The 142,749-nt window shown below is 47.3% G+C and overlaps 2 protein-coding genes and 1 pseudogene across 2 annotated transcripts; 1 reads left to right on the top strand and 2 right to left on the bottom strand.

The window, feature by feature from the left end:
* Window positions 1–4,348: 4,348 nt before the first annotated feature.
* LOC136578004 (phosphatidylinositol polyphosphate 5-phosphatase type IV-like) lies at window positions 4,349–10,885 on the top strand. The gene is made up of 13 exons (XM_066577911.1): window positions 4,349–4,548; window positions 5,341–5,443; window positions 6,022–6,119; window positions 6,960–7,084; window positions 7,497–7,616; window positions 7,778–7,882; window positions 7,974–8,135; window positions 8,811–8,926; window positions 9,708–9,844; window positions 10,008–10,060; window positions 10,443–10,491; window positions 10,642–10,770; window positions 10,870–10,885. The coding sequence occupies exons 1-13, from the start codon at window positions 4,349–4,351 to the stop codon at window positions 10,883–10,885; spliced, it is 1,413 nt and encodes a 470-aa protein (XP_066434008.1).
* Window positions 10,886–21,069: 10,184 nt separating this feature from the next.
* Window positions 21,070–63,472, bottom strand: LOC136578003 (sulfotransferase 1C2-like). Its single transcript, XM_066577910.1, has 11 exons — window positions 63,095–63,472; window positions 62,823–62,932; window positions 57,457–57,638; window positions 38,505–38,654; window positions 36,566–36,637; window positions 31,356–31,481; window positions 31,172–31,269; window positions 25,768–25,894; window positions 21,641–21,735; window positions 21,374–21,554; window positions 21,070–21,283 (listed from the first exon to the last, which is right to left on the bottom strand). The coding sequence occupies exons 1-11, from the start codon at window positions 63,470–63,472 to the stop codon at window positions 21,177–21,179; spliced, it is 1,626 nt and encodes a 541-aa protein (XP_066434007.1). The 3' UTR covers window positions 21,070–21,176.
* Window positions 63,473–77,812: 14,340 nt separating this feature from the next.
* On the bottom strand, window positions 77,813–101,494 carry LOC136578002 (sulfotransferase 1C2-like; annotated as a pseudogene).
* Window positions 101,495–142,749: the final 41,255 nt, after the last annotated feature.

Genomic DNA, 142,749 nt, shown 5'->3' with positions numbered 1-142,749 from the left:
TTCGAGGCAAACATGCCAAGTGTATATTAACCCAATGAGAATAATTGGATCTCTTCATGTGCGAGTTGTGTCCATCTGACAAACGGACAGAACGTGTCATGAATACCGCCAGGTAAATACAGCCGCAGCTTTTATTCACACCGTGATGGGAAAAATAAAATGGGTAACTGAGGCGGCGCTCCTTGGGGTAGAGCCGGCAGATAAACTCTCCGAGAAGGGTAAAAGGCATGGACTTACCTGGCGTGAGCGGGCCGGGCTGGGGGGGCAGTCCGCTACGCCTGGGGTCCCTGGGAGCGCTGGTAATATTATGGAGAGGGTCTTCCCAGTTCAGACCCCCCCTGGTCACACGGACATCCTGATGTTGGAGAGCGTCAGCGGGGATTCCAGAATCCAGATTTGGTAGAAGAAACTAGTAGTAGAATAGATAAAAGGACCCCAGCGCTCCGGGAGATAGATCATAAAGGAGTAGTAATAAACACCAACTTACTTCACAGGGGGGTTTGTGGACAGAACCCCCCCTAATCCTGGCAGGCAGTACAGAATAATGGTGCTAGACTTTCTGGCTGGCTGTTTTTATGCAACGGTAAATTGGAACTTAGAAAGTGGTTCGGAACCTCAGAATGCGCAGCACCTGTATGTATTTGTAGAATGCTCCTCTTTTGTTATTATTGTAATTGGCGTACTTGCCTGTTTTTTTACCCGTACCTTGTTCCCAATAAAGTTCTTTGGATATATATATACCATCGCTAGGAGCACCATTATTCTGTACTGCCTGCCAGGATTAGGGGGGGTTCTGTCCACTAACCCCCCTGTGAAGTAAGTTGGTATTTATTACTACTCCTTTATGATCTATCTTCCGGAGCGCTGGGGTCCTTTTATCTATTTAGCTACTATTTTGGCACGATAAAACGCTGGCCGAAAATTGCGACTATCTGATGCATTTGATTCCATTAGATTCCAATGCTTCAGTTCAGATGGCCAATTTACCGTTGCATAAAAATGGCAAGCCAGAAAAGATAGCGCATGTTGGACCTATCTTCTGGCTGGAATATAACGGCCGGTTCCATAGACTCCTATGAGAGCCTATGGGAGCTGCCGCTAAAAGTAGGTGGGAGGGAGTTTAGCAGCAGCTCTACTAAACTCCCTCCCCTTCCCTCCTTCTCTTTGCCCCCTACCGGCTGTCGGCAAAGGGAGAAGGCAGGATAGAGTGGGAGATTAGCACACTAGCTGACACCCCACCCGTCCTGCCCCCTCCCATTGCTGGCAGCTGGTAAAGGCTAGAGAGGTGGCGGAAGTTTAGCACACTAGCTCCCGCATCCTCCCATTGCTGGCAGCGAGCAAGAGGTGCGACATGGTCACGCCTGCCTCTCACTCAAGTGATTTTCGACCGCGCTACAGCCATACAAGAATCGCAGCGCCCGTGTGAAGAAGCCGTTAAGCCCCATTTACATGGGATAAACTGTTGGGTAAACGATGGCCGCAGCCCGTCCAGTGAAGCTCGCTCCTGTGCTGTTACATAGAAGCGAATATCGCTGGATCGCTCACAGCATGGCCGGCATGCAGGCGCTACGGCCAGGGAGCTTTTTTCCCCCACCAGTCTCCATTCACTGTAAGCAAGCAGTTGTTTAGAACTGACCGTCTGCTGTTTACACTGAATGGCGAGTCGGCCCGGTTTCTGCATTTACACAGGACAATTATCATTCAGATTCCCACGGAAGCGCAGGAGTTTGAGCGACTCTGATCGATAATCGTCCCGTGTAAATGGCGCCATTACTCTGCGCTCACAAAACGCCATTTCATGCAATAAAGCTTTATAATTAGATGTTTAATTAATATGCAAAATATTTCAAGCCATTAAAAATGTCCTATTCCAATCAGTAAACTGTTAGACCTGAATAGTCGAAGGTCAGTTTATAGCATTTACAGCTGTAATTCCCATAGAAAAAGTTATTAAGATGTAAACTTAAATGTGCGGGTGTTTTACCCCCTTAGTGACGGCCGATACACCTTATGGCGGCCTGTATCGGCGGTCTATGTATGAAGGGAGATCGCGGTGATCCGCAGGACCCCTTTAACCAATGACATTCTAGAATATCTAACTTTAATATGAAACTTTCTTAAAGCAACAGTGTGTTCTGGCTTCAGCCAGTGAAGATTCATTGTATGACAAGTTGGACCATTCTCCAATATACTTCCTGGGTCAATTTCTCCTGATTTTAGGACCTCTCCTTGCAGGGGTTCAGTGAAACCTTTAGCCTGGGTTCACACGGGGCGGAATCCCGACGGAAATCTCGCAGTTTTGCCACAGCGAAAAACCGCGAGATTTCCGTCGTGTGAAGCACTGCTTCAAAACCCGCGGCACTTAGCCGCGGGTTTTGAAGCGGCCCGGCCGCTCGCTCTTCCGCTGCGGCCGGCGCTCCCATAGAGGAGAGCGCGGCCGCAGCGGAGCAAGAAAAAGAATGAGCATGCTGCAGCCGGCTAATCCACGCCACAGTGGCGGCTTCTGCTGGCTTTGCCGCGGAGGATTTGCCGTCCCGTGTGGACGAGATTTCTGAGAAATCTTGTCCACATGGCTGGCTAGTTCCAGGATTAGCAGCCGCAGGCGGATTTGCTGCTATGAAATTCCAGACAGAATTTCAGCGGGAAATCCGCCCTGTGTGAACCCAGCCTTATTGTTTACCCCCAGTACATAACAATCTGTTCTGGTCACGTGACGGACATGTAAGTGGTCGACTGGTTAGAAGAATCGGCCCTGTAATCCGCTCATGGACATGAGGCCTCAGACAGATTTACTTCTAGTTTTTATCTGATATTGTTCTGGATTTTATAAACTAAACTTTTATTTATAATTCTATGTAAACTGTGAAAGTCCTGGAACCAACCGTGTAACCACTATGATGTCACCAAGACCTACTGTGATGTCACCAGTATACAACAGCGGTGCTGGGCTCAGATCGGTCACTCACCAGTTGGATGTGACCGGTAAGTACTCCATCATTACTCCTGCTGCCCCCGGGGCCTTCTCACTCCAGCGCTCTGCTCTCTGTTTAGCTCTTCCATCGTGGGAACAGCAAAATGGGAAGAAAAAGGCTGCCGTTTTTTAGCCCATAGAAATGTATCCAAACTCAAGTTCTTTAGCTTCAATCCGCTTCTGTATTTTGCGATTCTTTTTTTTTCTTCTGTCATAGGAAACAGTTGGCGATTCAGACAAGAATCACCCAAAAATAGGAAATGCTGCAGTTTTTCTATCAGGGACTCTCGGTACGAGAGGAAAAACATTACTAGTGTATAAAATACTGTTTTTTCTCGTGCGATTCTGTCTATATCGCAATCAGATAGAGAATCCCCCGTGTAAATACCGCCTTAGTGCTCACAGCCCCATACATTATAGAAGGACGTTTAGAATTGTCATATGTAATTAACATGCAGAATATTATAGACCATTAAAAGTGTCCTATTAAAGTCTGTAAACTGTGACGCTGCGGTTGTGGAACCAACCTGTGAAGGTTCTAGAACCAACCCTGTAACCACAGTGATGTCACTAAGATGTAATCAGTTCTGGTATAAACGTCAGCGCTGGGCCCAGATCGGTCACTCACCAGTTGGATGTGACCGGTAAGTACTCCATCGTTACTCCTGCTGTTCCCGGGGGTCTTTTCACTCCGTACCTCTGCTCTCTGTTTAGCTGGGAATAGCAACACGGAAACAAAAAGCGTCATTTTTGCACCACAGAAATGTATTGGAAGTGAAGATCTTCAGTTTCAATCAGTTTCTCTATTTACCGTCTTCAATCCGTTTTTTTACACTGCGACAAAAGTGCTGAAAAACGGAAGTGAACGGAAAGCATACTTTCATTTACCTTTCACTTCCCTGTTGGACGGCTCCGTTCTGTAAGAATGAGCCGTGAGCTCAGCCGGCATGTGACCAATCAGCTGTTAGGGGCGCAGAGTTATTCTATAGAGTCATTGGACAGTTTAGTATTCGGATCTTATTACTATTATACAATGACATTGCTTAAGGCCTCTTTCACACGAATATCGCGGCGATATCGCGCCTGCGCTCCCACGATTTTTGTGCAATATCATGGCGTTTTCTGGTGAAAACACTGAATTTGATTAATCTCCCAGCCCTCCTCTCACCAATATGTATTCCAGCCATTCTAATGTCTCGTCTCATGTCTTCATTCTAGGTCTTTCTGTTGGGATCAGCATCGTATTATTGTACTCTGCTGCGCTTACGGTTAGCGAATTGTCCTGCGTACAACTAGAGGCAGTCCCATTTCACCCAGACTGCCCTCTGGTTTGCCCTCCAGGACATTGTACTATCTTGTACCCGGCATTTAACAACCATGCCGTTTTGGAGAAAATCCAAAAAATTCAATCTGCCCCAGATTTCAGGTGACGGAAATCTGCCGGGCGTCTTACCATCTCTGGACGAGCCGAGCATCAAGCTCAAGAAACATCAAGTCATCAAGGATGAGGCAGCCGTCCAATCCACCAACAACTTCAGCCTGCTGTCCCCCCTGCGCTCCAATGAGATCCGTGAGAGGTAAGTCAAGATTAACCCCTTCCACAATGCCATTTGGGGTTCATACGACCGTTTGATAGCTTGCTATTCATTGCGTATATTTCCTCTGACGGTGTTCACCATGTGGGATTAATAACGTTCAGAATATTAAATATCACTTTTGGGGACGCAGCGGTAATTCTTTCACTTTTTGATTAGACAAATTGGAAAAGGTTTTTTTTTTTAACTTAACCCTTTCCAATCCACTGTCTGACATCTGAAGACATTCTGATTGAAGGCTGTACAGCTCCAATATCGGAAGACGTCCGGCAGGGTAATCTTACTGTATATTACTGGCCGCTCTGTTGTCGGGGGCCTGTCCAGCATGTCACATACCGCAGTACTGGCTTTAGCCAGCAGGTGGCACTATCGTTAAATGGCAGAAAGAGAATGCCCCCTAGGAAATCCTGAATCCAAAATTGGATTGCAAAGGGTTAATATGTATTTTTTGTAAAAAGCACAACACTTTTATTGTATCCCTCTATACATTTGTCTTTACACCCCCCCCCCCCCAGCCCCCCACAGGGGACTGAAAAGTTGATCATTCATATAGTTTTATGCAATACCATGGTATTGCATAATACTGTATTCTGATAGACCGTCTTCCAAGGCGTCCCACAGGCATTTCTTGATAGACAATCATTTCTGTGTGCCGTCCATGTATGCTGCACATTGGGAAGGAGATAAAACAGAGTACTTGTCATATACCATGTTGGTAGATCCAGAACTGTGGTACAAGTTACTACATCCTTAATGCCCAATCTGTCTCCACAGGAGCCACGGCAGCAGCGCTGTGCTCAGCGCTGAGGAGCTGGACAAGCACTTTCCAGACAGGCGGCTGAAGCTTTATATTGCTACATGGAACATGGAAGGCAAGGTAAGAATAACTACAGAATACTTTCCGTGTCACATACGTGTAGCCTCGCTGCAGTCTGGTAACTAGACCAGTAACCATGTCTCTCTAGTTTGTAATTCAGTATCACATAGTCAGATCTTATCTTACCCTGGGCCAAAATCTTAAGACTCAAAACAGTTCTTACACTCATTGCAAACTATCACTCTGTATCATTACTCCCTATTCAAACTCTGCAGCGCTGGCCATAGTCTACATGAGTATCCCCTATCCCAAGTCTGCAGCGCTGGCCATAGTCTACATGAGTATCTCCTATCCCAAGTCTGCAGCGCTGGCCATAGTCTACATGAGTATCCCCTATCCCAAGTCTGCAGCGCTGGCCATAGTTTACATGAGTATCCCCTATCTCAAATCTGCAGCGCTGGCCATAGTCTACATGAGTATTCCCTATCCCAAGTCTGCAGCGCTGGCCATAGTCTACATGAGTATCCCCTATCTCAAATCTGCAGCGCTGGCCATAGTCTACATGAGTATCCCCTATCCCAAGTAGAAGAGGACAGTTTGCTTGGTGCATGTTACTAATATCTGTCTCTTCTGAACAGAAATTCCCACAAAATCTGGAAGATCTGCTTTTTCCATCAGACGACGATTATGGAAAAGACGTATATGTTATCGGCATTCAGGAAGGATACCCGAATCGGTAAGTCTTCTCAGACCTTAGATAGAACCTGTCATCATCTCTGAACACCATAAACCGCGTTATAGGTATCAGAAGTAGAGATGAGCGAGCGTACTCGGAAAAGCACTACTCGTCCGAGTAATGTGCTTTATCCGAGTATCGCTGTGCTCGTCCCTGAAGATTCGGGTGCCGGCACGGAGCAGGGAGCTGCAGGGGAGAGCGGGGAGGAACGGAGGTAAGATCTTTCTCTCCTTCTCTCCCGCCCGCTCTCCCCTGCTCCCCGCTGCGACTCACCTGTCAGCCGCAGCGGCACCCGAATCTTCAGACCCGAGCACAGCGATACTCGGATAAAGCACATTACTCGGACGAGTAGTGCTTTTCCGAGTACGCTCGCTCATCTCTACTCAGAAGGTATGGGACCAGGGGGATCACGGAGCAGTGCTTCATACTCACTGGGCACCCCGTTCCAGGGCTGTACCCCAGTTGGTGCCCACACTTCCCACAGCTATGACTGGCAGACAGAGACAATCTTCTCAGGGACCTAGCGTGGGAACCAGCCACCCAGTGAGTATGAAATGCAGCTCTCTGCACCCCCAGTCCCTCACCCCTGAGACCTATAATGTAACTATGGAACTCAAATGTCATGGCAGGTTCCCTTTAAAGTCTATATCTGCTGGTGGACTGCAGGATGACCAGCTCAATGTTATTTCTCAACGCCTTACAATCCCTACTGTAGGATCCTTCCTACCTTTTCCAATGTAACCTCTGAGGTTATAGTGTAGAGCGCCTAACAGAGGAGCTCAGGCTCTTAACCTAATGTAATCTGTATTAATATCTATAATTTAATGTGTTTTCTTGCAGGCAAGAATGGGAACTAAAGTTACAGCAGACCCTCGGACCCCACTACGTCATGCATCACTCATCCGGGCACGGCGTTCTCTATCTAACCATCTTCATTCGTAGAGAACTCATCTGGTTTTGTTCCGGTATGATCATCTTTCTTTCATTTATAGAATTGGGGGTCCAATTATGACGCTAACTTTAGTTGAGTCATTAGTGGGAATGCCTCATATGTGCCTTGTATGGTCTAGTTGGTAGAACTGCTTTCCTGAACGCCTCTTGATGATATGAAGTAATGGAAATTGGAGAGATGACTCCATAGTTGCATAGCCTATGTTCTTCCACACGTCCCTGGGTTATGCCCGATATTTCATCTAATTACCATTAATATTAATGAGGCTTAACTGCATTACCACACACAATCTGTGGGCTAGTGTGGCGCTGTTTTTGAAAGAAGACATGATTTTCTAAGGCTGTATAAGCCCTTTAAGAAGAAACTGTTCTATGTAGTTCTCCTAACCACTGACCCTTCTTCCTATATTTAATTCTTCTATATAGAAGTGGAAAGCGCCCATGTGACGACCAGACGGTTCCACTATGTAAAAACCAAGGGAGCCCTGGGTGTGGCCTTCACGATATTTGGCACATCCTTTCTATTCATCACCACCCATCTCAGATGTAAGTATCTGCTCCCCATATATTACATGTAAAGTGCTGCTATGTGATGAGAACTGATATGAGATGATAGAAGAATTTGTGCTGGGAATGTTTTGGTGCCAAATTCTTGTAAATTCCAGGAGTCACATTTACTAATATGTAGATTTTGTTGACAGTTGGAGCAGCTGAGAAAAGGATTGTGGACTATAAGGTCATCACAGAGGGTCTTCGCTTGCCTAGAAAACTTCCGGCCAGAACTGATTCCAGTGAGTACAAGTTATCAACCTGCAGCCTATAATTGTCTTCACCGCCTTCCCTATCATTGGGGGTCCGATCCCTCATGGAGTCTAATTATGGGGCTTGTTTATCTGATTACAGTTGACGTCACCACCCGCTTTGATCGGGTCTTTTGGTTCGGGGACCTCAATTACCAACTGAAAGAGGACCGGAAAACCGTGGAGTCTCTCCTCCGAACCATCGAGGGAAGAGACATGAGCAGCCTTGTCGAGCTCGACTCACTCAACGAAGCCAAGAGCAATGGTAAATCTTCATTCAGAAAAGTTATATTAAACAAACAAAATACACATAAAATGTGAAACCCGTCATATATCCAGTATCCATCACACAGTATTATAGAAATACTGTATGAAAACCGTCATATATCCAGTATCCATCACACAGTATTATAGAAATACTGTATGAAACCCGTCATATATCCAGTATCCATCACACAGTATTCTAGAAATACTGTATGAAACCCGTCATATATCCAGTATCCATCACACAGTATTATAGAAATACTGTATGGACATAAGCACACAAGAAGCCAAGATACACCAAAGGTTGAGCTATGTATTGTGCATGATATACGGGATGTAGCTGAATGTGTCTGAAGAACATATTGGCCGGTCATATCCCTAAAAGGATTTAGGACCCCTATGATTAATTCATTGGCCAAGATATTGTATTAAAAAAATGCAGGAGTGTCCCTTTAAGGACTTCTGGCAGTCCGGTATTGTACCCCAGAGAACAGTGGTATATTTACTAGTACACAGAGCGCTATCCATTCTTCACATCACACATACAGAATCAGATCCAATCACTGAACTGATGGGTAATATGTCCCCACATTCTTATGACCTCCTGAACATCAGATGCAATGTTTTTTTGTTATTTTTGCTGCTTCTTATACCGATCTCTTTCTTTTACCTCAAGGGTCCATATTTAAAGGATTTAACGAAGACACCATAAGATTCCATCCAACTTATAAATTTGATGTTGGCACCGATAATTATGACACCTCTGCAAAACAAAGAATCCCATCGTATACGGTAAGATCTCATCCAATGGTCTGCGGGGCTGGAGAGACAACAGAGTCCACGGAGAAGAGCCCAATTGTGTCAGTTATAGCTGTATTGAGTTAACCCTTTCCAATCCATTTATTTTTTCTCACCCATTCTCCCCAGCTGCAAATAAACTGGAGCTGGGAGAATGGGTGAGAAAAAATACATTTTCCCTGCACCCTCCTGATCTGACAGAGTTCAGGAGGGTGCAGGGAGGGACCTGCTTACCTGACCGGCGTCTTGTGCATTCTCCTTCTGCCTCCCGGCTCGGCGATCATGTGACCGCTGGGGTCAGGTGACACCTGGCGGTCACATGATCGCCGGGTCGGGAGACAGAAGGAGAATGCACAAGACGCCGGTCAGGTAAGCAGGTCCTTGCACGGTGCAGGCTCCCGGCTCGGCGTTCATGTGACCGCCGGGGGTCAGGTAACACCGGCGGTCACATGATCGCCGGCCGGAATCTATGCATTGCATAGCGCTAATTGAGCGCTATGTAATGTATAAAGAAGTGGGCAGAAAGGGTTAAAAACCCTTTCTGCCTTCTCCTCGGGGGTCCTCGATGACGACCAGTAAAGGAGTGCATCTGCACCCGATGTGCCTGACGATCGGGTGCAGATCCACTCCTGCACTGCAGTGTCGGGCCTGCCCCGACATCGGAGCTGTGGAGGAAAATGATGATGTCGGGGCAGGCCCGACATTGGACTGGAAAGGGTTAATATGCTTCCAGTAATAATATCTCATGGTGTATATTACTATGTGATCTCTACAGGACAGAGTGTTATACAAATGCCAACATGCTGGAGATGTGCAAGCCATAAGATACGACGCTTGCCCTATAATAAAAACATCAGACCACAAGCCAGTGTATGGTGTCTTCGCAGTCAAGCTCAGGCCCGGCACAGATGAGTAAGTATGGTTTTCCTGTACATTATTGGCAGGATACTTTCAATGCCGGCCATTAGTACTGGGCATTATAACCAGAGCTCACACCTCTGGGCAGCTGGTTATACTCCTGGGTGTTACCTTTAACATTATCATATGTCCTTCATCCATATATTACTCATTACAGCATCCCCTTGGCCGGAGGACAGTTTGACCGCAAGGTATTTTCTGCGGCTATTAGTAAGAACGTCTGAATGCAGGGCCGTGCGGGAGAAGACAGCGAGGTAGGGTATTCCCATATATCATCCATATCATCTCATCAGTGTTCTCACTTAGGTATTCCCATATTGTGTATGTTCTTAGACCTTCTCCTTAATATATATATGATTCTCTATTATGTCTTATGAGCAGGGAACAGGAATGTCCCACCAATCACAGTTTCCTGTAAGATCTGTCTTCTCCCCAAACCAACTTCCATGAGAACCAGCGCCTGGAAGTTGATGAGGATAGAGCTCTTCTTCATCAAGGTATCTAAGGATAATAAAATGCTGCTAGTAAAATAAGAGACAAAGACTTGGTTGGATCACATAGAAGTAAATGAGCACATTTGTTGTATTTTCAGAGCTATATTCTCCTGAATCCATCACTGTTCAGCAGCAGATAACAGCGAGGTAGTATTCCTCTATAACCCATGTTACCTAGTTAGGTGGTAGTAATAGCTATTTGTATATTATTAGATGAGCTGTTGGGTATTTGCATGTTGTGTATGTTCTTAGAATATCCCAATTAATGTATAATCCCCTTTTATGTCTTGTGAACAGGAAACAGGAATGTCCCATCAATCACAGTTTCCAGGAAGATCCATTGTCTTCCACAACCCAATACGAGACCAACTTCCATCAGAGTGGGAGCCTGGAAGTTGATGATATTAAAGGTTCAATTCCAACCAGGTAACTAATGATCATCAACTCCTACCAGTAAAATAGGAAATTCAACTATTAAAACTGAATTACATGGAAGTAAATGATGATATTTGTTCTATTTTCCAGGACCAAGTTCTGCTGAGTCCATCAATATGCAGGTCTTATGTCTTGTGACCAGGAAATTGAAGCGTTCCATCAAACATGGTTTCCCAAATCATCTGTCTTCTCCCACAACTACATATGAAGTTCCATGTGACCTCACAGTATTGACAACTCACCTACCTGTTGCCAGTTTGCTCCACCAATCAGTGACTACTCTGGTGACGCATCCTAGGGATTCGTAGCAGTGAAGGCCAGATCCCTCAAAAGGGGTAAAAGGGTATAAACCTGCAGTCCCTAGGAGCAGCTAACCAGAAAAGCCAGCTCCAAGTCTTTTGCTCTACCAATCAATGTCTACTCTGGTGACGCACCTAAGGACTCATAGCAGTGAAGGCCATATCCCTCAAAAAGGGGATAAATGGTGAAAACCTGCAGTCCCTAGGAGCACCTAACCAGAAAAGCCAGCTCCAATTTGTTTGCTCCACCAATCAGTGACCATTCTGTTGACACACCCTAGGGACTCGTAAAAGTGAAGGCCAGATCACTCAAAAAGGGGTTAAAGGGTGAAAATCTGCAGTCCCTAGGAGCAGCTAACCAGAAAAGCCAGCTCCAAGTTGTTTGCTCCACCAATCAATGACTACTCTGGTGACGCACCCTAGGGACTCGTAGCAGTGAAGGCCAGATCCCTCAAAATGGGGTTAAAGGGTGAAAACCTGCAGTCTCTAAGAGCACCTAACCAGAAAAGCCAGCTCCACGTTGTTTGCTCCTCCAATCAGTGGCTACTCTGGTGATGCACCCTAGGGACTCGCAGCAAATTCTGCCAAATTCTCTCATAGAAGAAGTATTGACCCGTCTACAGTGGTGCAAGGAGCGTCATCGTTGAACAGTTGAGCAATGAACGTCCTATAGAGTGACCAATCATGTTACTCTATTTTCAAATCAAAGAGAATGTATTACATATGTTTTTTTACTAAATTAAAACCAGATTAAGAAACATTTCCCATTCTTGTAATTGATTTTCATTTTCTAATTGTGGATTTTTTATTGCCTGCACAGGACTATGGGGGCGGCCATCTTGTCTGATTGGCTTTAAACATCGTTTAGAGATATGCTTTAAAGCAGCTTCATGAGCCATAGACACAATGAATAGGAGAGGACCCACTCATTTTTATGGGAGTGTGTTATGGGCATGCTCTGTGACCTGTACAGAGGTCATTTTGCAGGGATGGGGAGGAGGTGAGCTGTAACATCACCTTTTGTGAATAGTGAACCCTGCGTTATCTATATATAGAGATGTTACCACTGTAATCCTGCCGCTGATGATAATGAGACGATTGCTGAATAGTTTCTGCTACAAAACAGGAAATATCAGAATATTAATAAGTTTAGGGGTCAGTGTGAAAACGAAAGGATTTTAGGATCTTTTTAAATCGTGACATAAAAATTAAAGAAAATTGATTGGAAAATATGTCAGACATAAAAGCTTGATTGATATAGGCCAAATGTACATGGGCAGAAATTCCGCAGCGGGATTTCCAGCAGAATTTCCGCCCGTGCCCGCTGCCATAGGATTGCATTAGATAATACAATCCAATGCAGGCAGCTGTGATTTGACCGCATGAAAACCCATGCGGTAAACAAATCACGACACGTCCTATCTGTGTCTGAGCCTCGCAGAGCCTTGCACAGAAATGTCACTGGTGACACGCGGTCTCTGGTCTGCGCACACACGGCCGTGCGACAGCCAGCACAGAGCGAGTCGCCGGGTCACTGCAAGGGCACATCCTGCTGCAAGAATTTTCGCAGCAGGTTCCGTCCTGGCCGTCTGCAGGAGGCCTTAACCCCTTCAGTGGTGGGTTTCTTACACCCTGTCAGACCTACAAGGGAAGTTTTTTTAAATGGTCTAATCACTTCATTTCAACTAATTTCCCAGTGGCATTCCAAGAGCCATAACTTTATAATTTCCCCATTGACGGCCATATGAGGGCTTGTTTTTTGTGGGACAAGTTGTATTTTTTGATGGCATCATTTTTGGGTATATATAATGTATTGCATAACTTTAGTAAAAAATTGTAGGGAGATTGGGGGAAAAAAGAAGTTCTGCCATTTGTTTTTTGGATTTCACTTTTACGGCGTTTAGCGTGCATAATAATGAATGTGATAATGCGCTGTCACAGTGTTCAGTGACAAGGGGACTCCCCACTGGGGAATTCTGACGGGCACCACGGACCTACGGAGAACACATGTCCTATGTTTTGCAGATACATACGTTAGCATGCCTGTAAAGCACGGACATGTGAGCACCCCATAGGGATCCAATGGTTCTAATAGGCGCGCATTTTTGTGCGCACAATTGTACGCACATAAACACGCTTGTCTGCATCGACCCTAAAGGGAGAAAGGTGGGGTTTGGGCATTTTTATACTATTTTTTTTTATTTTTGTCCCTTTAGGGGACTTACATAATACTTTATTCTTCTAATACTCTGCTATGCTTAGACAGGCTATGACGCTCAGACATATTCAAGCCTCCAGGTGCTACAGAGACCCATCAGGACCCCCTGATCACATTGCCGGGAGTCCAATGGTGACAGAGGGAGCCCCCTTTCTCTAATAGCCCTTTACATGCTGCGGTTGCATAGACCGTGGCATGTAAAGGGTTAAACAGGGGAGGTTTTCTCCGTTCTCCACTCTAAGAGCTGCTGCCCGGCTATCATCTGACAGCTGATCACCAGCTCTCCCTGCCACGGGGACCATCGGCTGGCTTCATGTAAACTGTGTAGGAGTTCAAAAAAAGATGCTTGAAGTTACCGGTAGATTGGTAATATCTTCTTTTTTTAAAGTCCTGCACTGGTTCTCTGTGGGAATGTGCAGGCGGTGTGTGTGCAGAACACAATGCCACAGCTTATGGCATTGTGTTCTGCACGGTCCCATAGTGAAACATAGCCAGGAAATCTTCCAGCTATATCACTATGGGCAGTGGAGCTAGTCCCGGAAAATGTCTGGGCGTGCCACTGAAGGGGTTAAGAGTCACACCGGGAGCAGTCGGGGAACTCATTTACTAACAGCCCAATTAGTACATTACAAGTTTGGCAGCTGAGTACAACTTGTGCCGCTCCGCATGATAAGGCAGGGAGGCATATACAGAATTCACAGCAGAATATTCTGCAGTCGCAGTTATCTGTCGGGTCCCGGATTCCCGCTTTCCTTTCTCTCTCTCCCTGTTCACACTCACGATTGCAGCAAAGACGGCGGAAACTCAACTCTGTCTCCTCTCTCTCACAGGGGCTTGCAGCTACCGAGGGGTCTCCTGGGATAAGGTATATCCAGGGGAGATGGGTCAGGTATTAGTGTATCTTGACACCACCAGAAGGTAGGGGTGTGACAGGGCTTACATAGAGGGATGGCCCTGTCATACCCCTACCTCCGCATTGGCTGTTAGTGACCGTGTTGTGCTGTGCCCCCACAGCAGTGCTACTCATCAGGCAGCTGTCTCGTTGGTCTCTGGTACCGCACGGCTCTGTTAGGTGCTGCCTGTGGTGTGGCTGAGGCCTTCTCTGAGGCCTCCCATTGCAGGGCCGGAGAAGCTGGAAGGCGTTGGGGAGCAGCACCGCGGACATAGGAATGGCGGAGGCTGCAGCGGAGCAGAGGGTAGACTGCACCGGCCCCAGCTCAGAGTCCGGAGCCCAGCGGCGGAGTGGCAAGTGTGGAGCGCAGCAGGTGACAGTGCGGCACACTGCGCAGGACTGGGGAGTGGAAGCGCCTCACCACCGCAACAGCTTGGCGCAGCGCGGACAAGTGGAGGTAGAGGGGAGCTGAGGGGCTGCATGAAGTGCACCGCCGGAGGCTGCAGAGCAGGCGGTGGTGAGGTGAGCAGATCGATCCCACGGAGCTGGGACAGGGGGACATGAGCCTTTTAGTGCAGCGCTGTAGGACGTAAGCGCAGCCGGGGGAGGTGAACATGGCGAGCGGAGAGCAGAGCAGGGGAACTGTACGTAGCCTATTGCGCTGAGTGCCGATGCCTTCTGCCACAAATCCAGGGTAGTAGGACCTCCAGCTCTTGAGCCAATCAAGAGCTAGGGGTGTGAGAGGGGCGTTCCTCCTGTCAAACCCCTAGCTTCCAAATAATAGTGAGGGGCGGAGAGAGGGCAGAGAGGGGGTGAGAGCTCAGTGCACTGCTCCGGTCCCATCCTGCCTCGTCCCCCATTAAAACACGGCCAATATATGGACATCTGAATAAGCCGTCAGACTGCATCAGGCTAGATGAGGCCAAAAACTGACTTTCTCTCCAACTGACTTAGACCAGATCAGACCAGACTCTCCTCTCACTCACACTCTGCAAACATTAATATAAAGCATGGTCAGGTGACCTCAAACTCACAACACAAAACGGCACATTTCCAGACAGAGACAGTTCATTTGCAGACATTAACCCTTTGAGCGCTGCAAAGGTGCAACACATGAACTTCATGCACACAGGAATTACTGACAACATCAATGTACATGACTAACATGAAAGACATTGTAAAGTGGCCAAAAACTCTGGGCCACAACAGAGGCTGCTGATAATACGCAGGGGACAATGGAGGCTGCTGATAATACGCGGGGGACAATGAAGGCTGCTGATAATACACGGGGGGAAATGGAGGCTGCTGATAATACACTGGGGACAATGGAGGCTCCAGATAATACACAGGTAACTATGGAGACTGCTGATAATACACGGGGGAAAATGGAGGCTGCTGATAATACACAGGTAACTATGGAGACTGCTGATAATACACAGGGACAATGGAGGCTGCTGATAATACATGGGGGACAATGGAGGCTGCTGATAATACACGGGGGACAAGGGAGGCTGCTGATAATACACGGGGGACAAGGGAGGCTGCTGATAATACACGGGGGACAAGGGAGGCTGCTGATAATACACGGGGGACAAAGGAGGCTGCTGATAATACACGGGGGACAATGGAGGCTGCTGATAATACACGGGGGACAAGGGAGGCTGCTGATAATACACGGGGGACAATGGAGGCTGCTAATAATACACAGGGGACAATGGAGGCTGCTGATAATACACAGGGGACAATGGAGGCTGCTGATAATACACGGGGGACAATTGAGGCTGCTGATAATACACAGGGGACAATGGAGGCTGCTGCTAATACACAGGGGACAATGGAGGCTGCTGATAATACACAGGGGACAATGGAGGCTGCTGATAATACACGGCGACAATGTAAAAAATGTAAAAAAAAAATGTACAAAAAACCCTTTTTTATGCTTTTTCTAATATTAGCATAAAAAAAAGGGGAAAAAAATTAAAACCCCACATATTGGGTATTGACGCGTCCGTAGCGACGTGTACAGAAAGCTGAACATGCTTTTTATTTTGTACGACAAAAAGCGTTAAAAAAACACTAAAAAACAGAGGCAAAATGCTAATTTTTAGCATTTTGCCTCCCAAAAAATGCAATAAAAGTGATCAAAAAAGCCGTACATTCCCCAAAATGGTACCAATAAAAACTACAGCTCGTCTTGCAAAAAATAAGCCCTTATAGAGCTCCGTACATAGACAAAATAAAAAAAAGTTACAGGACTTTGAATGCAGCTATAGAGAAAAAAAAAAGATTTCCAAAAAAAATGGGGGTTTTATTGCAAAAAAGTGTAAAAAAAAACCTAAAAAAATATATAACAATTTTGGTATCGTTGTAACTGTACCGACCCGCAGAAAAAATTTTGTGTGTCATTTATGCTGCATGATTAACGCTGTAAAAAAAAAGAAAAAAGAAATCTATGGCAGAATTGATGCGTTTTCTCTCCGTTATCATAAAAAAAAAAATTAAAAATTTTACGATACTGTCTATGTACCCAAAAGTGGCACCGATAAAAACTACAGCTCACCACGCAAAAAACAAGCCCTTATACGGCAGCGTCCACGGAAAAATAAAAGAGTTATGGCTTTTGAAAAATGATGGAAAAATACCAAAAAAAAAAATCGCTTGGTCCTCAACGCCAAAATAGGCCGTGTCATTAAGGGGTTAAACTCAAAGCCTGAAAGCTTGCTGGAGCCCTGAGCGTCGGCCTGTATACGTGTCTTCTATAAAAGTGGAAAAAAAGTGCAACAAAACGTGTCTGAAAGTACAAAAAATAAAAGCTAGCAAGAAAAAACAAAAGCGGGTATCATTTGGCTCGGCTGTCGTTTGGCTCAGGATGTCACATGGCGCGGGATGTCTCTTGGCTCGGTATGCCGTGTGGCTCGGTTGTCACATGGCTCGGCTGCCATTTGGCTCGGAATGTCGCATGGCATGGAATGTCACGCGGTTTGGGCTGTCACATGCCACGTGAAATCGTGCAAAAAAAAAGCTGAAAAAGCAAATCAAATAGAAAAAGAACAAACAAATTTTAAAAAAGTTAAGCAGAAGCCCCAAGGGTCGATCGCGTTGAAGGACCTCCTCAAAATCAAAGCCTGAAAGCTTGCTGGAGCCCTGAGGGTCGGCCTGTAGATGGGTCTTCTCAAAAAGCGCAAACAAGTTTAACAAAACGTGCCTGAAAGTACAAAAAATAAAAGCAAGCAAAAAAAAAAAAGGTGTCACTTGGCTCGGCTGTCATGCGGCTCAGGATGTCACGTGGCTTGGGCAGTCACGCGGTTCGGGAAGTCACACAGTTCAGGAAGTCACACGGTTTGGCTGTCACGTGGCTCGTTTGTCACAAGGCTCGGGATGTCACATGGTTCGGCTGTCACGTGGTGCGAGATGTCACTTAGCTTGGCTGTCATGTTGCTCGGGATATCGCGTGGTTTGGGCTGTCACATGCCATGTGAAATTGCGCAAAAAAAGCTGAAAAAGCAAAACAAATGGAAAAAAACAAACAAATTTAAAAAATAAAAAACAGGAACCCCGAGGGTCGATCCCTTTGATGGGCCTCCTCAAAATCAAAGCCTGAAAGCTTGCTGAAGCCCTGAGGGTCGGCCTGTAGATGGGCCTGCTCAAAAAAGTTCAAAAAAAGGGAAGCACAAAAAAATGGTGCTTAAAAAAAAAAAAAAAAAAAAAAAGACACAAAAGCACAATAGAGAAAAGTGCAAAAAAAGCTGAAAAAGCAAAACAAATGGATTTTAAAATAGTCAAGCAGAAGCCCTGAGAGTCGATCCCATTGATGGGCCTCCTCAAAATCAAAGCCTGAAAGCTTGCTGGAGCCCTGAGGGTCAGCCTGTAGATGGGTCTTCTCAAAAAGTGCAAACAAGTGCAACAACACGTACCTGAAAGTAGAAAAAATAAAAGCAAGCAAAAAAACCAAAAATGGGTGTCACTTGGCTCAGCTGTTATGTGGCTCGGGATGTCACGTGGCTTGGCTGTTGTGTGGCTCAGGATTCCGATGCCACGTGAAATTGTGCAAAAAAGCTGAAAAAGCAAAACAAATGGAAAAGACCCATACAAATAAAAAAAAAAAACAAGCAGAAGCCCCGAGAGTTGATCCCATTGATGAGCCTCCTGAAAATTAAAGCCTGAATGCTTGCTGGAGCCCTGAGGGTCGGCCTATAGACGAGTCTTCTCACAGTACAAAAAATAAAATCAAGCAAAAAAAACGTGTGTCACTTGGCTTGGCTGTCGTGTGGCTCGGCTGTCATGCGGCTTGTGATGTCACGTGGCGCTGCAGCAAATCCAGCCCATAGTATGCAATTTTCTGCTCACGAGTGTTAGCAGCAGTTAGCACTGCAGAAGTATCGTGGGATGAACACCTACTGAGCATGCGCGACGAAGTGCAAGCCGGCACATCCGCAGCTTATAAGATGCTGCCGGACAGGTACGCGGGGGTCACCGGCTGGGCCCGGGTCGAACTCCACTGTAGGAATCTCGCATGCAGGGTCCGACCTGCCGTGTGCAGAAGGCCTAAACGAACGGACACAGACTGAGCAGATACAAATCTGAGAATACCTTCCCTAAATGAACCAGGACATTGGTAGGCACCTGCCTGAAAGCAGGACGATCGCTCCCATAAGGACGGCCCCCTGTCTCATACTTACTGGGCCTAGTCTGTCCCTGGATGACAATTGGGGGGTAACACTGCATATTTACAAATCAGACAGGGAACACTGCCACACCAAACAAAATGAGACACAGATTCAGGCGTCCACATGCCTATAGACGGAACGGACGAACAAGACGAGGCCCAAGCGTCTGCCTACCAACGGACGAAGGGGAACCGACAGGGTGAAACTTGGGCGTCCACCCCCCAACAGACAGGTGTTACAAACTAACATGAACTCATCATTCATATAGGCTCAGGGGTGTAATGTCAGTCACTACTTCCTTTAGGCTGTTAGGTGAGGGTGCTTTTACACTAGCCCAAATCAAAAAAAAAAAAAATCACCCAGTTGTAACAAGCGCTGATCGGAAAATCATGTCAAAACTAAACCAAGCTTAATTCTGGGGTCTGACAGTCTATCATTCTCATGAAGAATCCCTCTGTCCTGCTACACCATACTCTGGCACACTCTTAAAGCCAGTCTAGGAGTCCGGTAGGAACTTTTCAAATGTTGATCCAGGGATTATTCTGACTGCAATAATGGAGTCGGTAAGGAATTCTTCCCACAAAAAATGAAGCGTAAATTGGCTTCTGCCTCATTGAGGTTTTTTGCCTTTGTCTGGCTCAACAAGGGGGGAGTGAAAACAGGCTGAACCGGATGGATATTTGTCTTTCAACATACTATGTTGTGGGTTCAATCTCCACATGGTTCAGGTAGCCAGCTCAAGGTTGACTCGGCCTTTCATCCTTCCGAGGTGGGTTAAATGAGTACTCAGATTCCTGGGGGGGGGGGGGCTGGGTAAAAGATGATTGGGGAAGGCAATGAAAATAAGTCTGCCAAAAAACGTGATGTCATCTGTAATTAAAGAAAAAAAAGTCATAAAATACGTTTGGTATTGCCACGTCTGTAAAAGTCCGATCTATCAAAGTAGCACATTTACCCAGCACGGTGAACGTCTGAAAAAAATAAAAATAAAACGCTAGAAATCCACTTGTCACCCTGTCTCCCAGAAAAAACGCAATACAGCGATCGAAAAGTATTATGTTTTCGGATTTAGTAATATCGGAAACTACAGGACATCTCGCAAAAAAAATGAGCCCTCACTGGACTAAGTCAACGGAAAAATAAAAAAAGTTATTGCGCGCACAAGATGACGGCAGAAAATAATTGAAAAAAATTAAGCGTCTTTGAAAAAAAAAAAAAAAAAACATACAAGTTTGGTATTGTAGCAATTGTACTGCCCCATAGAATAAAGTTATGTTTTTGTTTGTTTGTGCGGCGCTGAAACAAGACACTGAAAGATGGCGGAATGTCGTTTTCTTCATTTTACTCCACTTAGAATTTAAAACTTTCAGTACATTATATGGTACAGTAAATGGCACCATAGAAAAATACAACTCATCCTGCAAAAAAACAACCCTTCATACAGCGACGTCGATGGATCAAGGAGCTATGATTTTTTTTTTTTTTTTTAAAGGGGTGGGAGAGGAAAAATCTAAAATGGAAAAAAAAAAAGCTGCATCATTAAAAAAAAAATCCAGAACATTTTTTAAATCAGAAAAAGATGGTGGGTTGACGTGTTCTAATAGGGTTAAGCGTAGTCCAGACGGATGACACTAGGTTTCTTCAAACAATTTTTTATACATACTACGTAATAGATTTGTTAGAATACCCTTGTGGAAAGTGATCTGTAGGCAGAACAAAAAATCCTTTAAAGAAAAAGTATATCAAAACAGAAATCATCGAACAGTAATCCCATTAAACATGTTTGGGATCTGCTGGAAACGGCTGTGAGGTCTGCTGTTACTTATTTGCAAAATGAGCACCAACTGATGCAGCAGGCATGGGGTGAGATAAGTATGGAGGATGTTCAATACCTTGTGGAGTCTGTTCCCTGATGTCTGGAAGCTGTGATTGCCCAAAAGAGTGGACCAAACCATTATTGAGGAGGTGTTCCTAAAGCAGTGATCAGTGTTTAAGATATGATTTATAATAAGAGGATAGTGATGTCACAAGTGTAAGATATAGTGGTGAAAAATAAAAAATATGCCCCTTGGCCTGAACACTGGCCTCTGCACCACTTTTTCATACATACCAACATTCCTGACTTGTAATGGATTGTGTATTAAGTGACAGTGTAATTTAGACTTTTTATTTGTATGATCATCAAGTCACAAACACAATTAGGATATTGTCAAACATAATTAACATTTAACAGGTACAAAAGACAATTAGGGTTGTAAATGTATGAGGATCCTAAAAAGTTCTAAAAATGTATATGGGGGTATAAAGGTGATTTCATGCTCCTAGAAGCGGAAGGTCAGGTCGGTGTCAGACATCTCCTCCTTGTAATATTCATCAAATAACTCATTTTGAGCCACTGTGAAATGAGTCTTCCAGTCTCCACAGGTTCCTGGAACGAAGGAAGTACAAGATTTAGTGACTAGGACTGCAGACATAGATGTTACTGTAATACACATCAGTGGGAGGTAAGCATTCATACCTTTCCTCATGAAGGGTGAGATGGTTTGGTCCATGACGGAGCTTGGGATGGTGCTGTAGTTGGCCATGGGGTTGTCTTTCATGGCTTTGAAGGTTGTACGCTGGTGGATCTTCTCCACAACATCCTCGGGTAGATCCTTCCCTACATACTTCATCACTTTTCTGATTTCTCGCTTTGGGTCCTAAGAAGAAGTTTAGAAGTCCTGATCAGCTCACAAGACAGCGACATTGGTATAAAAAGAAGCCTATTCTGACGTAATCTCCTCACCTCTAACATGTCCTCATAGAAGAGGTAGAGGATGTCTCTCTGATGTCTTATTTTCCAAAAGTCCTTAACGTGATCGGCCCATGGTCCATAAGAAACTACGGGAGGCAAAGAGGACACATTACTACAGGGCATCCCACAGCCACACGTTAGGCTCAGATCATGTTTTGTGAACACATACAACGTATGCACCTGGAATTCTCTTGGTATATACACCAAACATAGCATCAGGCCCCCATTCACCCAATGGATACCAAAACAGTGTATAGATAGCTGTTGGCTGAACCCTCATTTGGGTGATCGGCATTGTAAGGTCTGCTACTCATGTCTTTCGCCCTCTTGCTGTTCCAGGAAGCGGCAAGCATAATTCTGCAATTTCTGTGCATATAGACTGTTACGTCCTCCGGACGTGCAACTACAATGACACAAACCGAAGGCACAACTGTGCAAAGGAAACATAACACTATGAGGAATACTCTCCCTATAGTCCCCTAACCTGGGAGGGGGTCCTGCCTACTCAGCGGACTGATCGCTCTGACAAGTGCGAGCCCGCACGCGTGCCTTGGCCACTAACAAGTCCCTATCAGGGAGCCCTAGCACAAAATAAAGGCGAAAAAGAAAGCCAAACAAAACAGAAAAGAACTTAGCTAGCCTGGAGAGCTTCCGCCAAGATGTGTTGCTCCGTTGCTGTCCAAATGCAACGAAAGTGATTGACCAGCGCAGGAGATATTGCTGGCACTGTTTAAGTAGTAGCCAGGCTATTCAGCACCAGGGGCTGACTGACATTACTCCTGCCGCTACTACACCCCTCAGCTCCTGGAGAAGCAAGGGCACGCCCAAAACCTGGTCTGGCCTGCAAGCAAGGTGCAGGCCTCAGCACGGCTGCAACATAGACCGTCTGTTTTCATCTAGCACTGAGGGTTAACCAGTCCTCTGCTCAGCCCAGCTGTGGTATTAATGGGCAATCACTTCCTTATTTAAGCTGAGCTGGTCCACTTCCTGGTTTCCTCAGTATTGGTATTTCCTCTGGCCACTCCACTGCTAGATCTTCTGTCTTTTTTGACCTTTACCTGCATATCCCATTTGTACCTTTGCCTTGTGCTCTGTATCTGTATGTGTGTCCATTTCCTGTCTCTGTTCATTCTCATCTCTGTAGTAAGTTAGTTCTGTGCAGTGTCTGCTGTGTTCAATGCTTAATCCCCATTTTTGTCAGGACTAGTCAAACCATAGTTTCCAGTGCTGGCCCACCCTTATCGGAGCAATTACCCCGCTTGTAGGCAGGGCCCCTTCCATCTCCCTGCTTACCTTAGGGCCAGTTTCCCTTAGGTATTCCTGTCTGCTGGGGTCAGCTGCCAGTCACCTTGTTTGGTATATAAACCAGGCTGGTTGGATAGCCCAGTGAATCCACATTCTAGAATCTGTAAGAGTATACTGAGGCTATGGACCCCGCTGACTCCTCCAGAGAGGGAGCTTTTGAGCTGCAGAAAGAATTGGTTCAACAGCACGGTTACCAGGAACAGATCCTGGCTTATTTATACAACCCGAGCACTCATCTGAATTCCATGCCTAGTGATGCAGCGGTGCCACAGTTCCCAGCAGACACTACTTCGACTCCTTTTCCACAGTCAGGTTTTTCGAGTGGAACCGGGCTTTGTTTGGCTGCGGCACCACACCGCGAGTGTGACTCCAAACAATGTCGTGGTTTCAGCAACCAATGTTCGCTGCACTTTGAGCTGCTGTCTCATTTGTTTCCCATGGATTACGTCAAAGTGGTGTTCGTGAGGTCTCACCTGTCTGGTTAGGCTTTGGCCTGGATTAATCCCCTCTGGGAGAGAGACGATCTGGTGGTTAATGATCTCCCCTTGTTTGTAGAGACATTTTGGAGGGTCTTTGATGAACCAGGTCGCACTACTTCAGCCACTTCCTCCCTGTCGTGTCTACAGCAGGGTAGGCTCTCTGTAGGGCAATATGACATTTAGTTTAGAACCCTGGCCTTGAGTTGAGTTCGAACAATAAGGCCTTGGTAGCAAGATTCTGGGAGGGCTTGTCAGGTTGTAATAAAAGATGAGTTGGCAGGTCGCGATGTTCCAGCTTCCCTGGATGCCTGGCTACGAGAATTGATCTCCGGTTCCAGGAGAGAACCAAGGAGGGTACCCGGGAGAGGAGGTCGACATGCCTGGCACCCGAGTACCAGGGGCCACTTTTTGTTCTGCCCACTACCTTTTTGGCTGATGACTCTGAACCCATGCAGGTTGATCAGGTCAAACTATCTGAGAAGGAATGCATGCACAGACGCTCTAAAAAAAAATAAAAATGTGCGTGTACTGTGGAGCTCTGGGTCACCAGGTTGGTTCCTGCCCTCATAAAGCGGGAGAACTCTCGAGCCTAGGGTCTGTAGGAGTAGCTACCCTAGGTATTATTACCAAGTCCCCTCCAGGTTTTTGTTTACCTGTGACACTGTCTGTTTCTGGTACACCATTCCCCGTGTCAGTCTGTCTGGATTCTGGTTCAGCAGGGAATTTCGTACATCAGGCTATGGTGGACCACTACCAGATTCCTACTCAACGTATGGAGAGACCTCTGATGGTGACAACTGTGGGTGGTGGTATCCTTTCCAAGACTGTCCAGTTTGTCACATAGCCGCTGGTTTTGAAAGTAGGTTTTCACCACTCAAATTTTGCTGCTTCTTCCAAGTTGCACTAGTGCCCTGTTGCTAGGTCTGCCATGGCTCAATTCCACCTTGGATTGGAGTTATGGGAGGGGGTTACAATGAGTTATGGGGGTTAGCCTGCCATTGTAAGTGCTTGCTCCCACTACCAGCTGTTCATCCCTCTCCACTGCCTCAACCTGCAGAGTCGTCCAGAGGTCTTTATCACTACCCTAACTTCCAGAGGTAATGCGGAAACCCTCGGTCAGTCATGACAATGTTCTTTCTCCTCCTTGCTCTCCTAATACTTGCTGCAAGCTCCCGCACAGAAGATACACTTGCAGTGTGCTGTTAAAGAAAACGCTTGTGTGAGAAAATCCATCCACAGGAGCTTTGTAGAGGTGGACATCCTATTTATCATCACTTTATGCTGAAGCAAATTACCAGGTGCTCCTGGAATGTCAAATAGTGACCAGAAGGAGCAATCACCACCTCCTGACTCCTTAGAAAAGGGAGTCTTCCTGTTTTTGAGTAGAACGGTGGTGTTGGATGGCACAGGGTGCAAGATACGATGCGTACATCGGTCTATAAAAACAGCTTTCATGGTTAGTGATAAGGCCAGACTATGATTACCTAATGATCACAACCTGTGGTAGATATGGCACACAAAGTACAGTTAATGCACACCACATATTACACGTACCACAGTAAAGTAATGTACTGTTTCTCTACACAGTCAATATTTACTGAAGAGGTGTCTGAGAAGCCAATGCACAACAAGGGAAAAGAAATTCCTTTCAATGCAAAGCTCCAATGATTAATAAAACGATCAATATCAAAAGTCTCTATCTAGCCGGCCTGCTTATAGTCTAAGCTCGGATTGTTTGTGTGCACACACTAGGTTTTACTGAGGTACTTCCACACCTACAAACTCTAGTGTCCTTCTCACAGGGATGGGCATACAGCGTTGTTCAACGTCTGTTGCCTGTCTCCAAAGCATTTAATTGTAGAAGAAAGGGTCTGTCTCTGGAATAACTCCCACAGGCTCCCTATGGCCGTGGCCTTAGTGGATTTGCACTCCGAACTCCTTCAGCAAAACAGACTTAGCACTCCTTCACAGCCCAGTGCTGTTTTACGGCCACATCTAGCAACCCACAGAGTCTCTCAGCTGCCCCTAGTCACAGACAGCTACACAGTCCTCTGTGACTCCCTGATCACTTCTCAATGCTCAGGAAGTTTGCACCAGTTCCGGAGGTAGAGTTTAGTTTTGGTGCGAAAACATTCCCCCCTGCAAATAAATGTTCGAATAAGCGTGACAAATATTTGCAAATGTGAACACATTTGTGGGGTCTTGGAAGCATTTAAAGAGGGCATTTAGAGGGTCCAATTGTGCCCGTTACTAGTCTATCTGTAAGAGGTCAGTGTTTTCATGATGATCTGTGCCCATAAATCAGCAGATAAAGTATATAGATCCTATATATACCTGTCCCTTTTATGAACTGGTGAAGAAATTCATCAAATGTCCCCGGATCTGGGTGGATAATGGCCATGCGGTAGAAATGATAAAATGACACCAATACGTCCTTAGGATTTCGGGCCACATAAATAATCTGTGGAGGAGAGGATCGTAAAAATTGGATAAATCGAGAGTGACCGGGATCTACAGAGAGACAGACCTCAAATGGCACAACATGAAGAAAGTGCAAGAGGGAGAGAAAGTCAGACATAGCTGTACTACAAGAGACAGATGGAGAAAGATCATACATGTTGGGCCGAGCTCTACAGAAGGAGAACTAGACCCGGCCTTACAGAAACCATGAGAGGCCTGAGAACAGAGCAATAATGGATCTAGCCAGGTAGAACGAGACATACACCTGTTTATAAAGTAACGGCGAAGGACATGCAGTGAATGACCCCTTAAGTAAAGCCCTCAGCCCTTTCATGATTGGCGCTTCCCTATATGGGATTGTCATCGTGACCACGGAGTGCAGCATAAAATCACTTGACAAGTTTAACATGGATCAGTTTCAGTGCGAATCCATATTAGATCGGAGTGACTTCAACAAGGCCCGGTCTCCGATGCTAAACTAGCCGGGGCCAGGACTTCACTGCCGACCGCATGTGGTTCTCTTGTATAACGGTGTGTAGAGTATACAGAGAATGGTGTGAGCGAGGAAAGTATCTAGCGAAAGGGAATCTTGTGGACGGAAACAACTCCTCACCAAAGGGGTCAGAGGAGCATGTGAGGAATCGTTCCGAGGGCTACTTCAGATAATTACTGATGCATAATGGGACCAAACAAAACCCTTGATTTCAATGGTTTCACTTTCTGTAGCGAGATTCCCACCCATTAATACTACATGTGAGAAAGATGGGTCCAGACCTATCTTCCCACTGGTTTTTTCAAACTCCTACACTAAAACATGTTCATGCGCAACTGCACTCCCTAGCGGCGAAGATAGTTGCGCATAAGCATGTGTGTTTTTGCCATGACCAACAGGCCCTACATTGTTGGAGAAGCTGAATACAATGCTGGAGCTCCAACTAATGTGTGCAAACACACAACTCGCCATTCCTTAGCACAGATAGGCTATAACAGCAGATGAGCAGGTACAGCGCCATTGTGTAGTTCAGGGGTCCCTGCGTTAGGAGATTCTCTTGAGCCGGAAGGGTGACTGGCTCCTGGATGCTCAGGTTCCTTAGGAGGCTGAACCAGCTCCTTCTTGGCCAAAAGGGAGCCACCAGGATCAGGGTGCATGGTTGTGACCTGAAGTGCTGCAGTACCCTTGGGATTAGTGGGATCGGGGGAAATGCGTACGCCAGTTCTCCTCCCCAGTCCTGGCTTAGGGCGTCCACCGCTGTCGGTCGTTCTTCCCGTCTGAGGGAGAAGAAGTTCTTCACCTTGGTGTTTTGTTTTGACGCGAATAGGTCCAGTTGTGGGAGACCCCATTTGTCCGTCACCATCTGGAATGCCTCCTGGGATAAAGACCATTCCCCTGGATCTAAACGCCCCCGGCTGAGGAAGTCTGCTCTTTGATTCAGAGATCCCTTCAAGTGTACTGCCGACAGTGAGATGATGCGGCCCTCCGCCCAGCGAAATATCCTTTGTGTGATACTTTGTAAAGCTGGCGACCTCGTGCCCCCCTGGTGTCGGATATGGGCCACTGCCGTGGTGTTGTCCGATAGTACTCGTATGTGTTGGTTTTTTACCGTGTCCCCCAGGTGCTGTAGGGCCTTCCAGATTGCTTGTAGCTCCCTGTAGTTCGAGGATTGGTGCTTCGTCTCCAGTGGCCATGGGCCCTGTAGGAGCTGGTCTCCGACGTGCGCCCCCCACCCCCAGGAGCTTGCGTCTGTCGTGACCTGCACTGCCGGGTTCAATATCCAGTGGACTCCTTTTCCTAGGTTTCTTGGGGACGTCCACCAGCGTAAGGATATTTTTACCGAGTTCTTGATTTGCATTCTGCTTTCTAGCGAGGATTGCCTGCCGTCCCATGCTGAGAGGACTGCTGCTTGCAGGGGTCTGGTATGTGCCTGCGCCCATGCTACCCCCAGGATGCATGACGTTAGACTTCCCAGGAGGGACATAGCCTCCCGGATTGTGCATGACCGTCTCCGCATGAAGGATTCTACCATGTGTCGAATTTTCTGCACCCTTGAGTCGGGGAGGAAGGAGCATTGGGCCTCTGAGTCGAGTGTTATGCCTAAAAACACCTTCTCCGTGCTGGGGTTTAGGCTGGACGTCTCCCAATTTATTATCCAACCTAGGAACTGTAATAGTTGAGCACTGTTGCCAAGTTTTCTGCTAGGCGTTCCCTGGACTCGGCTATAATTAGTATGTCATCCAGGTAGGGGGATTATCAGAATCGACCTCTGCCTTAGGTAGGCTGCAACCTCCGCCATGATTTTCGTGAAGATGCGGGGTGCTGAGGAGATTCCAAAGGGCAGGCATCTGAATAGGAGATGTCTTGTCTTCTTGCCCATCTCCAGCGCGAACCTTAGGTACTTCCTTGAGTCCCTGTGGATAGGTACATGAAAATAGGCGTCTTTCAGGTCGATCGATGCCATGTAGGCCCCCCTGGGGATCAACCTTACTGCTGATGTGATGGATTCCATCCTGAACTTTCGATATTTGATGAAGAAGTTCAGGGGTTTTAGATTTATTATCAAGCGTGAACCTCCACCGGGTTTTTTTATTAGGAAGAGTCTGGAGTAATGCCCCCAGGTCTCCTCTTCCTGTGGCACGAGGGACACTGCTCTTAGACGTTGTAGGTCCTGTACCGCCTGCTGGAGCGGGTGCAGTTGTTGTACTGGACCTCGCGTGGTAATGTATCTTCTCCTGGGGAGGGATACCAGATACATACTCCTGCAAATCGAGGCCCACCGATCCACGAAGCCCTGCAGCCTTGCCCCCACTGGGATGGCGTCAGGGCTCCTGCTTGGCTGGCTCCCCCTGGTGCGGGTTGAAGAGGAAGTTCCTCCCTCTGCCTCCCTTGGGGTAACTCCATCGGCCAGTCTTGCCTTTATATGGTTCCGGCTGTTGTGCTGGGGCCCGGAAGGTGGTCCTCCCTTTACTGTTTTCCTCCCGGGAATCCCTTCTTATCTGAAGCTTTTTCTAGGATTTTATCCAGATCCGGACCAAAGAGGAACTGGCCGTGAAAGGGTAGTGAGCACAGTTTATTCTTTGATGTTAGGTCACCCGACCATGACTTCAGCCAGAGGACTCTTCTGGCCGAATTGGTTAGGGCCGTTGCTTTTGCCGAAAGTTTCACTGACTCCGCTGCTGCGTCTGCCAGGAAGTTAGTGGCCATTTTTAGCATAGGGAGGGAATCTATAATTTGTTCCCTCGGTGTTTTGCTCGAGACATGCAGCTGAGGTTGTTCTAGCCATACTCCCAGGGTTCTGGCGACGCACGTGGCTGCCACCCCTGGCCTGAGTGTGCTGGCAGCTGCCTCCCAAGATCTTCTTAATAGGCCCTCCGCCTTCCGATCCATTGGGTCTCTAAGCTGTGTGGCGTCTTCAAAGGGCAATGTTGTCCTCCTAGCCACCTTAGCCACTGGGACGTTCACCTTGGGTACTTCCTCCCAATTCGCACATACCCCCTCCTCAAACAGGAAGCACCTCTTAACCCCCTTAGACGAGAAGGATCCCGTGTCGGGTTTCTCCCACTCCTTGTGTATTAATTTGCATACGTTGCTGTGGACCGGGAAGGTATGCTTCCTCCTCTCTCCTAATCCCCCAAAGACCTCGTCCTGCATTGAACGGGGTTCCATGGGTTCTTCCATTTTTAGTGTGGCTCTAACGGATTTAATCAGTTCCGTTAGATCTTCTCTATGGAAGAGGTATTTTTGGTATTCCTCTTCCTCTGAGGACTCCTCAAGCACCAGCTCTTCAGGTTCAGATCCCGAACTCTCCTCAGAGTCTGAGTGCTCCTGTGGGCTATGCGCCTTCCTTCGGCGTTTTGCCCCCGATGCCCCCTTGGGTGGCGTTTTAGGGGTCGTCAGTGCTGACCGCACTTCCTCTCGGACGAGCTTTCTGACGTCCTCGAGGAATCCCCCCAATTCCTCCTTGACCAGCTTGGCTATGCATGTTTTGCATAATGGCCTCACATGCAAAGCCGGTAGTCTTGCGCCGCATTCTGCTCACTTTTTAGTTTTGGCTCTGGGAGGGGCATCTCTTTTATCCCCCTGGCAGATAAACAAAATTTGCGTGTAAGGATGCAACATTCATTAGTAACATACGAATATGCATGCCTTGTTTTGCCCCACTGGCTACTTACGGTTGCCGCCGCGGTTGAACATTCTGTGACCTCTGGTGCTGGAGCACTCATTGCTTTGTCACTGGTGCTGCAGACACTCCTGGGGCGTTAAGCCAATACTCACTGAGTGGCTTCTCTGCTCAGCGCCATCTTCTCTCAGGTTCCTTTTTAAATCCTTTTTTTTTTTAAATTTTTGAGCCTTTAATTTTAAGCCCCGCCCCCTCCGAGCGCCGGCCGTGCCCTGTGCGATGACGTCATCGCCCTCGTCACATGACGCGGCGCCCCCCCCCCCCCCCCCCGCTCGTTAAGGGGAAGCCAGAAGCGCCGCACACGTTCCTAAGCCGGCGCAGAGGAGAGCTGGAGCCCCGCATTGAACCTCCCATGGGCCGCCGTGGGAGGAACCTGGCCCGGGGGAACCACCTCATGTGGCGTCCCGGGAGCCGCTCTGCAAGAAGGGAGGACAGGCTGGACCACTGCCCTCCGATCTGCCGGTACGCTCTTTGGGCTGGCGATTCCACCAGCCCCTCTCTGTGATCCTGCCTCCTGGCAGGACAGGAAAACACTGAGGGGGGGGGGGGGGGGGGATTTTAACCTCTCGGTGTGTTCCTGTCCCATCAGGAGGAGGTGGTGCTGTCGTAGGGACGTCCTGGGAAAAACATCTCCTGGTCAGAGGGATTCAGTTCTGTGTTGCACCATGGTGATAAGAGGTCAGAATTTGGCACAAGCAGCATGAACCCATGATCCTGTAACGCTGGTGCAGTAATGGGATGGTTTCTTGTCACACCCAGGTCCTCTGGTACTTGTGGATGCACGTCATAATGGATTTCTGTGGTTCTGAAGATCAAAGTAGATCTAACGTGCTACTAGATGGGGGGGTCTCTGATAAGTGGCTGTTTAGTAGATGGACCCGATTCTACAGCAAGAGATGGACGAGGACCTTTAGAGTAATGGGAGGACCAAACCCTACAGCAAGGGAGGTAGACCTGGTTAGAGATAAGCCTGGGATAGGAAGCAGACAAGTGATAAGACATAGTTGGAGCAAGCTTTATAGTAGCAGAGAAGTAGACAGGGCAGGAGATGGAAGATCAGCCGCTTGTCATCAGCCGTGGTCCACGAAGAGCCACGTTAGTACCTTACAGTTCTTCTCCCAAAAGCTCTCTGGCAGGAGGTGGACGGGTAAATGAGACTTGATCAAGCGTGGAGGCTTCATTTTATTAAGCTTCTCAGTGTCTAACGAAGAGGCAGGTCATTATAGCATATGGACCATATATCATACAGGAAAGGTGTAGCAAAAATAACCCATCTGCAGTGCTTACCTGTTGGCATATCAGGTATGGCAAACTCCAGGAAGGGCACCCGCTCAAATATGGCTCCACGTTGGCTTGTCTTAGTCTCTCCATCGTGTAGAACTAAGTCCACAATCTCACTCATCCAAGTGGTACCTACCAAGGGTCAACATGGCATAGAATACTTAGACATGGGGAAAGGTAGGATTATACCTACCCGATAATCAGGTTTCCAGGAGTCTCCACGACAGCACCACCTGAGATCGCCTCCTCCTGATAGGACAGGAACACACCGAGAGGTTAAAGTTCCCCCCCGTCCTCCCCTCCTCAGTGTATTATAACGAAACTGCCGGGGTAGGAGCTAACTTAAATTTTTTCCTATCTGGTATATTTTTTATTCTATTATCCTTTATTTATTTAATTATTTTTATATACATATATACATTATTCTTTCTTTGGGAGGGAATGTACGGGTGCTGTCGTGGAGACTCCTGGAAACCTGATTATCGGGTAGGTATAATCCTACCTTTCCCAGGACGTCTCCATGACAGCACCACCTGAGACGTATCAACTAAAGTAATTCTAGGGTGGGATTGCCGCTGAGAGGACCTTACGACCGAAGGACATGTCCTCGTCTAGCTGCACCTTTACCCTGTAGTGTTTGACGAAAGTATGGGGCTTTTTCCATACTGCTGCCTTACATATTTGCTCTACTGATGCCGAGCCATGCTCGGCCCATGAGGTCGCTACTGCCCTTGTGGAATGGGCTTTAAGAGCCGAGGGGGCCTCCTTCCCCAAAGCCTTATATGACTCGCTAATGGCCAGGCGAATCCACCTAGCTATAGAGCTTTTGGCTGCTTTCTTTCCCTTATTAGGGCCTGAATATTGGATGAACAGGTTGTCGTCCTGCCTCCATGGGCCTGTGGCCTCGATGTACGTCAAGACTGCTCTTCTGACGTCCAAACAGCTTAGGGTTCGCTCGCTCTCGTCTTTTGGGTGATTATAGAACGAGGGTATTATTATGTCATGGGCCCTATGGAATGGGGATACCACCTTAGGCAAAAAGGTCAGGTCTGTTTTAAAGACTAACTTGGTATCTGTAATCTTGAGGAGCGGGTGGCGTATGGATAGGGCCTGTAGCTCGCTGACCCGCCTGGCTGAGGAAATTGCCACTAGGAAGATAGTTTTTACTGTGAGCATTTTTAATGAGAGCCCCTCCATTGGTTCGAAGGGTTCCCCTGTCATGGCCCTCAAGACTAAATTAAGGTTCCAGTCTGGGCATATATTGGTGGACCTGGGTCATAGCCTATCTGCCGCTGCCAGGAATCTATTGATCCACCTGTCCCCGGATAACTTAGTGTCAAATAGGGCGCTAAGGGCTGCCGTTTGGACTCTTAGGGTGTTTGGGGCGAGGCCCATATCCAGGCCGTCCTGTAGAAAGTCCAGGATCAGAGGGACGTCCGCACTGCTGCCTGAGGAGCCTCTCTCTTGTCTCCAAGAGGTAAACCTCCTCCAGATTCTCTGGTATATGCGGTTGGTAGTCTCTTTCCTGCTTGCCATTAGCGTTCTGACTACCTTGCTTGAGAATCCCCTGCCCCTCAGTATGGATTCTTCAGTAACCAAGCTGTTAGATGAAGTCTGCTTACGTCGGGGTAGTTCAGGGGTCCCTGCGTTAGGAGATTCTCTTGGGCCGGAAGGGTAACTGGCTCCTGGATGCTCAAGTCTCTCAGGAGGCTGAACCAGCTCCTTCTTGGCCAAAAGGGAGCCACCAGGATCAGGGTGCACGGTTGTGACCTGAAGTGCTGTAGTACCCTTGGGATTAGTGGGATCGGGGGAAATGCGTACGCCAGTTCTCCTCCCCAGTCCTGGCTCAGGGCGTCCACCGCTGTCGGTTGGTCTTCCCGTCTGAGGGAGAAGAAGTTCGTCACCTTGGCGTTTTGTTTTGACGCGAATAGGTCTAGTTGCGGGAGACCCCATTTGTCCGTCACTATCCGGAATGCCTCCTGGGATAAGGACCATTCCCCTGGGTCTAACCGCCCCCGGCTGAGGAAGTCTGCTCTTTGATTCAGAGATCCCTTTAAGTGTACCGCCGACAGTGAGATGATGCGGCCCTCCGCCCAGCGAAATATCCTTTGCGCGATACTTTGCAGAGCTGGTGACCTCGTGCCCCCCTGGTGTCGGATATGGGCCACTGCCGTGGTGTTGCAGGGGTCTGGTATGTGCCTGTGCCCATGCTACCCCCGGGATGCATGATGTTAGACTTCCTAGGAGGGACATAGCCTCCCGGATTGTGCATGACCGTCTCTGCATAAAGGATTCTACCATGTGCCGAATTTTCTGCCCCTTTGCCTCGGGGAGGAAGGAGCATTGGGCCTCTGAGTCGAGTGTTATGCCCAAAAACACCTTCTCCGTGCTGGGGTTTAGGCTGGACTTCTCCCAATTTATGATCCAACCTAGGAACTGTAACAGGCTGAGCACTGTTGCCAAGTTCTCTACTAGGCGTTCCCTGGACTCGGCTATGATTAGTATGTCGTCCAGGTATGGGATTATTAGGATCGACCTCTGCCTTAGGTAGGCTGCGACCTCCGCCATGATCTTCGTGAAGATGCGGGGTGCTGAGGAGATTCCAAAGGGAAGGCATCTGAATAGGAGATGTCTTGTCTTCTTGCCCATTTCCAACGCGAACCTTAGGTACTTCCTTGAGTCCCTGTGGATCGGTACATGCAGATAGGCGTCTTTCAGGTCGATCGAGGCCATGTAGGCCCCCCTGGGGATCAACTTTACCGCTGATGTGATGGACTCCATCCTGAATTTTCGGTATTTTATGAAAACGTTCAGGGGTTTTAGATTTATTATCAGGCGTGAACCTCCCCCGGGTTTTTTTTACTAGAGAGTCTGGAGTAATGCCCCCAGGTCTCCTCTTCCTGTGGCACGAGGGACACTGCCTTTAGACGTCTTAGGTCCTGTACCGCCTGCTGAAGCGGGTACAGTTGTTGTACTGGACCTCGCGTGATAATATATTTTCTCCTGGGGGGGGATACTAACTCGATTCTGTATCCCTGCTGCAGGATCTCCGGGATCCACGGGCTCCTGCAAATCGAGGCCCACCGGTCCGCAAAGCCCTGCAGCCTCGCCCCCACTGGGATGGCGTCAGGGCTTCTGCTTGGCTGGGTCCCCCTGGTGCGGGTTGAAGAGGAAGCTTCTCCCTCTGCCTCCCTTGGGGTAACTCCATCGGCCCATCTTGCCTTTGCCTTTATAGGGTTCCGATTGTTGTGCTGGGGTTCGGAAGAAGGTCCTCCCCTTACGTTGTTTTTCCTCCGGGAATCCCTTCTTATCCAACGCTTTCTCTAGTATTTTATCTAGATCCGGACCAAAGAGGAATTGGCCGTGAAAGGGTAGCGAGCACAGTTTATTCTTGGATGTTAGGTCGCCCGACCATGACTTCAGCCAGAGGACCCTCCTGGCCGAGTTGGTTAGGGCCGTTGCTTTTGCCGAAAGCTTCACTGACTCCGCTGCTGCGTCTGCCAGGAAGTTAGTGGCCATCTTTAACATAGGGAGGGAATCTATGATCTGCTCCCTTGGTGTTTTGCTCGAGATGTGCAGCTCCAGTTGTTCGAGCCACACACCCAGGGTTCTGGCGACGCACGTGGCTGCCACCCCTGGCCTGAGCGTACTGGCCGCTGCCTCCCAGGATCTTCTCAGTAGGCCCTCCGCCTTGCGATCCATTGGGTCTCTAAGCTGTGTGGCGTCTTCGAAGGGCAATGTTGTCCTCCTAGCCACCTTAGCCACTGGGACATCTACCTTGGGTATTTCCTCCCAATTTGCACATACCCCCTCCTCAAACGGGTAGCGCCTCTTCACCCCCTTAGACGAGAAGGATCCCGTGTCGGGCTTCTCCCACTCCTTACGTATTAATTTTGTTACGTTGCTATGGACCGGGAAGGTATGTTTCTTCCTCTCTCCTAAACCCCCAAAGACCTCGTCCTGCATTGAACGGGGTTCCTTGGGTTCCTCCATTTTCAGTGTAGCTCTAACGGATTTAATCAGCTCCGTTAAATCTTCTCTATGGAAGAGGTACTTTTGGTATTCCTCTTCCTCTGAGGACTCCTCAAGCATCAGCTCTTCCGGTTCAGATCCCGAACTCTCTGAGTCTGAGAGCTCCTGCGGGGTATGCGCCTTTCTTCGGCGCTTTGCTCCTCTGGGTGGAGTTTTTGGGGTCGACAGCGCTGACCGCACTTCCTCTTGGACGAGTTTTCTGACGTCCTCGAGGAATCCCCCCGATTCCTCCTTGACCAACTTGGCTATGCATGCTTTGCATAATGGCCTGGCATGCGAAGCCGATAGTCTTGCGCCGCATTCTGCGCACTTTTTAGCTTTGGCTCTGGGAGGAGCAACTCTTCTATCCCCCTGGCAGACAACAAAATTTACGTGTAAGGATGCAAAATTCATTAACAACATATACGAATATGCATGCCTTGTTTGCCCCACTGGCTACTTACGGTTGCCGCCGCGGTGGAGCATTCCGCGGCCTCTGGTGCTGGAGCACTCATTGCTTTATTACTGGTGCTGCAGAGACTCTTGGGGCGTTTAAGCCAATACTCACTGAGTGGCTTCCTTGCTCGGCGCCATCTTTTCTCTGGTTCCTTTTGAATCCTTTCTCTTTCTTTCTTTTTTTTTTTTTTTTCCTTTTTGAATTTTGGCGCCTTTAAATTTTAGCCCCGCCCCCTCCGAGCGCCGGCCGTGCTGCGCGATGACGTCATCACGCTCGCCGCTTGCCGCGGCGCCCCGCCCCCTCTCCTGCTCGTTAAGGGGAAGCCGGAGGCGCCGCGCACGTTCCTAAGCCGGCGCGTGGGAGAGCTGGAGCCCCGCATTGCACCCCCCATGGGCCGCCGCGGGAGGAACCTGGCCCGGGGGGGACCACCCCATGTGGCATCCCGGGAGTCGCTCTGCAAGAAGGGAGGACAGGCTGGACCACTGCCCTCCGATCTGCCGGTATGCTTCTTCCTTCCGGGCTGGCGTCTCCACCAGCCCCTCTCGGTGACCCTGCCTCCTGGCAGGACAGGAAAACACTGAGGAGTGGAGGACGGGGGGGGGAACTTTAACCTCTCGGTGTGTTCCTGTCCTATCAGGAGGAGGCGATCTCAGGTGGTGCTGTCGTGGAGACTCCCTGGGTAAGAAAGGTTTCTGGGCACCTCCAGGGCGCAGGTGGGCTGCAGCCGCCGCACCTTCCTTGCTCTCACCAGATTTGGGGTAGGTGTCTATCAGCAGGTCCCCTTCTTCAGCCTGGAAATTCTTCACATTCTCCCAGTTGTCTGCAAAGTATGCGACGAGGGGCAAATCACCCACCATTTTCAGAGGACGACGACTAGCCATGTCTGCAGATGTATCAGCCGGAGATTGGGGGTATAGGTTTCAGGTATCAGTCTGTATGGTGCAGCAAAGAAAGAGTTACTCCTTACTCCAAAGAAAAATGATATATTAGCAACGAGTCAAAACCTTCTAAAAGTTTTGCAGTGATCTTCGCAAAGAACACACACCTTTTAGGCCACCAATACGCTGGAACCTGGACTATGCATTATGAACACAGTTTTTGCAGTTATGGTCCGTTTTAAAACAGACAGGGCTTGACTAATAAATTGCAGATTTATTCTAAAATAGACTAGCAGTGCTAAATGTTTACATGTATACAGCAATATACAGAGAACAATGTTACAATGGAGACAAGGTTTACAGGCATACACAGACAGTAATCTATATATGTAAAATATGATGCGTGTATGTATCGCCATAACTCATGTACGCCTGGAGCAATTTCAACCAAACTTGGTACATATACAACTCATCCCATGGGGACAAATTTTGGGGGGTAAGACAGCTCCACTATCCCTGGGGAGGGGGGAATGCCAGAGATGCACTTGAGCAGATGTTTTTTTATTTCACAGTCTTATCTAACACAGACGACCTCCTCCTCATTATGCAGTAAGATATTACACAGACGACCTCCTCCTCATTATATATTAAATCAGTACACACACAAATTCTTTGTGTTTAAAAATAAAATACACAGGCAACGCTGGGTAATCAGCTAGTTTAGAATAAAACAAGGAGAACATAAAGTTACCAGATTTGGGAAATCACTGAAGCAAACAGGAAAGCGTTATGCAGTAGCTTATCTCCGAAGTCTGACAACTGGGTCTCTGTGAGCCCCTGGTTCTGAAAGGTTTCCCCAGAACACACCGGCCTCCGCCCTCTCAGAGGTCATTCAGGGAGGGGTTAGAGGTGTAGTTACCTGGAAGCACCACAATTCCCCATTTTGGCTATATCTTCACAGGAGATGCTCCGATCGGCAATATATGCCTGGCATATTTCTGGTCATGATTTTACCTCTTCAGCGATATCAAGCAGGACACCAATTATAACCAGGTGGGCGGATATGCAGTTTGGGGGTGATACGGGGTCCGAACCTCAATGTGTGTAGATGCATTTCCTTCAGCTGCCTGCCTGATTCCAAAGATATAATTCATATCGCGCTAGGACCTTCACACACCTCCCTGGCAGGGGGGTAATTTACATCCCCGTCACTGCCTTAACTTTATGGCCATCCGAACAAAGCACTTCCTATCGCCACATGGTCATCAAAGGCCTAGTAGTTGGGATGGAGGGGGGGGGGGGGGGGGAGAAGAGTGTTAGTACAACTTTCCTAGTGTACTGAACGGCAGCTGATTGATACTGCATCAATCCTTATATCACACCTCCCCCTTTTAGAGTGGGTCTCCTTGGTTGATCCCCCAGGTCACCTACTAAGCCCATCTCAACTGCCCCACCTTGACGGGGCAACCCAGGGGCATTATTGTGCTGCTTTGATTGGCTATTTCTTATACTGCTGAGAAAAAATGAAAGCTGTGCTGTGATTGGTTGTTATATTATACTGTTGAGGTAAGCTGAAAGCTCCACTGTGATTGGTTGCTATTTCTTATACTGCTGAGGTAACATGAAAGCTGCGCTGTGATTGGTTGCCATTTTCTATTCTGAGGTAAAAAGAAAACGCCGCTGTGATTGGTTGTTATATATATTATACTGCTGGGGTAACATGAAAGCTGCGCTGTGATTAGTTGCCATTTCTTTTATTGCTGAGGCACAGATTTTACTGTTTGATCTACAATATTAAGCCTCATGCACTCGGGCACGCACAGATTGTGGGCAATCCTGCACGAAGTCTGTCCTTGCCCGCTGCCGGCGACTCTGTACCTGTCAGGAGTCTTCTGTACTGCGGATGTGCCGCTGGCGCTCCAGCACATATGCGCAGTACAGATTTCCCCGAGCCGTCACCTAGGTGATGACACGGATACTCGACACTTTGGCAATGCTCATTGCCCAAGTGCCACAGCAGGGACGGATTCCATTGACTTCAATATAAGCCCGTCCCTGCATATCCACTCTGACAATAGAGCTTGCTGCGATTTTATTTTGGCACGGAGCAGCGGCAAATAAAATCCGCTGGTGTGTGTGGAGAGAGGAATCTCACACACATCAATGGGCACGTTGAGCAGCGGATCGCCCACGCCTGCTGACAAGTGTGGAATCCGCTGCTCAGTTTGCCCCGTGTGCATGAGCCTTAGTGATAGGATTTACACTTTACACTGTTTTATACAACGCAATCCCAGAGAGCGGCCATATCCTCACTGATATACTGATACAGGAGGGCAGGCATTTACACCACTTATCCCTCAACATGCAGACAGCCAGACTGCTAAACGGAGGAGCGAGTAACACATGTGAGGACACTGATGAGCCGCCTCTCAAACCCTCCTTATATTAATATCTATTTGTATAGCGCCAACTTATTCCGCAGCGCTTTCAAGAATGAGAGAAACACAGACAATACAACAATTACAATGTGAGGTGCAGTCAGTTTGAAACAAATGGGGTGGGGGGGTGATACAGGAGGTACAAAGGGGGGGGGGGAGCAAGGCATGGGTAACAAGCAGTAGGGGATTTCATGTGAAAATTAGTTATTAGAAAGCAAACAGGGTGGGGTGGTAAGAAGGTACAAGGGGGGCGGGGGCACGTATTAGTGTATCTTGACTCCACCAGAATCTAGGGGTTTGACAGGAGGAACGCCCGTTTCACACCCCTAGCTCCCGATAGGGTGAAGAGAAAAAGGTTGTAGAAGCACCATGTGCCTTGTATCTTGCCGGCAATTGTGGCTTAGGGTGAGGGTTAGTTTTCCATGTAAGCTTACATTTGCAGCATTCAAAAAAAAAAATAAAATAACCCTCACCGTACGCTACCAAATGTCGAGGGTGCTACAGTGACTCACCACTGCTTGTCAATGATGGCTCCCATCCGCAGGGAGGATGAGGACTGATTCATGGACGCCAGCTCTCTGTCCCCGTCCGGCGGCCTGCTACCTACTCTGAAGATCGCAGCCCGTGTGTCGGCGCCGCCGCTGAACATCCTGCTGCGGCCCTGCGGCGCACTGCCATCACTGCTCTTCTGATGCAAAGTGCGTCCGGCTGGGTTTCACATAGCCTCTTCACCGCCGCGGGGCCGTCCCTACTGCAGCCGTCATAAGTAAAGGGAGGTAGCCGAGTACTGGTTGTGACAGTGCCTCCCGCAGGCACCGTGCCCTCCCATCTGCGGCCAACATCAGTACGTTAACAGCCATCCCATCTGGCAGGTTTGGACAGTGCCTTTCGCAGTGATCTCCCTGCTGCGGCTGACATCAGTAAGTTTCATGGGTGGGTGGGGGGAGACGCAATAGCGGCCTGCAGGATACGACGCCTCAGTGCTTAGTAGCCCAAGCAGCGGCCACCACTGTGCCTTTTTTACAACTGTCATCACCTTCAAGGACCTACTGCCTTGGCAGGAGTCTAGCCAATCAGATACAGGGGGCGTCACTCCCCTGTTAATCTTGACTCCACCAGGACTTCCTGGAAGCATCAAGATACATTAATACCGAGCGAGGCATGGGGGAACACAGGCAATACGAGAATTACATGTGGAAATCAGTTATAAGAAAGCAAGCGGGGTGGGGCGGTAAGGAAGTGCAGGGGTAGAGGTTGTGTGCGACAGGTAGGGTGGAAGGTGTGGGGGGCCATAGGGAGGGGCGGGGGACTAGGTATGCCTCCCTGAAGAGGTGCGTTTCTAAGGCACGTCTGAAATGTTGTGCATCGGGAATTGTCCGGATGCCTTGGGGTTGAGCGTTCCAGAGGATAGGTGCTGCTCTGGTGAAGACCTGGAGGGGGGGGGCGCTTTTACTCCTGGGGAGTGTGTGTGTCGCCATTAGTGCTGGGGAGTCTGTGGGAGGGCACTTTTACCGCTGGGGAGTCTATGGGGGGGGGGGGGTCTCTATTACTCCTGGCGATACTGGGGGGGGGGGGGGGGGGGTCACTATTACTGAAATACTAAGAAAAATCTGTTGTGTAGGCGCCACTTTCCAATCGGATGAATATGAATATTTATCTAGATTAAAATTAAAATCCAGCTAATAAACGTTTTATGGTAAACCCCTTCATCAGTAGTGCTGGGATGACTAACAGTATATGGGCAATGGCTAAACACATGAATATAAGACAAGGGTACAGTGAAGGGAAAAAAAAAAAAAAAAAAGAAAGGAAAGGAAAAAAATATAAAATCAAAAAATACAAAAAAACCCTCATTACTTGGTGGATGAATGGATAAAACAGCAGTATATACATAGTAATACATGCATAATAAAAACAATTTTGATAAAATAGCAAAGGCTGCAGACTATAATAAAATACATATAACTTGAATCTGTGGACGACAAGTTTGTAGTAATATTAAATGATAAGTAGGAGCAATAAATATTTAATATTTGCACCTGTCTGAACAGGTTGCCACAAACATACATATGTGAGTGCAAATGGAATATGCATAAGTTACCATACAAAAATAGGGAGGGGGGAGGGGTTATGGGGACCCCCCCCCCCCCACACTATAATGTGTACTAATATAGCATTCATGCAATATATGCACATATACACACACCTACATAACTACCTGTACATGCAGAGGCATACACACAATGTGACCTGATAATTGAACTATGAACTAGCCTTCACTGTCAGGGAAGGGAACTGATAACCCTAATACTGGGTAACCGAGTCAGCGGGAAATAAGAGCATTAAGGTCGGCCATAAATGATACAAGGCAATAATATAACTTAGTTCACTGAGAGAAATGAATCAACAGAACAGCTGGAGGCTGACCATGAGCCGGAGCACAGCGGATGTCCAGGGAGAAATGGATGAGGCTAAGGGGAAGACAGGGAATTTATCCTGATTTTGTGGGCCGGGCTTCACAGCAGATGTGGTGATAGGCTGTTTGGTAACGGAGGCGGGGAGAGGGCTGGGCCAGCTCTTTAGTAAGGACAAGTGGAGAAATGGATGGTAGCTGGGTATGGGGCTAGTTGTGAATGAGGGAACGTATGATACAAATAGGGAAAAGCCATTGAACTGCATACATACAGTCATATAACCGCATGACTGCAGATACAATCACAGGGGAATGCATTAATGAAATGATTATTATATGATCATGATGGTATACAGATGTGTGGCTGGAACCTCGTGATCATCCAGCATAAACATTTTCCAGACTTTGGCTGGATTCACACGAACGTATATTGGCTCGGTTTTCACGCCAAGCTGATATACGTCGTCCTCATGTGCAGGGGGGGGGGGGGGGGATGGAAGAGCCAGGAGCAAGAACCGAGTTCACGCCCCCTCTCTACCTCCTCTCTGCCCCTCTGCACTATTTGCAATGGGGAGAAGCGGGACAGGGCGGGGCTAATTCTCGGGACTTAGCCCCGCCCCTGTCCCGCCTCCTTTCATTGCAAATAGTGCAGAGGGGCGGAGAGGAGGCAGAGAGGGGGCGGGAGCTCAGTTCCTGCTCCTGGCTCTTCCAGCCTCCCCCCCTGCACATGAGGACGACGTATATCGGCTCGGCGTGAAAACCGAGCCGATATACGTTCGTGTGAATCCAGCCTTTCATTGAGTCCCAACGATACAAGAGTGTTGAGTCTGAAGATCCAGTACATTTCCCTCTTCCTTAACCCCTTAGATAAGGAGCTTTTTTGCTTTTTCGTGACTCCTTTATTTATTCATTGACGTCGCTGTATGAGGGCTTGTTTTTTGCGGACAAGTTGTATTTTTCAATGGTACTATTTATTGTACCTTAGGGCTTATTCAGATGACCGTATATCGGCCAGGTATTTACGCCGGCATATATACGGCGTCCCTTTCTGCAGGGGGAGGAGGCTGGAAGAGTCGGGAGCAGTGCTCTGAGCTCCCGCCCCCTCTTCGCTTCATCTCCACCCCTCGGCACTATTTGCAATAGGAGGGGGTGGGACAGGGGTGGAGCTAACTCTTGAAACTTAGCTCCACCCCACCCCACCTCCTTTTATTGCAAATAGTGCCGAGGGGCGGAGATGGGGCGGGAGCTCAGTGCACTGCTCCCGGCTCTTCCAGCCTCCTTCCCCTGCAGAGAGGAACGCCGTATATCGGCCGGCATGAATACGCGGCTGATATACGGTCGTCTGAATAAGCCCTTACAATATACTGAAAAACTTTAAAAATATTCTAAGTGGAGAGAAATGGAAAAAAAACTACATTCCGCCATCTTTCGGTGCGTCTTGTTTCCACGGCGCCCAAACTGCAACAAAAATGACCTGATAACCTTATTCTATGGGTCAGTACTATAGATGAGCGAGTATACTCGCTAAAGGCAATTGCTCGAGCGAGCATTGCCTTTAGCGAGTATCTCCCCCGCTCGAGACTGCAGGTTCGGGTGCCGGCAGCGGGCAGGGAGCTGCGGGGGAGAGCGGGGCAGAACAGAGGGAGATCTCTCTCTTCCTCTCTCCCCCCCACTCCCTCCTGCTGACAGCCGCTACTCACCGCTCCCCCGCGCCGGCACCCGAACCTTCTGTCTTGAGAGGGGGAAAATACTCGCTAAAGGCAATGCCCGCTCGAGCAATTGCCTTTACCGAGTATACTCGCTCATCTCTAGTGAGTACGATTACTATGATACTAAACTTGTATATTTTTATTTTGCTGTACTACTTGTATTTTTTTTAAGATATTTAATTTTTGAAAATTATTTTCTCCATTTTCTGCGCACAATAACTTTTTTATTTTTCTTTCGGCATTATGTGAGGGCTCATTTTGTGCGGTACGTCCTGTCGTGTCCAATTGTACCATTTTTGAATACAAACAACTTTTTGATCGCTTTTTATTATATTTTTTCTTGGAGTGACTAAAAAAGTGCATTTCTGGTCTTCCTTTTTTCTTTTTTCGGATGCGTTCACTGTGCAGGGTAAATAATGCATTACTTTGAGAGATCGGACTTTTATGGACGCAGCGATACCAAACACGTATTTTTGCTGTATTATTTAGATTTTTTATAGCAAATATGGCAAAAGGTGTTTTTTTTTTATTACCTTTTTTTTAAATAATTAATAAAACTTTCTTTTTATTTTTACACTTTCTTTTACTTCCCCCTGGGGGACCACAACCAGCGATGCTTTGATCGCTCCTGCAGTATGATGTAATGCCATAGCATTACATCATACTGCATTCTGACAGGCAGCCTACCAAGCCACCTCACGGGGACGGCTTGATGGGCAGTCTGCCAAGACAGCCATGGGGCCTTTCAGAAGGCTGCCGGCTGCCATGACACCTGCACGGCTTCCCCGATCTCACTGCGGGGGGGCCGTACGGTACCACCGAACATTGCTCGGGCTTTTTAAATACCGCTGTCAGAATCCCCAGCAATAATTGCAGCTATTGTAATAAACAGCTGACGCCCGCACTGTATGAAGGGAGATCACTACGCTATCTCCCTCCATACACGTCCTGCAGTGGCAGGACGTAAAAATACTATTGGGCCGTCACTAAGGGGTGAAAACCTCAAAACGGTTGTTTATAGGGAGTGGGATTGTTCAAGAATGTGACTGAAACAACAAATAAATCCTATTTATGAGTGATGGTAGCACGTCACGAAATGTGGTGCTTTAAAAAACCATTGGTGGAATTTGTTTATTTATACGACAGCGCAACGGCTGGATAGTGCGACCAGCATACTGTAATTTGCACGGAGATTCCAGTAAATAAATGACATAATCGGTAGAGCAACTTAAAGACATTTTAATCTGAAAACTCTCTTTAGTGACCTGGCTAGTGAAGCACTTCTTCATATTACATAACACTGCGCAGCACTTGCAGCCTCTGTTGCCACAACTGTAACACCCAAATAAGTTTGGGGAAAAAAAGTGGGATTGATTGGTGCAACTGTTTCCCTCAGTTTCCTAGGGGCCAGTTTGGATTTTAGGGTCTTCGCCCTTTTGAAAGTGATTGTAGGTTTTAAAAGGATGGTCCAATATTTTTCTAATATTGAATGTACCACTTTGTGTTGAGGGTTGTGTGTAGTGATGAAATTGTGCCTATATTTTTAAGGGGTTCAATGTGCGGCCTTGGTTGACACGTATGGAGGCGTCCGTTCTGGCTCTTTTTTGGGCCATGTCTATTAGTCTCTGGGGGTATCTTTTTTCTAGCAACCGATTTCTAAGTACTTTGCTCTCTCACTATATTACTGAGGCTTCTGTGGAGGTCACTATTATTGCTGGGGATACTATGGGGGTCACTGTTATTGCTGGGGATACTGTGGAGGTCACTATTATTGCTGGGGATACTGTGGAGGTCACTATTATTGCTGGGGATACTGTGGAGGTCACTATTATTGCTGGGGATACTGTGGGGGTCACTTATTGTTGGGGGTTCTGTGGGGTCACTGTTATTGCTGGGGATACTGTGGGGGTCACTATTATTGCTGGGGATACTTTTGTTGTCACTGTTATTGCTGGGGATATTGTAGGGGTCACTATTATTGCTGGGGATACTGTAGGGGTCACTATTATTGCTAAAGATACTGTGGGGGTTGCTATTATTGCTGCAGCTTTTGTGGAGTCACTATTATTGCTGGGGATACTGTGGAGGTCACTATTATTGCTGGGGATACTGTGGGATCACTATTATTGTTGTGGATACTGTGGGGGTCGCTAGTATTGCTGGGGGCTTCTGTGGGGTATCTTTTTTCTAGGAACCGATTTCTAAGTAATTCGCTCTCTCACTATTATTACTGAGGCTTCTGTGGGGGGTCACTATTATTGCTGGGGATACTGTAGGGGTCACTATTATTGCTGGGGCTTCTCTGGGGTCACGGTTCTTGCTGGTGATACTGTGAGGTCACTATTATTGCTGGGGATACTGTGGGGGTCACTGTTATTGCTGGGGATATTGTGGGGGTCACTGTTATTGCTGGGGATACTGTGGGGGTCGCTGTTATTGCTGGGGATACTGTGGGGGTCGCTATTATTGCTGGGGCTTCTGTGGTGTCATTGTTATTGCTGGGGATACTGTAGAGGTCACTATTAATGCTGGGGATACTGTGGGGGTCACTATTATTGCTGGGGGCTTCTGTGGGGTATCTTTTTTCTAGGAATTGATTTCTAAGTACTTTGCTCTCTCACTATTATTACTGAGGCTTCTGTGGGGGTCACTATTATTGCTGGGGATACTGTGGAGGTCACTATTATTGCTGGGGATACTGTGGGGGTCACTTATTGTTGGGGCTTCTGTGGGGTCACTGTTATTGCTGGGGATACTGTGGGGGTCACTATTATTGCTGGGGATACTTTTGTTATCACTGTTATTGCTGGGGATATTGTAGGGGTCACTATTATTGCTGGGGATACTGTAGGGGTCACTATTATTGCTAAAGATACTGTGGGGGTTGCTATTATTGCTGCAGCTTTTGTGGAGTCACTATTATTGCTGGGGATACTGTGGAGGTCACTATTATTGCTGGGGATACTGTGGGGGTCGCTATTATTGCTGGGGGCTTCTGTGGGGTATCTTTTTTCTAGGAACCGATTTCTAAGTAATTTGCTCTCTCACTATTATTACTGAGGCTTCTGTGGGGGGTCACTGTTATTGCTGGGGATACTGTAGGGGTCACTATTAATGCTGGTGATACTGTGGAGGTCACTATTATTGCTGGGGATGCTGTAGGGGTAACTATTATTGCTGGGGCTTCTCTGGGATCACGGTTCTTGCTGGTGATACTGTGAGGTCACTATTATTACTGGGGATACTGTGGGGGTCGCTATTATTGCTGGGGCTTCTGTGGGGTCATTGTTATTGCTGGGGATACTGTAGCGGTCATTATTATTGCTGGGGATACTGTAGGGGTCACTATTAATGCTGGGGATACTGTGGGGGTCGCTATTATTGCTGGGGCTTCTGTGGGGTATCTTTTTTCTAGGAACCGATTTCTAAGTAATTTGCTCTCTCACTATTATTACTGAGGCTTCTGTGGGGGGGGTCACTATTATTGCTGGGGATACTGTAGGGGTCACTATTAATGCTGGTGATACTGTGGAGGTCACTATTATTGCTGGGGATGCTGTAGGGGTAACTATTATTGCTGGGGCTTCTCTGGGATCACGGTTCTTGCTGGTGATACTGTGAGGTCACTATTATTGCTGGGGATACTGTAGGGGTCACTATTATTGCTAAAGATACTGTGGGGGTTGCTATTATTGCTGCAGCTTTTGTGGAGTCACTATTATTGCTGGGGATACTGTGGAGGTCACTATTATTGCTGGGGATACTGTGGGGGTCGCTATTATTGCTGGGGGCTTCTGTGGGGTATCTTTTTTCTAGGAACCGATTTCTAAGTAATTTGCTCTCTCACTATTATTACTGAGGCTTCTGTGGGGGGTCACTATTATTGCTGGGGATACTGTAGGGGTCACTATTAATGCTGGTGATACTGTGGAGGTCACTATTATTGCTGGGGATACTGTAGGGGTAACTATTATTGCTGGGGCTTCTGTGGGGTCACGGTTCTTGCTGGTGATACTGTGAGGTCACTATTATTGCTGGGGATACTGTGGGGGTCACTGTTATTGCTGGGGATACTGTGGGGGTCACTATTATTGCTGGGGCTTCTGTGGGGTCATTGTTATTGCTGGGGATACTGTAGAGGTCATTATTATTGCTGGGGATACTGTAGGGGTCACTATTAATGCTGGGGATACTGTGGGGGCCGCTATTATTGCTGGGAGCTTATGTGGGGTATCTTTTTTATAGGAATCGATTTCTAAGTACTTTGCTCTCTCACTATTATTACTGAGGCTTCTGTGGGGGGTCACTATTATTGCTGGGGATACTGTGGGGGTCACTTATTGTTGGGGCTTCTGTGGGGTCACTGTTATTGCTGGGGATACTGTGGGGGTCACTATTATTGCTGGGGATACTTTTGTTGTCACTGTTATTGCTGGGGATATTGTAGGGGTCACTATTATTGCTGGGGATACTGTAGGGGTCACTATTATTGCTAAAGATACTGTGGGGGTTGCTATTATTGCTGCAGCTTTTGTGGAGTCACTATTATTGCTGGGGATACTGTGGAGGTCACTATTATTGCTGGAGATACTGTGCGGTCACTATTATTGTTGGGGATACTGTGGGGGTCGCTATTATTGCTGGGGGCTTCTGTGGTGTATCTTTTTTCTAGGAACCGATTTCTAAGTAATTTGCTCTCTCACTATTATTACTGAGGCTTCTGTGGGGGGTCACTGTTATTGCTGGGGATACTGTAGGGGTCACTATTAATGCTGGTGATACTGTGGAGGTCACTATTATTGCTGGGGATGCTGTAGGGGTAACTATTATTGCTGGGGCTTCTGTGGGGTCACGGTTCTTGCTGGTGATACTGTGAGGTCACTATTATTGCTGGGGATACTGTGGGGGTCACTGTTATTGCTGGGGATACTGTGGGGGTCACTGTTATTGCTGGGGATACTGTGGGGGTCGCTATTATTGCTGGGGCTTCTGTGGGGTCATTGTTATTGCTGGGGATACTGTGGGGGTCACTGTTATTGCTGGGGATACTGTGGGGGTCACTGTTATTGCTGGGGATACTGTGGGGGTCGCTATTATTGCTGGGGCTTCTGTGGGGTCATTGTTATTGCTGGGGATACTGTAGAGGTCACTATTATTACTGAGGCTTCTGTGGGGGGTCACTATTATTGCTGGGAATACTGTGGAGGTCACTATTATTGCTGGGGATACTGTGGGGGTCACTTATTGTTGGGGCTTCTGTGGGGTCACTGTTATTGCTGGGGATACTGTGGGGGTCACTTATTGTTGGGGCTTCTGTGGGGTCACTATTATTGCTGGGGATAGTTTTGTTGTCACTGTTATTGCTGGGGATATTGTAGGGGTCACTATTATTGCTGGGGATACTGTAGGGGTCACTATTATTGCTAAAGATACTGTGGGGGTTGCTATTATTGCTGCAGCTTTTGTGGAGTCACTATTATTGCTGGGGATACTGTGGGGGTCGCTATTATTGCTGGGGGCTTCTGTGGGGTATCTTTTTTCTAGGAACCGATTTCTAAGTAATTTGCTCTCTCACTATTATTACTGAGGCTTCTGTGGGGGGTCACTATTATTGCTGGGGATACTGTAGGGGTCACTATTAATGCTGGTGATACTGTGGAGGTCACTATTATTGCTGGGGATGCTGTAGGGGTAACTATTATTGCTGGGGCTTCTCTGGGATCACGGTTCTTGCTGGTGATACTGTGAGGTCACTATTATTACTGGGGATACTGTGGGGGTCGCTATTATTGCTGGGGCTTCTGTGGGGTCATTGTTATTGCTGGGGATACTGTAGCGGTCATTATTATTGCTGGGGATACTGTAGGGGTCACTATTAATGCTGGGGATACGATACTGTGGGGGTCGCTATTATTGCTGGGGCTTCTGTGGGGTATCTTTTTTCTAGGAACCGATTTCTAAGTAATTTGCTCTCTCACTGTTATTACTGAGGCTTCTGTGGGGGGGGGTCACTATTATTGCTGGGGATACTGTAGGGGTCACTATTAATGCTGGTGATACTGTGGAGGTCACTATTATTGCTGGGGATGCTGTAGGGGTAACTATTATTGCTGGGGCTTCTCTGGGATCACGGTTCTTGCTGGTGATACTGTGAGGTCACTATTATTGCTGGGGATACTGTAGGGGTCACTATTATTGCTAAAGATACTGTGGGGGTTGCTATTATTGCTGCAGCTTTTGTGGAGTCACTATTATTGCTGGGGATACTGTGGAGGTCACTATTATTGCTGGGGATACTGTGGGGGTCGCTATTATTGCTGGGGGCTTCTGTGGGGTATCTTTTTTCTAGGAACCGATTTCTAAGTAATTTGCTCTCTCACTATTATTACTGAGGCTTCTGTGGGGGGTCACTATTATTGCTGGGGATACTGTAGGGGTCACTATTAATGCTGGTGATACTGTGGAGGTCACTATTATTGCTGGGGATACTGTAGGGGTAACTATTATTGCTGGGGCTTCTGTGGGGTCACGGTTCTTGCTGGTGATACTGTGAGGTCACTATTATTGCTGGGGATACTGTGGGGGTCACTGTTATTGCTGGGGATACTGTGGGGGTCACTGTTATTGCTGGGGATACTGTGGGGGTCACTATTATTGCTGGGGCTTCTGTGGGGTCATTGTTATTGCTGGGGATACTGTAGAGGTCATTATTATTGCTGGGGATACTGTAGGGGTCACTATTAGTGCTGGGGATACTGTGGGGGCCGCTATTATTGCTGGGAGCTTCTGTGGGGTATCTTTTTTATAGGAATCGATTTCTAAGTACTTTGCTCTCTCACTATTATTACTGAGGCTTCTGTGGGGGGTCACTATTATTGCTGGGGATACTGTGGGGGTCACTTATTGTTGGGGCTTCTGTGGGGTCACTGTTATTGCTGGGGATACTGTGGGGGTCACTATTATTGCTGGGGATACTTTTGTTGTCACTGCTATTGCTGGGGATATTGTAGGGGTCACTATTATTGCTGGGGATACTGTAGGGGTCACTATTATTGCTAAAGATACTGTGGGGGTTGCTATTATTGCTGCAGCTTTTGTGGAGTCACTATTATTGCTGGGGATACTGTGGAGGTCACTATTATTGCTGGGGATACTGTGCGGTCACTATTATTGTTGGGGATACTGTGGGGGTCGCTATTATTGCTGGGGGCTTCTGTGGGGTATCTTTTTTCTAGGAACCGATTTCTAAGTAATTTGCTCTCTCACTATTATTACTGAGGCTTCTGTGGGGGGTCACTGTTATTGCTGGGGATACTGTAGGGGTCACTATTAATGCTGGTGATACTGTGGAGGTCACTATTATTGCTGGGGATGCTGTAGGGGTAACTATTATTGCTGGGGCTTCTGTGGGGTCACGGTTCTTGCTGGTGATACTGTGAGGTCACTATTATTGCTGGGGATACTGTGGGGGTCACTGTTATTGCTGGGGATACTGTGGGGGTCACTGTTATTGCTGGGGATACTGTGGGGGTCGCTATTATTGCTGGGGCTTCTGTGGGGTCATTGTTATTGCTGGGGATACTGTGGGGGTCACTGTTATTGCTGGGGATACTGTGGGGGTCACTGTTATTGCTGGGGATACTGTGGGGGTCGCTATTATTGCTGGGGCTTCTGTGGGGTCATTGTTATTGCTGGGGATACTGTAGAGGTCACTATTATTACTGAGGCTTCTGTGGGGGGTCACTATTATTGCTGGGAATACTGTGGAGGTCACTATTATTGCTGGGGATACTGTGGGGGTCACTTATTGTTGGGGCTTCTGTGGGGTCACTGTTATTGCTGGGGATACTGTGGGGGTCACTTATTGTTGGGGCTTCTGTGGGGTCACTATTATTGCTGGGGATAGTTTTGTTGTCACTGTTATTGCTGGGGATATTGTAGGGGTCACTATTATTGCTGGGGATACTGTAGGGGTCACTATTATTGCTAAAGATACTGTGGGGGTTACTATTATTGCTGCAGCTTTTGTGGAGTCACTATTATTGCTGGGGATACTGTGGAGGTCACTATTATTGCTGGGGATACTGTGGGGGTCGCTATTATTGCTGGGGGCTTCTGTGGGGTATCTTTTTTCTAGGAACCGATTTCTAAGTAATTTGCTCTCTCACTATTATTACTGAGGCTTCTGTGGGGGGTCACTATTATTGCTGGGGATACTGTAGGGGTCACTATTAATGCTGGTGATACTGTGGAGGTCACTATTATTGCTGGGGATACTGTAGGGGTAACTTTTATTGCTGGGGCTTTTGTGGGGTCACGGTTCTTGCTGGTGATACTGTGAGGTCACTATTATTGCTGGGGATACTGTGGGGTCACTGTTATTGCTGGGGATACTGTGGGGTCACTGTTATTGCTGGGGCTTCTGTTGGGTCACAATTATTGCTGGGGCTTCTGTGGGGTCACTGTTATTGCTGGGGATACTGCTGGGGTCACTATTATTGCTGGGGATACTTTTGTTGTCACTGTTATTGCTGGGGATATTGTAGGGGTCACTATTATTGCTGGGGATACTGTAGGGGTCACTATTATTGCTAAAGATACTGTGGGGGTTGCTATTATTGCTGCAGCTTCTGTGGAGTCACTATTATTGCTGGGGATACTGTGGAGGTCACTATTATTGCTGGGGATACTGTAGGGGTCACTATTATTGCTGGGGATACTTTTGTTGTCACTGTAATTGCTAAGGCTTCTTTGGGGGTCACTATTATTGCTGGGGCTTCTGTGGGGTCACTGTTATTGCTGGGGTTACTGTGGGGTCACTGTTATTGCTGGGGCTACTGTGGAGGTCACTATTATTGCTGGGGATACTGTGGGGGTCGCTATTATTGCTGGGGCTTCAGTGGGGTCATTGTTATTGCTGGGGATACTGTAGCGGTCATTATTATTGCTGGGGATACTGTAGAGGTCACTATTAATGCTGGGGATACTGTGGGGGTCGCTATTATTGCTGGAGGCTTCTGTGGGGTATCTTTTTTCTAGGAATCGATTTCTAAGTACTTTGCTCTCTCACTATTATTACTGAGACTTCTGTGGGGGGTCACTATTATTGCTGGGGATACTGTGGGGGTCACTGTTATTGCTGGGGCTTCTGTGGGGTCACTATTATTGCTGGGGATACTGTGGGGGTCACTATTATTGCTGGGGCTTCTGTGGGGTCACTGTTATTGCTGGTGATACTGTGGGGTCACTGTTATTGCTGGTGATACTGTGGGGGTCACTATTATTGCTGGGGATACTTTTGTTGTCACTGTTATTGCTAGGGCTTCTTTGGGGGTCACAATTATTGCTGGGGCTTCTTTGGGTGTCACTATTATTGCTGGGGCTTCTGTGGGGTCACTGTTATTGCTGGGGATACTGTGGGGTCACTGTTATTGCTGGGGATACTGTGGGGTCACTGTTATTGCTGGGGATACTGTGGGGGTCACTTTTATTGCTGGGGATACTGTGGGGGTCACTTTTATTGCTGGGGCTTCTGTTGGGTCACAATTATTGCTGGGGCTTCTGTGGGGTCACTGTTATTGCTGGGGATACTGTGGGGGTCACTATTATTGCTGGGGATACTTTTGTTGTCACTGTTATTACTGGGGATATTGTAGGGGTCACTATTATTGCTGGGGATACTGTAGGGGTCTCTATTATTGCTAAAGATACTGTGGGGGTTGCTATTATTGCTGCAGCTTCTGTGGAGTCACTATTATTGCTGGGGATACTGTGGAGGTCACTATTATTGCTGGGGATACTGTAGGGGTCACTATTATTGCTGGGGATACTTTTGTTGTCACTGTTATTGCTAAGGCTTCTTTGGGGGTCACTATTATTGCTGGGGCTTCTGTGGGGTCACTGTTATTGCTGGGGATACTGTGGGGTCACTGTTATTGCTGGGGCTACTGTGGAGGTCACTATTATTGCTGGGGATACTGTGGAGGTCACTATTATTGCTGGGGATACTGTGGGGGTCACTATTATTGCTGGGGCTTCCGTGGGGTCACTGTTATTGCTGGGGATACTGTAGGGGTCACTATTATTGCTGGGGCTTCTGTGGGGTCACTGTTATTGCTGGTGATACTGTGGGGTCACTGTTATGGCTGGGGATACTGTGGGGGTCACTATTATTGCTGGGGATACTTTTGTTGTCACTGTTATTGCTACGGCTTCTTTGGGGGTCACAATTATTGCTGGGGCTTCTTTGGGGGTCACTATTATTGCTGGGGCTTCTGTGGGGTCACTGTTATTGCTGGGGATACTGTGGGGTCACTGTTATTGCTGGGGATACTGTGGGGTCACTGTTATTGCTGGGGATACTGTGGGGGTCACTTTTATTGCTGGGGATACTGTGGGGGTCACTTTTATTGCTGGGGCTTCTGTTGGGTCACAATTATTGCTGGGGCTTCTGTGGGGTCACAAGTATTGCTGGGGATACTGTGGGGGTCACTATTATTGCTGGGGATACTTTTGTTGTCACTGTTATTGCTGGGGATATTGTAAGGGTCACTATTATTGCTGGGGATACTGTAGGGGTCACTATTATTGCTAAAGATACTGTGGGGGTTGCTATTATTGCTGCAGCTTCTGTGGATTCACTATTATTGCTGGGGATACTGTGGAGGTCACTATTATTGCTGGGGATACTGTAGGGGTCACTATTATTGCTGGGGATACTGTGGAGGTCACTATTATTGCTGGGGATACTGTGGAGGTCACTATTATTGTTGGGGATACTGTGGGGTCACTATTATTGTTGGGGATACTGTGGGGTTACTGTTATTTCTGGGGATACTGTGGGGTCACTGGTATTGCTGGGGCTTCTGTGGGGGTCGCTATTATTGCTGGGGCTTTTTATGGGGTCACTATTATTGTTGGGGATACTGTGGGGGTCGCTATTATTGCTGGGGCTTCTGTGGGGTCACTGTTATTGCTGGGGATACTGTGGGGTTACTTTTTTTATTGGGGATACTATGGGGGTCACTGTTATTGATAGGGATACTGTAGGGGTCACTATTATTGCTGGGGCTTCTGTGGGGGTCACTATTATTGCTGGGGATCCTGTGGAGGTCACTATTATTGCTGGGGATACTGTGGGGGTCACTATTATTGCTGGGCATACTGTGGGTGTCGCTATTATTGCTGGGGCTTCTGTGGGGTCACTGGTATTGCTGGGGATACTGGGGAGGTCACTATTATTGTTGGGGATACTGTGGAGGTCACTATTATTGCTGGGGATACTGTGGGGGTCACTGTTATTGCTGGGGATCCTGTAGGGGTCACTATTATTGCTGGGGATACTGTGGGGGTCACTATTATTGTGTGAGATACTGTGGGGGTCACTATTATTGCTGGGGCTTCTGTGGGGTCACTATTATTGCTGGGGCGGGTATAGGTGACCGCTAATACTATTGGGCTACTGCGGGGGTCACTATTATGTGGGGTCACTATTATTGCTGGGGCGAGTATAGGGTAGAACTAATACTATTGGGCTACTGTGAGGGTCATTATTATTGTTCAGGCGAGTATAGGGGAGCACTAATACTATTGGGGCTATTGTGGGGGTCACTGTTATTGCTGGGGCTTCGGTGGGGTCACTATTATACCTGCGGATACTGTGGGGTTCACTATTATTGCTGAGGACACTGTGGGGATCACTATTATTGCTGGGGATACTGTAGGGGGTCACTATTATTGCTGGGGCTTCTGTGGGGTCATTATTATTGCTGGGAATACGGTGGGGGTCACTATTATGCTGGGGCTGGTATAGGGGAGCACTAATACTACTGGGGACACTGTGGGGATCACTATTATTGCTGGGAATACTGTATGGGTCACTATCATTGCTGGGGATACTGTGGGGGTCACTATTATTGCTGTGGCTTTGGTGGGGTCCCTATTATTGCTGTGGATATGGTGGGGGTCACCATTATGCTGGGGCTGATATAGCCTCTTTTGCCACAACTGTAACACCCAATAAGTTTGGGGAAAAAGTAGGATTGATTGGTGCAACTGTTTCCCTCAGTTTGCTAGGGGCCAGTATGGATTTTAGGGTCCTGGCCCTTCTGAAAGTGATTGTAGGTTTCTGGGGAATGTGTTTGGTAAGGAAGGGGTCCTTTAAAAGGATGGTCCAATATTTTTCTAATATTGAATGTACCACTTTTTGTTGAGGGTTGTGTGTAGTGATGAAATTGTGCCTATATTTTTAAGGGGTTCAATGTGCGGCCTTGGTTGACACGTATGGAGGCGTCCGTTCTTTCTCTTTTTTGGGCCATGTCTATTAGTCTCTGGGGGTATCTTTTTTCCAGGAACCGATTTCTAAGTACTTTTCTCTCTCACTATTATTACTGAGGCTTCTGTGGGGGTCACTATTATTGCTGGGGATACTGTGGGTGTCACTATTATTGCTGGGGCTTCTGTGGGGTCATTGTTATTGCTGGGGATACTGTGGAGGTCACTATTATTGCTGGGGATACTGTAGGGGTCGCTATTATTGCTGGGGATACTGTGGGGGGGTCACTGTTATTGCTGGGGATTCTGTGGGGGTCACTATTATTGCTGGGGATACGGTGGGGGTCACTGTTATTGCTGGGGCTTCTGTGGGGGTCGCTATTATTGCTGGGGCTTCTGTGGGGTTACTATTATTGCTGGGGATACTGTGGGGTTACTATTATTGCTGGGGCGGGTATAGGTGAGCGATAATACTATTGGGCTACTGTGGGGGTCACTATTATTGCTGGGGTGAGTATAGGGTAGAGCTAATATTATTGGGCTACTGTGCGGGTCATTTATTGCTCAAGCGAGTATAGGAGAGCGCTAATACTATTGAGGCTACTGTGGGTGTCACTATTATTGCTCAGTCGAGTATAGGGGAGCACTAATACTATTGGGGCTATTGTGGGGGTCACTATCATTGCTTGGGCTTATGAGGGGTCACTATTATTCCTGGGGATACTGTGTGGGATTACTATTATTGCTGGGAGTACTGTAGAGGTCACTATTATTACTGGGGATACTGTATGGGGTTATTATTATTGCTTGGGCTTCTGAGGGGTCACTATTATTGCTGGGGCTTCTGTGGGATCACTATTATTGCTGGGGCTTCTGTGGGGTCACTATTATTGCTGGGGATACGGTGGGGGTCACTATTATGCTGGGGCTGGTATAGGGGAGCACTAATACTACTGGGGCCACTGTGGGGGTCATTATTATTGCTGGGGCTGGTATATGGGGTTACTATTACTACTAAGGCCACTGTGTGGGTCTCTTTTACTGCTGGGGCTGATATTGGGTGCACTATTACTACTGAGGCCACTTTTCACGTGGCAGCGTACCTCAAGCTGACTTAGGGTATGTTTCACATGGTGGAAATTCTGCAGAATATCTGCAGCTAAAAAAAACTGTCAAAATCTGTACCATTGTTGCAGATTTTGACTAAAAATCAGCTGTAGATATGCAGTGGCGCTCCCCCTCACCACCTCTCAGCGCACCCCGGCTTCTGGTTCCCAGTGTCCTGGTCAGGTAAGGCGCCGCTTGTCAGGTGAGGCCACTACAGGCTGCTGGGAACCCAGAGCCAGGGAGCACTGACAGCAGGAAGCCTATGGAGGAGGTAAGGGGCAGCGCCGCATAGTATGACATCAGCTGTGGATGCACGGCTGATTTCCAGTCAAAATCCGCACCAATGGTACAAATTTTGACTGTTTTGTGGATGCAGAAATGCTGCAGAATTTGCTCCCTGTCTTTTTCTGTATCGGCCCTGTACTTCTTATAACGACGGAGGTAAAATCACACCTTCCTTGGATCCAAAATCGATTGCAACGGGCAATCTGGACCTGAGATCAAGAGACGGATCACACTTGGTAGCATTGCAATGCAAGGAATGGAAGAGATCTGGAAAAGCATTGCAGGAAAAACCAGACTGGCCAATGCAATGGTATTTCCCATAACGACGTATGGTTGGGAATGTTGGACGCTCAGAAAAACAGACAGAAGGAAAATTGATGCGTTTGAACTCTGGTGCTGGAGGAGAATGCTGCGGATACCTTGGACCGCCATGACAACGAACAAGGTAGTGTTAGAGTGCATCAAACCGAAAATATCACTAGAGGGCAAAATCACCAAACAGCGGCTCTTTTTTTGGGCACATGATGCACGCTAACTCACTGGAAACAGGACTGATGCTTGGAAGGTTAGTGGGAAGAGAAGATCAGGACGACAAAGAACAAGATGACTGGATACAATCAAAGCTGCCACCATGTCAATCGCAGAACTGAAAGAAGTGGTGAAAGTCAGGAATGCGTGGAGAACATTGATCCATGGAGTGACCGAAGGTCGGATGCGACTGAACGGATAATCATTATCATCAAAATCATACGTAGTGATAAGCCCCGCCCCTGACCACACCACTTTGTACCGCTTTGACCCTGAGAACATCTGGTCACCGTAGATTGCCTGTTTACACGGCTGATCTGTTGTGCATGCAAAAACTGAAGGAGAATTGTTTACATTCTCGCTGGATGCAGTCATCTAAATGATTTATCAGTCTGTGTAAAAGGGCCCTTATGGTGCTCATAGTGCACCATGGACCATGGGTGAAGTGGCTTGGTATGGAATTTAGCACTTTCTTATGCTGCGTTTACATGGGACGATTATCGTTCAGTTTAACCCTCTCCAATCCAGTTCTGGACCCTATCCGACATTGAGATTTCGCTCCATGTAGGGTGAGATCTGACACAAGTTTCTAACAATATGCAGAAGAGCGCTCCGACAGCTATACTTTCACCTGCATAGCATTAGAAACATGCTATATACATTGCATGCAGTTACAGGATGTCTCTGTACGGCACTGTATTAGAGATACATAAATGATAAATAGATATGAGATATATATGACATAGATATCTATCTATATAATATAGATCTATCTAGCTCATATCTATATCTATCTAATATCGATCCATCTCATAACTATATCTGTCTATCTCATATCCATCTATCTCATATTTCCCCATCTATCTCACTATCTATCTCATATGTATTTATCATTTATCTATCTCATCTATCTAATATCTATGTGTCTATCTAATGTATATCTGTCTAATGTGTATTTACCATTTATCTATCTAATATCCATTTATCTAGCTAATTTATATCTTTCTAATATTTCCCTACCTATCTCCCTATTTATCTCACTGTCTGTCTATCTATCATTAGGGAAATCAGAAATGAATAGTCTTATTATGTAAATGTATGTGTAGTGGCCCGGGGGGTCCTGCAGGATAGTCACACAATTGCGGGAGTTTGAGGAGTAGTCATCTGGAGGTCGCCGGGGAAGGAGGTGTGCAGCGGTGCTGCAAGATCGAACGTTACCTGGAGTGGAGAGTGAGAGACCATAAGCTGCAGAACAAAGGGCAGGATGGAGGAGGAAAGCTGGGATCTTTCTACACAACAGCGAGTGATATGAGTCCCTGCTAAATCTAAAGTCAGGGAAAGTACAAGTAACCCCATTCTCCATAACTACAAATGTCTGTAAAGCAATCCTTTGGACACAACGCTCAGATTACTTAGACTGATGGGATTCTGTCTTAAGTAACCTTAAACAGAAAGAAAGAGAGAGCGTGGAAGATAAAGTTGTTTGTGATATTGATGTACTGGAAGAACGTTATTAGAATGCTGAACTTAGGACTGTATCATTTCTTCGTGTTTAACACATTGCTGAGTAAACTGTGTACCTTCAGTTGGCAACTAAGCTACAGTGGACTTGTCTCAATTATTTCATTACCATCTACTGAAGTTCACCCCCAAAGGTACTGGCGTCACCGTGACACAACCGTTACCTTAATCACTAAAGTTATTATTCCTATTCCACTGCGCGCGACTGAGCTGGGCCGTTTTGCCACCATTGTAGGCAGAGTTCGCAGAGCCACCCGTGACATCCATCTTCATTACCCGCGGTCTCCCCCGCATTGGTCTGCCTGCCACCTAGACACCGCATATGTTATATCAATATACATATATTTACAGGATTATTATAAATGGTTTTCCCAACGTGAAAATCTCATAACTCACGTTTAACCCTTTCCAATCCAATGTCAGTCCTGCCCCGACATCATAATTTCCCTCCACAGCTCCGATGTCGGGGCAAGCCCGACAGTGCAGTGCAGGAGTGCATCTGCACCCGATCGTCAGACACATCGGGTGCAGATGCACTCCTGCATTGATCCTCAACAAGGATCCTCCTTTACACATTATAGAGCGCTCAATTAGCGCTATGTAATGCAGAAGATTCTGCCTGGCGATCATGTGACCGCCGGTGTTACCTGACACCCAGCGGTCACATGAACGCCGAGCCGGGAGCCTGCACCATGGGGGAACCTGCTTACCTGTCCGGCGTCTTCCGCATTCTCCCTTCTGCCTCCCGGCCCGGCAATCATGTGACCGCTGGGAGCCACCTGACCCCAGCGGTCACATGATCGCCAAGTCGGGAGGCAGAAGGGAGAATGCAGAAGACGCCGGACAGGTAAGCAGGTCCCTCAACAGGGAGCACCTGCACCCTCCTGAACTCTGTCAGTTCAGGAGGGTGCAGGGGAAATGTATTTTTTCACATCCATTCTCCCCCGCTCCAATTTATTTGGAGCTGGGGAGAATGGATAAGAAAAAATAAATTGATTGGAAAGGGTTAATTTTAAAAAAGTGCTAATAAAATCATCATGCCATCATTTCTATGCATCTGTTGAGTAACTCCAAGGAATCCACAATGCTATTTCCCACCCAAAATATAAAAGCTGCAGAGTTTGCGGGTGGCAGGGAAATTGGATTTGAAAGGGTTAAACGTGAGCCAACGACTTGACACTAACGAGAATTGTGTGTTTTTTGTTCGGCATGGAGTTTCAGCCCACATGAAAATCAACGCCAGGCGTTGTGCGGGTCGGGCGGTCTAAACACAGAGCAATGAGTGCATGAGGACTGTATGATTCTCAGCGAGAAGTGAACAGTCTAAACCGGCGACCCTAATGTGAATGAGCTGGTGATCTCGTTAAGGAAACCTAATGGAGGCTTCCGCTCAGACCACACATAGTGTACCAGAAGAGGTTGTTGTCCAAGGACATTAATATATTTATGCCGACGACTTGGAGATTGACGGGTCCCTATTAGGGAAACCTAGGCCAGACAGACTCAGTACTCTCAACCTTGATATCTGCCATTATAGTGTCCACCTTTAAGAAATGGTGTGACCAAAGAAGGCTTTCAGCAGAACCACCATCAATGGTAAACTGGTTACAATTCTCAATAGGATGTATTTGAAAAAGGGCTTTGTTACGGTATTCTACCCGATGATACGCCAGCCTGGGTTGCCCTGGAACTTATCCACAACCCCTGTCCCTGCCTACTTGCCTCCACTCCTGGCTAACCCCAGGCAGGCAACTGGGCGGCGGTCCCTACACTCGCTAGGGACCGAGGAGGGACGCTGGCGTACCAAGATGGAACAGGGTATAAAATACAGTCAGACTGAGGCAGATGGATAATGTGGCAGATATAGCAGAAGCTGAAAGCAGGAGACTGTCAGAGGCAGGAAGGGACAAAAAGTTTCAATAAAGAATTATGGAACACCCTGTGAACGCTCCATGTAGCTGGCAAACCCAGTTCGTAGGCGAGCGGGTTCACCACACGTGTGATGACAAAGGGACCTACGTAACGCGGCGCCAGCTTCAAAGATGGGACCCTTAATTTGAGATTTTTAGAAGACAGGTATACCTTCTTTCCCACCCTGTAAGGTTCAGATACAGACAGACTCTTCCCACTACGCAACTGCATACGAGCCCCCGTTACTTCCAAGTTTTTCTGTACCTCTTTCCATACTCCCTGCAGCGTATCTGTGGCGACATCAGCTGCAGGACAGACAGATGGAGTAGGGATCGCTGTAAGGAAGCGAGGATGCTGACCGTATACACAAAAGAACGGAGATACCCCAGTGGAAGAACAAGTGCGGTTGTTTAGTGCAAACTCTGCCAACGGCAGGAACTCTGCCCACTGATGAGCCTTTTCGCCAGCAAACAACCGTAAATATTGCACTAAATCTTGGTTCTTCCGCTCAGTCGGACCATTAGTTTGCGGCTGGAATTCTGAGGAGAAGGAAAGCGACGTTCCCAGGTTTCTGCAGAAGGCACGCCAAAACTGCGACACAAACTGAACCCCGCGATCAGATGCAATATTTTGGGGAACCCCAAGTAGGCGAATTATTTCTTTTACAAAAATCATGGCAAACTCTTTTGCCGAAGGTAGCTTCTTTAACGCCACAAAATGTGCCATCTTAGAGAACAGGTCGACCACCACTAAGATAGTGGTGCACTTCTGGGATTCTGGTAGATCAGTGATAAAATCTACCGATAACTGCGACCACGGACTAGAAGGTACCGGTAATGGTCTCAGAGGGCCCTCCGGAGGACACCGCTGACTCTTATTGCGTGCACAGACAGAGCATCCCTTAACAAAGTGGCGGATCTCCTGAGACATGCCTGGCCACCAGAAGTGTCTAGAACAAAGATCCAGGGTTCCCTGAAACCCTGGATGACCTGCGAGAACCGACGAGTGAGATTCATCCATGATTCTAAGACGTAAGGTCTCTGGCACAAACCATCTGCCCTCCAGCACCCCCGAAAGAGCGTCCTGTTGAGCATTCTGTAGTTGAGGGACGAAGTTAGATTCTACAGCTGCCACCACCACGCCAGGTGCCAAGATATTCTCGGGGGTCATAGTCTCACTTTCCGGCACCCCGAAGCTCCGTGACAGGGCGTCCGCTTTCACGTTCTTCTCTCCTGGGATATATGTCACGACGAAATTAAACCTGGCGAAGAACAACGCCCACCTGGCTTGATGAGCTGTGAGTCTTTTAGCATTGGCGAGATATACCAAATTCTTGTGATCAGTATATACAGTAATAGGGTGTCTAGCACCCTCAAGATGGTGTCGCCACTCTTCTAAAGCCCATTTGATTGCCAGTAACTCACGGTTACCCATGTCGTAGTTGCGTTCTGCTGAACTAAACTTTCGCGAAAAGAATGCACATGGGCTATACCCAGATCTCCCACTGACTTCCTGCGACAATACTACCTCTGTCCCCACTTCAGACGCATCTACCTCAATGAAAAAGGGTAGACGCGCATCCGGCTGTATTAACACCGGGGCAGTCGTAAATGCCCTTTTTAGATGACTAAAGGCCTCTAGGGCTGCAGGCGACCATTTTACCCAGTCGGCCCCCTTCTTAGTCAGATCGGTCAAGGGTTGAGCAATAACCAAGTAATTCTTAATGAATTTGCGGTAAAAATTTGCAAAACCCAAGAACCGCTGGAGAGCCTTAAGGTTGTCTGGTCTGACCCATTGGGAGATTGCTGCTACTTTGTCAGACTCCATTTGAATCTCCGTGGGTGAAATCACATAACCAAGGAAAGATACTTGTTTAGAACCAAATGTACATTTCTCCAACTTGACAAAAAGTTGATACTCGCGCAAACGGGTCAGAACCAACCTCAGGTGCCGCACATGTGAATCCCAGTCAGGAGAATACACCAGAATGTCATCGAGATAGATGACCAGGAATACCCCCAGGAAGTCGTAAAAAACCGCGTTCATAAAACCCTAAAACACAGCGGGGGCGTTACAGAGTCCGAAGTGCATGACCAGACATTCAAAATGCCCTAACGGGGTGTTGAACGCCGTCTTCCATTCATCTCCCTCTCGAATGCGAATTAAGTTGTAAGCCCCCCTTAAGTCCATTTTGGAGAACCAGTGGGCCCCTACCACCTGATTCAACAAGTCAGGAATTAGGGGCAAGGAGCACTGGTTCTTCACTGTGATTTTATTCAAGGCCTGATAATCCACAGAAGGCCTCAATGTCCCATCCTTCTTCTCAACAAAGAAGAGACCTGCCCTGGCAGGGGACCTGGACGGCCGGATATGTCGTTTGACCAGAGACCCCGAGATATAGGACTTAAGGGCTTCGTGCTCACGCCCTGACAAATTGAAAATGGCTCCCTTAGGGATGGGACTGTCGGGAATCAGATCAACACCACAGTCCCACTCCCTATGGGGAGGCAAGGCCTCAGACAGTCTTTTGGAGAATACGTCCTGAAATTCCGACAAATATTCCAGAATAAGCACAGTATCTGCGGACCACATGGCTATAGTAGTTAGGTGATTATGACAGGATGACCCCCAATGAGTCAATTCCCGGGTTGACCAATCAAATTGGGGATTGTGCAGTGCCAACCAGGGCATAGCAAGCACCACATCAACAGACATATTTTCCATAACTAGGAAAGACAGATTCTCAGAATGGAGAACACCCACAGTGAACTGCAGAATGGGAGTCCTCCATTTAACAACACCTGCGGAGAGAGGGGTCAAATCAATACCAATGAAGCGCATGGGGGGCTTCAGCATGGAAAATTCGATTATTAGAGGTCTGACAAAATTTAAATTAATCAAATTGACTGCAGCACCCGAATCAATATAGGCTTGACCGGACCGAATAAAATTCCGGACAAAACACCAACAACATAGGGAGTACCTGTGACCCTAGGCGACCCTTCAGAGAATCGCCTAGGATCGGTAGTTCTTCCGCCGCTTCAGACTGATGTTGCCAATGCTTCTGTGGACAGGTTGCTACTCGATGTCCGTCTTCTCCACAGTAGAGGCAAAGATGGTGAGTCATCCGGAACAGTCGCCGTTCCCCAGGACTTAGCTGATCCACTTCCATAGGCTCGGCCCCTGGAGCTGGCATGGGGGAAATGGGAACGGATCTACAGGACTCCCTAGTTTTACAGGCCTGACGTTCCTTTTCTCTAGATCTCAGTCTCCTGTCAGCCTTTACTGCCAATACCATTGCCTCATTAAGTGTTATGGGAGCGGGATGGGAAATAATTAGATCCTTGATAGCATCAGAAAGGCCCAACAAAAACACATCTTTGAGGGCGCCATCATTCCTGGAGGTTTCACCGGCATACTGTCTAAACGTAGAGCAGTAGTCTTCAGCACACTGCTGCCCCTGATGCAAAGCCATAAGGTGAGATACAGCTAACCCCACCCAGTCTGGCTCATCAAAAATACCTCCTAGTTCCTGAAAAAATGCATCAACAGACTGCGGGCAAGCAGAACTCTCAGGTAAGGAGTAGGCCCATGTCTGGGGGGGACCCCGCAGCAAGGACAGAATCAATCCCACCTTCTGGCACTCAGAGACGGAGGATCCGGGCCGCATCCGGAAATATAGTTTACATGCCTGCTGAAAAACAAAAAACTTGCTTTTCTCCCCAGAAATCACCTCAGGGAGAGGAAATTTGGGTTCAGGAATAGATGGGGCGGCAGAAACCTGCGCCAACATCCGCTGCTCCTGGGCCACCATACAACCGGACAGGTCTTGGATCACGCCCACTAGCTCCTGCAACTGATTAGCAAGGACGCTCAAAGTCTCCATTGGAGACCAAACAAAAACCCGTAGGGAAATTTTAAGGGCCAGTTATTATGTTACAGTATCCTACCCGATGATACGCCAGCCTGGGTTGCCCTGGAACTTACCCGCAACTCCTGTCCCTGCCTACTTGCCTCCACTCCTGGCTAACCCCAGGCAGGCAACTGGGCGGCGGTCCCTACACTCGCTAGGAACCGAGGAGGGACGCTGGCATACCAAGATAGAACAGGGTAGGATACCGACAGAAAGGGCAGGTGAAGAAAACCAACAGGAAATACAGGCAGACCAAGGCAGATGGATAACCTGGCAGATATAGCAGAAGCTGAAAGCAGGAGACTGTCTGAGGCAGGAAGCTAGCACACTGAACAGAAACCAATAACTGGCAGTGAATGGCCCTCACTGCCAGCCTTATGAACAGAAGCCGCCACCCAGGGGCGGAGAGGGGGAGGCGACGCCTCCTAGCAGAATCTCATAAGAGGGACTCGTGCATAGAGCTGCACTCACAGACGCCCGCGCACATGCCGCTGCCTGGACCCGCGAGCACTGTGCCGACCAGCCACCCGCGGCCCCAGCAGCCCCCACATGGTAACAGGCTTAGACGTTATACTACTAGAGTTCAGAGCTCGGCTTTATCAGCTTTCTTTGGAAGATCTCTTGCCAAGCACCCATGGTAAAACAGATTTCTGGTGGCCATCCAGAAGCTTTGTCAATCCACAACCAATCTATTTCCAAAACAGGACTTGCCGTTGGTACTGAGAAGATTGCGTGAGCCACTCTTTGAGCCATTGCAGAAGCAGAGTTATCATCTCTTACAGAAAGGTTGTATTCTTAGTACCAATTACATCGGCCAAGAGGATGAGTGAATTGCAAGCACTAGCTGCAAAAGAACCCTTCCTGTTGTTTCACCAAGGCAAGGTGCTACTAAGAACTCTACCCTCATTCAGGCCCAAGTGTCCTTCCCATACCAATATTAACCAGGAGATGGCTCTGCCCGCCTTCTGCCCTGAACCATCCTCGGAGGAGGAAAGGCACTACAGACACTGGATGTATGAAAAAAAAAATGTTTGGTAAAGTGTTCGCCAGTAGAGCAAAGTGGAATTGTTCTCAGTAAGAGAAACCAGTTAATCGTGTAGATATGATACCTTTTAACCACTAACAAAAATTACATGATATACACGTTAAATTCATGATAGACTGAAGGGCAACTTGAAGTCAGTGTCACAGAATTGATTGTAAGAATGTTGCCATCCATTAGGTGGTGCTCTTGAGCTAGTATTGCCATCTTTCCATGTGCAGTTCAAGTAAAGATAAGAGACATCATAAAACTGTCACATTCCTCATCACAGTGGACTGATTAAGCATCAAAGTCTTTGTTTGGATTGGTGTTCATTTAAGTCTCAAATGTCTGTGTGTGAACATTTATTTAGATCAGGAGGGGTGTCCCCCCTCCCTTCAGTATTTGTGTATTATAATTGTGAAGGGTGGATAACAGAACCATCCGAAAGCTTGCTGTAACATCATGTATTTTTGTCAGCCATTAAAACGTATCATATCTACAAGATTACCTGGTTTCTCTTACTGTGAATAATCACACTAGACATTGGATGTAAGCAGAAGTCTAAGGATCTATCTGGCCAGGACAGAAGACTTCTGGAGGACAGATCATCTTTTTGTGCTCACTGGTGGCCCGAAGAAGGGGAATAAGGAATAAGACATCAAAATCAACAATACTTGATGGTGGCTACCAAATCTTGTTATAGCAGGAAGGAATATTTCCCTCTGATGGAGTTCAGGTTTATTCTACTAGACCAACAGCAACTTTATGAACAGGAAGGGCTCAAGTTCCAACCGAAAGCATCTGCCGGGTGACATGGTGGAGAACCCTTAATACAGTGGTGCTTTGACATGAGTTTTTTGGCTTACGAGCTCCGTCTCGGAACGGCTTAAATTGGTATGTCAAAGCACTTTTCCCCATTGAAATGCAATTAATGCGTTCCAATAAATTTCAATGGGGAAACTAACTGCAAGTTAAAAGTGCAGGCTGTCGCTCCCTTCTTCATGCTGACACAGAGCATTGCTTTCTAGATGCGGGGCTTGACATCATTGAATGGCTGTGATTGGTTAACCCAACGCCGGCTTTCATTGGCTGATGCGGCGCTGAGTTAACTAGTCAGACCCTAGCTTGCTGAAGGCGGGGCATTCAAGCCCCACATCCAGAAAGCAATGCTCTGTGTTGGCATGGAGGAGGACGCAACAGCGCTGCAGACCATGGCGAGGACGAAACGCCAGCGACAGCTGAGTATAGATCCCCCCTGAGCCTCATCTTGTGAGTTTTTTTTATTGCAAGCAGGCCCGTACCCCGAGTTTTTGCTCATAAGTGGGAGCAAAAATTCGGAAGAGAGCCTGCTCGCAAGTCAAAAAACTTGCCAGCTGAGGAGTTCGAATGCCGAGGTACCACTGTACCTTCATTTGACATTATAGACTGGACTTCTCAGCAATGGAAGAATCTTCCGTTGGACGTTCAGTATTCATTTCTAGTATTTCCCACCCTTAAGAAATTGTGCTAGAATATAATATATATATACATATACACACATATACATACATACATACATATATACACACATATACATACACACACACACACACATACGATTAATATATATATATGAGCTGCTGTATCAGATGATAGAATTTATTATGCTGGCCTTTGTTGCTGTAGTTCAAACAGCAGAACTTAACTTCCCTCCCAATAAAGATTTTTTTAAGTTTATGCTTCTGGTCCCTTCTTTTAAAATACACAAAGGGGGAGGGGCTTAGGACCCTTTTATAGGGCTGCTCTATACCTTTTAACTCTTCGCGTCACCTGTCCAAAACATGAGGTAGGGGAATAAATCCCCATATGTATATGTGCTGCTTTCAAACTACAGGAAAGAAGAACATATTAAACTCTCCCTATATAACCACCTTATAATGTGGCAGGCTTAGGTACAGCAGATCTGTTCTAGTTTACCTAGCGTCAGTGTGTGAGCGGTTGCGCAGAGGCGGCAGCAAGTAAGCGACTGCGCGTGAGTGGTCCTTGCAAGAGGCAGCAGGTGAGTGGCAGCGTGTGAGCGGTTGAGCAGAGGCGACCGCGTGTGAGCAGAGTGTGAACAAGTCTATCTTCACTACTTCCACAAGTAAACTGTAGATCCCCACTAGGATGATCTCCATGCCTGGCAATGTCATCCAGTGTGCTACTTGTGCAATGTATGCGGTCCTTGATCAGCCGATCGAGGGTGCATACTGTTGCGCAAGATGCATGCACGTCGCACATTTAGAAGCCCAAATCCTGGATCTAAATAGGCAACTGGCAACACTGAGAGCCATTGACATCATGGAAAGGAGTTTGGTGCTCACTGAGCAGACACTCGCTGGGGTAGAGGCTGGGGCGGATGGTAGTACGGAAGAGCAGGGGGAGCAGGCAAGAAGCTGGGTGACAGTTAGAAGGAGGGAAGAGAACCAGGGAGGCTAGACCTGAACTGGCAGACCCCAACAAGTTTGCACGATTGGCAGATGAGGGGGATGCCATTACAGAGCTAGCACCACTGCAGCACGACACGCCCTCTGAACGCCAGGGGAATGACTGCTCCAGTGAGACGGGGACGAGGAGCGTAGCGCAGGCTAGACAGGTCCTAGTGGTGGGGGACTCAATTATTAGGGGGACAGATAGGGCAATCTGCCATAAAGACCGGGATCGTCGAACGGTGTGTTGTCTTCCTGGCGCTCGAGTTCGACACATCGCGGATCGGATTGACAGATTACTGGGAGGGGCTAGTGAGGATCCAGTGGTCATGGTGCACGTTGGCACCAATGAACAAATTAGAGGTCATTGGAGGGCCCTCAAAAATGATTTCAGGAACCTAGGATCCAGGCTTAGGGCGCGGACCTCCAGGGTGGTTTTCTCGGAAATACTGCCTGTACCTAAAGCCACACTAGAAAGGCAGCAGGATCTTAGGGAGGTAAACAAGTGGCTCCGGAGTTGGTGTAAGAAGGAGGGATTTGGGTTCCTGGAGAACTGGGCTGACTTTGCTGTCGGCCACAGGCTCTACTGTAGGGATGGGCTGCATCTTAATGGGGAGGGTGCAGCTGTGCTGGGGGAAAAGATGGCTAGAAGGCTGGAGGAGTGTTTAAACTAGGGACTGGGGGGAGGGCAAAATGATAAATAGTGGGGTAGCCAGTGTAGCTAGCAACCTGGGCCAAAGAAATGGGGATGGGGGTCGAGCAGGGGGGGGGGGGTTAGTACAGTTAGAAATGTGAGGTCAGCCAATAGTCGAATAGCAACAAAACGAATTTAAAAAACAAAAATAACGATATCAATTGTATGACCACAAATACACAAAGTCTGATTGGTAAAGTGGGTGAGCTTGAAGCAAGAATGACTGATGAGAGTTATGATATAGTTGGAATAACGGAAACATGGCTTGATGATAAGTGCGATTGGGCGGCGAATTTACAGGGGTACAATCTCTTCAGAAGAGACCGAAGGAACCAGAAAGGGGGAGAGGTATGTCTGTACATCAAATCGAACTTAAATCCGAGACTACGGGAGGACATAGGGGTAGGAGAGGAACAGGTGGAATCTCTATGTGTAGAAATACAGGGAAGAAAAAATAACAAAATCCTGAAAGGGGTTTTCTATAGACCACCAAAAGCAACAGAAGAAACTGAAAACTTACTATTAAGGCTGCATTCAGACGAACGTATATCGGCTCGGTTTTCACGCCGAGCCGATATACGTTGTCCTCGTGTGCAGGGGAAGGGAGGATGGAAGAGCCAGGAGCAGGAACTGTGCTCCTGCCCCCTCTCTGCCTCCTCTCCGCGCCTCTGCACTATTTGCAATGGGGACAGGCGGGCCGGGGGCAGGGCTAAGTTCCGAGAATTAGCCCCCCCCCCCCCCCCGTTCCGCCTCTCCCCATTGCAAATAGTGCAGAGGGGCAGAGAGGAGGCAGAGAGGGGGCGGGAGCTCAGTTCCTGCTCTTGGCTCTTCCATCCTCCCCCCCTGCACACGAGGACAATGTATATCGGCTCGGCGTGAAAACCGAGCCGATATACGTTCGTGGGAATGCACTCTAAGGCAGATAGAAGAAGTGTCAAAGCGCAACGAAGTAATTATAATGGGGGACTTTAATTATCCAGATATAATATGGGAAAATGAGACCTGCAAATCTCACAAGGGTGATAAGTTCTTGAGAGTAATTAAAGATAATTACCTGAACCAACTGGTGCAGGAACCAACAAGAGGGAGGGCAATTCTGGACCTAGTACTAACTAACAAACCAGACCGAATAAAGGGGGTACAGGTTGAGGGGCACTTGGGGAATAGTGACCACAATATAATCAACTTCCAGCTGTCATTCAATAAGAAGCCTTATCAGGGAGCAACAAACAAACTAAACTTTAGTAAAGCAAAATTTGATCAGCTTAGAACTACTATCGGTAACATGAATTGGGACAACACTCAAAAATGCCAGTACGGAGAACAAATGGGAAAAGTTCAAAAGGATCCTAATCACCTCATGTGAGCAGTTCATTCCCTTTAAAAATAAAAGAATCTCAACTAAAAGGAAACCAATGTGGCTCGACAAGACGGTAAGAGGGGCAATAGACGATAAAACGAAAGCGTTCAAACTACTAAAGCAACAAGGCAGCGAAGAAGCGCTAAAATCGTACAGGGAAAAAACAAAATTTGCAAAGATACGATCAAAATTGCTAAGGAGGAGGCAGAAAGACTGATCGCCAAAGAGAGCAAAAATAACCCAAAACTATTTTTCAACTATATTAACAGCAAAAGAATTTGCAGGGAGAGCACTGGCCCTTTAACAAATAATGCAGGAGGAATCATCGAAGATGATGGAGGGAAGGCAAATCTATTAAATAGTTTCTTTTCAAGCATATTCACAAGCGAAAAGGAAATGCCACACGAGATACAGGGGAATAAAATAAACCCCTCACAAAATATGTCATACCTAACGCAGGAGGAAGTGCGGAACAGGTAAAAGAAGATTAAAATCGATAAATCGCCAGGCCCAGATGGAATACACCCAAGGATACTAAGGGAACTAATTGATGAAATAGCTAGGCCACTATACCTAATATTTCTAGACACTATCAAGACCGGTGTTGTACCATTGGATTGGCGCATTGCCAACGTGGTTCCAATTTATAAAAAGGGGACCAAAAGTGAGCCTGGTAACTACAGACCGGTAAGTCTCACCTTAGTAATGGGAAAAATTTTCGAGGGGATTCTGAGAGACGCCATCGATGAGCACCTCAAGGAGAACAAGGGAATAACTCCTCACCAGCATGGATTCATGAAGAGTCGCTCATGTCAGACAAATCTGATCAGTTTCTATGATGAAGTAAGCTCTAAGCTGGACCTGGGAGAGTCTATTGATCTCATATATCTGGACTTCTCTAAAGCGTTTGACACCGTGCCACATAATAGGCTAATATACAAAATGAGACAGCTCGGATTGGGTGAAAACGTGTGTAATTGGGTTAAAAATTGGCTCAATGATAGAAAGCAGAGAGTGGTAATAAATGGTTCATATTCTGATTGGGCCACAGTCACTAGTGGGGTGCCACAGGGTTCAGTATTGGGCCCCATTCTGTTCAATATATTTATCAACGACCTGATAGAGGGGCTGCACAGTAAAATATCAATATTTGCAGATGACACAAAATTATACAATATAATTAATGCAATGGAGGACAATGTGCGGCTACAAACTGACCGAGATAAACTGGGGGCTTGGGCAGAAAAATGGCAAATGAAGTTCAATGTTGATAAATGTAAGATTATGCACATGGGCAGCAAAAATGGATGTTACCAATATTCACTTAATGGGGTACCACTAGGGAAACGGGAAATGGAAAAAGACCTGGGGGTACTAGTGGATTGTAGACTAAACTGGAGCAACCAATGCCAGTCAGCTGCTGCAAAGGCAAATAAAGTTTTGGGATGCATTAAAAGAGGTATAGGGGCGAAGGACGAGAACATTATCCTTCCATTATATAAGGCACTTGTCAGGCCTCACATGGAATACTGCGTACAGTTCTGGTCACCGGTGCTCAGGAAAGATGTTACAGTACTGGAGAAGGTTCAAAGAAGGGCAACTAAACTAATACATGGAATGACGGGACTGGAATACCCAGAGAGGCTATCCAAATTGGGACTATTTACTCTAGAAAAAAGAAGGTTAAGAGGCAACCAAATAACCATGTATAAGTACATGAGGGGACAATACAAGTATCTCTCCCAGGATCTGTTTATACCAAGGACTGCAACGGTAACAAGAGGACATCCGCTACGTTTAGAGGAAAGCAGGTTTCATCAACAACATAGAAAGGGGTTCTTTACTGTTAGAGCAGTGAGACTGTGGAACTCTCTGCCGGAGGACGTAGTGATGGCAAAATCCTTAGAGGAGTTTAAAAGGGAACTTGATGTCTTTCTGGAGAGGAAGGATATTATAGGCTATAAATCTAAGATTATTTGTTAATCCGGGTATACAGGCAGGTAGGAACTATTAGGGGTTGATCCAGGGAACAGTCTGATTGCCATTAGGGAGTCGGGAAGGAATTTTTTCCCCCAAAAGGGCTATTGGCTTCTCACTCACTAATATGGACTCACCCTTACCCCTCATAAATGGCCCATCTCTTTAATAAGACTCCCCCCTCCCCAATATGCATGGCTCCACTAGATAATAGGGACTACCCCTTTTACCCCCTGAATGACCCAACTCTGTAATAGGGACTTCCATCCCCCCGAATGCATGGCCCCACTCGGTAATAGGGACTTCCCTCCCTCCACTATATGTAGGTCCCACTAGGTGATAGGGACACCCCCCCATGGATGGCCCCACTCTGTAATAGGGACTCCCCTCCCTCCACTATATGTAGGCCCCACTAGGTGATAGGGACACCCCCCCATGCATGGCCCATTCGGTAATAGGGACTCCCCTCCCCCCATATGCATGGCCCCACTCAGGATGGACATATATGATGATGCTATATATCTGGACCAATGAGATGCTATATGTTTTGTGTTGCAACAGGAGGATATAAAACCCTGTGTAAGCCAGTAAAGTCACTCGCCATTACTCCCGTACAGGGAAGCATACCAGACCTGTGTGTGGTGTTTTTTCCTTTACCGTCGACAACGGGACATATTAGGGTGGGCTTTGATTAATGCTGTACTGATTGATTACCCTGACAATAGGGACTCCCACCAATGCATGACCCTACTAGGTAATAGGGACTCCCCACTTACCCCTCATGAATGACCTATTCGGTAATAGGGACTCCCCATCCGATATGCATTAATATAAATGGGTATGCAGAGATCAGATTAGCGCTCCTACAGGCATGGAATTATAGGAAATGGATAAATAACACGATTGGACTTACCCGGTACTTAGTGAGGCCCCGTTGGGGTGAGGGTACCTCACTAGTACCTCCAGGTCCAGGGGAGTCTATATTATAGAAAGTTCTTCCTCCCAATCCTTAGATGGAGAGCAGCTAGGATCCTTGTGTCCTCCCAATGTCAGGGGACCCAAACGGAATATACACCAATGAGGGAAAAAGAAAAAAATGACCCCAGCGCTCACTGGGGAAGAACGTTCTTCTATATGGTAAAATCTTCTAGTTTATTGCAACGCATTTCAGCTCACAACAAAAGGGGGCCTTTTTCAAGCATAAAACACTCTATACTATACAACATTCCTATATATAGAGACTCCCCCCAATGCATGACCCTACTAGGTAATAGGGACTCCCCACTTACCCCTGATGAATGACCCTACTCGGTAATAGGGACTCCCCATTGGATATGCATTGCCCCACTCGGTAATAGGGACTCCCCCTGCCTCCCCCATATGCATGGCCCCACTCAGTAATAGGAACACCACCCCCCATGCATGGCCCCACTTGGTAACAGGGACTCCCCCAATCCACTTGGTAATAGGGACTCCTCTATATGCATGGCCCCACTCGGTAATAGCGACTCCATTATATGCATGGCCCCACTCGGTAATAGGGACTCCCCCCCTCCCCCATATGCATGGCCCCACTAGGTAATAGGGGCTCCCCCCCCCCACCTCCTCATGCATGGCCCAACTCGTAATAGGGACACCCCCCATATGCATTGCTACACTCAATAATAGGGATTCTCCCCCCATATGCATTGCCCCACTCGATAATAGGGACTCCCCCTCCCCCATATGCATGGCCCTACTGGGTAATAGGGACTCCCCCTTTGACCCTATGAATGACCCAACTCGATAATAGAGACTCACCCTCCCTCATATGCAGGATCCAGCTTGGCAATAAGGACTCCCCTCCACCCCAAAAGCATGGCCCCACTCGGTAATAGGGACTACCCCTATGTACGATTCTACTAGGTAATAGAGACTCCCTCCTTACCCCCATGAATGACCCAGCTCGGTAATAGGGACTCCCTCCTCCCCTATATGCATGGTCTCACTAGGTAATAGGGACTTTCCCATTACTCCCTGAATAACTCAGCTCAATAATAGGGACTCTCAATTCCACCCCCCCATATGAATGGCCCAACTCAGTAATAGGGACACCCCATATGCATAGTTCCACTCGGTAATAGGGACTCCCCCCACTCCCCTACATGCATGCCCTAGTAGGTGATAGGGACTCCCCACATGCATGGCCCCACTTAGTATCAGGGACTCCCCCCCCCCCCAATATGCATTGCTCCACTCAGTAATAGGGACTCTCCCCTATGTATGACCCTACTAGGTAATAGGGACTCCCCATAAAAGACCCAACTCGGTAATAGGGACTCCCTCCATATGCATGGCCCCAAGCGTTAATAGGGACTCCCCCATATGTATGGCATCACTAGGTAATTCGGACTTCCCCTTTACCCCCATGAATGACCCAACTCTGTAATCGGGACTCCCATCCCCCCACATATGCATGGCCCCACTCGGTAATAGGGACTCCACCCCCTCTCCCATATACATGGCCCCACTAGGTAATAGGGTTCCCCACCATATGCATTGCCCCACTCGGTAATAGGGTCCGCCCCCATATGCATTGCCCCACTTGGTAATAGGGTCCTCCCACCATATGTATAACTCAACTTGGTAATAGGGACTCCACTCTATAGATGGCCCCACTAGGTAATAGGGACTCCCCAGTTACCCCCCCCCCCCCCATAAAAGACCCAACTCAGTAATAGGGACTCCCTCCTATATGCATGACCCAACTTGGTAATAGGGACTCTGAACTCCTTACCCCCCATATGCATGGCCCCACTCAGAAATAGGGACTCCCCACTTACCCCCCCATGAATGACCCAACTCGGTAGTAGGGATTCCCCCCTATATGCATGACCAAACTTGGTAATAGGGACTCCTCACTCCTTACCCCCCATGAATGACCCAACTCTGGAATAGGGACTCCCCCACCTCCCCCAGATGCATGGCCCCACTAGCTAATAGGAACTCTCCCCTACCCCATATATAGATCACGACTAGGTAATAGGGACTTCCCCCTTACCCACCATGAATAATCTAACTAGGTAATAAGGACTCCCCATTCCTCCCCTATATGCATGGTCCCACTCGGTAATAGAGACTCCCTCATATGCATGGCCCCACTCAGTAATGGAGACTCCCCTCTTACCCTCCATGATTGACCCAACCCAGTAATAGGAACTCCCCCCTCCCCTATATGCATAGTCCCACTAGGTAATAGGGACTCCCCCATAAGCATGGTCCTACTGGGTAATAGGGACTCCCCCTTCCCAAATATACATGGCCCCACTAGGTAATAGGGATTCCCCCCCTTCCCATATGCATGGCCCTACTCGGTAATAGGGACTCCCCCCATATGCATGGCCCCACTCGGTAATAGGGACTCCCCCATATGCATGGCCCCACTCGGTAATAGGGACTCCCCACTTACCCCCCCATGAAAGACCCAACTCGGTAATAGGGTCTCCCCCTCCCCCCCCTATGCATTTCCCCACTCGGTAATAGGGACCCTCCCCACACCCCCATGCATGGCCCCACTAGTTAATAGGGACTCCCCACTTACCCCCCATGAAAGACCCAGCTTGGTAATACGAACTCCCCCCATATGCATGACACAGTCCCTTGGTAATAGGGACTCTTCCCCCCCCCCCCCCCCCATATGCATGGCCCCACTAGGTAATTGGGACTCCCCCCATGTATGGCCCCATTAGATAATAGGGACTCCTATCCCCCATATGTATGTCCCCACTCGGTGTATTGCTGGAAGAAGCAAGACGTACGGCTCAGATTATGCTTTAAAGAGAATATGGAAGGTTTACTTCATTCAAATTAAGTGATAATCGAGCATAGTGGGGAATAATTGTCCTACTTTTGTAAATTATATCTATATACAAAGCATAAAGTTTGCAGTCATCACATCGCAAAGTATAAAGACTACAAGTTACATCACATCATCAGCCAAGTATACGGGTTGCATCCTTTATCCCATTATTAGCCAAGAGGTTACAGCTTACCAAGAAGATCACTGGGAAGTCGATTCTTCTAAACCAGCGACCAGGAAGCCAAGCAGTGCCAAGACAGTATCTCCTCCAGTAGACCGACAGGTATGACACTCCCTCCTCCGGTCACCAATGGTTCCCCTCACCTCTAGGGGTTGGACAGATATGACACGTCCTCATTCTGTCTCCAGAGCTTCCAATTTGACTTGAGAATTGTGTAAGGTTTTATACTATTCTATTCCAGGTGACCCCATGTCTGAGCTCCCGTAGACCGCATATCTTGTCGTAAGTAGAGAACAAACATACATTGTACGTCTCTCTACACAAGACAAGATATATCTCAAACTACACACTCAACGCGTTGATTCTTCGTGTGTGCATACCCCAATAAATACCTCTCCCCAGACACGACTATCTGCCTTGGCTCTCGGTCCAGAACAATGATGGTTCAAAAGTCATGTCTGAGCTCCCCTAGACCGCATATCTTGTTGTAAGTAGAGAACAAACATCCATTTTACGTCTTTCTACCCAAGACAAGATATATCTCAGTCTACACACTCAACATGTTGATTCTTCTTGTGTGTGCATACCCCAATAAATACCTCTCCCCAGACATAACTCTCTGCCTTGGCTCTCAGTCCAGAACAATGATGGTTCAAAAGTCATGTCTGAAAGAATTACACACTGTATACTCCTGACTGAAGGAATTAAAATGAATCTAAATATTCCTATATTCAGTATTTTCCTGACACTCGGGAATAGGGATCCCTTATGTGGCCCCACTTGGTAATAGAGATCCCACTATGTAGACCCACCTTATAATGAGACACCCTCTGTGGTCCCGCCTAATAATTGGACCCTCTGTGTAGCCCCATCTAGTAAAAGGGATCCCGCTACGTAGATCCACCCTTAGTGGCCCCACCTAATAATTGGACCCTCTGTGTGGCCCCATCAAGTAACAGAGCTCCCTGTATCACCCCAGAACTTTGGCATCTGATCCATGGTGGAGATTACTTTCATCATTAATACACACAATAGAAGTCTGGCAATGTTACACGCATAGCTTCGTCACTCCTCCTCTCCCCGGTACTCCAAGTACTACAGCCAGGAGGAGGAGTAAAAAAGCTATACGGTGCCCATCGCATGCAGCATCAGACAGCTAGTGCGTGTATTAATGATGAAGGTAATCCCCACTACAGACCTAATTTCTAGGTGTGGGGTCATTAGGGTGCTAAAAGCCCGACAGCGCTGTTACCTTCTTGCCCCCAGCCTAGACTTTAAGCAATGACCCGTACACAAATTGGCTGCCATTTACCTGCCAGAAGACATATTCCTCTACTGATATAAATCACGAAATGTCTTTATTTTTGGAAGGGGGTAAATACAGAAGAAAAGGTGATAAGAAGTCATGTGGCAGTCATAGTATTCTTTAGGATGTCTGTCCATGTGCAATGCAGGCAGAGACTGGGAATGGAAGGGAGACAGTCAGCAGGTCATTGTCTCAGACCTCGAAGCGGAAGGTCAGGTCGGTGTCAGACATCTTCCTGTTATAATAGGCATCAAATAATTCATTTTGAGCCACCGTGAGATGGTTCTTCCAGTCGCCGCAAATTCCTAGAAAGGCAGAAGTGCAGGATTCAGTGACCATAAGTAACACGCTATCAGTAGTTAATAGTAACGCGGAAATAGACGGTACCTTTCCTCATGAAAGGAGAGACCTCGTGGTCCATAACATGGGTCGGGATGGAGCTGTAGTTGGCCATGTGGTTTTCCTTCATGGTCTTGAAGGTTGTATGCTGGTGGATCTTCTCCAGAACATCCTCAGGTAGATCCTTCCCCATGTACTTCATCACCTTCCTGATCTCACGTTTTGAGTCCTGTACCAAGCAGATGGAAAAGTTTAGAAAACCGCCTCAACCCCTCATCCAAGGGTACGTCAAGGGTAAGAAAGTTGCACAGAATTGGTAGAGTATCATTACAGGGCCCGTACAAGAATTTCAAGTTATTCCCTATCCACAGGACAGAGAGTAACTTGCTGATCGATGGGTCCCATGTCCCCCATCCTCCTCAGTGCGGTGTTACTGCACCCCCCAGTAAAAAAGAGACTGAATGAAGTGCTGGTCAAGTAAGTATACCAGTGATACATTCACTTCTCGCTTGGGTATTTCCATCAGCCCCAGTGAAATGGAGTGCTGACCGCACATGAGCAGCCAGTGCTGCATTCAGAGTGACGTCACTGCAGGGAGAGAAGCGATCCCCATAATGACAGGAGAGCAGGACATGGGAGTCCTGTTCTCAATATCGGCAGGGGTCTCAGCGGTGAGACCCCCACTGATCAGTTATTCCCTATCATGTGGTTAGTGGATAACTTGAAATTCTCTTCTGCGCAGCAACGACCCCAGTTGGGACTAGTTGAACAGCGAGCGTCTTCTTCTTGTTGAACTGAGCCAAATGATCCGACTCAGCAAAAAGCGAAAAAAACTGTCATCATTGCAGGTTATGTGGGCTTAGAGCGGCATCTATGGGTGTGTGGCACCGCTCCATGAAGTCCTACTCCCCCCCCCCCCATCGGTGCTATAACATTGCTGCTTCCTGGGTCGTTGTACTGAGCGCAGGAGACGGGAGAGAGGAGACATGTTAAACTCTACATAGAGCGCTCAGCATCAAGCAACAGACAGCGCAACGCATGTGGGATTGTTAGGGTGACTACCCACTACAGTTTTTTTCACTGCGAAATTCGCAGCGTTTTTTTTCTGCAGGGGTCTATTGGACTTGTAATGTTAAAATCGCGATTGCGAGATATGTCTGCAGAGAGCCTGTATAGCGCGGATATCTACTACTATATGGCGGCAATATTGGTCTTTGTATAGTATTATTTTCAGGAACAGTATGGCGGTATTATTTGGCTCTTATATAGTTTTACTATTAGCAGTACTGATCTTTGCAGTGGTCTTACTTTAGTAACACTATGGTGGTATTAGTTACTATATGGTGATAGTATGTGATCATGTGTCATTTTTTTCTTGTTCAGAGGTTGGTATGTAGATATCTTGGTTCTGTTATCGTATCTATGGAATGAGCTTGTTTCTGGTATTGTCTCTGTAGTAAATGTCAGATTATTGCAGAACTTTAGACTCGTCAGGGGGCCCACAGTTTCCAGACAGGCCAAGACCCTTGGTGACCTTGATCGGCCCCTGGTGTGCACAATATAGCCACTGATTTGGCTAACCCCAACTGTCTAATATAAGGTGAACATTATCTTGGTCATTACCAGGGCGCTCTGCACTCGGATCTAATCCACAATGGATACCTAGGATGAGGAAATATCTATTGCTACCTCTAACAGGTCCTTGTAGAACAGGTAGAGGACGTCCTTCTGCTGTCTGATCTTCCACCAGCACTTCACATGGTCACTCCATGGCCCAAAGGCAACTATGGGAGAAAGGACAAGTATGAGCATGGACAGGACATCTAGAAGGCCTGCTGAGGGTCGTAATTCTATAACAGCGGGGGGTCTCACAGGCTGCAGACCACCGGTTTAGTAACTGGCATGTGTTTGGTAGAGGAAGCATTTCCTTGCACCAGAGAAGGCTGCAGTCCAGTTCCCCTACTACAGACCCCTATAGGAGTTAACCCTTATGCTACCAGCATCATGAGAGGATACATTACTTGTACCTGTTCCTTTTAGGAAACCTTCTAGATATTCTTCAAGTGTCCCCGGATCTGGGTGCACATAGGACATGCGATAAAAGTGATAATATGACACAAATACATCCTTAGGGTTTCGAGCCATGTAAATTATCTGCAGGGAGAAAAGGTGACAAGAAGTTACTGATTCTGCCATGAAAGGAGGGCGAACTAGAGATAGAGATGTGATCGGCCTGATGAGGGAACACATTGAGTTATGAACCAGGCTCTACGCAAGAGAGATGGCCCTGGGTATAGGAGCAGGGGGTAATCAGGGTCTACAGAAGGGGAGAAAGCTATTGAACGTGTATGACCACCTTAACCCCTTGACACTAAATGGCATACATAGACGCCCAGCAGCGGCAGGGTTTGTATGGATGGTGAGCCGATCCTGCTCCATACACAGCGAGGGCCAACTGCCTCTGACACCATCCACAACAACTGCAAGCAGCATTCACACCACTTTTGACAGCGGAATTCAAATGACCCAATCGGCATTAGGGTGTCCCGAATGGCCCCGCAGTGATGGCATTGTGCAACACTCCAGAGGGGTGACCCTGGGCACCTGGCTAACGTGAAGAGCTGGGAAGGTTAAGTGCTGACGTGTCACTCGCCATGCTCTGGTCCCGGAGGGATGACATGCTGCCAAGGCCAGTGTAGATTGCATGCCAGGCTTCAACACTCCTTTGGCTGGGAGTGCCAATAAAGGGGACGATGGTGGTGTGTGTGGGTGTTGTAGTAGATATCACTTGTGATGCAACCGTTCCCACATACCATTATTCTATGCGGCGGAGTAATAAACACAGAGATAGATATATAATCTCGGGTCCTTAGGAACAGTTAAGGCCCAGTATAACTTTTACTTGAAATTAGACTTGAACAGGTATTACAGGTACAATTCACTTGACGTACTGACAGGCTATAGCTCAGAGGTAGGGAGGATACACAGGATCAATACAGTCCAGAGGAGGGGGGGGGGTATGGAGTCCCCCCACAGACATTTTGGCAGGCAGTTACTCCAGAAAAGGCTTAGCCTAGATACACCCCACATACGCATGGGTGTCACAATCAAGCACCTCTATGCGGTGATCCTAGAGTCGGATGGCCGCATAAAAAAACACCTGTATTGTGAATGGGTACCTGCTTTTTTTTTAAGAAGTTGGGGTCGGTTCTCTCTCCTCACATCAACACTACATAGTGAACATAATAAATATTTAAATACTAATAAATAAAAAAAGGCAAAATTGCACTTCTATTGGTCATCCCATCTCCAAGTAGAAACTTAATGAAGTGATCAAAAAGTCGTACGAACTCCAAAATAGTATCAATAGAATCTGCAGTTCATCCCACAAAAAAAATAAAATTATATATGTATAAATTTGGTATCGTCGTAATCCTACTGACCCACGGAATAAAGTTATCATGTAATTTTTGCCGCTGTGTGTACACTGTAAAAACAATTCCCTCCCACCAAAGATATTGAAATTGTGTCTTCTTCCATTTTACACCATATATAAATGTTTACATTAATGTGAATGATACATTAAAAATAGTAGAATTGAAAAATAGACCTTGCCCCACAAAAATAAGCCCTCAGACAGCCACATTGTTGGAAAAATAAGAGTTAAGATTTTTCGTAAGTGGGAGAAGAAGCAAAAAAAAAAAAAGCCGTGCCTTTAAGGCACAGGTGTCAAACACAAGGCCCGCTGCCTCATTTTATGTGGCTCACGGCGTGCCGACAGACGCTCACCACTGTAGTGATTACCAGCTGGGGTGCCGTAGCTCCCCACCGGAAATCACGTTGGCAGCGCTGATTCTGGCGCACACTCTGACGTCAGTGTGCAGCCGGGATCCTCCTTCCCTGAGTCCTCTGCTCCTCAGTTCCGCAGGAGAGGACTCAGGGAGGAAGTGTGCCAGGCTACACACTGATGTCAGTGTGCATCCAGGCTCAGTGCGAGCAGAGGGGGAGCGGCGCTGACAGCAAGGAGGAAGTATATGGGTTGGGGTTAATATTGTTATGGGGTTAATATTACTGACGGGGATTTATTACTATGGGGGGGTTACTATTACTGTGGGGGTACCCTGTTACTACTGGGGCTACTATGAGAGTCACTATGACTACTGCGACCACTATAGGGGGGAGAGGGGGGTGAGGGTGTCACCATTAGGGCTCGTTCACGAGGGCGTAATAGTGTTTCGGTCGTACAAATACACTGCGTATTTCTGCAATAGACAAAAAAAAAAACGCAGATGGGCCCACTGAAAGAGCGCGCAAATATGCAGTGAATACACAGGTTTCCTGTGCATTCACCATGTATTTGCGCGGCCCATTCACTTCAATGGCCCATTAGGTGCGTAGTATGTAACATAATAGGTCATGCTTTGTGAAAATCTATATTCATGTGAATGACTCATTGAAATCAATGGCTTCTATTCACTGCATATTATGTACGCAAATACGCTGGTGTGAACAGGACCTCACCATACTGTCTTACAATCGGCCCTTTGAAGGTCACCATAAGCCTGATGTGGCCCTCGGTGAAAATGAGTTTGACACCCCTGCTTTAAAGGGGTTGTCCCGCGAAACAAAGTTGGGGTATACACTTCTGTATGGCCATATTAATGCACTTTGTAATGTACATTGTGCATTAATTATGAGCCATACAGAAGTTATTCACTTACCTGCTCCGTTGCTAGCGTCCTCGTCTCCATGGTGCCGTCTAATTTTCAGCGTCTAATCGCCCGATTAGACGCGCTTGCGCAGTCCGGTCTTCTCCGTGTTGAATGGGGCTGCTCGTGCTGGAGAGCTGCTCCTCGTAGCTCCGCCCCGTCACGTGTGCCGATTCCAGCCAATCAGGAGGCTGGAATCGGCAATGGACCGCACAGAAGACCTGCGGTCCACCGAGGGTGAAGATCCCGGCGGCCATCTTCGCAAGGTAAGTAAGAAGTCACCGGAGCGCGGGGATTCGGGTAAGTACTATCTGTTTTTTTTTTTCAACACATGCATCGGGTTTGTCTCGCGCCGAACGGGGGGGCTATTGAAAAAAAAAAAACCCGTTTCGGCGCGGGACAACCCCTTTAAGGGAAAAAAGAGACTTTGCAACTCTTTATATGGGCTGTTTGCAGGCAAGTAGGCAGATTAGGTTCTACAGCAAGTCCAATAGACCTGGATACATTGTAGTAGGGGGACCAAACTCTACAAGACAGATTTTGCTCAAGCAAGAAATGGACCAGACTCTTCCAATAGGCACTGCAAAAAAAACAGACCAGGTTCTAGGGGAAGACAGATAGCAAAAGAATCAGGCTGTAAAGAAGGAAAGACCGACCTGTTATATGGACCAGCCTGTTATCTAGAGAGAGGTAGACCTCATCATACAAGCCTTCTATACTCATAAATCAAGAACTACAGCAAGAGTTATAGGCCAGCCATTATAGCATGGGAGGGTAAATGTAAAAGGCCTGGCTATAAGGGGAGAAAAACAGGGGGATTCACACCAAAGTGAAGGAAATCAAGACTCCTGTGAGATCAGCTGTGGTCTACAAAGAACTCACTACCTTGGACTTCTTCTACCAGAAGCTGCTTGGCAAGAGGTGCACGGGTAAATGAGTTTTAATCACGCGGGGAGAGTGCATAGCATCAAGGATCTCCGTTCCTGAGGAAGAGGTGACAAGTTGGACTTAAGTATGAAGGAATGTGATGACAACATAAGACATGGACTCCTACAAGGCCAATGGTTCATCAAGGTTTTGGTGTTACCTGCTCATTTGTTGGGCAATTCAAACCCCATAAAACACTGTAAAATAGCTTTATTGGCACCACTTACCTGACGGCATGTCAGGCACTGCATACTCCAGAAAGGGCACCTGCTCAAATATGGCTCCACGTTGGCTTTTTGCAACATCTTCATTTTGGTGCATTAAGTCCACAACCTCACTCACCCAAGTGGTACCTGTAAAGAGTCAACATCTATTAAGCATGGTCATATGAAGGTCCCCATTGTCAATGGTAATTAGAGGAGTTGTGGGAATTGACACTGTGCACGGTGCCAATAGTCATGGGTTACTGCTCTACGACTTCAGTTATTGAAAACAGTCTGTAACTTTTGTTGTGAGGTGCAGTTATGCTAGAGAGATAATTCCACACCAAGCCAGGTACGTCTCCTGCCATCAAGCACACCATGGACACACAGCTCAGCCGTACTGGAGGAAATGGCTGGCATGTCACTCACCGCCAAGGGCACTCAGCAGCTGTCCAGGAGGAACCCGCCCTGCCGGCAGCCTCCCGAGTAGCTCCTGCACCCATCCAGAAGGCACCTGCCCTGCCGGGGGCTTAAGTAGCCCCTGCACCCATCCAAGAGAAATCCGCCCTGCCGGCAGGCTCCTAAATAGCTCCTGCACTCAACCCAGACCAGGAAGCTTCTCTATTCTGCTTGCCCCAGTCTTCCACACCAGTGTGGAAATCACCATGTGTCAAGCAGCTTAGGTTGCTTGTCCACGGGAGTTGCGGTCGCCGCAGGAAGCGGTAGACGGATCTCCGCTGTCAGTCTATCTGACAGCTAGGCTGACCATGGAGAATCACAACAATTCGCAAAAGCTTCAGACAGCGTGATTTGCCAGCGATTTACCGCCGGCATCATGCCCGTGGACACCAGATGCGTTTATGCAAACAAACCCATTCAAGTCAATGGGTTCTATTCACTACATATTGTACGTGCAAACACTTTGCAAATACATTGATGTGATGCAGGCATAAGGCTGGCGGTCCATGGGCGGGTTTGGATTGCATTTCCCGCAGTGATAATCCGGCCGCAGTGAACGCAGTGAACTAGGGGCATACCTAAAGGCGTACCAAGGGCCCGGGTGCAAAGGTTCAGCTTGGGCTGCCCGCCCTCCCCCCCCAGGCCCTTTTTCCCCCCTCCCTATACCTGAGGGCCAATGCCCACGTGCAGATTTTATTTATAAAACCTGCGAGTGGCCCCCGCAAGGAGATCCGTGCCTCTTGCTGCCCATAGGGATGCATTAGCATCAGTAAGGCAGCTAAAAGCATGCAGAGGAATTCCTTCCTGGCGTGGGGGTCGCATGCACGAGAAGAAATCGCAGCATGCTCCATTTTCCTGTGGATCTGCCGCACAGACGGCTCCCGCAGCTTCCTATGAAGCCTATGGAAGTCGTCCATATCCGCAGCTGTTTTTATGCTGTGCCACGGATATGCGGAAGAGACAGATTTTTTAAAAGAAATTGGTGCGCATGTGCAGGATTCAGCAGTGAAATCCGTGCGTGCGAGTGGACATGAGGCCAGATAGATACTAGATAGATACCCCGGGGCCTGGACTACTTCTGTGGTGAGGAGAGCAGCTGTACACAGTGTCAGCAGGAGGGAAGCAGCAAGGAGAGGACCTCATCATCCATGCTCCATGCCATGCTGTGCACGAGTCTGTGTCCTCTCTGCTCCTTCCCTCATCCCCCCTCCTCTTCCCCTGTCCTCATCTAGTCCTTCCTCCTCCTACTCTCGTCTCTGGCTCATGCTGACTGCCAGACTACACTAATCACGCGGCCGCCGACAGTGCGATCTGAAAGTGTACCTGTATATGGTGGAGGACGGCCTCTGGGCCCCCTCAAGCACAGCGGCTGGGTCGCCGATTCAACCCCTGACAGTATGCGCATGCCCCCTGTCCACGAGTGGAGAATCATTGCGATTCTTCGCTCGCGGCCAGCAAGTCGCAGCATGCTGTGATTTGCTGCGATTCTCTGCAGTCAGCCTATCTGCCAGATAGGCCAACAGCGGAGATCCGTCTGCCAGCCCCTGCTCCCAGGCGACAGAGTTCTGCCACAGGATACCGCAACGCCCGTGGACAGGCAGCCTAAAGATGGTATTATGAAGCACTCAGGAGCGGGGCAGCGCACACAAAGGCAGGTTTATAGGGTAGGTCAGAGGTAGCGACTAGTCAGACCCGCAACAAGACTGGTGAAGCTACAAGGATGGTGGAAGAGGAGCGGTGCCACATGCCGATACCTCAGCCAGCAGTGCTACTACCTGAAGAGCAGAGACTCTGGGACTGACAAGAATAGGGACGCCCCTGTGTATAAAGTTCCTCAGTATCACCAGATTTTGGGTATGTAGCGATCAGCAAGTCCTCTTCTCTGGCCTGGAAACACTGAACACTCTCCCAGTTTTCTGCAAAAGGCCCTAGGAGGGGGGGGGGGCGGGGGTTACAAATTTTAATTTTCTTTCTAATATTTAATAAAAAACTCCTATAAACTTGTTTTTAATGGGATTTAAACTTGCAATCTTTTGATCGCTCATACAGTATACTGCAGTACAATAGTATTGCATTATACCGCGTTCTGAAAGGGTAATCTATGATGGTGTGCCTTGATAGATGGTCATTCATGGCATCCCTGCGGGCCTTCAGGAGGCCCTAGGCTGCCATGACAACCGATCGTAACTCTCCGATCACACTGCAGGCAGGGTGGGACGTTCAGGACCTTCAAACGCCGATCGGGGGGTTTAAATGATGCTATCAGAGAGTGTGCAATGTACCAAATTGATAACGCTTTTACCTTTTCAGTTGGAATTAGGAGGTGGTTGAGCGTTGGGTCTCACAGGGTGTATACCGGTGTGTAGGGTCCCCCAAAGGGTGCAAGGCCGAGACAGCCAGACTAGAGAAACCCAAAAGTGTGAGGCAGGAGCAGCGTTGTGCCTCCGGTGGAGCACCACCCGCCTGCGGGCTCCTTCACATCAGCATATCTGAGCAGTGCATTTGTAGTAGACATGAAGATTAGTTAGCGTAAAATGTCTATTGATTTGTAATAAACTAGAAGTATTGCGCAGCTGTCGTGATTTAACTCTGTAGAGGCTAATGGCTGCATAATTTCATTATGGTAATTGCTGGACAATGGCATGGTGAAAGATGTGTGTTTTATAACTTCAGCCTAATATAAAGCTCCACTACATAAGGAAAGAGTTAAATCACATTCCTATACTGTGTGTTTTACTTGTATGCATTTTGGGCATTCTCCTCCCACCTCCCCCCACCTTCAACTTCTCCAACAAAGGAATTACTTTAACTGACCACATGCTGAGAGGACAAAGTCCACAGGTACACTGGACTTGAGAGAAGGTGGGGAGGGAGGCAGGGAATTCTATATGACCCAGCGAATAAGAATATGTATACGTTACTGATGTAATCTGTTATACGCCCATAAAGGGCAGGTATTATGTGTTTCAATAAATTAGGGCTCTGGAATTGTAACTCCAGAGAGCTGGTTGAGATTGAAGGCTGATGACTTGTGTCCAATTGGTTTCTTTCATTATGTGTGCACACTATACAATTAGGAAGCTACAGAATACCCTGAAACCTGCTGGAGAAAAATATGATCCAGTACAATTTGGCGTCCCTTGGTGGGCCGGGTAGATTTGTGATTTTTTTTTATTCTGGAAAGATACAGAGACTGGTAGATAACACGCAGAACTCAGGGGCCCGAAAATCTACGGAATATGGTAAGATAGCTTTATGTTAATCTACCTGTGTGAGATGACTTCTGTCTGTTTATCTGCCCACCTCTACAGCCAGAGTAATAAATCACTGAAAGGCAGGTAATATAGTTCTGTCTACCCGATTATCACCGTGTAACCTGTCTAGTGGTATTCTGTATGCTGTGAATGTTGTGTCTGAGGTGGTTAAAGATTGTGTATACAAGACCAAGAGACAGATTCTGTGAGGGTTAATGTGTCAGAAGGGCGGACTTGGCTGTATAAGCCTGAGGGAGCACGCCCGGAGTGCACTCTCCTATCTAATAGTGCACGGTTTGCTCTAATACACTTGGAGAGCGAGGCCAGGAAAATTTTAAATAGGCGTGTGCACTTGTATGATCGAGCATGGTATATGCTCTCATACGTAAGGAGGGATACGCAGGGTTTAAAATAGGCGTATTTACCTGTATGATCGAGCGTGTTATGTTCTCATATGTGGAAAGGGATACGCGGGGATTATAGCCGTGGTGTGAGATGGCTTGATACTCCAAATACTGTTAGTCTTGGTCACTGAATATAATCGTCAGTCTTTGTGTATAGTCAAAGGTCTTGTTTAAAGAATGTGCAGTGTTTGTTACTGGGGGTTTTACTGATAAGAGAGTGGGCTGATGTTAAGCCACTGAGCATTTCCCAGTTAACCCGTCTGTTCCTTTTGTTTTGTGTTTATACAGTTAATGTACATTGTGATTTGCGAGGTAAGAAGAGATAGGTGGAATCTAGTAAAGTTTTACTGCATCCAGAAATTTCAAATAGGATAGAATGAGCAGGCAGAATAGAATACGACATAGATCTAGGTTGTCTAGGAATTCTAGAGAATGGCGGGAAAAAAAGCAAGCAAAGATAAGGATCAGGAAAGTTGCTGAAAGAAAGGAATGTTGGGTTGTAGACAGACCGCAGAAAAGTTTTCAGAAGACAAGCAGGAGGCACTAGCAGACAGAATGGTGCTTTAGATTGCTAGGAGGTTGTATAATGTAGGAAAGGGATTCACAAGCAGAATTGGGTGGGTGGGGGGAGGAGAGAGTGTAGTGGGGGATGTGTATTGCCTGTATCATGAACAATGTAATGCCTTTGTGTTGACTATAGCCCATCCCTATAATGGCGGCCGCACTTGCAATGCTTAAAACCCCCACATAGTGTGACTCTGCAGTAAGTGTGGTGAGCCCTGCCCCCATCTAAAATTACTTCCCCCCATTTGCTCACTTTCAGGGTGTGTGACATTACTTCTGGTCATTCCAATTCGGGACAGGACTAAGCCACGCCCCTTCCTCCTCCAGCAGCCATCTTGCCTCACCTGGGTGATTTGAAGCCCCGCCCCTTTCTGCCTCTGGTGGCCATCTTGCTGCACTCGGGAGGCCTACATTCCCCAATGCCACTGTATCTAGTGCTAACATCATGATTGTCTGAAGTAAGGTCTTGTTTGACCAGACTTTGTTACACTCCAAAATGTGGCCACCTTGGATGTGTGATAAGTTCAGGGAAACAAACCTTTGTTCTTTGTGAAGATGCAGCTTAGGACATAGTAGATGACTAAGCTGGTTTATAGTGTATAGAAGATTGGAGTTGATGCATGGAGGACAGAGACCAGGGACCCATGAGCAGGGGACGCCCTCTTATGGTGTGTTCCAGGGGCTCTGTTTTCCGCTGCTTGCTTCTCCAATGGATGTTCCGACAGATGATGTTAAGGAAGGCTCCTACAGATGGAATAATTTCCCTACAGTCACCCAGCAAACTTTTTCACGCAATTTGACAAAGTAGTTTTGGTTTTTACGTTAGAAAGAGGGACTTAATTGCTCAGAGTAGGATGTCAATTCATCCGCATTCTTTTTAGTTTTTTTCCTTGTTTTTGTATATTCTAGTGTCAGTATACACTGAAGGTATAATTATATTCCGAGAGGATAGTGAAAGTTAAACAGTGAAATTCCCTGGATGCTATTTCACTGGGTGACTGTAAATTTTGTTTGTGTTGTGCCTCCTTATGTTAGAAATGCTAACTGCGACTTGAAAAAAAAGGGGGAAAAAAGGATATTTTCGCTCAGACTTTGCTGCATACAATGTCACCTTGACCTACAAAGTGCTTGTTTTTGTGCCTCTTGGTTTCCTTTTTCAACGTTGTACTAGTTTGAACCCGACTACTCTTTTTCAATTGAGTATTCCGGTTCAAAAGGGGGGAGGCATAGGTGATCTAGGTCATAGGTGATCTAGGTGTTGTAGATCAGCTATTGGGTTAAAAAAAAAAAAAAAAAAATTTAAAAAAGGAAATAAATGATTTTGTGCTACAAGACTCTGATGCATGTGAAATAGAACATCAACATGATTATTTAGTACTGATACAGCAAGAAACTGCAGGTATGCAAACAGTTACTGGAACCTCTGTTGACAATGCATATGTTGAGCTTTTTGCAGATAGTACCAGGGTGAGGATTGATGACTCCACATCGGATATGCAGTGGTCACACAACAAGATGTCCTAGAAGCAGAAGCTCTGCCTCCGCATGTCTCAGCACAAGACGCGGAACTGAAAGCCCTCACTGAGGCATGTCGAGTGGCGAAAGGTAAGACGGCAACCCTTTACACTGACTCCTGGTATGCATTTGGCATATCTCATGATTATGGCCCAATATGGAAGGCCAGACAGTTTTTTACCTTAGCAGGACAACCAATTAAGAATGGTGCAGCGGTGCAGAGTCTCATGGAGGCCCTACTACTACCTGGCAGTGGAGAGTTCACACCAATTCCTACACTGGAGAAGCGAGAGACGACACCCTTGCCGACAGCACAGCAAAGGCAGCGGCCCTCAAGCCGTGGAAGAAAGAAGAAAAGATACTGACAGCATGAGTCAGTGGCAAAAACTTTGGACATTGACAGAATTTGGACTTTGATATGCTAAAGACTTTACAGTTACAAGCCAGCAAGGAAGGAAAGGATAAATAGACTAAAATGGGAGCAGCAGAAACAGGACCGTGTATGGTGAACAGTCAACAGCACTTGCCTACCACAGTTCCTGTATCCCATGATGGCCCAGCTGACGCACGGAAAGACCCACCTAGTAAAGCAGCAATGACGTCGATGCTTGAAAGAGGACAAGCGACTCCTGGGTTCTCTGTAGCTGCTGCATCATTTGTCCAGTTTAGCATGATCTATGCCATAGGTGAGACAGGGCAGAAGTAAATTTGCCACATCACACTTGCCTAGACCACTCTACCCATTTCAGGGATTGCAAATTGACTACATTCAGCTCCCACTTGTTGGGAAGTATGAATATGTGCTTGTTGTTGTTGATGTCTTTGCAGGTTGGAGGCCGACCCTGTTACCAAGGCAAACAAGTAGGTAACCGCAAAGAAGCTCATGAACGAGGTAAACTGTGAATATGGGGTACCAGAAGTGATTCAGAGTCAGACAGAGGTACAAACTTCGCAGGTGAATGTAACATGTCATGTCTGCTCTGGGTGTATCCCAGGCCTGTTGCACACTCTACCACCCTTAGAGTAGTGGAAAGGTGGAGAGACTTAGTGGCACGCTAAAAAGCACGATACTTAAAATGACGCCGAGAATGGGGCTACTTTGGAAAGACTGTCATCCAATAGCCCTATTCAGTGTTAGATATGAACCCAGGGGGGATCATGCATTATCTCCCTACGAGATTGTTTGGGCTAGCCCCAAGGCTAGGTTGCTACTATCCTCAGTAGTTACAATTACAATCTGATGTGTTGACTAAGTATGTGATTTCCGTTGTTAAAGCACTAACCAAAGCCTATGCACAGGTGTTCTCTTCCAGACTCAGAGGCAGACACTGGGACACATATCTTGCAGCCTGGGGATTGGGTGTGTGTCAAGAAGTTCCTCAGGAAGCACCCTCTTGAGCCCCGATTTGATGGTCCAATTTTACGGGGGCAGTATCAGTCCAGTAGCTAACATTCAAGGAGCTTGACTGCGTGGACCTTCAAATTAGTAATTTTAAAATATAACTTTTAATAGCTATCAATAAAAGAAAAAGTGGAAGACAAAACACACATATGTAGAATCAAGTGTAAGGAGAGAAAAAAGAGAGAAAAAAGAAAAGAGAAAGAAGTGCCACTAATGTAGGTATTAATAGACCGAGTTTCACTGAGTCAGCAAGTCAGACTCAGTAGATGTATATTATGGGTCTATTTTGGTGTAACCAAAGATCTGTTGGACGTGTGTCATTCAGATATAGAAAGTGATGCACGTTATGCACCAGCACATAAAGCGTAACCCTTAGATAAGGAAATTAGGCTTGCTTGATACATATCATTGGTATATTTTTGCGTGGCCCGTAGTTCAGATCAGTTGAACGTATGTCATTCGGATACAGGCAAAGGCACACGCTCAACAAGTAAATATGAAATGTGACCCGTCCTGTTATCTTGGACGTGTGTCGCTCAAATATAAGAAGCGACGCATGCTGGGCAGTCACGTATAGGTCGTAACCCTTAAATAGGGTAGTGAGACTTAATTGATACGTATAGTTGGTCTTGTTTAAATGTGACCACTCGTCCAGATCTGTTAGACGTGTGTCATTCAGATATAAAAGAACGACACATGCTCAACAAATAAGCAAAAAACGTAACCCAACGCGTTTCCCCCACCTAGTGGGTTCTTCAGGGGTTCCAATACGTTATTGCCAGTAATTATACTGGGTAGTGGCTGAGAAAATATTTTTCGCCGTTAGTACCAGTGATGTACTGGGTAGTGGCTGAAAAACTAATTCACGGTTAGATCACTGCATTGTCCACAATTGGCCGCACTGGACACTTAAAGGAGATGTCTCGAGGAAGCAGTAAAATTTTTTTTTTGCCCAGTCCCCCCCATTAAGTACACATTACTAAGCCCCCCTGTAAATGACATTTCTAGCTGGTTTGTACTTACCGTTCCAGCGTTTCAGCAACTTATAAAGTTTTCTCAAGATGGCCGCCGGCTCTTTCCCCGTCGCTCGCTGCAGCCCGACGTGCGCGCTCCCGAGACGCTACCAGCTGTGTCTCCATGGCAACCGGACGCATCGCAGCCGCCGACCAGACGCCCCGCAGCCGCCGACCAGACGCCCACCGCCAGGCAGCAGGTAAGGCGCTAGCCCCCGGCTCCCCAGCGCTAGACCCTCAGCCCAGGTGAAGGCCCCGGAGCCCAGCGCTAGTTCCCCCGGCCTAGCGACAGCCCCCCCGGCCTAGCGGCAGCCCCCCCGGCCTAGCGACAGCCCCCCCGGCCTAGCGGCAGCCCCCCCGGCCTAGCGGCAGCCCCCCCGGCCTAGCGACAGCCCCCCCGGCCTAGCGGCAGCCCCCCCCGGCCTAGCGGCAGCCCCCCCGGCCTAGCGACAGCCCCCCCGGCCTAGCGCTAGTTCCCCCATCACAGCGGCAGCCCCCCCCGGCCTAGCGACAGCCCCCCCCGGCCTAGCGGCAGCCCCCCCCGGCCTAGCGGCAGCCCCCCCGGCCTAGCGACAGCCCCCCCGGCCTAGCGCTAGTTCCCCCATCACAGCGGCAGCCCCCCCCGGCCTAGCGACAGCCCCCCCGGCCTAGCGCTAGTTCCCCCATCACAGCGGCAGCCCCCCCCGGCCTAGCGACAGCCCCCCCATCGCAGCGGCAGCCCCCCCCGGCCTAGCGACAGCCCCCCCATCGCAGCGACAGCCCCCCCGGCCTAGCGCTAGTTCCCCCATCGCAGCGACAGCCCCCCCCCCCCGGCGCAGCGCTAGTTCCCCCCCGACCCATCACTTACCTGGGACGCTTCTCGGGGCTGCTGGGCTGGGCTGGGCTGGGCTTCTCCGCTGGGCAGCTCCAGTTTCTGCACCTTCCTCTAACAGAGGAAGGTGCAGAATGGCCGCTGCAGCGCGCTCCCGAGCAGTGACAGCTCGTCTGCGCATGCGCAGAAGAGCTGTAGCGGGGAGCACACTGAAGCGGCTCGTGCTGAATAGAGAAGACCGGACTGCGCAAGCGCGTCTAAAAAAGCAAGCTGCCAGCGAATTTAGACGGAACCATGGAGACGAGGACGCTAGCAACGGAGCAGGTAAGTGGAATAACTTCTGTATGGCTCATATTTAATGCACAATGTACATTACAAAGTGCATTAATATGGCCATACGGAAGTGTATAACCCCACTTGGTTTCGCGAGACCACCCCTTTAATGATCACTGCTAGATCCCCTAATACGGGAAATAGCAACCAGATTCAAGACGGGTAAAGTTTATGGAGAATAAAGATATTCCCCGATGAATCTGGTTCCGTGAAAGAGTACACACCAATATAAAATAATTGAAGAAGCAAAATCTATCCTCTAAATAGATATATGACCAGGATAATACATCCTGGTCAAAAGTAATTGTTGCCGTAAACTTAGATTTCCAAGCATCCTAAATGGTATTGCGGGTATCTTTTCAATAAAAGCTACCTATACTCAATGCTCAATAGGTTAGACCCTGCATTAGAGCCACGGGAACAAAACTGAAATCAAAGTAAATGAAAAAAACGGCGGCATGTCAGTCCTAGTGGTGGACTGACAGCATACTGAATCAACCATCCTGAGTGCTTTAAATAGAGATCATGTAGTGCCGCCCTGTATAGGGGTGTTCCCATTAGAGCCAATCACTATAGCTTGGAGGTAGTAACTCTTAGCATTGGTTGCTATGGAGACTAAGACGCTTAAGTGCAGGTCTGTATGTTAAATGTCCTGATGCTTAGCTCCTTCTAGATTCCTTACTATGCATAAGTTAAATGGTTCATCCAATGCCACTCACCTCATAGAAAATGTTGAGGAGTGGATACGATCATCTTATAGTGCCTTAATAGCCTGTGCTTGTCTCGGGAATCTCCCTTCCTATTCCGGGGTATATACATCATTGCGTTATGGACGTAGGTGTCATGTGACAATGCACGTCATAAAAGGCAGTCACGTGGTGCAGCGGAGGCTGTAACGGGGGCGTGGTGATGGTCACAATATTACCAGGCATCAGCACACGGGGGCTGCACCGGGGGCGTGGTGATAGTCACAGTATTACCAAACGTCAGCGCTACATGCGATCTAAGTGTCAGTATCTTGTTGCTGACACTGTAAAGATCGCGCGGCGCCATGTCACTAACGAGGTTCTATAATCCCAATGAGGAGACAAATAGTATGTCAGAATGTCAGCGTTGCGGCTTGGCTTGTTGCTTGTTGTATATAGTTACTTAATAGATTGATACTAGATACTAGATTGATACTAGACAACAAGTATAAGGATATATAGATGTATAAAGCGGCACTTAGATAATTGTGCCATAAATAGCTCGCAATGGCATTCTAGAACACATCATCAAATTTAGGTGTTTATGGACAGTAGAGAAGGAGTCATGCTGCACTATGCTATAGATGATTGAGAGAAGGTGAGTATCCCAAAGGAAGTTAGAAACAGGGAGAAGGGGGCTGTAAATTGATCTATATACTCAGAGAGTGGTTAGACAAGATCCATAAAATAAAATGGTATGCAGAGGATAGAGATATAAATACATACAAATAAATAAACGGTCCAGATAACTAGTTCATGGAGTGTTTCTCAACTTCCGATGTTTCATTAATTTAATGATAATTTAGTTTACGTGAACAGTACTGACAGCACGGAAGTCTCATTCAGATGAAACAATTAAAGGATAACTGTTCGTTTAATCCGGTGGGGGAGACAGAGCATAATCGAAAGATCCAGCTCGCCTCCTTTTGTAGCAGAAGTTTATTAATGTCGCCACGACGCCCGTCTTGGCGAATACATTTGTGGGGGGTCTGGAACGCAGACCAAAATGCGAATGTTGCCGGAGTCCAAATTAAGAGGAAATATTATATTGAGTACTCATAGTTGAGAACCATAATAAGCCACTACACAGACCGTCTAGTGATATCAGTATGAGTTCTACTTTATTTTCGAAGATTGCTCGTTTTTATGCAAGATGACAAAGAAGGCGTTTCCAAATGTTACCTGATACCAAGTTTCAATCTACTTTTGGTGACCAAGCCCACATTCCAACAGATTACAACATGGCTGTAAATCAAAAGCCTTCTAAACAAAAGGTATCAACAAAGCTGTTTGAAGTAGACATAAAACAGTTACATGTGATAATAAAGGTTGACTCCTGGTTGGCTGAGTACCTACTTAATCAGAATGTAATCTTAAAGGTCCATCAACAATTTGCACATCAAAAGAGGGGGCATTGTTTCTAGTTTACACATAAACAAAACTGGTTCAGCCACCTACTTGGGAGTCAGTACATTGTTAAGAAGTTGGGATTCAGTAAGATAGTTGAATAAAATCTAATTAATCATACATTTAGTATTCTATAATCAATATTCAAATAAATGCTTGAATATACCTTTTTACATATGATTCTATATCCAAATTCTACTAGCAACTTCCGGAATGTTTTACATATTTTTCATTTCCATAATACATAACATTATATAACCAAATAACTAATGTCACATTTATTACACTGTTTCCTTATCTTTCTTATGTTAGGTTATTAAAAATATTGATTGACCCCTATCAATCCCCCATTTGGACATCAAAGCCACCATTATCTCCTGGTTCTGTCACCCATAGGTGCTGGGTTCCCAGGTAGGAATGGTGCACTCTATGTCCATCTAGGATATGAAGACATAATATCAAATATTGCAAGTCAATCAAGTTTACAATACAGTAATCTTAGATTTATCAACATCAATATCATTGTGTACTTTTGAGTATATGTCTCGAAGAGTCTCTACAGGAGTGGGGACAGATAATAGACAAGTCCGCAAAATGTCCTCTCCACTCCTGAAGTTGGGCATACACATGTGGGAAATATTTGCCCATCCAGTCCATCGCTTCTCCATGTGGATCGTTCGTAGTGGTGTTTCCCAATAAGAAGACAGTCCAATAAGACAAAATGCAAAAGTCAAAATGTCCAGTACCTCCCCCACCTAAACAACGCCGGGATCCCACCCATCACTTTTCCTCTGGCTCGGGAACTTTCTTGCAATGGGAGGCGTGTATCCACTTTTACAGAAGTAGGCGTTGACAACAGAACTTGGTATGGTCTATCAAACCTTGGGTCTAAGGCCTTTCTTACGTGTCTTTTTGCGACCACCCAGTCTCCAGGCTGCAAGGAATGAGTCCTCTCTAGGTTGTGAGGGTCTTGAATTGGAGAAAACACTAGATTGTGTGTTATTTTTAGTTTACGACATAGTTCTTGTACATATTCAATAACCTTATCACACCCCTGCTGTAGGGCCTGTGGATGGTACAGGCCTAATCTTGGCATAGAGCCAAACAACACTTCTTTTAACTAAAGTGTACAGTTTTAGTTCTTTCAACTTTATCTAAACTCTGTGGTTGGTATGGAGTGTGAAACGCTTGTTCCACTCCCAGGGCTGACATCACCTCTCACATCACTTCACCTGTAAAATGTGTACCTCTGTCACTCTCAATTGTCTGTAGTACCCCAAAACTACATACAAGTTCTGACACAAGTTTAGTCACTGTACATTGTGCGGTGGCTTTGAACAGGTCCACGCGCACAAGGACGTACTCATACCTGCCTGATTTGGGAAGCTGGATGTAATCGATTTGTAATCTCTGAATAGGATATAGTGGTCTGGGGGTGAACTTCACATGCCTTCACATACGCCTTCGCCAACCTGTCGAACCCTGGAGCATACCATACCTTGTCCACAACAGAAACCATGGCATTCCGAGAGGCATGCACTTTCCCGTGAGCTAGGACGGCGAGGTGGGGGTAGGCAGCCGCTGGTACATCATCTACGTCCTGTAGGACGCCAAATCCCAAAACAACAAGAGCGGTGGGACCAAGATCCAACTTACAGCACAAGGGGTCTTGCGTTCTGTCCTAGGAGAGCTGCAGCCTTGGCTGCCCTATCCCTTGCTCTCTGGTGACTGCCCCTGCGTGTGTGCTTTAACCTTTATTATGGCCACCTGTTCTGGCAACATGATAGCTTAATGGGCTTGCCTTGTGCCGTGAGAAAGCTCCTGGACCGCCAGATGGGTCCATAATCGTGTGCAGTACCAAAGGCGTACCTGGAATCAGTGTAGATGCTGGCAGTGGTACCTTTCGCAATCGTACAGGCCTAAGTTGGAGCACGGAGCTCAGCCTCCTGCGCTGACATGTATGGCGGCAGTGGTTTTTGTACAAGCATCTTATTCAGTGTGACTACTTCAAAACCTGTTACAAACCTTCCTTCGTCATTCAGGTATCTAGATCCATCCACAAACATTTCAAGGTGGGGGTTTAGGAGGGGTTTGTCAGTGACATGTGCGAACCCAGCTGTCACAATCATGCTGGTGTTCTGCGTCAAAGGCCTCCTCTTCATCATCAGTCAGAGAATTTGCAAAAAGCTGGTCCTCTGTACTTACTCCCCCATTTGAATCAGTGTCACCTAATGGTAATAAGGTGGCCGGATTCAAAGTGGTGCAACGTTGAAATGAGACATTGGATGAAGAGTGTACTGCAAGTTCCATTTTGATCTGTCTAGCACGGGACAGATGTCTACGGCTTACCTGTGTCAGGATACCATGTATGTCATGTGGGGTGTAGATCACCATGGTGTGATCTAAGAAGTTTCTCTTTGCTGGCTTTGCAGCCATTCTACTCTGATGGAGGAAACACAAAAGGCTTAGTGATGCATTGAGGTAACTATTTGTGTCAGCAGTACATAAAAGAAAATAAAAATTAATCATCAACATATTACAAGAGGACGGTGCCCTCGGGAATTGGCCAGGCGTCTAATACCAGTTTCATGAATCTGGTGAACTGGTTTTGGGCTATTCTGAGCCCCTTTGTGGCAGCACTATTCAATAGTACTGCTTTCCCCTGAAATTAAATGCAAACAAATACTGACAGTCTGTCGAGGTCCGTCTGACTGGTAGCCCAAAGGCTCAAAGGAACGACACTAAGAACTTTTTTCTCTGCGTGCGTAAGAGTGAAGACAGGGAGAGGTGTCGCTAGGTCTGCTGCCATCCGACAGAAGGTCGGGTGACTTTCAGACCTGGGGTGTATACGAGCCTCACCGCACGGGTGAAGTTCCATACAACATCCCAAGGATCCTATCATTTCGTTTCCCAATATGCTTTCAGGACTTTCCAGCACAAGGAAGCGTATGAGGCATCGTGACCCTTTAAACATTACCTCTAGCGGTTCAGTTTCTGCCAGCTGAATCGGCACTCCTGAAACCCCTTGCACCAATTACTGCTAGACAATCAGGCTGGTATTCTATTTCAAATAGATCAGAACCTTGTTGCAAAAAAAAAAAATTAAAAATTTAGAAATTGCTGACCTGCAATACCTGGATCACCTATGTCAGATATCCAGTTCATTGGGCTAAGCAATGACCCAGGAATTGGAGTTTGTCTTGGAGGTGGCTTACTATTTGTCAGGACCTGCGGAAAGCTGAGTTTCTGCAGTAGCTATGAAGACAAACACATGAGCCGGATCCACCAAGAGAGCAGTTAGTTTACAAACCTCTTCTGAACTGTCACTTGAGGTCTCAACCCGTACCGATCCATCCGGTGAAAATTTGATGGATGCAGATAAGGCTTGTAAGATATTAGTACAAATAACAGAGACATGAATTACAACAAGGCAGAATAATCCACAAACATCTATCCACATTGAAATATGATATTCTTTAAGCAAATTCATTATTAATCTGATCCTGCCTGCAATGTCTCATCAAATTTGAGAAGAGAAAAAAAAAACTTTTCCTAACTGCCCAAGCTCCTCACCCCCCTCCTTTGTAGACAAAAGAAGGATGAAACATTACGTACTTTTACATCATCTAGCTCCACCCCTTCAATGTTGGTCGTTTGCATGTCTCTCCTACAGAACATTCTCCCAGCGACAGTACAATACTAACAGCATTTAGCAGTGATATAGACGTCCAACCAATTACAGAACTGACATTTACCCAAAAAGCAAAAAATATATATATCTTAAAATCCCTATGTTCTCTATTTTTAAGACCGTATAATTCACATAATTCATTACAAGTTTCTTATTTCATCAGCGTCTGTCTTCCTTTCTATGACACTGAATTTTATCTCTCTATGAAACAGAACAATAGCTAGGATATTAATAAGCAACCAGAACATTCAGATTTTAAACAGCATTAATCATTAGTAATTACAAGACATATACTTCTCTGAGGATGCGAATAGTTAAACACATAGAAAAGAAAACCTGCTAAGCGCTTCTAACAGCGCAACATTTTCTGCATTTTAACCCTTATATCCTTAAAAGCCCCCACAGATGTGAATTAGGTATAACTTTCTTGCACTTAGAAATTAGACATTACAAGAACACTAAGACGTACAACAAAGATTAGTTTACATAACAACAAGACATACAAGACAAATAATAGTGGTTATTTGTCACATAATTGTCCACAGATTTTGCATGAACTTGCTTTATGTCCCAGAGGAACACAAACTATAAGAGGATTCCCTTTCTCTGATAACCCCTTACTGCCGTATCTATACTTGCCTTAATCCATCTGTCTAACATATTTTTATACAACCTTTTGACTATCTCTGAATCTTTTCCCCAAACTTGCTGGTCTAAGACTCCCAAAATTCTAAACACCTTACTACATTCTTCTTCCCACAGCTAACGTGCCTTCTTTGTCTTACTATTTCTCCAGCTGATTTCCATATAGGCATACTGCTTGCCCTGTACGTTTCCCATATTGTCTGTTCCTTTATCTAAACCGGCGTCTCTGCTATCTTTCATATGCTTTTTCCCGTACTGTTACCAGAACTCATAGGTAAAGGTTCCCACTTTTCTAAGTCCTATCTTTCTATATTTTATACACTTGTCTGCATACGTCTCCCCCTTCCCTTTCTCACACAGCTTATGGACTTACCTCTTGATTTACCACTATCACACAGTATTGAGGATGCACACAGCTTTGCACACAGCTTCCTCTGGTAAATCTGGCGGTCACACAGACCTCTATTTGTCACACAGACCCCTATTGGTCACACAGACCTTCTATTGGCCTCACAGACCTTCTATTGGCCTCACAGACCTTCTATTGGCCACACAGACCTTCTATTGGCCACACAGAAATTCTGTGGTAGTGCTGGCACTCTTGAAAACGGAGCTTTTTTTGATAAACGGACACACAGCGCATCCTGAACAGGGAAATGTCCCTTTCAGGTTATGCCTGCCCAGCCACATACTGGTTGGTATCTCGGGTTTCAGGTGGCTCTTGACAAGTCGATCTCGTAGATTACAGCCCCTGCGGAAAGTAATTAACGGAGACGGAGGTAGCAACTCGCTGATATCCTCATCGTCCCTGAGGATATCCCAAAAATTACTCAAGATTTCTCTGACCGCAGAGGATCCAGTGTCATACGTTCCGACGATTCTCTGCTGGTTATCAATTTCCTTGGCACGAGATTTTAATAACTCACTCCGGTTCTTATTGGCTGCATGGTTATAAGCTTCAGAGATTATCTCGTCTGGGTACCCTCTCTGTTTAAATCTGGATGAAAGTTTGTGCCCTTCTATTGAGAACTCATTATCCGAGGAGCAGTTACGGCGAATGCGTAAAAACTGACCTTTTGGGATCCCTCTGCGCAACGGATAAGGGTGGTAACTATCCCAGGTCAGAAGCGAGTTAGTCGCCGTAGATTTACGAAACGTGGTCGTTGACAGGGTACCGTCATGCTCTTTGAGAATTTTTAGATCGAGAAATGTAATCATTTTCTCGTCACATTCAGCCGTGAAGTGTAAGTTGAGTCTGTTGATGTTTAACTGCTCAACAAAATTTCTGAAGGAGTTTTTCGTGCCAGACCAGAGGATAAAAATGTCGTCTATGTACCTAGACCATTGGACGATGTTGTTGGTAAATGTGAGATTTTCCTCAGTGAAGACATGTCTCTCATCCCACCAGCCCAGGAGCAAGTTGGCATAGGATGGGGCACAAGGCGTCCCCATCGCGGTGCCCCTGAGCTGGTGGAAGAAGACCCCCTGAAAAAGAAAGTAATTGTGGGTAAGAATGAACCCTAATAGTTCTTGAATGAACTGATTATGCTCGTAGTATTGATGGCCTTTTTGGCTCAAAAAATGTTCAATTGCCTTTAAGCCTAGGTCATGGGGAATCGAGCTATAGAGGCTTTCTACGTCCATTGTAGCTAAGATGACTTCTGGGTCTAGATGGATGCCTTGTATTTGGCGCAACATGTCGAGAGTGTCTTCCACATGTGATGGTAAGGAAGTAACAAACGGTCTTAACAATTGGTCCACATAATTGCTCGCGTTTTGGCTGAGGTTGGAAATCCCAGATACGATTGGGCGCCCTTTGATTGGTGACAATCCCTTATGCACCTTTGGTAGGGTATAAAATGTGGCTACCCTCGACAAATTACAGGTCATTAACCTTTCAGACAGAGCTCTGTCTCCGGTGGAGATAGGCGTTTTGGAGAGGGGGCTGTCCTTCGTCCCGATGAGCCCATTCAACCCGTTCGTCTGGACGAAGGACATCTCCCTCTTCATGCGCCGTCACAGATGGAAAAAATTCTTTGTCCAAGCAGACAAGAAACAAGCAGCTGAATTTGGGTTGTCCCCATCAGACATGCCCATACTCAGGGACTTACAACATCTGGAAAATGATATGAATTGTGTTCCCGGCAAGGGCCCGTTTACCCAACTTAAAAATAGAAATTCATCTAATCCCTCTTCATTGCATTGTCCACTCCTCGATACTTTTGAAAAAATTGTTTTGAAAGAAATTAAAAATCTTAATCCCAAGGATTATAAAGGTTCTCAAAATATGACTTGTGAAGAAAAATGTGTATTAAGATCCCTGGAAAGTAGCAGTGAAATTGTCATTAAACCATCTGACAAGGGCGGTATTGTCGTTGTCCTTAGTAGAAACCAATATGTCGAGATGTGTCTATCCCTACTCAATGATACCGAGACTTATGAAAAACTTACATGTGATCCTACAGTACAATATTCTCGCGAATTACTATCCATCGCAGAAAAAGCACTAACTAACAAATTAATCAGCCCTAAGGAATTTGAGTACATTGTCCCAAAGCACCCGAGGGTAGCCACATTTTATACCCTACCAAAGGTGCATAAGAGATTGTCACCAATCAAAGGGCGCCCAATCGTATCTGGGATTTCCAACCTCAGCCAAAACGCGAGCAATTATGTGGACCTATTGTTAAGACCGTTTGTTACTTCCTTACCATCACATGTGGAAGACACTCTCGACATGTTGCGCCAAATACAAGGCATCCATCTAGACCCAGAAGTCATCTTAGCTACAATGGACGTAGAAAGCCTCTATAGCTCGATTCCCCATGACCTAGGCTTAAAGGCAATTGAACATTTTTTGATCCAAAAAGGCCATCAATACTACGAGCATAATCAGTTCATTCAAGAACTATTAGGGTTCATTCTTACCCACAATTACTTTCTTTTTCAGGGGGTCTTCTTCCACCAGCTCAGGGGCACCGCGATAGGGACGCCTTGTGCCCCATCCTATGCCAACTTGCTCCTGGGCTGGTGGGAGGAGAGACACGTCTTCACTGAGGAAAATCTCGCATTTACCAACAACATCGTCCAATGGTCTAGGTATATAGACGACATTTTTATCCTCTGGTCTGGCACGAAAAACTCCTTCAGAAATTTTGTTGAGCAGTTAAACATCAACAGACTCAACTTACACTTCACGGCTGAATGTGACGAGAAAATGATTACATTTCTCGATCTAAAAATTCTCAAAGAGCATGACGGTACCCTGTCAACGACCACGTTTCGTAAATCTACGGCAACTAACTCGCTTCTGACCTGGAATAGTTACCACCCTTATCCGTTGCGCAGAGGGATCCCAAAATGTCAGTTTTTACGCATTCGCCGTAACTGCTCCTCGGATAATGAGTTCTCAATAGAAGGGCACAAACTTTCATCCAGATTTTAACAGAGAGGGTACCCAGACGAGATAATCTCTGAAGCTTATAACCATGCAGCCAATAAGAACCGGAGTGAGTTATTAAAATCTCGTGCCAAGGAAATTGATAACCAGCAGAGAATCGTCGGAACGTATGACACTGGATCCTCTGTGGTCAGAGAAATCTTGAGTAATTTTTGGGATATCCTCAGGGACGATGAGGATGTCAGCGATTTGCTACCTCCGTCTCCGTTAATTACTTTCCGCAGGGGCTGTAATCTACGAGATCGACTCGTCAAGAGCCACCTGAAACCCGAGATACCAACCAGTATGTGGCTGGGCAGGCATAACCTGAAAAGGACATTTCCCTGTTCAGGATGCGCTGCGTGTCCGTTTATCAAAAAAAGCTCCATTTTCAAGAGTGCCAGCACTACCACAGAATTTCGCAATCGCGAATTCATCAATTGTCGATCCAAAAATGTGGTATATTTAGCCACCTGCTCGTGCCCTTTAAACTATGTGGGCAAGACGGCCCAACAATTTCGTCGCCGTATTCTTGCCCACATAGGGAACATTAGGCGTAACGAAAAGACACCCCTAGCAATACATATGTGGGACAAACATGGAGGGGACGAAAACCAAGTCCACTTTCAAGGGATTGAATGTATTCGCCAAGACGGGCGTCGTGGCGACATTAATAAACTTCTGCTACAAAAGGAGGCGAGCTGGATCTTCCGATTATGCTCTGTCTCCCCCACCGGATTAAACGAACAGTTATCCTTTAATTGTTTCATCTGAATGAGACTTCCGTGCTGTCAGTACTGTTCACGTAAACTAAATTATCATTAAATTAATGAAACATCGGAAGTTGAGAAACACTCCATAAGCTAGTTATCTGGACCGTTTATTTATTTGTATGTATTTATATCTCTATCCTCTGCATACCATTTTATTTTATGGATCTTGTCTAACCACTCTCTGAGTATATAGATCAATTTACAGCCCCCTTCTCCCTGTTTCTAACTCCCTTTGGGATACTCACCTTCTCTCAATCATCTATAGCATAGTGCAGCATGACTCCTTCTCTACTGTCCATAAACACCTAAATTTGATGATGTGTTCTAGAATGCCATTGCGAGCTATTTATGGCACAATTATCTAAGTGCCGCTTTATACATCTATATATCCTTATACTTGTTGTCTAGTATCAATCTAGTATCTAGTATCAATCTATTAAGTAACTATATACAACAAGCAACAAGCCAAGCCGCAACGCTGACATTGACATACTATTTGTCTCCTCATTGGGATTATAGAACCTCGTTAGTGACATGGCGCCGCGCGATCTTTACAGTGTCAGCAACAAGATACTGACACTTAGATTGCATGTAGCGCTGACGTTTGGTAATACTGTGACTATCACCACGCCCCCGGTGCAGCCCCCGTGTGCTGATGCCTGGTAATATTGTGACCATCACCACGCCCCCGGTACAGCCTCCGCTGCACCACGTGACTGCCTTTTATGACGTGCATTGTCACATGACACCTATGTCCATAACGCAATGATGTATATACCCCGGAATAGGAAGGGAGATTCCCGAGACAAGCACAGGCTATTAAGGCACTATAAGATGATCGTATCCACTCCTCAACATTTTCTATGAGGCGAGTGGCATTGGATGAACCATTTAACTTATGCATAGTAAGGAATCTAGAAGGATCTAAGCATCAGGACATTTAACATACAGACCTGCACTTAAGCGTCTTAGTCTCCATAGCAACCAATGCTAAGAGTTACTACCTCCAAGCTATAGTGATTGGCTCTAATGGGAACACCCCTATACAGGGCGGCACTACATGATCTCTATTTAAAGCACTCAGGGTGGTTGATTCAGTATGCTGTCAGTCCACCACTAGGACTGACATGCCGCCGTTTTTTTCATTTACTTTGATGTCAGTTTTGTTCCTGTGGCTCTAATGCAGGGTCTAACCTATTGAGCATTGAGTATAGGTAGCTTTTATTGAAAAGATACCCGCAATACCATTTAGGATGCTTGGAAATCTAAGTTTACGGCAACAATTACTTTTGACCAGGATGTATTATCCTGGTCATATATCTATTTAGAGGATAGATTTTGCTTCTTCAATTATTTTATATTGGTGTGTACTCTTTCACGGAACCAGATTCATCGGGGAATATCTTTATTCTCCATAAACTTTACCCGTCTTGAATCTGGTTGCTATTTCCCGTATTAGGGGATCTAGCAGTGATCATTAAGTGTCCAGTGCGGCCAATTGTGGACAATGCAGTGATCTAACCGTGAATTAGTTTTTCAGCCACTACCCAGTACATCACTGGTACTAACGGCGAAAAATATTTTCTCAGCCACTACCCAGTATAATTACTGGCAATAACGTATTGGAACCCCTGAAGAACCCACTAGGTGGGGGAAACGCGTTGGGTTACGTTTTTTGCTTATTTGTTGAGCATATGTCGTTCTTTTATATCTGAATGACACACGTCTAACAGATCTGGACGAGTGGTCACATTTAAATAAGACCAACTATACGTATCAATTAAGTCTCACTACCCTATTTAAGGGTTACGACCTATACGTGACTGCCCAGCATGCGTCGCTTCTTATATTTGAGCGACGCACGTCCAAGATAACAGGACGGGTCACATTTCATATTTACTTGTTGAGCGTGTGCCTTTGCCTGTATCCGAATGACATACGTTCAACTGATCTGAACTACGGGCCACGCAAAAATATACCAATGATACGTATCAAGCAAGCCTAATTTCCTTATCTAAGGGTTACGCTTTATGTGCTGGTGCATAACGTGCATCACTTTCTATATCTGAATGACACACGTCCAACAGATCTTTGGTTACACCAAAATAGACCCATAATATACATCTACTGAGTCTGACTTGCTGACTCAGTGAAACTCGGTCTATTAATACCTACATTAGTGGCACTTCTTTCTCTTTTCTTTTTTCTCTCTTTTTTCTCTCCTTACACTTGATTCTACATATGTGTGTTTTGTCTTCCACTTTTTCTTTTATTGATAGCTATTAAAAGTTATATTTTAAAATTACTAATTTGAAGGTCCACGCAGTCAAGCCCCGATTTGATGGTCCCTACCAGGTGCTTCTCACTACTGCCACAGCTGTGAAACTAGCCGAAAGACCTATATGGATGCACGCTTCATACTGTAAGAAAGCCTCAGATCTGGGAGACCAGTCTTAGTTGTGCCGAGGACATTACTCTGGTTGGGGCTAGTGAGAGAGGAGGGTGGCAACTGGAATCCTTAGTCAGAAGAATATGAGGGTATGGTTACCTTATGGTATAACTCGTCCAACACTCAAGTGGCCGCATATTCCTTCGACTATTGTACTGTGGTCCTGTGTCTAGCGGCAAAATCCCACCGCGGGCCAGATTTAGCTCAGTCTAGCTGGTTATATGACTTATATACCTGGGGAATACAATATGTTTGCGCCACTGATAATGTCTGGGGAGAAGACTGCCGTTATTGGGGATCAGTGGGATGGAACACAGGAACCGACTGGTCCTATAAACCACGAAGTGCCTTAAATAAGAAAGATAAGAGCGGGAAATCCCTAATTAGTCGTATGACCCTCCTTAAGAATAATAAGGACAGCGGGTATTGGAAGGCTGAACTTAGTATGTTGCTTGGTTTTAATATGGTTCTTACACTAACCATGAAAAATCCAAGCCCGGGGGAATTACAGTTTGGGGACATACCGGTACGGGAGGACAGATCCCTTAGGGAAGTTTAAAATAAGGTATATGGTAGATGCTCCCGAATGGAGGCCTTCACTTAGTCCCGTGCCCATAATTAACCCCCTCCGCCGTAAGATAAAGACCTTAAAGAACATGATGATCATAGCTGACCCTACCTTTGAGGACACCTTGACAGTAGAGACTGGCTACTCTGACCAGAATCTCTGGTTGGAGTTGATGAGGTACAATGATAACAAGAGCAACAAGTCTAACTGTTGCGTGTGCGGTAGTGCCCGACCACACTCGGGGATGGTCCCCCTAAATCTCACTGTAGATGCTGAAGAGTGTTTCCTTAGTTTCATCATTAACACTTCCACCAATCACACTGTTTGTGAGAAGTGGAAAAAGGAATACTCTATAACTACTTAAGTGTTTTGCACCGGAGAGAGTATTACTGACTACCCTGGAAACTACACCTGCCATGCAAACGGGCAGGGTGGAGGGAGATTTTTGGGGAACTCACTAACGGGTATTGCTCCTCCTTCGGTGCGATAGGAGGGGAATGGATGCAGAATCAGGTCCAGTCCTTAGGAGACGTTTACTGGCTTTGTGGGAACATGAGGTAGAGGACCTGCCTGGAAGGTAATTGGGCAGGGGAGTGTGCCTTAGTAAAGCACTTATGCTCCTCCACATCCTGTCAGACAGCATTGAGGATAATGAGGTTACCCCCAATAGTTACTTTATCTCGCTCCAACTCTGCTGTGTTCTGTAGTTATCCTGTCATGTTGGTCTATCCTTGTTTACTGCATAGCTACGGCGGTTCCTTCCAGTCTTGTCACTAGGTAGTGTAGGGTCAGGGCAGGCGGCCTGGACCTGTCCACCTTCAGGGCTATCTCCAGGAGGGACATTGGTGTGGGTGAAGATCAGGGAGTCCCACGCCGTGCGTACCTGTGCACACTACTAGTATTGTAGCATTATACTAGAGTGAGAAGAGAGACTCCTGGTGGTAGTTTTCATCTACACGTGTACATTGACGTCATAGGACAGCCAAGGGGGGTACCTGACGAGTTTTAAAAATTAGAGACCAAGTTAAAGCTAGATTCGAGTCCATTTTTCCGATCATTATGGTAAATAAAATGTTGACTGGATTAATTATGTTTATTATAATTAGCAGCGGTTTATAAATTACACTAGAGATGCCTTATAGGGACTAGTCGACCAATAGGACCTACCTCGACTATGACTTTTCAAAATAGAATGGCCTTAGATATTATTTTAGCTGAAAAAGGGGAGTGTTTGTAAGATGATAGGGGAGACTTGTTGTACCTACATCCCAGACGACACGTGACCCGCGGGTAAAGACGCAGTTGCCATTAAGAAGCTGACTGCACTAACTAAAAAGAGCTAACCTTTGGGACCAGTACTTTCCATGGATGAGCGGTGGCAAAGGATCCTGGCTCAGATAGGTGTTGCTGTTGTATGTGAACTGATTATCTTTTCCGTTCTAGTCTGCTGTGTTATCCCGTGTCAGAGAGAGACCTGTGAAACTGATGCTGGAAAAGCCGCTTCCACAATGAGTTTGCTGGATGTATCTCCAGAAGGAGTGGACAAGTCCTACACCCCCTTGAAGACCCTAAATCGAACCTTCAACTTGCTCCAGTTATAGGCTCACGCGCAGAGAACTGTGAAAATTTGACGGGGAGAGTTAGAGAATAGACATTTTAAGGTGGGGATTGTAGTAGACATGATGATTAGTTAGCGTAAAATGTCTATTGATTTGTAATAAACTAGATGTATTACGCAGCTGTAGTGATTTAACTCTGTAGAGGCAAATGGTGGCATAATCTCATTATGGTAATTGCTGGACAATGGCATGGTGAAAGATGTGTGTTTTATAACTTCAGCCTAATACAAAGTTCCACAGCAGCCTCTAAGAGTTAAATCACAATACTATATGTATACTTGTATTCATTATTGGTCGTTTCCCCAGCTCTACCTCCCCCACACTGAAACTTCAACCCCACACTGAAACTTCTCAAACAAAATAATTCCTTTAGCTTGACCGCATGCTGAGAGGACAAAGTCCACAGGTACACTGGACTTGAGAGAAGGTGGGGAGTGGGGTGGGGAATTCTATATGACCCAGCGAATAAGAATATGTGTACGTTACTGATGTAATCTGTTGCACGCCCATAAAGGGCAGGTATTATGTGTTTCAATAAATTAGGGCTCTGGGAATTGTAACTCCGGAGAGCTGGTTGAGATTCAAGGCTGATGACTTGTGTCTGATTGGTTTCTTTCATTATGTGTGCACACTATACAATTTGGAAGCTACAGAATACCCTGAAACCTGCTGGAGGAAAATAAGATCCAGTACAATGGAGCATGCTGCGGGTGATTTGCCGCACGTGCGATCCACGCGGCAGGGAAAAAGGACATTCGCAGGTATTTACTTACCTGCGGGTGTCCAATGCATCCCTATGGGCGCGGATCACGCGTGCGGGACACCAGCGCAGATTTCCTAAATCTATTTAACCAGTGGACACGAGGCCTAAAGAGGTGAAATCTGCTGTGGATATGGACCAAAATGCGTATCAAAATCCACAGAAAATGGGACAGAAAATCCCCCCAAACCGTCCGTGTGTGAACAGCCCCCAGGGGGGCCGCTGCTCATGGGCCAGTGCTCAGTGGCGGGCTGGTCCCTGCTGAGCAGAATAGAGTCACATGCTCTCGGCTCTGGTCACTTTCTACAATCTGCTTTGGGCTCTCAAATGGGTTTTCTTCCTACTTACAGCAGCGGCAGCGTTTAGCGCCATTTTATGTCATTCGCCGTTTTTGTATCACTTGGTTTATTTCAGAGGAAACAGGAATTCCCGGATGGTAACTTTCATCACATTCAGCCGCGTTCAGATGGGCGTATTTTACTTCCGTATTTGGTCCGTGTTTTGCGGACTGTAATGCGGCGCTAATGTAAATCTGTGCATCTCTTCACTCCGACGTATTTTTCGCAGCCATTTTTAAAAAATTCTGCATTTTTTCTGTTTTCGCCTCGTTTTGTTGTTCTTTCCTATTGGACAAATCTGGATCGGTATTCGTCCAGTAAGATAAAATATGCGGAATCCAAAACCTCCAATGCTGATGGCGTCCGGCTGTGATGTCACCTGCAGCATGTGCGTATGACACGTACGTATTATGGGCGTGTGATAATATGCGCGCCTCAGCCTTAGGCCTGCGTCACACCAGCGGAAGCGGATTTGCGTTCGCATTTGTGCTGCGGTTTTTCGGAATGAGCGTTGCGTATTTGTGCGTGCAGAAAAACACGTAACAATGCCGCAGCCAGTGAAATGGCCAATCAGTGTAATGGGCTCACGATGAGTTCTCTTCCTGTGCAAATGTGGAGGAATATAGAGCGAGCCGCGTTTATTGTTTGAGATATGGAATTACGCAAGCAAAACCGCACTTGTGCGTGAACGCATACGGGTTCTATGTTCTGTATATCGCGCGCACAAAATGTTCAGACGAAAAAAACGCATGCAAATGTGCCCATTTGTGGCAAGTCTCAGGGCGGAGTCACACGGGCACATTTGCGCATTACATTTTCGTCTGTGCGATATGCTGAGAACAGAACCGCTGATTTCAGTGAATTTGCGCACAAGCGCTTTTTTTGCGTACACAATTACGTTGCACGAACAAACAGCGCGCTCTATTTCCCTGCGCAGTAAATGAACATGTTTGGCGCACATTAAATAATTTGGCCGTTTTGCTGGCTGGAAGCGTCGGCGGTCGTTTTTCACACACAATTGCGCACGACTTGCTTGTGCAAAAAGTTCAGTAAAACCTGCAGTTGTGGCACAAATACTCATCCGCAAAAACACGTCCGTGCGTGAATCCGGTCCGGGACCAACGCCCTGGGGGTGGGGCCCAATACATAGCCGTGGCTGCTAACACCGCGCACATTGCGGCTATGTCCGCACGGATTTGCAGAATTCGCCCTTCATCTGACGAGGTGAATCGGCACAAGATCCGGCGCTATGATTGGCATTCGGCGGACACACAATCCCCTCCGCAGTCAATGTCCGCGGCGGATCTCGTCCCCGGCGTGTGGATGATTGTCAGTGCGAGGGCCCATGTGGTACATCCACGGCAGATCCGCTGCGTGTGAACACGGCCTAAGGCCTCTCACACGGGCGCAGTTAGCTGCGTGCCAAGAGGTATGCAGTGACATGGGTACTTGCTGCGTGCCGCCATGCCCCGTACCCAGTATTGATGGGTATGTGTGCCAACATGGGGCGCGCCATGATGGTTTCGCGCACGTATTTCTCATGCTGAGTCACAGTAAAGTCTATGGGAGATCGGTCCTGCGTATTACACCACACACTGCAGACGTAATACACAGTGACCAGACGCTGGGGGGAGGGATTGCTAGTCTAGCAATGTCCTGCCCTCTTCTGCCATCTGAGGTAATATCCCCCACACTGTGGCCCCCGGGGCCCCTGCACAGACATATAGCGGGGCATGTATCACTCTCTCACGTTCTCCTTCCTTCATCCCGCCTGTCACTTTGACAGAAACTGCGTTTTCCCGCGTGAAATTTGCCGTCCTCTCATTGGCTGGCGAGAAGGAGTACTTGACAGTGATTGGCCAATCGCTGCGTGTGCCTCTGGATGATTGGACAGTAAGATTTCAGCACCCAGCTATGGCTGTCAGACTGTGCCGCGTTGTGGGACCGGGAGCAGACAGGGGGCGGCGGAGAGGTGAGTGACCGGGGAGGGTGTACGGGGGGCAGCCCGGGGGTCCACAGAGGAGCTGGGGGCGCGGAGGGGGGCGCGGGCGGGCTGTACTGTGATATCAAGTTGGCTGTCATTGAGGTCCGCCTCGGCGGACGGGGATTGTCTGAGCGAAGGAAGGTCGGCTTCAGCCCCGGCGGACGAGGGTTGTCGGGGGAAGGTCGGCCTCTGCCCCTGCGGTCGGGTGCTGTCAGGAGGAGGGGGAGGAGGTCACCCTTTGCCCCGGCAGATGGGGATTTAGTTTGTGGTACCGTTCTTTAAGTAGTGTGATTGCTGGTGAGCCGCAGCGGGTACAAAGGTTGGTCCCAGTTGCCCCTTAACCCTTTAAGGACGCCGTCCTCTTGTCCATCTTGGTTTTTCCCGCCTCCGTTATTGCCCGTTGCTGTCGCTGTTATCAGGGTGTTTTGTTGTAGTTTTCCGCGGTTCCATATAATGTGCAGGAATCCTAAATGCAGTAAGATGAATAATCCGACATTCCGCCGTTTTCTCGTTTGTCTCGTTTCTACGGCACAAAAACCGCAACAAAAGTGACAGAACGTTATTTTCTGAGATTCTTGTTTTTCAGCCATTTAATGTTTTTGAGTTGTTCTGCCGCCGTCCTCCGACCGCTGTAACTTAGTTATTTCCCCGTCGCTGTGCGAGGGCTCATTCTGCGCGGTACGTCCTGTTGTTTGCGTTGCCGCCATCTTGGAATACATACAACAGTTTGATCGCTTTTCATTGCATTTTTACTTTGAGACGGGGGGGGGGGGGGGGGGCATTTCTGGTGTTCTGTACTATTTTTTTCCTGGCCGTTTACCATGTGACATAAATAACGTGTTACTCTGATAGATCAGACTCTTACGGACGCGGCGATACCAGATATGTATTTTTGTTTTATTACTCAGGTTTTTATTGTAAACATGGAAAAAAAATTTTTTAAACTTAGCATTTTTTTTAATAATTAGTACAACTTTTTTCAAATTTTTTCCTTTTTAGCCCCCACAGGGGACCACAACTGGCGATGCTTTACATCATGCTGCGATCGGGCATCCCCACGGGGGCGGCTTGATAGGCATTCTGCCAAGACAGCCCTGGGGCCTTTCAGAAGACCCCCAGTTGCCATGACACCCACACTGCTCCCTGCGATCTCATCTCGGGTAGGGGGGGCAATATGGGACCACTGAACACCATTGAGGGCATTTAAAGTGTAAATAGTGCCAAGCAGCCACGTGGCTGATTGCAGCTATTGCCCACAGGTGTCAGCTGTAATAAAGATCCGGCGCCCTGCAGCGTTAAGGGGTTAAAGAGCGCTTTGCTTTGTTCCCTCAGACCCCGGTATCTGGGTGTTTGGTCCGGCTTCGCAGAGGATTACCCGGACCGGATACAACTCTGGGAGTAAACAAGAATGCTTCCATTCATTAACAGTAAGCAAAGATCTTGAAATGCTGCAGAATTAAAGCTTTGTGTTTTGTCTTTGCTCCAGGGATGAAGTATCTGAGGCAGGATGACGGCCGACTCCCCGGTGATGAATGGCGGGCATGCCGATCTGTGGGCATCTCATAACCAGATGGTCCTGGAACCTCCTGAAACAAATGGTCCAGAGGTCAGACATCGAGGCGCTCCGCTCTCACTGCACTATAGGCGCTTCTACACAGAAGACGGATCCCCTGCTGGCTGTAATGAGCGGCTGACAGTATAGCCGGCCGATCAGTCCTCGCTCTGCCGCTCGCGGCGCGGAGGATCACTAGTATTGGGGGGAACGGTCACTAATATTGGTGATCCTTCACCAGCAGCAGCTCTTGTCAGCAGCCACCCCCCTAATTACACGGAGGATGTCCTGCCCACGGATAAGACCCGGTCAGCCGGTGAGCGGGCGTTCTGGATGTTCATCAGCTGATTGGGGCGCATTCAGGCGGGCCGATGATCGGGGAGATAACCTTCTGACAAATGTTTGTTCCCATGTAAAAGGGTCTTACAGAATGACCCGCACATCCAAGTCTCCAAGGCATCTTGGTTCCCTCCATCGGGTAATAGATGCCGGGTGCTGACCACTAATGGTACGTCACAGAAGGGGAAACCTAAAACAATCACAGGTAACGGCCATATACTTACTGACTAAGGAGGCAGATTGCTGCATCCTCTCACCATGCAGGTAGCAGACTACCAGATGAGGGAGCTAATTACACCTGTGAGGGACACCGATGAGACAGCCACTCACACAGCCTCCTATATAGTGGGGGTGGCTGCTTGGTGTATACTCCCACACAGAGTAAATACAAAGTGGCAGACCATTCTGATACATGTAGTGCACCATGCAGACCAGCAACCTATTAATGATGCCATAATAGTTCGGCAGGTTGCCCTGCACTTCCATCAGTGAACCACATTGGTACTGCCACGCTGGGCTCCCCCTGGAGTCTTAAAGCCGCACTGCATGTGAATGATAGATAATAAATGCAAGGCATTAGTTGGATTTTGGCCAAGATACATCGGCCCACTAACCTCGTCAAGGTTCCTTGCATGTAGTGTCCCTCACAGGTGTAATTAGCTCCCTCATCTGGTAGTCTGCTACCTGCATGGTGAGAGGATGCAGCAATCTGCCCTCCTTAGCGCTTATTCAGACGACCGTATATCGACCGCGTATTCACGCAGGCCGATATACGGCGTCTCTCTCTGCAGGGGGAGGAGGCTGGAGGAGCCAGGAGCAGTGCTCTGAGCTCCCGCCCCCTCTCTGCCTCCTCTCCACCCCTCTACACTATTTGCAATGAGAGGAGGTGGGACGGGGGCGGTGCTAATTTTAAAAAAACCCACAATTTAGCCCCGCCCTGTCCCGCCTCTCCCCATTGCAAATAGTGCAGAGGGGCGAAGAGGAGGCAGAGAGGGGGCGGGAGCTCAGTTCCTGCTCCTGGCTCTTCCATCCCCCCCCCCCCGGCAGATGAGGCGACGTATATCGGCTCAGCGTGAAAACCGAGCCGATATACGTTCGTGGTAATGCAGCCTTAATCAGTAAGTATATGGCCATTTCCTGTGATTGTTGTTGTGCTGACCACTAATGGAATCCATTACGGTGGCCATCGCAGTTGTCATCCAGCTTTCCATGGATTCTGCATGTCGTGGACACCTGCATTATGCCATGTTACACTCCACAGTATTGGAGGTCTTTGTGCCATTCGGGCTGCTTTCATGTAGGCAAGAAAATCCCGCGTTGCGAGACGCACGAATATGAGCCCTGTTCTCTTGGTTGGGGTAATATGCATGAGCTTTTTGTTCTCCTCCCCCGCTGCATGTCTTATCTCTGGGCGCCTCACCCCTTGTTTTTAATGGGGCTGGATATATTACACAGCGTGCGATGCGAGGTTTCCCATTGGATCGCAGCCGCACTGAAGTCATGGGAGGCGTTTTTGACACACACGCCTAGCATCCGCAGGGACATCGCACAAGCGTGATACTCGGACCAGTTTCCTTGCCCGAAACAGCGCTCGGCCGTGTGACACTAGTCTCAGTGGGGAAACTAAAGCCTGATGTAACCCTCCAGTCCTAGACAACCCAACATGGCCGCACTGGTTCTCTGACTGCTGCACACTGTGAATGAGTACACATCGGTAGTCTAAGACACTACACCTGTTGTGATTGGCCAGCGTTGCCCACGTGCGCAGCATTAACCAGTCGGAGCAGCGTGCCGTGTCTCAGGATGTGGTCATTTACACATGGAGGTTTGGATGTGGATTTTGAAACCAGAACCAGGCGAGGCTCATAAAGGGAGAGACTCAAGGACGGACTGCGCATGTGAACACATCCTTAGACTGCGGCTGCACACTAACACACATGCGCATCAGATGGGCATAGCGGTCCGGCCGTCTGTTTGTCCGGGGCTGGAGGGTCGCTTTAAGGAGGTATTCCTATATTATACACTGGTGATATGTTGCTGATTGAGGTCGGCACTTTACCATCGCTGGGCTCCTCGCTGGTTGATGAAGTGACTGCAGCACTGATCTAGCACTGTGGCCCCTTCACTGCTTATCCGTGTCCAACAGCGCCCTCACCAGGCATTGTGCAGAAACTACAGTGTGGCCTGGTCACTTATATAGGGCTGGCTACACTTCCCTCACAGACGGGGGTCTTTTGTACGTGTTCCTGACTGAATAAAGGTTGCCAGAAGATGCGGACATCCGGGGTATTGTGGATGTGTTGTGGAGCGCTGGATCCGTCACCTGATGGACTTTATTGCTCTAATCTCCTTATAACTTCTGGTTTCAGGTTCCCCTGCAAACGTTGCAGTGTACACGGCTCTGGTGGAGCCTCATGGACGGATCATGGGACTGGACCTGCCTGATGGGGGGCACCTTACCCATGGCTTCATGACTGGCAAGAAGAAAACCTCTGCCACATCCATCTTCTTTGGATCTATGCCGTACCGGGTAAGCAGCCATTGCAGCGGGTCCTTGCAGAGCTCTGGTGATGGCCGTTACACTGAGGACATCCTTGTATGTCACTTATTCTCTGGTTTCATGCACTCTGTCTATATGGCTCTTCTATTATGAGATGATTTATGCGGCTGCGTTTCAGGTGAATCCAAACGCCGGTTATATAGACTGCGACAGACTAGAGGAAGATGCCCGCTTGTTTCATCCCAAACTAATGATTGCTGGTGAGCACTACAACTGCCATCCTCTAGTTACATCAATTCTACAAATGGCTCACCTGCATTGCTGCAAAAGTTTACAATAAGGGGCCAACTTTTTCCTTGCTGTTATTGTGGCTTGAGAGGTCGGCAAAGAGCGTAATGTTCTGGAAGGAGCTGGTAATGCCCGCAGTTGTCTCGAGGCCCGCATCAGTTGGTCTTTAATATGAAAAAAGGGGATTCGTGCAATACTGTCTCGAGGGCAGGAAGTCGGAAGATTCTGAACTCTTGGTAGTTTGTGGGCTCGGTCGATGGTAAGATCTAAAGAGGAGCACTGTGGGATGACCGCCCGGATCAGGCGAGTTCAGTAGGGGGTGTTGATTCTGGGATACCTCTGGATTTGACGTTATTCCGGCGGTTTCTATCCTCGATATCCGCCGACTTGTTTCGCAAAGTTTCAACTTCTTCTTCTTAGTTGTGATGTGAGTCCACCAATGAGTTGTGGGCGAATTCTCCCATTTTACGCTCTGTATGGTCCACTTGACCTCCCAATTCTTCCACCGACGCGCTTATGCCAGCGAGGCTGTTGGCAATGTCTTTTTGTATTGAGGTGGGTAATGCCAGCATTGCTTCCTTCATCAACATTTCAGAGGCTGCTTGGTTGTAAGCTGGCATATCTTGTAGGGTCATTTCGGGCGAGTAATCGGGATTAGAGGAGTAGCGAGCTCGCTGCCTCAAGGGCTGGAAGAGTTTGATTTCTTGTTCTTTGTCACCTCTGTATTGGATGGCGAGTTCTGCTTTCCTCTCTTGCTGCTAGTCATGGCATAGTTGGCAAAGGAGATGTCGGTGTGGTTTTTGCATGCCCGGTTTGGGTGGCTGTTGTCAGCTATGGGTGCCAATTTACTCAGAGACTCCTCAGAAGTTGCGTGAGGAGGGGCTCGTATGTCTGAAGAGGCATCATCCTCCCATGCTGGGTTATTGTGATCTTCCAGGAAAGTACCTGGCTTATGGAGTTCAGCATTTGAACTGGCCCAGGAAGCAGACACTGTATTGGTGAAGGCTTTAATTGTCGGCTTAAGACGGCTGTCAGCGTCCGCCCCAGGGCTGGCGGCCCAAAGACTGGCAGGAGATGCCTCCCGAAAGGGACTTCCCCTGCCCGCGGGGGCCCCAAAGGTAGGGTGCAGGCATTTATTGGGGCTTGAAGAAGCGATCCCGGCTGGGAGCCCCGCTACTGAGACAGTCCGGGGGCAGTCCACCATGTCAGCAGAAGTTGTATGCACCCGGTCTAAGTGAGCGGCAGCACTAACAGCAAGCGGCGCAGCTGCGTGCCCGGGAAGAGCAGGAGAGCCTTCATGCGTCTGGACGAGCTGTCACTGCCTGCCTCCATACAGATCGCGGCTGAAGATCCCGCAGGTGTGGCGCGGGAGGCTCCGGGACTCTGGTTCGAGCAGCCCTCGGCGCCGGCGTCAGGGTGCATAGCAGGGAAATCCACTGGGGAGCCGACCACATCAGCGACAGGGGAATCTCCCGGCTTCTGCTTTGAGCGGCAGCCCTCCATATCAGCGGCGACCACTGTCAGTAGTGTCTCACACGGTGAAACAGAGGGGAGATTCCTCCTTCCTGGAGGTAGTTTGGGAAAGCTTCTTCCTCCGCTGTGGCCCGTGTCTCCCCCAGCAGGTCCTATTATGGCGTCCTGTGGCCCCTCCTCTCCCACGGAGCACAGGAATCCGGGTCCGCCATCTTTAAGCTCCTCTCGCCGGCTTCGTGTGGCATAAAAGTTTCTTAGGGGAGAGCTTTTTCACCCTTTTGGGCATATTGTAAGAGGGTGGTGGTCTCCAGGGGTAGAATGGCGGTGATTTGAGCTGGTTTTGCCGTCGCTTGTTCAGTCACTAGACAGATTAGGAGGAGAGCTGTGACAACGTGCTTCCATCCAGCTCCCCTTCCAGGCCACGCCCCCTGTGCCTTCTCCTTTTGTACACTGTGATGTTGGGACCACCACAACCCACAAGGCCCTGTGCGGCTGCCGAGCTGGCGTTATCTGTTACTGAAAGGGTGCGTTGTCCTCCTCAGGGGGATTGAATGAGGGACTTTTACGAATGCTGAACTGATGGGATTTCTTCAGGAGTTCGCAGTCTGGATCCAAAGACGGGGAAGAAAATGCTGTACAATTATGAGTCTGATTAATCAGCTGTGTTTCCTGGCTTACAAGGTGGACCCCATAATCACGCTATTGCAGGTACGACCCACCGACATTAAATGGGCTTTATGGTGTATCCACCACCCACCAAACCTTTCTGGTTTCATCCGATATATTCCATATGGTGATTTATTCCAGGTATTGCTGTGACACAAACAAGCTATGACCGCAGAGTTCAGGTTGTAGCAGAAACGGGTCATCTCTAATTGCCGGGCGTTGGCAAGGGCATTGGAAGAACTTGGTTCTCACATTGTGACTGGTGGGATGCGTTACAGTTTCTGCATTATGATGATATAGAAGCAGATGTGCCGATACACGGGGGGAATGTAAGAAATCACTACTGCTCATCAATGAGCGGGATGTTCTATATGTACAGGTCCGCTACTAAGTAACTGTGAGGAACATGAAGCAGTATGTGGCACCCGGTGACATCAGGTGTTTGTTTAAAGGGGTTTTCTGGGTCTTCCATATTGTCATAGGTCATCTATATCTAATCAGTGGGGTGGGCTGACTTCTGGCATCAGCTTTTTAATAGGGCTGCGATGCTTGGGTGAGCGCTGCGGCCTCTTTATTGTATACCAGGCTCAGTGTTGCGCAGTGTGTAGTGCTGGTTCCTTGTATTGCAGCTCAGTCCATTCACTTGAATGGGGCAGAGTTATATAAATGTCATGGCACGGATGAATGTGACATCACCGTCTGAGGAAGGCGGCCTGCAAGAATTCTCACAGCGGGATGCGACCCATGCCCCGGTATTCACCTATACTCACCCGTCTGGCATCTACTCTCTCTGCACTGGGATGTGCCGGCTGGCGCACAGCTGCTCATGCGCAGTGCAGAGTCGGCGCGTCAGCGGTGACGTTTCTGTGCGGGCCTCTGGGAAGCTTACACAAAAATAGGACGTGCCGTGATTTGTTTACCGTGTCAAATCATGGCTGTCTGCATATTACATTATCTAATACAATCCTATGCCAGCGGGCACGGGCGGAAATTCTGCGGGAAATCGTGCCACGGCATTTCTGCCTGTGTGCAGAGGGCTGAAGAGGTCATAGAGCTCACCCCTTTAACTCGTGGTTCTGAACTCTGTTACATTGTTTCTGGTTTTTAACCTGTTCCTAGTCTACTTGCTGCTCCTACTGCTTGTGTACAAACTGGCTAGCTTGGTGCCTGCGGGAGGGGAACAGCTGGCAGGAGGAGCTCACACTTTATTGCTTAGTGTCTGCCCCCTAGTGGCAGTAGCTATACCCCATGGTCCTAAGCTGTCCCCCAATAGACGAGACAGAGATTTTATTTTAGAGGCTTTAGTGTTTTTTTGCTTTTATTTATTTCCTATGGAGGTAAGTATATTAACGCCGGACCGTAAGCAGGCGGCACTTAGAGAAAAAGGCAACAGGGACCAAAAAGAGAATATACACCAAATGTAAGGAAATAACACACTGAAGGAGCGTGGCATTGTGTTTGAGGGCCCACTGCCCACTTGTAGAGGCCTTGAGTGGCCAAAAACAAGAGACACCCCCCCCCCCCCACAAATGACCCCATTTTGAAAACTAGACCCCTCTTCGAATTCCCCTAGGGGGGTGCAGCGTATTTTGACTGCACAGTTTTTGAATGAATCTAAGCAAATCAGAAGGAAAAAAATAGCAATTTTTCATTTTTTTGGCAATTGTGTCATTTTAAAAACAGTTTTTGTTATTGTACAGCACACATCAGAATGAAGACTTTCACCCCAAAATGGATACCCCTGTTTGTCCTGTGTTCAGAGACATACCCATTGTGGCCCTAATCTTATGTCTGGATGCACAACGGGGCCCAAACCGAACTGAGTATCAAACTTCAACTGTCTTTTACCTGATGGCCATTGAAACGGCTCACCGCGGCCCTCGGTCACTGCTACAGGCTCTTCGCTACCTTCAGTAGCCAGGAGCAAGGACGTTTTACATTTCCCGGGCCCTCCCCAGCTTCTGCGCTTGTGTCTGCTATTTTGGCACAGACGCATGCGCCAAAGCTGGGGAAAGGTCCGCTGATAAAGATCTTGTCGGGGACATCGCTGGATGCCTTAGGTAAGTAATTTCCCTTCACGGATCAGATCAGAGATGGGGGGTGAAACTTATTTTTTTTTACTTTTACGTGATCGCTGTTTTTCTATTGAATAGCGACATTCACGCGACAAAGGACCACGCCCCCCCCCTCCCCCTCTGATATGTAATTTCATCTCTCCTCATAGATATGATCCATGAGGGGAGATGAAACAAACTTTTTTTTTTTTTTTTACACTTTTTTTTTAGCTTTAACATGATTGCTTTTATCCATTGGATAGCAGCGGTCATGTGACTGGGAACCGCATACAACGGCTCCTGGTGACAGCTCCCTGCTCTCGGCTACTCATACTAGCCGGGAGCAGAGAGCTTTTACATTTCCCTGGCCTGCCAGCCCTGTGTACATAACATAATGATGTCTGGCGCACATACGCAGACCCCGGCGTCTGGTCCTTGAGGACCAGAACGCTGCGGGACATCACGGAGGACGGGGGTGAGTATTCTCAGCTCCTCTCACGGATCCGGTCCGTAAGGGGAGCTGAAACTTTAACTTTTTTAACTTTGTATTGACTTTAATGCGATCGCCGGTATCCAGGTGGATAGCGGCAATTGTGTGACCGGGGAAAGCTTCCCATGGCAGCTCCAGGTTGTCAGCTACTTCCGGCAGCTGGCAGCATGGAGCTGTCATGTCCATAGCCTGCAGGTCTTTAATCCCCAGAGAAAGCGTGTTTTTACGACCCTGGGGATTAAAGCCCAGCAAACCAGGGAGCAAAAAAAATTGGGGTGGTCACTAAGGGGTTAAAGGGTTTGCTCTGTTTCTTGTGTTTTTTGCTGTAGATGGCAGACAGCTTCGTACATTGAACAGTGGCCTGGGTTGGTACTGCATGCTGAGTCTTATTGAAGTGAGTAGAAGAAAAAAAGAGAAAAGTGCTCCCCGTCTCTCCCCGTGTTACACCCTCTTCATGTCGGCTTGGTTTATCACTTCGGCAGCTTCACCGCTCAGTCCTCCACGGCAATAACGATCAGGAATAAGATGCAGAAAAAAACTTGCTGCTTTTAAAAGGGAAAAACATCCAAAGCCTTTATTAAATCAGTGTGAACATGTTTAAAGGTCAGATGTAGAGATGAGCGAGTATACTTGTTTCGAGTAATTACTCGATCGAGCACTGCGATTTTCGAGTACTTCTGTACTCGGATGAAAAGATTCGGGGGGGCGGGGGGAGGCGTGGCGGAGCGGGGGGTAGCAGCGGGGAACAGGGGGGAGCCCTCTCTCTCTCCCTCTCCCCCCCACTCCCCGCTGCAACCCCCCACTCACCCACGGCGCCCCCCGAATCTTTTCACCCGAGTACGGAAGTACTCGAAAATTGTGGCGCTTGGGCAAAAAAGGGGCGTGGCCGAGTAGGCTCGCTCATCTCTAGTCAGATGCAAAGACAGGAGGCGTTTCAATCCGCAGTACGAATCTGGATCACCTTCATCACAGACTGCATCACTTTCTTCTGTATCTGAATATTTAAAACCAATTAGTAGCAGCTGACATATTAACCCTTGCATCCCACGGACCAGAGCGGCCGAGTATAAAGCAGAATTGCATAAATACCGCAAAATACACAGAAGAAAAAGTAAGCTTTATTATGTGAATGAATAAGATATTAAATCATGTACAGAAATAATAACTGCCCCCTCCAGCCCCAATAGGTTCCTAACAAATGTATAACAGATCAGACCTACAATTTGTGAGACCCGCACAGTAATAGAGCGTGCCGCGATTTGTTTGCCGCGTGTGTTTTTTACACGGAGAAATGGCGGCCGTCTGCCTAGGATTGCGTTTTCTAATGCAGTCCTATGGCAGCTTCCACGGGCGGAAATTCTGCGGGAAATCCCGCCGCGGAATTTCCGCCCATGTGCAGGGGTCTTTTGAAGAACACTCAGGGGCTGGCTGCCAAATTTTAACCTGGGGGCAAGCAGACAGCACTGGTCCTTGAGTGGAGACCCTCATACACGAAAAATGGGAACTGTGTGCAGAAATTGTCCGACACAGATAAGAGACATCCGCCTGCAGAATGCAAATACATAAAGGGGTTTTCCAGGTACAAACCTATTGATGGCCGATCCTCAGGTTAGGTCATCAATAGTTAATCACTTGGGATCTCTGGTGATGCACTGATCGCCCAGCCCGCTGTCAATGCAGCAGCCCCAAGCGTCGTCATAGGAGAGGACAGCCAAAATGTCATAGATGGCTTCACTTTGACTGAAATCAATGCAAGCTGAAGCATCTATTACACTTCTGTCTCTTCTGCCTCTGACACCGGCATGACAGTTTGTTACATTAGTGCATGGGGAAGGGGCTGTCCAGGGGTGGTACAACTAGGACAACCCCTTTAATCACATGAATCCTTGCCTGTGGCTGGCCCTAATATGTGAATGTAAAAAATACAATATACTGCAATACTGGAGTATTGCAGTATATTGTAGAAGTGATCAAACAATTGTAAGTTCATGTCCCCTGAGAACACCAAAAAATGTATAACTTAAGTGAAATAAAGTGGAAAATGTAAAAATATTCTTTCTATATTTTTCCACAAAATGATAAAAAACAAACATATTTGTCATCACCGCATCTGAAAAAGCCTGAACTTTCTAAGGTTGGTTGTCCACGGCTGTGACAGAATATCGCTAGTGATATTCCACCACAGGGGAGGAGGGGCCGCACTGACAGGCCTCCATGATGAGCCTATCTGATAGATGGTCTCACTGAGGCAGATCACAACATGCCGCGATTTCAGTCCTGCGAGCGGAGAATCGCTATGATTCTCTTCTTCTAGACGCCAGGCTGCACTTTCTGTAGTTAGCCTATGGAAAGCGTGTCATGCGAGGTCTGCGGGCAATTTCTCATCGCGGATCTCACAATGACAACTCGCCCGTGGACGGACGGCCTGAGTATCACATTATTTATCAAACACTGTCAGAAAACACAAGTACATAATGCCATAATAGCCCGTCTGGGCCCCCGACTTCACAAGTAAAATTATATAAAAGTGATGGAAAGTTGTCTGTACTCCAAAATAGCACTAAAACTACAGCAAACAAGTCCTCCCCCCTCCCCCCCTTCCCCCATCGATGGAAAAGTAAAGATGTCGCGGGGCTCAGAATCGAACTAGGAAAAGTTTACTTCTAAGATGTAAACAATGAAAAAACTCTAAATCTGGAATCCTGGTAACGGTGCCGGCGTACAGGATGAAGGGGACGTCATTTGTAAGTCACCATTTACACCACCAAATATCACATATATGCGTTTTTTTCCATTTCACCCCACTTAAAAACGTATAATTATATGGCACATTAAATGGTACAATTAAAAACTACAACTTGTCCTGCAAACTACAAGCAGGCGCTCCGTGGCTGCCGGCGGGCAAAGGAAGGGCTCAAAAACAGTTATAGCTTGGAACGTGGGGATGAAAAAAACAGGAACCCGAAAAATCTCTAGTAGTAAAGCATTAAATGTGACCCCAGTGTACGGGGCACGGAGATAAAACATTACTTTATTATAGTCGGAATACAGCAGATAAAGCATTTTCTATCATTTAGGGGGAAAACTAATAAAACTGAAAGATAAAGTAATCTTCCTAAATGTTGTGTGAATGTGGCCGGAAGCAGAATAATGGCGTCACTTCAGCTCTACGGCGTCACATCTCACACCATGATATAAGGATATCCATATAGTGAGTCTGCAGCTACATCTGTCACCATGGCGACAGCATCAGTGACCAACCAATAGGATCGCAGGATTGGAGTTTGAAAGTCTTCCAACTGTCACTTGTGCTCAGTCTGTTAGAGCTCAGCAGTGAGTGACGACGGACAGCCGCACGTTTCTGCGTGATGTCAGGTAATGGAATGATGTCTCTTCTATGTTCTAAGGGGTTGTGCCAAGTTATACAGTTATCCCGAATTATCAGTGGGGGTCCGATTGCTCCATTCACTCAGGGACTGACCAGAACTGTGTTCTTGGGATCGGTGGGTTTCCCAGCAGTCGGACCCCCGCTGATCATAAAGTTACCCCGTCCTGTGGATCCTGTGGAGAGGAGGCTCTTTATAACTTGGCACAACCCCTTTAATTCACAGTTCTAGAAAGTTCCTGATGACTCCATTGTATTATTCCCCTGTAATGTAACCCAAAGACGCCTCCAGTATAAGCACTTGTGGGTGGAGCCGGGCGGTTATGTAATAAGCGAATATTAATATGTATACAAGGCTGATTTTGTGGGGTCACATATCTATATGAGGACTTAATGGACCATATAATGTATTGGAAGACTTTTATGAAAGAACTTTTCTCACCACTTTTTTCTTTGTGCTTTGGATGTGATGCAGGTTATCAGAGACAATGTGGACTACAGAGCCCAGCAGCCTCGGCTTTGGATCAGGTAGGACTCTTCATTGTCTTCATCATCTGCTGTGAGGGATGGCTCTGCCAGGGCCGGGACAACGGGTAGGCAGGGGGCAAAATAACCCATGCAAGAGGGCTCCAGGGTACACAACATATGTTTTGGCCCCACAGCTGCCTTTGTCCGGGGCGCCCCCTTGCATTGGTTATGTGTTTTTATTTATAAATGTGTAATTACAATAAAGATCTTGTTTTATATTATGGTGTGATACGGGGTTTTCTTTTTTGGTTTTTGTCTTGTTGTGTGGCCATGTTTATGGGAATTTTTCCCTGGTCACCAATTGGCTGAATGTGTCCAGGTTTTTTTGCCTTCTTCTGGATCAACAATGTTAGGGCTAGGCGCAGTGTAATATTAGTATACGTGTAATATTAGTAATTACTCTTGTTTCCTATTAGAAACATGAGTAATACTGTAAAAATATAGTAGTTTATGGTTTAAAATATAGTAATATTGAGGAATAATAGCATACCAGTAATAACCGTGCGATACTAGCAAATAGGAACAATAGTAATAATACTCTATTATATTATAAATACTATTATATTATTTTCTTAATTGCTTTAGAGGCTTTGATCCGGGGTTCCAAAATCAATCGCCTCTTTCCCGGGGTCAAGAAGGAATTTTTTTCTGGTCACCAATTGGCTGAATGTGTCCAGGGTGTTTTCGCCTTCTTCTGGATCAACAATGTTAGGGTTAGGCATCTTAGAATTAGTAATAGAACAACATAGTACACTGATAATAGCAGTAACCTTATAATACTAGTGATAGGGTACAAATGGTCTAATGAGTCTAGCAGTAGTCTGTAGCTTTATATACAACATAATGGCGTTAGAATAACAATAGCATAATAGTGATGGAATGATAATACTAGTGATATTATAACAACAGTGATAGTAAAACAGTGTAATAATACTAGTGATATAGTAAAAGTATATACTGGAAATAAACGATAACCCTAGACATATATCCTGTGTGCCGTCTCGTTTTTTCTAGTATACAAGAAAGATGATGTGTGAGATTTGGGTAAAAGGGGCCTTTTTATCCTGAAACAGCGCCACTCTTGTCAATATGTGGCATCTGGTATCACAGCTCATGCCCAGTCAGATCCATTATTCCCATCTCATACAAACTCTTTAAAGAGAACTTGTCCCCTCCTATGAGCACCACAAACTAAGACACATGCTTATAGGACAGGTCCGGCGGAGTCCGGGGATGTAATGTATATACTCCCCATTCCTATACTGTCGCACGCGCTCCACTGTTCTCTATGGGAGTGCGCACACAGAGTGAATGAAGAGTCACGCTGATAGATGGAGCATTGACTTCCTGGGGAGCCTGGTAAGTATAAACATTACATCCCGGGACTCCGCAGGACCTGCCCTATAAGCATCATACTTAGTTTATGGTGCCTATAGAAGGTGACAGCTACCCTTGAATTCTACAAGGTCCACATATATGTTACAGTTCCTGTTTAGTTCTACCAATTTAACCGTATAAACATTTCCATTTGTAACATTTATTAAATCTTTAATTCCTTGTAAATGGGGCCCCGTGTAGGAATCTCAGTAGGGCCACTTAACTCCAATTACATTCATTCCCTGTCAGCATATCTTCTATCCAGCTATAAAGACTGACAGGGATGGAAACCGTGCGAAATACAGACCAAAGAGGTCTCCTCCTCACATATTGGGCCGTATGGTTCTGTCCTGGCTCCATCCTGGTTTTGGTCCCTATATAGCATTCTGCATCGAAGATGGAAACCTGGGATGTTTTTAAACTTCTCCATTTGTCGTTTGTCCTTATTTTTGAGGCTGCTGTCCCAATTAAAGTTACCGATAGTAATTCTAAGCTGATCAAACTTTGCTTTACTGAAGTTTAGTTTTTTTTGTCGCTCCCTGATAAGGCTTCTTATTGAATGACAGCTGGATATTAATTATATTGTGGTCACTATTTTCCAAGTGCCCCTCAACCTGCACCCCCATGATTTGGTCTGGTTTGTTAGTTAATAATTCCAGAGTGGCCCTCCTCTAGTTTCTCTCTCACAAGTTGGGAAAGGTAGACGTCTTTAATTGTTCTCAATTTGAGAGTTTTGTCTTTGCATGTTATATTTGGATAATTAAAGTCCCCTATAATAATTACTTAATTGCGGTTTGTCACCTCTTCTATTTGCCTAAATAATAAGATTTCCGTTTCTTCTGTTGCTTTTGGTGGCCTATAGAAAGCCCTTATTAGGATTTTGCTCTTTTTTTTCTCCCTGTATTTCTACCCACAGAGATGCTACGCTTTTATCTCCTGCACCTAGATAGCCTTGGCATTAGGTAGGATTTAACATAAACACAGTCCTCCCCCTTCTTGTTCCCCATGGTCTTGTCTGAAGAGATTGTTACCCTGTAAATTCACCGCCCAATCGCACTTATCATCAATCCATGTTTCCGTTATTCCCACTATGTCGTAATTTTCATCAGACATTCTCGCTTCGAGCGCATCCACTTTACCAATCAGACTTCGTGCATTCGTTACCATACAATTTATATGGTTGTTGTTGATCTTTATATTCATTTACCTACTAATGGTACTATTAGCTATTCTGTCAGTTCTAACTGTACTAACCCCACACCCTGCTTAACCCCCACTCCCATTACTTGGTCCCAAGTTGCTATCTACACTGTACCCTCTGCTTCTTTTTGCCCTCCCTCCCAGTCCCTATGGCAGATTTATTGCGTTTTTTCTCCCTGCGATCAAAAAAAATACTAAAAGTTTTACAATGTAGTCCATGTACCCAAAACTGGAACCGATAAAAGCTACAGTTTGCTATGCAAAAAACAAGCCCTCATACGGCCGCGTCGACGGAAAAATAAAAAAGTTATGGCTTTTGAAATATGGCGATTAAAATCTGCCAAAAATCGTTGCGTCCTTAAGCCCAAAATAGGTCCTGTCCTTAAGGGGTTAAGGATGCTTCTATACGGAGAGATGCACAGAAAAAACCCAGTGTGATGTGAGAGAAAAATTGTAGCAAATTTTTAGTTGATTCTGTTGAAGAATCGGCCATTCTTCCCTTTGGGTGCAGAACAATAAATAATGGACCTGTGAGTTTCATGCGGTAGGTTTTTTTCTCCCATAGGGAATAATGGGTGATTTTCCCCCATATTTTTCACACAATGCGAGTGCCATGTCGGGGGCCGTGTCTGTCACTCGTAAGCACTGTTTCAAGCAATTACTTGGAAGGTAATTACCCCGTGTTAGGCCGGCTGCACACGGCCGTGACGGGCTCCGCCGCGAAATTCCGCCCCAGGAGATCCCATACTTACCTGCGGATCCGGCGTCCTCGCTCCCGCATGACGCTTCCCCGCCCACCTCCGCCGCATCATGTGACACGTCCACCGCGTCACATGACGCAGCCGGCCGTGTCACATGACGCGGCAGGCAATGCCGTATGACGTGCCGGCGGTGGGCGGGGAAGCATTTTCACGCTATCTTCCGCTGTGCTACAGCAGAAGATAGCGTGAACGGACGGCTTCCATTGATGGCAATGGAAGCCGTCCGCGCGTACACCCACGGCAAATAGAGCATGCCGCGGGTGAGGACGGGTGAATTCACAGTGCGGAATTCCGCGGTGGAATTTGGCACCGTGAGCCCTGAGCTATTAGGTTCAATAGAACCTAATAGCTGCGGGCAATGCAGCGGATTTCCGCCGCGAATTATATGGTGGAAATCCATTCGTGGGAAGGAGGCCTTAAGGTACCTTTACACTAGGAGGTTAGTATAAAAGAATTTGGGGAACTTGTCCTATGAGAACCATAACTTAAGATCCCCTTAAGAGTGACTACCCGCTACAGTTTTTTTTACCGCGAAATCGTGATTTTGCGCGATTGCGATTTTAACATTACAAGTCCCATAGACCCCTGCAGAAAAAAACGCTGTGAATTTCGCAGTTAAAAAAAACTGTAGTGGGTCGTCACCCTAAGTCAAAATGTACCTGACTCATGTTTTCTTTTTAGGCCACACCGGTTTGACAGCTCCCAGGTCCCATGTGAGGTATGAAGATAGACAATGGACCACAATGGGTATGCTACTACTGGATTTGGTTCTTGTTAACTAGATAATTTATATATGCACTTCCACTGGTCCCCAGTGGATATGCCTCCTGCATCCTGGGTAGATGGGACAACTGCCAAAATCCGGGACTGTCCCGAAGGATCCTAGAAGGTTGGGAGGAATGCATTCACGTTCCTAAGATCTGCAAATGAAGGCGCCTTGCGCGCCATTATTTTTGGATACAGTTAAACACTGCATTGTTTTCCATGGTGACAATATATGCCAAATAGCATCAGGCATACCTTGTAGACCACACATGTCACACACAAGGCCTGTAGGCCGAATCCAGCCCGCCAACTCATCTTATGTGGCCCACCGGCTGTGCAGCACGCTAACAAGCCTTCCACTTACCCAACCAACTCTGGTCCAGCAACACCAGTGTGGAGCCTGTGACCGCTGACCTTTCTTCCCCGATGTCTCTGTGCGCCGTCCGGCATGCAGCACAGATGCTGAGGGGAAAGGTCAGCGGTCACAGGCTCAGAAGCGGCTGACGCCGGACAGAAGTTGCAAGCAAGGTGAGTGGAACACCTGTAGGGATGCTGCCTGGCCAGAGGCCATTAGGAGAGGTCTCTATTACAACTTGAGCCAATGTAGGGGGCTCTATTACTGCTGGGATTACTATGGGGGTCACATATTACTACTGGGGTCAATATAGGGGACTATTACTACTGAAGCCACTACATGGGGCACTATTATTACTGGGGCCACCAATATAGGGACACTACTATGGTGATCACTTTTATTACTGCAGCCTGTATGGGGGAGTCACTATTACTACTGGGGCTACTATGGGGGACAGAATCACTACTGGGGTTTCCTATTACTACTGGGATCACTATCAAGGACCCTATTACTACTGGGGTCACTGTGGGTGGGTCACTATTAATACTGTGGCCACTATGGGGGTCAATATTAGTATACATTCTTACATTTACAATCGGCGCTTTGAAGGAAACCATAAGTGGGGGCGAACGTACGGCATGGTTATAGTGGGGATTTGTGTTATAATGGCCAATTTTGGAGTTAAAGTCAGATTGGATAAGATGGCTGCCGGACAGAGATAGCGGTGACCATTCTTTTTTATATTGGTTTTTCTTTTTAAGACAAAAGATGTTAATGTGTGTGTTGTTTTATGTAAACTAAAACCTCAGTATTTAGGGCAACCGAACAGCAGTGATGGCGGTCATCTGTTTAATGGCTTTCAGGTCCCGCTGAGCCGCTGTCACCGCGCGGCAGTTTTTACTCACATACCAACTCCTCCTCCTGCTCTCCGTCCGTTGCTTCAGAGCAGAAAGCGGAGTCGGGTATGGGGATGCACATTGCCCGCTGGGGCAGTCGCTCAGCGATAGAGATTTCTGTTCCTCTATAGGAGCCGAGAAATGGAATTAAATGTTTATATTTTTGCCCCATTTATTTTAATGGGTTTTTTAATAATGTTTCCTTTCGCTTCCGTTCAGTTTCCATTTTATAAACAGAACAAATAGTGCCGCAGACCGCGCTGAACAAATAGCGCCGCAGACCGTGCTGAACAAATAGTGCCGCAGACCGCAGTAAACAAATAGCGCCGCAGACCGCGCTGAACAAATAGCGCCGCAGACCGCGCTGAACAAATAGCGCCGCAGACCGCGCTGAACAAATAGCGCCGCAGACCGCACTGAACAAATAGCGCCGCAGACCGTGCTGAACAAATAGTGCCGCAGACCGCACTGAACAAATAGCGCCGCAGACCGCACTGAACAAATAGCGCCGCAGACCGCGCTGAACAAATAGCGCCGCAGACCGCGCTGAACAAATAGCGCCGCAGACTGCGCTGAACAAATAGCGCCGCAGACCGCGCTGAACAAATAGCGCCGCAGACCGTGCTGAACAAATAGCGCCGCAGACTGCGCTGAACAAATAGCGCCGCAGACCGCGCTGAACAAATAGCGCCGCAGACCGTGCTGAACAAATAGCGCCACAGACCGCGCTGAACAAATAGCGCCGCAGACCGCGCTGAACAAATAGCGCCACAGACCGCACTGAACAAATAGCGCCGCAGACCGCGCTGAACAAATAGCGCCACAGACCGCACTGAACAAAAAAGCGCCGCAGACCGCGCTGAACAAATAGCGCCGCAGACCGCGCTGAACAAATAGCGCCGCAGACCGCGCCGAACAAATAGCGCCGCAGACCGCGTCGAACAAATAGCGCCGCAGACCGCGCCGAACAAATAGCGCCGCAGACCGCGTCGAACAAATAGCGCCGCAGACCGCGCCGAACAAATAGCGCCGCAGACCGCGCCGAACAAATAGCGCCGCAGACCGCGCCGAACAAATAGCGCCGCAGACCGCGCTGTTTGCTCCGTTTAAAAAAAAAACGGAAATTGAACGTAAACAAACAAAAACACTGTGCCATAATCACCCCATTTGGTAATAAAACTCTCATAGTAACCCTTAAAATAATACACCTTCTATGCCTACTAAAGTAAGTGCCCTGTGTGTACCTCCACAAAATAGTGCCCTGTGTGCTCCCACAAAGTTACTGTACTCCTCTGTATCTGCACATAGTAATGGTCGTTCACACCAGTGTTAGCACCCATTAGCGATTTTCCCTGTTTTTGAAACAAGGAAATTGAATTAAAATGGAATTAAAAAATTCATTCTTTCTATGGGTTTTTAAAAAAAACGGCTCCTCCTGTGGTGGGCGCTATTACTGTGTGAGGCACTGAGAGGGGCAGCAGAAGTAGCAGCAGGATGGGGAGTGTTCAAGGACAACTTGTGCTTAGAAGAAATTGCCAGGGCAGTTTAATCCCAGACAGAAAGAAGAGAAAGTGAAAAACCCCAATCAGAGGAGACGCCCCCTGTCATCACTGGAGGTAACTGCACTGTAATCATTATCACTGGGTAGAGCTGGTGTCTGTTATATGGGGATTGCATTATTTAGAGGTATACTAGACCTGAACTGATGTATTTAAAGGGCTTCTGACATGAATCAGATTTCTATGCTTCAGCAGCCATTGTTCCCTGGTCTGCCCAATGGACACAGGGAACCCACGATCAATGGCTGCTAAAGCATAAAAAGTTTACACTTACCTTTGTTCCCGATGTTGTTCTGCAGCAGGGGTCATCTCCCAGCAGGCTCCTCTTCATCCTCCGACGAGCCGCCCCCCCCCTCCGGAAATCCACACATGCGCAGTGGAGAGGTGCCCTCTGACAGGAGTCAGGACGAGCCGCGTCTCCACTGCGCATGCGCAGAACTCCGACTTCAGCCAGGACGGACTGGCCGCCCACAGCTAGCACTGCTTGTGACGTGCTTGCTGTGGGCGGCCCGCCCGTTCACCTCAGAAGTGGCTGGCGGACGGAGCAGAGCAGGAAGCGGTCATTTTGACAGCTCCTACTCTGGTTGTACAAGCCACAGATGAAGAAGCCAGATGGAGGGGACATGCCTGGCGATCGGTCCTGGCCAGGCAAGGGGAGCAAAAATTTTTTTTTCGTGTCAGAACCCCTTTAAGCTCACAATGTTATAAAAGTGATAATCATAACCGCATATTAGGACTAAAGGAAACCACTGATTTCAATGGATTTCAGTGGTTTCGTTTTCACTCTCAGGATTCTTGCCTGTTAATTGTACGGCTGGGAAGAGGTAGGACCTGCCCTATCTTTCCCGCACGTACTATTAACTATGTGTGGAAAAGATCGGCCAAGACCTATCTACCCGCTATTTTTTTCAAAATTCCTTCGCTATGGCGTGGAGTTTGAACATCAGGCGAAAAACCTTGTTCATGCGCAACTACGCTCCATGCTGGCGAGCATAGTTGTGTATATGGCCGTCTGAAGCGGCCCTCGTACTGATATGTGATTGTATCTTTCTGTCTTGCTATAAATACTGATGTGCTTGAGAAATATTCTCTTGAGAAGAAATGCCTATATCTTCAGCTCTTGGGCTCTGCTAAGTCACAGTCCGGCCTCGTGTACCCCGGTGGTCAGATTCTGCACAGAGCTCTCATCTGCTGGGACATCTGTGCTGCAGATGGTCCGCACGGCTCACCATCGGAAATGCCAAGTACAGAGTTTTGCTTTAAAACTTCTGCTTTCCCGTGGGATCTGTGGCCCGTCTGCAGTGTCAGCTGCGGATCAGGCGGTTTCCATTGACTTCCCATTGACGGGAACCGCACTGAAATGAAGCATGCTGCGATTTGTTTTCCGGATTAAAAGGTCCGCAAAACAAATCCGCATACTTGAATTCCAGCATGGACGCCCATGCATCCCTATGGGGCGGCTGGAATTGAGGATCTTCCACGAGAGGCAATTTAATTGCGCCCGTGGACATTGGGCCTAAGGCCAGGCTCACATGCCATGACCCTGCGTCCGGCTGTGTTATGTACTGTGCATGAGCGCATACTCCTGCAGGCGGTTAAGTGCAGTACACCTTTGTTTTGGTTGTTTTCTTATATTTCCTGTGCCATCACTTAGTGATGACACGGATACCCGCAGATACAAGCTGCATGTATATCCGAAAACCAAGAAAACAACGGGCTTTATGTCGCTGATTCCACGGTAAAATAGAATATGCTGCGTTATTTTCAGCGAACAGATTACACAATTCCGACCTGCTAATGTCAGCAGAATTGTGTAATCCAATACGTTTGACTTATTCATGTATTACCGCAGATGAAACGCTCACGGAATCCACAATTCCGAGTCGAGAGGGTTAACAGGAGCTGACAGATCCAATGAGAAATCAGACCTTAGAACCCAAAATACAAACAAAAAACCAACCAACATATATATATATAACTGACGTGACCAGCAGGACTAGACCGATAGAGAGATAAAAGAGGTGTAGGAGGCAAAGTGAAAAAATAACATAACGAAGGACACGAATCAGAGATGTAGACTTGTGGCAACAGATAACAATGGCTTTATTTCTCCTAGATTTTCCACAGACTGGACAATATTTTTCTACCTACCTTTAATGGTAGAAAGCACACCACGTTTGGAGATGGAAAGGTGGGCTAGAGGGGATATGGAGGAGGCCTATGCGTTTTAATTCACATTTTTTGCTAGGTGTGCATTCATCTGTTTGCTGGCAATCTAGGAAAAATAGCTACAAAGTGTCGGGCCAAAGGTGTAATTGTAGTGGGTGGAAAGTTTGTGTTTTACTTGGGCCTTTGGACCTTAGGGATCCCTTCATAATAATAATAAAATAATAAACCTTATTTGTGTAGCGCCATGGGTGGCTTGCTCTTCAGCACTGAGATGCGTCACGGTGGCATGTTCTTTGGGGCTGAGGAGGGAGTGGACTGTATCGAAAAGTGGTTAGGGGTGTGGGATAGTGAGGAGACTTATGAGCAGATCAGCAGTATAGATCATTTTAATTGAAGGCCTTGTCAGAAACTTTGTATAGTTGGCCAATAGATAAAAGTTAGAACTTTACGTAATTGTATTGCACGTTGCTCTTAGGAAGCATAGTAATGGCTCACAATGTAATCCTTTTTTTGCAACAGGCTTCATTTGAGGTGAGTATAGCATTAATAGGTTTTGCACCTTGGTCTTATGTTAGTGTCAGCTGCCACATAACTGAGACTACTTTTGCGAGTAACGGCTTGGGTACCCCGCAGCGAAGACCAAATGCCCCTTTGAGGTGCAAGAGGTGAAAACCGGGGTATCCCAAGTGCAGCCTCCAGATTTAGCCCAAAGCCAAATCAGTTTGTGGCAAAGCGGGTCCACATCCGCTTGCTGACCTAACGGTGCCCAGTTGTAGGTTTTAGGCACCGACCACAATAATGTGAGCCATTACCTGTGAACGGTGAGGAACTTGCTGTTTTGTTTGAAACAAAGATTATATAGCATGTCCACTTGTTCCCTCCATTGGTTGAGGGTAGGAGGGGTTTTTTGGAGCCAAAGAAAGGGGATTAGTGTTTTAGCCGCATCTATCAGAGTAGCAACTAGTGTGTCTCTAAATGGGTGAAAGTCTTTGGAGGGTCTCCAGAGAAATACTTTGTCAGCTGTTAATTTCAGGTCTGGTTTTATATTTTTCAACACCTTTTCTACCTCTCTCCAAAATTTACCAAGGACGTGGCAATCCCACCAGATGTGTTTATAGGACCCCACTGCTGCGTCACACCTCCAACATCTGTCGTGTGGTGCTAATTTATATGCGAATAACCATTGTGGGGTCCTATACCATCTGGTCATTAGTTTGTAGTGGCTTTCTTGGGACGTCATGCATGGGGTCAGACCATAAGCCACCCTCAATATAGTTTTTATTTCCGTTTGTGTTAGGGATATATCGAGTTCGTTCTCCCATGAACTTAAGAACCCGGGTTTTGAATCTATGGGGGGGAGATGAATTTCTTGTGTAGTTGAGTAATCAGTTTGCGTTTTGGTACTCCCTCATGTAACATTTTTTCAAACGGTGTTCTGGGTCTGGTGGATTTGAATAATTTGCAAAAGGCGTCTATTGTCTTGGTAATATGTGCTTTTTGCAGGAAGGAGAATGATGTCTCCAGTTTCAGTGTTTGTAGGATTTCTTCAGCTTTTTTATTTGCCTGGGTTTGGACATCCCCCACGGTTAGGCCTGAGAGTTTTTCCCAGATACTTCTAGTTGCCTTATCCATGTGAGTACCTATTAATTTGTGTAGAGTGGATATGGGGGTCTCCGGGGATGGATCTGGTGCGAGCTGACTCTTCAGATTATCCCAGGCCTCACAGGGGCCTTTAATCAGTGGATTAAATTTAGCTGTGTTATATGTGTACTTGTTGGGGAACCAGAGGTCATCAACTAACGAATCTCCGTGTGTTTTGGTGGCGAAGGATTGTAGAAGGGGATCTCCTGTAGGACTCACAAGATCAATCCAATAGCAGAGTTGGGTTGTTCGGTGTAAGCTGTGTGCGCAAGGCATGTCTATTCCGCCCTCCCATCTTCTTTTGATTAGTAGGCTATGTGCTAGACGGGGTCTCCTCCGTCTCCAAACATAACCGGAGAACATAGATCGGAGCGTGCTAAAGAAGGACCCGGGGATGCAGATCGGTAGCATGCGTAATTTATAAAGTATAATTGGGAGGACATATGATTTTAGAATGTTCTTCCTGCCAAACCATGAAATATATGGTAGATCGTAGGAGCGTAATAATTTTTTTATAAGAGGTAATAGTGGTAGAAAGTTTGTAGAGTATAGGTCCTCTGTTTTTTTCTTCACCCCTAGGTAATCTATCGACGTCTCCGACCATGTAAACCCGGATTGCGTTTTTAATATTGTGCTGCGAGCGTAGGGTACTGATATATTTAGGATGTTCGATTTTGCATAGTTGATTTTAAAGCCCGAAATGGCTCCAAATCTGTGTAGGTATTCTATTAGTTTTGGGATTCCCCTCTCTAGGTCTGATACCGTAAACATTATATCGTCGGCAAAGGCCGCTAGTGAGAGCGAGTGTTTGCCTGCAGTAATTCCTTTAATTTCGGGGTGCTGTCTCACTCCCTGTAACAACGGCTCCAGAGCCAGCACAAAGAGGGTCGGGGAAAGTGGACACCCTTGTCGGGTTCCGTTCCGTATTTCAAAAGTTGAAGATAGTGTGTTATTGATCCTAAGTCTCGCAAATGGGCTGTCATATAGCGAAAAAATTGCTTCGATAAAAGGTTTGGGGAAGTTAAAGTGAGATAGGACCTTTTTCATATAGTGCCAGTTGATGCGATCGAACGCTTTTTCTGCGTCCGTACCTATTATTACTGCCGGGACTCTATGAAGCTGTGCATACCTCGTGGCGTGTAGAAGTCTAATACAGTTGTTCCTTCCTTCTCTTCCCTTAACAAAGCCTGTCTGTTCTCTATTAATTCAGTGGCCTTGCGGCGCCCCCCCCCCCCCCACCCCTCGGGTATCTCTCACCTCCACTCCTCTGCAGCCTCAGGAGGGTTAACCTCGGTCTCCTCTGGTCCCGGGCCGGGTACTGCTGTGGTCCGCTGTTAGTTCTGGCCGCTGAAAACGGCCGCGCGGTCGTCCCCGCAACTTCCGGTCTGGCGGGGCCTGTACTTTAGCCCGGGGATTCTCCTGGAGGAGTAGGCCGCGATTCGGCAGATGCGGCCAGAGAGCTCCGGGTGGTCTCTATCGGGAGCTCTCCCTCCCGCAGTGTCAGCGGTGTGCCTCTGGCCCTCGGATTACACCTGAGTCGGGTGCAATCTCACTCGGAAGAGCATCCAGCTCAGGAGCTTCTGAGATGGCGCCCGTTCCCGCTGCTGGCTAGGCCACGCCCCCCTGCGGCCCAAAATTTTTCACAGTTTCAAAAGTATTAATACTTGAACAGAAACCAATTTTTTCACAGGGCTGCCTCCAGGCTCTGTTACAAATTAAAGGGGTTGTCTCGCGAAAGCAAGTGGGGTTAAGTACTTCTGTATGGCCATATTAATGCACTTTGTAATATACATCGTGCATTAAACATGAGCCATACAGAAGTTATTCACTTACCTTTCCTGCACTGGCGTCCCCGTCTCCATGGCTCCGTCTAATTTCAGCGTCTAATCCTGATTGGCTGGAATCGGCACATGTGACGGGGGCGGAGCTACGCGATGACGCGTACAAGGGGGCGGAGCCAGGCCAGAACGCCGCTGCTGCCGGACCGAGCCGAAGGGAAAAGACCCATCTGCGCAAGTGCGTCTAATCGGGAGATTAGACACTGAAATTAGACGAAGCCATGGAGACGGGGACGCCAGCGCAGGGAAGGTGAGTATATAACTTCTGTATGGCTCATATTTAATGCACGATGTATATTACAAAGTGCATTAATATGGCCATACAGAAGTACTTAACCCCACTTGCTTTCGCGAGACAACCCCTTTAAGTAACAGCGAGCTGTATCTTTAAAAAATCTTTCAGGGTTTCACCTGCCCTCGCGGTTGAGCAATTTTTCAGGGGTACACTTGTACTCTTGGTACACTAATTTTTCTGGCCCTCGCCTATACTGTTATCTAACTAATTTTTCTGGCCTTCGCCTACACTCATGGTACACCAATGTTTCAGGGGTTCGCCTATACCTTTGCTACAGAAATGTTACAGGGGTCTGCCTATACTTCTGCTACAGAAATGTTACTGGGGTCTGCCTATACCTTTGCTACAGAAATGTTACTGGGGTCCGCCTATACTCTTGCTACAGAAATGTTACTGGGGTCTGCCTATACCTTTGCTACAGAAATGTTACTGGGGTCTGCCTATACCTTTGCTACAGGAATGTTACTGGGGTCTGCCTATACCTTTGCTACAGGAATGTTACTGGGGTCTGCCTATACCTTTGCTACAGAAATGTTACTGGGGTCTGCCTATACTCTTGCTACAGAAATGTTACAGGGGTCTGCCTATACTTCTGCTACAGAAATGTTACTGGGGTCTGCCTATACTTCTGCTACAGAAATGTTACTGGGGTCTGCCTATACCTTTGCTACAGAAATGTTACTGGGGTCTGCCTATACTTTTGCTGCAGAAATGGTACTGGGGTCTGCCTATACCTTTGCTACAGAAATGTTACTGGGGTCTGCCTATACTTCTGCTACAGAAATGGTACTGGGGTCTGCCTATACTCTTGCTACAGAAATGTTACTGGGGTCTGCCTATACTTCTGCTACAGAAATGTTACTGGGGTCTGCCTATACCTTTGCTACAGAAATGTTACTGGGGTCTGCCTATACCTTTGCTACAGAAATGTTACTGGGGTCTGCCTATACCTTTGCTACAGAAATGTTACTGGGGTCCGCCTATACTCTTGCTACAGAAATGTTACTGGGGTCTGCCTATACCTTTGCTACAGGAATGTTACTGGGGTCTGCCTATACCTTTGCTACAGGAATGTTACTGGGGTCTGCCTATACCTTTGCTACAGGAATGTTACTGGGGTCTGCCTATACCTTTGCTACAGGAATGTTACTGGGGTCTGCCTATACTATGGGTGCACCAAGACTTACCATCGCGGTGTTTTACTTATCTGGCACAAATACACTGACTGACTAGGGCAGAATTGCTGGCCGAGGCCAAGGTCCTTGGCGGGATGAAACTTTCCCATGTTTGGGCACTCTGATTTCTTCCTGTGTAATACCATCTTTGTACACTGACAGCATAGGCGAGACCAAGGATCTCAAAGACTTCCCCTTGCAGTGTTGAGCTATCTGTGTGGGGACACATGGATTTCCCATTGCTATGTATCTCAGGGCACCTTGGGTCACACAAGGTGGAGGCTGGGACCGAGCCCCCGCCGCCTCCCACACACTATAGCGGGTCCTGGTCATGGTTTCTTGGCCTTGTAAGGCCACACCCTCCTCCTGCTTGGGGTCAGGGGTTCAGCATTGCGCATCATGTATTTTCTCTCGTGTTACCACAGTTATCTGATACACTGGTTTGGGCCAAAGAAGCGGAGCGTTACTGCATTCATGAGACGTTCACAACTGTACTAGCATCAGAGTCCGCTCTATGCCCGCGATTGCTGAGGGTGTGGGCAGAGGCCGAAGTCCTCGGCGGAGTGAAAGTGAATAGAAGCCATTGATGTCAATGAGTCATTCACATGATGGATACTTTCACACATACTACGCACCCCGATAGGCCATTGAAGTGAATGGTCCGCGCAAATACGTGGTGAATGCGCAGGAAACCTGTGTATTCACTGCATATTTGCGCACCATTTCAGTGGGCCCTTTTGTGTTCCTTTTTTGCACATGCAAATATACAGGCATAAGCCATTTTTGATTGCGCAAATACACAGCGTATTTGCGCGACCCAAATACGATTATGTCCATGTGAATGAGCCCTAATAGTGACCACCACAGTGGCCCCAGTAGTAACATTAACCCCCCCCCCTCAGCAGCCACCATTAACCCCCCCCTCAGCAGCCACCATAAACCCCCCCCCCCAGCAGCCACCATTAACACCCCCCCTCAGCAGCCACCATTAACCCCCCCCTCAGCAGCCACGATTACCCCCCCCCCCTCAGCAGCCACCACATTAACCCCCCCAGCAGCCACCATTAAACCCGCCCTCAGCAGCCACCATTACACCCCCCCTCCTCAGCGGCCACTACATTAACCCCCCCCCAGCAGCCACCATTAACACCCCCCACCCTCTCAGCAGTTACCATTAACCCACATACTTACCTCCTCCTTGCTGTCTGCGCCGCGCCCATATTAACATTTTCCACAACACTTCTGCCCTATTCAGCAGTTCCAGCAACCTGATTGGTTGTTTGGGTTGGCTGATTCACCAAACAACCAATCAGGTTGCTGGAATTGCTGAATAGGGCAGAAGTGTTGTGGAAAATGTTAATATGCCAGCGGGGAGCTGCAGCACCCCAGCTGGTACTGCTTAGTGGTGAGCGGCGTCGGCGCGGGCCACATGAATTGAGGCAGCGGGCCGGATTCGGCCCGCAGGCCTTGTGTTTGACACTTGTGAGATAGATTGTATGTTCCAATTATATTTGTTACACAATCTAAACTGATGAACTTAGTTACAATCTCATGAAGGGTTTCACCTCGATCAGATGTACAGGGTTTAGAAGGTTTTTATTAGAGATGAGCGAACGTACTCGGATAAGCACTACTCGTCCGAGTAATGTGCTTTATCCGAGTATCTCCCCGCTCGTCCTGAAAGATTCGGGGAGCGCCGCTGCTGACAGGTGAGTTGCGGCGGGGAGCGGGGCAGAGCGGGCGGGAGAGAAGGAGAGAGAGATCTCCCCTCCGTTCCTCCCCGCTCTCCCCTGCAGCTCCCCGCTCCGCGGCGCTCCCCGAATCTTTCAGGACGAGCGGGGAGATACTCGGATAAAGCACATTACTCGGACGAGTAGTGCTTTACCGAGTACGTTCGCTCATCTCTAGTTTTTATCTTTGAGTATTTTGCCGTAATTTGGAAATTTTGTGCAGGAAAAAGTTGGAGCTGTTGCCGTCTAGACATCTTTTTTGTAGTCCCATTATATTGATTTGACATGGATGATGGTTTATCTAATCTGCTTAAATCCTTCCTCTATTCAAAGCAAAACTACTGGGCCAAAGAGTCAAAATTAGTTTGCTTTCACCTTCGAAAGCTGCTATTTTGTAGAAAGAGAATCCCCAGTGCAAGTCTAATGCTGGACAGCCCCCCAATAAGCGGTAGGTGTGGGAGTAGTGTGACAGTACTTTGCACTTGTGCTACCTCTCCATACAGCAGTTTGCTGGTCTGCTTGTTGTTGAAAGTGGTGCTTATACCTGCGTTTGTATTCTTGTATCAGGAAGTATTGCCAATGGCAGTATTTTCTTGAATAGATTTGATTCCCCCGCAGGGCAACCTGCCAGACTTTATCGTATGGAGCCCCATTAATTGGCTGTAAACCTGCATGATGCATTACACGTATCAGTGAGAATGGTGCCCCTTGTATGCCTTATCTATATGCAAGTTTAATGTTGGCTAGCTACCCTCCCAGTATGTGGAAGGTATGTGAGTAGTTGTTGTCAAGCTTCTTTATATGGCAATTCCCCTGTCTGCATACTGTTGAATCAGTGGACCCTATTGCAAAAGTGACAAGTGATAAGCTCTGTGCACATAGGTTGCAAAAGGTCGGCCACAGACAGAGTAAAAAAGTTGAACAATCAATAAATAGGTACCTGACTGTGTGAATCACAATGCCTCATTCCAAAGTACCACCACCATCCTAAAAGATGGTGTCACGGTGTGGCTGGCAGACAGTTGAGGGACCGGGATGGCATCGCAGCATTGGCCCACGTGATCTGCCATGTTGCAATGTGTTCAATTTCTGTCACCACTGGTTAGCAGGGAGTTAACTATTGATTGCCGTTAAGTGATTAATTGACCGGCTGAAGTAGTTGGCTGCTCAGCCAGTTTTGTTTGGTTATTTAAACCAGATCTTCTGAACAGTAGGTGCTGGTTATACTTTCTCGTATGCTGTGAGCTGCTTAAGAAAACAGCAGGTGACTGGGGACAGGAGGTAGGAGAGTGGGAGGGAAAGTAAGTGAGCGAGCCAAGGGGGGGCGGAGCTTAGGACAGGATGTGGAAAGGAGGGAGCGGAAGAAGGGAAGCAGAAGAAGAAAGACACGAGGAGAAGAGGTGATTTGTGAACGGAGAAGACGGCAGTGAAAGAAGATAAAGAAAGATTAGAAGCAGAGCAGCAGAACGAGAGCGGGGAAGAGTCCAGGTGAAGAGCCAAGCAGCATAGCAGAAGTCAAGCGGTTGCAGCATCGGACGTGCAGCGGTGAAGAAGAAAGAAAGGCGATCGGAGGGCTGTAAGTTAGCAAAAGAGAGAGAAGTCCCAAGACAGATGGAGGATTTGCAGAGGATGATCCGGGAGGCTATCGACCGCGATGGAGCCGGGTGGCTGGAGGAACTCCTAGGCAGCTGCAGGTCGGGATCGGAATCCGGAAGGCGGGGGGAGCCAGCAGTTCAGGAGC

This window comes from Eleutherodactylus coqui, chromosome 8 (genome assembly GCF_035609145.1).
Source record: "Eleutherodactylus coqui strain aEleCoq1 chromosome 8, aEleCoq1.hap1, whole genome shotgun sequence".
NCBI classification, from domain to species: Eukaryota; Metazoa; Chordata; class Amphibia; order Anura; family Eleutherodactylidae; genus Eleutherodactylus; species Eleutherodactylus coqui.
This window is presented reverse-complemented; position numbering and strand designations above follow the sequence as displayed.

Coding starts and splice junctions, on each gene's coding strand:
- LOC136578003 (XM_066577910.1), bottom strand. CDS start 63,472: ATGTGGTCCGCAGATACTGTGCTTATTCTGGAATATTTGTCGGAATTT. Junction 21,555..21,640: donor TCTATGAGGACATGTTAGAG/GTGAGGAGATTA, acceptor ACTTCTTCTTAG/GACCCAAAGCGAGAAATCAG. Junction 21,284..21,373: donor CTCACCCTTCATGAGGAAAG/GTATGAATGCTT, acceptor CCTTCGTTCCAG/GAACCTGTGGAGACTGGAAG.
- LOC136578004 (XM_066577911.1), top strand. CDS start 4,349: ATGCCGTTTTGGAGAAAATCCAAAAAATTCAATCTGCCCCAGATTTCA. Junction 5,444..6,021: donor CATGGAACATGGAAGGCAAG/GTAAGAATAACT, acceptor TCTTCTGAACAG/AAATTCCCACAAAATCTGGA. Junction 7,085..7,496: donor ACTCATCTGGTTTTGTTCCG/GTATGATCATCT, acceptor TCTTCTATATAG/AAGTGGAAAGCGCCCATGTG.